The sequence below is a fragment of the Neofelis nebulosa genome, chromosome 3, assembly GCF_028018385.1.
Source record: "Neofelis nebulosa isolate mNeoNeb1 chromosome 3, mNeoNeb1.pri, whole genome shotgun sequence".
NCBI classification, from domain to species: Eukaryota; Metazoa; Chordata; class Mammalia; order Carnivora; family Felidae; genus Neofelis; species Neofelis nebulosa.
The window spans coordinates 105527541-105671719 of NC_080784.1; the positions used below are offsets into that span (position 1 = coordinate 105527541).

The window sequence follows — 144179 nt, forward strand, 5'->3', positions numbered from 1 at the left end:
AGCACAAAGCTAATGCCAAAAAGAACATATTCGGAAGAATGCATGAGATATCATAGCAGATTTTTGCTATTCCAGTGGTTAAAAAAAAGAATCCCTCTGAACTGGAAATGAAGCTGAACTTGAGAATGATCACACGGAAGGATGATGTGGGCCTTGAGGAACACGGGGAAATAGAACCTTCAATAGGTTTGGGGTCCAAAAGTAAAGAGGATTTGTACCCCACTTCTCATTATGAGCCCCGGAGGTGGCAGATTTGCAGGACCCCCATCCCACTACAGTGTGCAAGCTTTAGTACAGAGATGGCTGCATGGATGACAGTACTGGGGACACAAATGCTGAGTTTGTCACAATCCCAGTGTAGTACAGTAGAGCAGTTCAACACTTCAAGAGCCCCCAGTTGGGGGGAGGGGGGAAGGGGGGAATTTAAGTGAGGAAGATTTGGTGAACTTGAGGTTTGAACCTCAAAGTACAGATAAAGAGGATATAGAAAGAAACACAGCTATCACTACAGACAAGATAGGAAACTGGATGTTCATCGTGTCATCATGGAGGGTTAACAATGACCACGGACTGTCACTGGACTATGGACCATGACACTTTAACAGATGCAAGCATGGCTTGATGAGGGCCAAGCACCACACATGGTGCTTTGCCTTAGTGTTACATAATCTCTCAGAATTTAGATACAACCTGGAAGAACAGGCAGAGGACTGAATTGCTCAGGACTGAGTGGGCAATTACTATAGAAAGGATTTTGAGGTACCAAGCAAGTTCTGTTACATTTTGAGGACATATTTGTACTCAAATTGACATTTCTGCAGGCATGTGATTGTGGCTCCAAATCTCCTACTTCTTCACGTATGAAAGACTCACTTGAGTAGATCTGCTGTCTAACTAGATACAGAAAGTAATTCCATAAGCTCCATGATTACAGAGGTAAAGGAAATGACACCTGTTGCACTACTTCCAGTTATTTAATGCAGTCTTTCCATAAGTGCTTAGTTAATATATCCTAATTCGCTTGTCTAACACAGGATTTGTCAATCGCTGTCTCCCAGACCAAATCCAGCTGCTGGCTGCCTTTTTGTTACCACTTGCAAACTAGAATTTTTTAAATATTTTCAAATGGTTGGAAATTAATCAAAAGAATATTTTGCAACATTTGAAAATCATATAAAATTCAAATTTCAATGTCCCCAAATAAAGTTTTATTGGAATAGAGCCATATCTATTTGTTTATGAAAAGTAGCTTGTAGGCCATAATGGCAAAGTTATGTAGTTAGACTATATAACCTTCACAGGCCAAATGATTTACCATCTGTTCATTTACAAAATAAGTTTGACAACCCCATATCTAGTAGCAAACTTCCAGGTTGAACAGACACAGAACCCAGAACAGTCTTTCTGGTTCATCAGATACGCTGGTAGAGTTCCCCCAGTTGTATACTAAATTAATTAAGCTCAGGCTGAATTTGAGTGAGTTGCTGTATATAAAGGTCTTAGAAGCTGAGTCTGATACATAATAAGCATCACCTAAAGGATGGCTAGTCTTATCATTTGTGATTGTGCATAATTTGAAATTGTATCTCTAGCTTCTGCTAATAGTTACTTCTGTAGTTTCAATATAATTATTTTTTTTAACTTTAAGGACAAGTTTCTATTCAATTTTCATGTCAGTTAAAGTAAAGATTCACCTCTACTTTACAAATAAAACCAGTAACTGTCAACCATCACACCTGTTTACTCTAAAACATGGAGCTTGGGGTGCCTGGGTAGCTCAGTTGGTTGAGAGTCTGACTTCAGCTCAGATCATGATCTCACCATTCATGAATACAAGCCCCACATCAGGCTCTCTCTGTCCGCTTCAGATCCTCTGTCCGCCCCCCCCCCCACCACCGCCTCTCCCCCACTTGCTCACTCTCTCTCTCAAAAATAAAACAAATATTTTTTAATTAAAAATTAAATATGAACCTAAATTATGAAAAAGTATCAGGATTGTCCCATGATAAGTGATAGATAAATGCTTTGCATTTTTTGTTTCCAATAGAATGATCATAGTAATAGTAATTAGTATTCATTGCATGGCTTCTAAGAGTTAAGCATTTTAAATACATATTTTCACTGAATTCTAATTCCTACAAAGTAGTGCTGCCTCCAACCTACAAATGAGAAAAGCGGGGTTCAGAGAGACAACGGAACTTGCTCATGCTCGTGGTTGTCGTTCATAAGCGGCAGATCCCAGACCCAAATACTGGTCTAAATCTGTGCTTACCCTACGAAACTATCACTTTTTCTTTACAATTTCTAGTTTCACCTATCATTTGTGTGCCTACTCAGTCTTCATTCAGCAAAACTCCCTTTAACAAGCTGGTTAAGGAGAGCCCGTCCAACTGATGACCAGCAGCAAATTTAATTCTGCAAGTCAAGACCTTACATGTTAATCAAGCTCTCAGTCCTGCTCTCTTTGGGGCCATCTCTGTACCAATTGCCTCCCTTGTGAGGCAGCAGTTTGACTTGTCCTTTGCCTTCCTGTGGCGACAGTTCAGAATATGGAAAACAAGCATATGGAAAACTTACTCTGATTTGTCTTGTGACACCTAGACACAATTTTCTTGGCTTGTGCTTGCAAAGATGGTGCCACTACTGTTGTTCTTCCCGAGAAGATAGCTTGACTGAAAAGATTAGTGAGTCCTCATATCCCTTGCTTTTCACAGGCATATTGGTGACTCTTTATTGGGCCTTTTGGTTTTTATAACCTCAGCTCCTTGATCCCCATGTGAGCATATTCTGGGTATGATAGGCCTCAGTGTTCTCTTTAAAAGTTTACTACTTAAAAGCTGAAGACAACACAATAGTTTCAACCTGATTTTCCAAATTAGACAATTTATTAACCCATCTGAAAGTATATTCAACTGATAATTATTTTCTTCCCTCACTCATACCTCCCCAAATTGAGTTTTCCAGTCTCTGGTGGCATGTCGGGGACTTTCCTCTCTGCCAAATTGAGATTTTTTAAATGTGTTGATTAATAATCAGGCTTTATTACTGATGCTTAATAAATCCTTCTTGGCAGCCTTGGAATATTTCTTATGATTTTTCCAAATATGTTTAGGTAAATAATTTGATTCAGTCCAGCACAATGAGCAAATGTTATGTACAAAGCAAGTACAAAATAAAAAAGCACGCTGTTCCTGGGAGAGCTTTACTAGTCAGAGTGGTATAAGGATAAAGATGAAAAAGGACTTAGTGCTTGCCCTCAAGTATACTGGGTATAGGAGTTAAATTGTGTCCCTCCACCAACTGCCACCACCAAAAAGATATGTTAAAATCCTAACTCCCAATGTCTAGGAATGTGATTTTATTTGGAAATAGGGGTTTTGTAGATGTAATCAAGCTAAGATGAAGTCATTAGGGTGAGCCCTAATCTGGTATGAGTGGTGTCCAAATAGAAGGAAGTTTGGACACACACACACACACACACACACACACAAACACACACACACACAGGATGAAGGCCAGATGAAAGCAAAACACAGAGACAGGAGAACACCATGCAGACAGAGGCAGAGATTGGAGCTACACTGCCACAGCCACAGAATACCTGGAGCTCCTAGAAGCTGGGAGAGGCAAGAATAGACCCTCCCTTAGAGACTTAATAGGGAACATGGCCCTGCTGACACCTTGATTTTTGACTTCTAGCCTCCAGGAGGGTGAAAGAATAAGTTTCTGTTGTTTTAAGGCACCCAGCCTGTGGTACTTTGTTATGGTCATCATGGGAAATGAATACTGTAGTATGTACAAAGTCCCATACACAAATAAATGGTAAAGAATGAGCACTCAGAATCCCAAAAGTGGGATTAAAATGTGAGGAAAACTCAGAATTGGAAATCAGGAAAAGCTGGAAAAGCTTCCTGGGGCAAAGATAGAAGATCTCAAGATATGTAGGAATGGTAAGGTTTAGATGCCTGGAAATGGAGTGCAGGGCAGTCTTTATGGAGGGAATTGCAATCAGATAAATGTTGGATAGCAAAAAGAAGCACAGTATGATCAGGGAAAAGAAGAATGAAGGGGTAAGCTAGAAGATGAGGGACCAGATGATGGGTGTGGAGGGATTGAAAGCTGAGGATTTTGCTGTTAGGGAAATAAGGAAACCACTGAAGGTTTTTGAAGAGGCGACTGGCAATAGCAGAACCTGTTTTAAGCAAAATGTCTAATCACTTTTGTGTAGGTTAAGTTGAAAAGGGGAAAAATTTGGAGGCAAGGCAATGAGATAGTAGGAGATTATAGTAGTCTGGTGTACCGGCAAAGAGTAACTGATCTAGAATAGTTGTAATAATTGAAAAGGACAGAAATATGCAGCAGGTGATATCACAGAAGTACAATGGATGTCACTGGACTATTAACTTTGGGAGATGAGTTACAGACAGCAGTTATATCTGTCATCTCTTGCCACCATAATCCTTTGTAACAAGAATCATAAAACCTCAGTGACATACAATAAACAGAAAACATTTTTTTTTTTTTTTTTTTTTTTTTTTTTTGCTTATAAGTTCGTGGTTTGGCTACACGGGTCAGCTACATGAACGAGGCTGGTGAAGGAAAGGAAGGCTGACTCAGACATCTGATGATCTTAGCCAGGCTCTCTCACCCATCTGGGACACTAGATACAACAGGGCTGACCCTGCCCTTTCCACTGAATCATCCTCTAGCAGACTGGTGCAGGTATGTCCTCATGGGAAAGGCAAAGAAGCAAAAGCATGAGCATAAATGTGCAGAACGCTTTGAAGACTCTGTTTGAGTCATATTTGGTCTCATTGGACCAGGAAAATCACATGGTGAAGCTGACAATCGGAGTGGAAAAGGACTACAAAGACCCAAAGCAAAGAGTATGGATACAGGGAGGCCATTTAACTGGGTTCATTAATGCAATCAGTGTACTCAGAAGTTAAATATGATTTCAAAGTTTTGTGGGAGGAATAATAAAAATTGTTATCCTTATAAAGTCCTAGTCTTTCTTCAAAACTCAATTCAAGCATCACCTCTTCTATAAAAGCTTATCTATAGCACCTGGGGACTATGATCACTTCTTTTAAATATTTCCATTATTTAAATGTTATGAACTGTACTTGGCTGTTTTTGTGTCTGCCTCTTTATACCTAGCCACACCTCCCTAAGAGCATAGGCCACACTGCTCTGCAGTCTCAAGAACTAAGTTCAAATGTTAACACCACACTTTACTACAAGTTCCTCTCTGTATGTCTGTCTCTGTAGCCAGGGCATACAAGCAATGCCAAGTATGTGGGTTGTTGTGAGAATAATGCAAAGTAATGTGTGAAAAGCCCAAGAAATGTTCATGATTATTATGATTATATGTCCTTATTTTTATTTTCGTTGATACATACTCTGCAGTGATTAATACATAAAAGACATTCGGGGCGCCTGGGTGGCTCAGTCGGTTGAGCGTCCGGCTTAAGCTCAGGTCATGATCTCACGGTTGGTGAGTTCGAGCCCCATGTTGGGCCCTGTGCTGACAGCTCAGAGCCTGGAGCCTGCTGTGGATTCTGTGTGTCTCTTCTGCCCACCCCTGCCACCCTTGCTCTTCCCTATCTCTCAAAAGTAAATAAACATTAAAAAAAAATATTTTAAGTGATTGAACAGATAAAATATATAAGATGAAGCAGATGCTACTGAACATGAAAGACAATGGGAGGGTATTCAATGGAATGAGCACTGAAGAGGCTGAAGGGAATGGAATTAAGAGAATCAAAGAAAAGCTGGCCTTGGAAAGAGGAAGGGCATTTTGCCTGACTAAGCGTGTATATGTCAAAACTCTTCTTTGAAAAACAAGGCTTTTGGGGCTCCTGGGTGGCTTAGTCGGTTAAGCGTCCGACTTCAGCTCAGGTCACGATCTCCCGCTCCGTGAGTTCGAGCCCCGCGTCGGGCTCTGGGCTGATGGCTCAGAGCCTGGAGCCTGTTTCAGATTCTGTGTCTCCCTCTCTCTCTGCCCCTCCCCCGTTTATGCTCTGTCTCTCTCTGTCTCAAAAATAAATAAACTTTAAAAAAAAAAAAAAAAAAGAAAAACAAGGCTTTTAATTAGTCACAATTATAGTTTTGGTTCTTGATCTTGTTTTTTGCTGTTTTAATGTGTTGAAAGGCACCTAGGGCACATCAGATGACTTTCTCTAGATCAGAGAGGATCAAGAAAAACCTACCTATCACACCCTGGTAGCATGTTTTACCTTCTCAATATAATGGGATGTAGAAGACATTTCTAAAAGTCATGGGCTATTTCTTAATACACATACATAAAATGTGAAGAGATGACTTACATCTTTAGAGATATTAAAATATTTTACCCTTTAAGGCTCTGCACCAGGTTTCACAAAACACAACGTGATAATTGCTTTGCTTGACTTGTTCAAATAGCCACTTTCTTGATATGACGGTTGGGGCATAAGTATTGTTATGTCCCCATGTAATTGGCCCACATTGCTTCTAACTATATGAAAAGTTTAATTAAGAGCAATATACCAAATAATGATATTCCAGGAACAATAAAATTTTTTATAGTATATGTACTGTCCAGATGTCAGAAGCATGTATTAAAAAGCAGGATCTTGGGGCTCCTGGGTGGCTCAGTCGGTTGAGCATCCGACTTCAGCTCAGGTCATGATCTCACAGTTCTTGAGTTCGAACCCCGTGTTGGGCTCTGACAGCTCAGAGCCTGCAGCCTGCTTTGGATTCTGTATCTCTCTCTGTCTCTCTGCTCCTCCCCCACTCACGTTCTGTCTCTCTCTCTGTCTCTCAAAAAATGAATAAACGTTAAAAAAATGGTTTTAAATAAAAAGCAGTATCTAAGAGGAAAAAAAAATCTAGTTACTGATACACAGAAGGAAAGCAGTGGGGAGTATGGGAAACTATACTATATTTTCATTATCTTCATATTTTAGAATAGAGTTTTTGTCAGAGTTAAAGGGAATAACAGAAAGTTAAGAGTTGAATAGGAACTTAGAGACCTCTCACCTTCTCTGATGAACTATGTTAGAGAGGCCAGTGGGTTTGCCCAAGAGCGTAAAGAAGAGTAGGATTGTGTTGATTCACTGTTGTAAGGCCAACAACCAAGAACAGCCTCAGTAAGTACTTACTCAGACAACAACTAAATACATAAATGATTGCTTGAAACTCATGTATTTTGACTCACAACTCAGACATTAAGCATAATACGTTCCCTTCTATTTTGATAGAGGATTTATAAAGAATATGTAGCAGGACATCTCTGTAATCAAAAATAAATTGTTTTTATCCCTTATTCAATTTTTATCTTAATAATGCTCTAGGAAAAAAACTAAAACAGAAAAGTTCACAGGTGAATTCAAGGATAATTGGTTATGCAAAAAAATATCATTTTAAGTAAGTCCACTTAAAGAATTTTATATTACATCATGACAAGAGGTGAATTAGACTTCAGTCTTGAAAATTGAAATTATGAGCAATGCAAATAAGTTTGTTTAATGTGTATCTTTAAAATTCTTGTTATAATTACAATTTTGCACTGATTGTTAGAACAAATAAGCAATAAATCAAGTGTTCATTGATTTGTGTGAGAAATACATCTTTGCTGTGAAAATTGTATTATAATACATTCTACCCTCCAAATTTAAATTTCGTATCACAGATGAAAAGACACTCATTTTTGTTTTCCAGGTTCACCTCTTAATCTTATGGTTCTCAAATCATTTTCTGTTGGAAGCCCATCACATACAAACCACGTTGCTCCCCTCCTCCGATCTAAGCCTCATGCTCACTGGTTGTGTGACGGTCAAGCAGCTCTCCCACATCACTTTGGAAAGTTTGGCTCTTTTGTGCTTTCACTTTTCAATCAAACTGAACTGTATTGTTGAATTACATAAATGTCTGATAATCTTCAAGGCACTGATTGACAAAGATGTGGATTAACACCAATACAGGTGTTACGAAAGGAGGGTTATTTGATTGGGCATTAATTTATCGGTAGTTAGTTACTAAGTAACATTTTCGTATTTTGACAATTTGTGCTTCTTAACACCGCATGATTATTTTCAGATAACAAATATATCAATGGATGATTTTTTTAGCATTTTATATAGCTTAGTGGTTCCAGGAAATGTGCCCCAAATATCATGGACATCACATTCAAATGGAATTCCTGAGAAATACCACTTTTTGAATCAAGCTCCTACCTTCTGCCTACCTGCTCCTCCTCTCCTCCCTTCAACATCCATACGCACAACTCTCTAAGGTCCATTACCTCCACCACACCTGACTTCTGGTTCATTTGCCAAATTAGTTTTTTTACAAAAAGTCCCCATTTTTCCAATTAAACCAAGTTTAGAGGCCATGGCAGAAAACAGGAAGTAAACTAAAATATGGGACATTTCTCCCATCATACTCCAAGAACAAAGTCTTTCTGACCATTCAGTTCCGATTTCCCTTTCTCAAAGTTTGAAAGTGATCTCACCAGCAGATAGATATTCATTGAGACTGTCTTTTGGCTAGATAAAAGTTATACTATATAAGTTTCAATAACTAAATAAAATCATACATATTATATTACTACCTTAAACCATAGTTTTAAAATGACAGGCTAACTTCTTAATGGTAAGAATTATAAGCCTTCAAATATCTTAAATGACCATCTATTATTTACATATAGAATGACTTAATTTATTATGTTCAAAGCAAAGATAGACTATAAGTTAAATAAAACAGCCCTTCCCCCTTCCTTACATAACTTAACTGGTTGTATAACATTCAGAGAAAGACAACATTAGAAGAGCCTTAGTTCATGATTTATTCAAACTCTGAACCATAATGCTAACAGCTAGAAATGCAAATTCTTATGATTATTCTCTATTCATTACAGGGGAGAAACATTTTCTGATGAGTGTATTTTATATGAATTCTGATAACAGTTTCCTCTGTCTTTCCATATAAATTTCAACATAAATTTCTGAAAGTCTTTAAAAAATAATATATATGCTTTAAAAATGGTTGACTCTACATGTGTTCTTACACCAGCAATAATATCTGATAAGCTTTCTTGTAATTATGAAAGACAATTCTCTTTATTCAACTTAATTTACTGCCACCCAACAAGTATTTACTGAGCACCTGCCGCAAGGCAGCAATTGTAGAGATATAAAATATGAAATTAATTTGCTCCCTCAATTAGCTTATAATCTGATGGAGGAGTTAATGTTTACAGATATGAAACTCTCACAGACTTAAGAGATGAATTAAAGTTGGCTTAAAATTATGTGACCCCATAGATAGTCATATCTGGGTATCCCCAACCCTGTGGCATCCCTTCCCTTAATATTTAAATACAATAACTTGGCTTTTTCTCATACATTATGAAAACCCAGTGACCACTCCAATAGCTGAGAATTCTTGGTGAGGTATTTCTCCTAGTTTCCTCTTGCTTCAGTTTTCAGATTCTAGTCTTTAAAGATTTATACGTGGCATCTCACCTCTGTAGCTGCTGCCCTTGGACTGCACAACTTTGCCTACCACCAGCCACAGCTCTGATTCTTTCACTCTTCCAGAATGTCATTGAAAGAATGCCAAAGACAGAATTTCACCCAATATTTGAGATAATGGAAGGTGGGGTTTACAGCACAGGACAGACATTAAAATTAAATGTTTATATTTATAGCCAGTCCCAGGCATGGGTGACTTCTTACTGTCCATGCTTCCCTGGAGCTATAGACTTAGCTACATTTTCTCAAACTCCTCTGTCATCTCTTCTTCTCCAGCGTTTCCAAACTTTCTACTCTCCCTTACCCACAATCTCAGATGATCATCCACATTTCTACCTTTTAATTCTGAAGAACAATTTGGCACCCCTTTGAAAATTCATGCTGTAGAGAAGTCTATTAACAAAGAGCCTGTCAAGAAATCTCTCTTTAAAAAGAATTATCTCCCTTTACATAAATATGATAACTTGTCTAGTATATGAAAGTGGTTGTAGTCAGTTCTTGCTTTGAATAGAATTTTTTTTTAATCTTCATATTACATAAACAGGTGAGAATCAGTAAGCGAGAACTCTCTGGGTTTGACTTGTCCATCAGGCTTTGTGGAGAAAATAGGAATTGGACCAGATCAAACGGTCATTAGTACTTGAGTAGATTGAAAAGAGGAAGTTACTCCTATACAGCCAAACAAACAAATAAGGGTTGAAATATGGAATTGTGCCTGATTTATGTGGGAGGGAGAGAGAGGAGAATTGCTTGACTAGAATTGAGACGCAGTGAACAGTAGAATGTGGGCTCAGAGAAATAGTTTGATAGCCAATTATAGCATAACTACACAGCATGAAAACAAGAGAAAACAAGAAATAGAGCCTTTGTGGGTTTCTTTAGCAGACATGTGGCATGGTAATGAAATATCTGGAAAACATTAATCTAGTTGATGAAACAACTAGAAATAATCTAGTTGATGGAATAAGAGCCTGGCAACAGAGAAGTCAGTTTGTATGATACGGCAATAACTGTGAGGTGAGGTTGAGGAAATGAGCGAGCCTGGCGAAACTGGAAGGGAGAAGGGTGGTGAGAACTGAGAAATAAGGGGAAGGATCCACCATGCTAAAGCTCAAAGCTGCTGACCAGCATCACTGCCCTGATAGATTTAGTGAGGAGCTGGGGCAGGGAAGTGAACCGGAGGGGAGACAGCTACCCTGCAAACTGCTGGGATTGTGCCAAAGTTGGTTTAGTGGCAATTTTCTACTCCAGCTACCTCTCAGGACCTCCCTTTGTATCTCTCTATCTCTCAAGACTTACATCCACTGTTTGCTAATATAATTATGGATACTTTTTAAATATTTATACGTTTAATCTTTTACAAACTTTGTTTTGTATAACAAAGGTAATGAATGCTGGTTGAAGAAAATGGATAAAAGGAATATAAAATAAATACATCAATAATCCACCATCCAGAGATGTACTCTTCTAACATTATGCCACTAAATACACTACCATATTTTTACAAATTAATACATAACACATTAGGGTCAACTTTGTCTTCTCTCTAGTTCATACTGTTTTTCAAACTTTGACTTCTGTAAAAAGCTTCCTTAAAAAACAAGTTCATCAAGCTTTCTTTGTTTTGTTTTCTCCATTTAAAGCAATCAAGAAAAGAACACTTAGTATTAGTATTGCCAGGATAGAAAGGTTGAAAAAAGAAAGCTGATATAGCAAGCAAGTTTCTCAGAAAGAGCCCCATTAACAGGAATGTGTTTCAGCCTTTGTGATTTCATTCTTTTTGGCTCATGACATTAACCCTCTCATAAACTTCAAATTTTAAAATCATTCATGTTTTATAAAGACAAGCATTGGGAAAGTACCTAAAGCCAAGAAGGATATCTTGTATACTGAATTTACACATACCCCAACATCTACAAGTATTTGTTTTACAAGCACTATTTTTTTTAAAGAAAGGTTTTCTTCCTGCCATTTATGGTAGCCAAGAGTGGAAGAAAAAAAAAAACATAATAAAATATGTTATTTGAAACCAAAGACAACAGAATGTTCTGAGATGTCATTTATTTTGTTTAGTAACTTTAGCTATAGAAAGCTCAACAAATCCTACAGAGAGCTATTCTTTAGAATGGAGAACTGTTTTCTATCCCTTAATGATGACATATTTCCAAAGAAGAATGACTTGCCATTATCTCCTTAGGGTTCTAAACATAGCTAGAAGTCAATTTTAAAGTCTGCTATAAGTTGTAATGTTTTTAACAGTATAGCCCTTGTTTTTCTAGGTCTGACAGTAAAATACATTTGTCATTTTCAAGAGTTTTATTGCTCTTCACTACTTCCTGGAAAATACGATGAGTAGAAAGAACGAATGAACTTGGTAAAGTAACTTGGGGTTTTAGAGCTGAGACCCGGTGCATATTTGTCAATGAACAGTGTGTTGACCTTGGGAATGTCATTTAATCTCTTTATATTTAGACTTGATGCTAATATATTTTCAATGATTCCTCTCATTTAACTAAGCCATTGCTTATATGGAATGCTAGAGGGAAAAAAAAAATCAAACCAACGATGATTCCTAAGCACAGAGTATGTAAAACACTGTTTACATGTTAAGCAGAGTTACCTACCCATCACACAGGGAAGTCAAGTTGCCCAGGTGTCCCACAAGATGGCTTCATCATACAGTCTTGAAAATGGATGCCTAGTGATCTAGGAGCAAAACAAAATAGGCACACACCTGTGACTTCTTCAGTACCCAAAAATGCTCGGGAGCAATTTCAACTTAGAAGTACTATAGATAAATTGCCTAAAGAACAAACAATTTCGCATCTTAGAAGAAGGTCAAAGCAATGCATGTATAACTGTGGATGAATATTGAAGCTTTCGAATTAAAGAAACTTTCAAGGCATTATCTTCAGCCTCCTGTTTCCCCCTTACTTTCCCTTAAAGAGGCTTATGACTTTGGTATTTGGAGTCATGCAGTGCTTTTATTTCCATGAGTTGAAGAGGGCACCAGTCCTAGAATATATTCCAGGTAGATGAGGAAAGCAGGGGAGAAGTGAAAAGAACCAATTGTAAAGTTGTCACACCAGTTCTGTGACTTCTAATGCAGCCTTATAATTTCAATTTGCTACTCTGAGTTGAATCCAGATCAAATTATAAGTTGAAAAGGGGGTCCCTTGTTTATGCGTTCTGAGAGAAAACAAAACTTAGGTCACCAGAGAACAATGAGTCTTTACTCTTGATGTATCTTCTGGTAAGCAACATAGATTTATTGAGAACCCACTAGATGCCTAGTGCTGTGCTTGGCCCTTGTAGGGAAAGATAAAGATAGGTTAGGTTTCTTCCCTCAAACTTTCATTTAATTCAAGAGAAACAGTGACAATACATCACACAGACCCTGCCTGGCAAACACAGTGCAGCTCAGTGGGCCAGCAGCATTGGGTCACCTGAGGTTTATCAGAAATATGGACCCTCGGGCCTTACCCCAGCACTACTGAGTCAGAAACTGTGTCTTACTAAGATCCTCAAGTGATTCATATGCACGTGAAAGTGTGAGAAGTGCTGACAAAGCCCAACACTGAATGTGCATGTTCATGGAAGACAAGGAATCATTTAAATGAAATATGCCTACAAAGTTGGAGATATACTAGACGAGCTTAGCAAAGAGGCTGCTGTTCATTTTTAGTGCTATCAGGGTACAAAACAGAGACATTATTTTATTTAGTTTGCTATTTGTAGACCACTAACAGGTAAAAGTGACTTCATTAAAGGGAAGAAAAATCTATTGCTGAAACATGTTTACATTAGTTTACAAGGCTAAAGATAGCATCTGGAGGTCATTCAACTCTAGAAAAGATTTTGTGATTTAGTGATTAAGATTCTTGTCTCCTTATCTTTTTTCTGGAATTAGCATATCTCTAGGATATATCACCAAAAATAGACCTATCAGCTAATGAAGGATTTTACTCTCAGGACATTACAGTTTGTACATAAGAAAACAAAAAGTATCAGGCTTGTCATTTAAGTACATCATATGTAACATAATACCAAAGCATTTTCATATTTAAAGATTATTTGAAATCAAAAACAGCCAATTTTTGTATTCACTAAAGACAAAATCAATTTTGAAGTGATGACTGATATGAGTATAAAATGCACAACACTTGCTTTGTATCACTGGACTAGGAGGGGAACACCTAAGAATTTATAATGATTACTAGATTGCTCTTCACAGTACTGATTACACTTTGTACTATATTGTGCAATTAGGTAGGTGTATAATTATTACACATTACCATCATTTTACTATTCTTATACATTCATTCTTTATTCTTTTAGATTCCTTAAAAAATCAATGACATTCCTTGAAGCTAAAATAGATTTCATTTACATTAATGAAGACTGTGATTAGTTCATGGGAAATAATTCTATGCAAGTTCCTGTGTTGAATTACTCTTTACAATTTTTTCACATGACTCTCTACTCTTTGTTTGATATCAGTATTTGTGGAGTGAAATGTAGTTCAAAAGAAGTAAGGTGTTCTTGCTTTCTTCTTTTCTGGCTCCTTTTACTTGCAGGATTAATCATATCAACTACTAAATTCGATTTATGAAAATCACATTTGGTCACTGAAGAACTATATTTTCTCTTTTGTGGACTTCAAATCCTAATAGTGATGATATCTTACCATTAGCTATGAGAAATATAGCCATCATCCTAAAAGAAATTAAAAATATATTCTACTCCCAGTATATTTGTATTAATGGGGATATAAATTTGTAAGACCACTGCAAAGACATTTGCTTGCATCCAAAGTATTTGTCCTGCTTACCGTAATGCTGTGGAATTCATGTTCAGAGAGCCTTCAAAGATAAGTGTATAAATGGCCCATGCATTCTTAGACTAGAGGGGGTTGTGCTGTTGTTCTATTTGCTTGTTTTTGTTTTTGAATGAGTTAACTATCACTACCTCTAAAGTGTGAGGTGGGTTGAAAATACAAATACTTTAGAGAAGAAATATAAATATATAGACATATGTATAGGTAGAAATATGAGATACATTTGTATTTCTATAAATGTCTATATTTATGTAAAATGTATAAATGTATATTAAAATGTCAAACTGTAATACTTTCAGTCCTAGAATATAAAAGTTTAGGTATGTCATATACCTTAGTTAGAAACAAAGATACTTCTTCTCAAAGTAACAAATTTATTGTAAAAATGCAATTTGGATTTCATGCTTATCATGAATGTTTCACAAATTGAGACATATAAAAATTATTTTTAGTAGAGTGAGTGCTTTCTATTTTCTCAAGTAGACTCCCAGTATTTATTTCATAATCATATCCTCATAGTTATAGTTACCTTAATTACCAAAATAGACACTATTTTAACATTTTTCTATACACATAAATCACCATCTCATCTTTTCCATATGAGGTAAGTTGACTTGTGGGACAGTCTTATATAGATTCATGGAGATGTTGGTAATCAATATAATGAAAGCTTAAATAGGGGCGCCTGGGTGGCTCAGTCATTTAAGCGTCCGACTCTTGATTTCGGCTCAGGTCATGATCTTACGGTTATGGGATGGAGCCCCATGAGCTTTGCGTGAGGTGTGGAGCCTGCTTAAGATTCTCTCTCTTCCTCTCCTTCTGCCCCTCTCCCCAACTCATGCTCTCTCTCCTCTCTCTCTCTAAAAAAAAAAAAAAAAAAAAAAAAATAGAAAAAAAATAGAAAAATAAAACTTAAATATAGTTCAGTGGGTTTTTTTGAGTCTCACGCCAGAAATTAACAAATCAGACAATATCAATTTTTATGAGAATGGCATAAAATAAAAAATCACAAAAGAAAGACAAATACTAGTCCAACAACCCATAGTGAAGCCAGGATCAGGATAAGAAGAATATTCTTCGAGTTACAGGTTTCATACTAAAGTTTCTCTGTTCATTTTCTTGATGTTTATTTAGGAATCACAGCCAGGGTTTTTTCATACACAATTTTTTTGTAAGTGGAAATCTGAATCTTCCAGGAAAGTTACATATTCTCTAAAATGATGCCCCACCATTAGTACTTCTGTAAAGACGGATAAAGAAAGTGGCATTCTTTTACGTTTTTTTTGTTGTTGTTGTCAATTTATTTTTTTCTATCTTTTGAGAGAGACAGAGCACAAGTATGGGAGAGGCAGAGACAGAGGGTGGGGACCAGAGGATCCGAAGCAGGCTCTGCACTGACAGCAGACAGCCCCATGTGGGGCTCAAACTAAAAAACAGAGATCCTGGCCTGAGCCCAAGTCAGATGCTGAACTGACTGAATCACCCAGGCGCCCTAAAAGTTCCATTCTGAAGACACAATGAATAACTATTTGGAGCCACAAGACTATATCATTTGCTTCACAGAACTCAGGATAAATTATCTGCAAAACTATCATTATGTAACTGACAGAATTTTGCTAGTATTTCTGTTCCTTTGGTTAAACGTCTTGTTTATGTGAGAACTCATCCACATGTGTGAGAAAAAAACTATACGATGCTACTTTGTCCTACAATGCAGTGTATGAAAGGGCCTTTTTTGGAATACAAATTAAATGGTATTTTCTTCACAATTCAGTTAATTTCATAACATATTATATACAAAGTACCTACTATGTGAGAAGCGCAAGACCCTGTGTTAGCCCCTACAAGGGATTGGAATATAACAAGATAAATGTGACATGAATCAACAAGATTTCAATCTCATAAAGAAAACAGAACAAGTACATTAGTTACTCAATCATAATCTCCCCTAAAAAGTGTCATGGAAATGATTTAAACAAGGAGTAGACACACAGAGGACAGAGATCATTTCTTAATAGAGGAGACAGAGGGAAAGACATTTGATCCCATGATCTCTATAGCAGTTACAATGTTTTCATTGTAACTACATATTCAGGAACACATTTAAAAAATTGTTATGAGCTTGAGGAGCCTGGGTAGCTCAGTAGGTTGGTTGGGTGTCCAACTTTGGCTCAGGTCATGACCTCGCGGTTCATGAGTTCAAGCCCCACGTTGGGCTCTGTGCTTACAGCTGAGAACCTGGAGCCTGATTCAGATTCTGTGTCTCCCTCTCTCTCTCCCCTCCCCTGTTCATACTTTGTCCCTCTCCTTCTTTCTCCCTCTCAAAAATTAAACATGAAAAAAAATTTTTTAATTATTACAAGCTTAGTTTCGTAGTTTTTGGTCAATGGCATCATAGCTCATTGGCATTTGCTGGGATATCAAAAATTCCCGCATGCTCTCCCTCAGCAGTCCTGCACTTATTATCATCCTCATTCCTACTCCTAGGCCTCTTTCTTACCCCTGCCATGGCATGGTAGACTCGGGCCATCCCAGCCCTCTCTGCTTAGACACACAGAGCTGCCTCCTAGGATTCCCAGTAGGAAGTGGGAAAGTCTTTTTCCAACTTCACTCTCTACTCTTTGGAGTCCTCTAAATTTTTCTGCAGCTATTGTCACCCTTTCCTTTAGGGGACACTACCTTGAGGTGGAGAGATTTCATGGCAAAGATCCTCAGTAGTGTGCACAAATATATAGCATATTGAAAAATGGTTAAGATTTTGCTATGCTGAGATGACAGAATGAAGCACTCCCTACCTATTGCAAATAGATAAGTTTGGAGGCCAGCCAGTATCAACAGCCACCTCAAAATGATGGGCTAGGGGTGGGGGGTAGAGGGATGTGTACTTTGTCCAGTGTGTCTGGGCATAAGGACAAGTAACAGCAGATGGCTCAGTCATTATCCCAACCATAGTGAAGTCATGAACGACACAACATGGTAGAACAGCCATTCCCTCATTCCTTCCTCCATGAACCCAGTATATCTATCTTGTATCTTGTTTTTATTTTATATCCAAATACCTGTGTCTTTGAGGTCAAGCCTGATTCATCTCTGAATCCTCAGCACCTAGTTGAAATGATGAGGACATACAATGAATTAATGATATACATTGATGATATATAATGTTGCTTATATACTACTTAATTTTGTCCACCTCATCAACCGATTATGCCAGGAAGTTTTCACCATGATTTAAGTGCAGAACAAGTAATAAACACTGACATCATTGATCTGGTGCCTTAAAAAGTATAAAAACCTGATTATACTATTAAATCTTTGTGAATCAGTCACCAGTAGTATTTAAATATATAACACTTTTGTTAGAGTTAACAGTGAATAGGTTCTTGAAAGATTTATTATAATACAGTGTTTCATTTAAAAAAAAATTTTTTTTAATGTTTATTCATTTTTGAGAGAGAGAAAAACAGAGCGCAGGCAGAGGAGATGCAGAGAGAAAGGGACACACAGAATCCAAAGCAGGCTCCAGGCTCTGAGCTGTCAGCACAGAGCCCAATACAGGGCTCGAACTCATGGACCATGAGATCAAGATCATGACCTGAGCTAAAGTCTGACGCTTTACCAACTGAGCCACCTAGGTGCCCCATAATAGAGTGTTCCTTATACACATATAGGAGCACCCAAGAATTAATTTTTAAAAAGAACCTACCATTGATGAGTTCATATACTCACCTATCATGATTTCCCACTATTTACAAGAAAATGTCTGAATTACTAGTGAAGCATTTAAAGATCACTGATACATAACATGACCTCAACTCTCCCACTACTCTTGTACAAACATATTTTCTGACCAAATCAAAATACTTTATACATTGCACTTTCCATCCCTGTGGAATGGGCTCTCCTCTGTTCTCTCCTCCCTTTTACTGAAACTGAAATGAACCCTATTCTTCAAATACCCAGCATACAGCCCATCTCCATCAGGAAGATTTTGCTGATTATGCCTCTTGCAAACCCTAAAAAGCACTTGTTCTTATTAATGATTATTTGGTATTCAGTAAATTCATGTGTGTGTGTACATGTGTGTATGTGTGGTTTGTGTATTTAAATGCAAATATCTTCTCTCCCCAGTCAGGCTGCAAATTGCTATATGACAAAGTGTATTTTGCTAATTTTTAAACATCCATATCACCCAACAGGTCTTTTTTATTAAGTCATTGGTTATTATGATCATAGTTTTAAGTGTATCTTAGGAAAAATATCAGAAATCCAATGGATATTTTCTTCAATAGAGAATTCAAAAAACAAAAACTAAAAACAATTAAGTAATCACTCTGAACTTTATCTCAAGTCCCCTGTTTCTTCGTTCTGATCTCCCTAATTTATTTTTAATTTCTGAATTTGGTTTGGTGAATTTTTAGGAAATCGTTATAAATACATCTGTGCAGAATCCTAAAATTACACAGCTTGACTTATAAGTTTCTGTAAAGTTTTACCTACTGGCCCTTTTGTCTATAAATCTTTCCTTCCATCCCTGTCCTTTAAGACTCAATTCAAAATGTTTCCTTTCTCAGAAACCAACTCTAAAGATATCTCCATACCATCTTACTGAAAAAAAGTCATCCCTACTCCTACTTCTATTTCACTGCTACATTTGCACATATCTCAATTCTTGAATATATAGGACACTTTCCTATAATTTTCACTTTACAGATTTAACTTCCTTTACTAGATTTTAAAATCTGTGATGTCAAGGATTATCTCTTTTTAATCTTTGTCTCTTTAACTTCTAGCACATTGCCCCTTTGTTTTGCAAGTGAATGAATCAGTGCATAAATCTTAAGTAAGGCAAGCACAAAATTATGTGTTTTTATTTGGTATACAAAGAAACCAAGGCTATGATAAGAAAGTGAGCAGGTTAAAAAAAATCAGTGACAAAATGGCAATCAGGACCCTCACCTCTGGACACAGTCCAGCAAGTTACCACCATCCCCTACTCAGGGCTGTCTTCACAGCAAAGCAGTCACAGGAATACCAGAAAGGAGTTATTCAGTAACAAGTGGTTTCCCAGGGTTAAAATCCATCCTATACACATGTAATTTTTCTTTATCCAATTTCAACAATAAAGATGATTGTGTTCATTGAATCCTTAACATATGCTAAGCATAGTTCTAAGCATTTACATCATTTCATACCTTTTCTTTAATTATCACAACATTTCATTTGTTACATATTTGTATGCCCAACTTATGCATGTGGAAAATGAAACATGTAAATTCAGTAACCTACTCAATCAAAACTGGGGTAAGTAAAAAAAATAAAATAAGTTATATTATATGTTCTTAAAATTAAGCCTAATGTTATTATTTAGATTGTCAACAGACTATTTTAAAAATTAGAGCTGTCAGGGCACCTGGGTGGCTCAGTTGATAAGGTGTCCGACTTCAGCTCAGGTCATGATCTCGCGGTCTGTGAGCTGGAGTCCTACGTCAGGCTCTGTGCTGACAGCTGGGAGTCTGGAGCCTGCTTCAGAATCTGTGTCTCCCTCTCTCTCTGCCTCTCCCCCATTCATGCTCTGTGTCTGTCTCTCTCAAAAATAAAATAAAACATTAATTTTTTTTTTAATTTATGAAAATTAGAGCTGTCATGGCCTAATATTTCTTCTTTACATACCTAGTGCTCATTTGCACATTTGGCCAGAGAGCACTATTAAATGACAAGGACAAAGAGTCTCTATTCTTAATTCCTTACCTTAAGCACATAAAACCTCTGAGCCTCTCTATCACTGAAATGGGAAAAATAAATTATGAGAAAAAAAAAAAGCAGACAGGAAGGATTTCATGAGCTACAAAAGATCATACAAATGTAAATGGTATTCTTAGACCCGATTTTCACCACACAGCTCTGTAGTAAGCAAGGGCTTCATTGTGCACATTGTACAGACAAGGAAAATAGATTCCATACGGCTAAGGAACCCTTTAGGGACACAGAATGCATCAAGGGAATGCAAGAGGTTGGATCCCAATGACCTGTGTCTCCTTCCAGCCCCTTCTATTGCACCAAGCCACCTTTCTAGTGGTTTTGCATATGAACGTGATTCAACCCTCATCTTTGAATTAGAAAGAAAGGCTGAAATGTTGTGATTTAACTTATTGATCTAAATTTTGGATGCATAACTGAGTAAAAATAAGAGACCGCACTATCAACTTGTGAATGTTGTTTATCCATTAAACAAAGGCACCCCAACTGCACCTGTGCAAGTCTTCACATGCCACCGTGATGATCAATTTCAGACCTTTCTACCAAGTGGGAATGGATTTGAAGCTTCATGTTAATTTAATCATTTCCTTCTCTACTGAGACTATCAACAAGGCCACTAGTTGGCATCCTTTTGATTTAGTATTTAAAATAGCTCTTGATAATAGCAAAAGATCCTCTCATCATTTTTACAGGGGTTTTGATGATTTCTGTTCCAACTCCAGTCATTTACACATTTTGTACCTACCACAGAGCAGCAAACCACCTGGACAGCCTGATTTGATAGATGGGAAAACATAAGTATATGCCTCTGACATATCCTTGGGCTGCTGTGTTTGGGTTTCTCTTCTGGAAAATAAAAACAAGGATATTACGTGCAATTAGATTAACCAAATAAACATGCTTTTGTTTTTCACTCTCACACACGCAAATATAACACTTTAAAATGTTTCACTTAACAAATCAATAAGAAACAAAAGAATATGTTTGCTAAATATGTTTGCTTTGTCACATTCCTTGAGAATCCTGGATTTCTATGTCCTTTTTGGTGTATCATGTGGTATCAGTTTTTCTTACTCTAATTAGGATTTAATTTCAATTGCTCAGTTTCTGTAGAGTTTGAGTTCCATCACACAATATTAATAAAAATTAAAGATGATAATAGCAGTGAGATGATAATGCATTCAATTTCCCTATCTACTGGTGAAGTAATTCAAAACATTGCATCTCAGGGGCTGGAGGTGGGTCCTAGATTCCATTCTCTGCTCTTCACTAACTGCAGGGCCATTCTGGCCAAGTCTTAGGAATTCATTGGATCTAAGTTGTTCAGCTTTACATGAGAGGACAGGTTGACATCTTAGACCCCTTCCACTTTCAAATCTGCTCTGAGCTTAGGAAATATTTAAGGATATACTATACAAATAAAAATGGTAGAGAATACAAAACTATTTCACTGTTTTCAGAGAGCTAATGATTAAAATAATGTAGAGTAAATGTAAGAAGCTAAGGATGGAGACGTTAGGAGTGAAAACTTTAGACCTTGTATTAAGCTGTTAGGGCTGCCAAAACAAAATACCGCAGACTGGATGGCTTGAACAACAGAAATTTATTTGCTTACAGTTCCCGAGGCTAGCAGTGCAAGATCAGAGTGACATCAGGGTTGGTTTCTAATGAGACCTCTCTTGTTGGCTTGTAGACAGCTGTCTTTCCGTTGTGTTTTCATATGGCCTTTCTTCTGTGTGCACAAAGAGAGTGAGTGAGCTCAGGTGTCTCCTCCTCTTCTTATAAGGACACCAGTCCTATGGATTTAGCCCCCCACCCCTTATGAACCCATTTAACTTTAACTATTACCTCATGGAAGGCCCCATCTCCAAATACCATCACATTGAGGATTAGGGCTTCAACATTTGAATTTGGTGGGGGACTCTTAACTCAGCCATAATCGCTCTCTTTCAATTCTACCATATATAGCTGAATGACCAGAAACAACTTATTCAACCTCTGATTCTCATTTTCCTCATGGAGAAAATAATCATTCTTTCCTCAAAAAGACATTGTGAGAATTGAATAGAGTAAAAGACCGTAATGTGTGATGTTAACTACAAAATGCTAAAGGAAAAACCATTCAAAATGATTATAAAAATAAAATGATTAGTGCTGGAAAAATTAAGTGCATTTGGAATTGAAAACTGTTAGCATAATTTATGGACCAGAGTTGTCAAAAGAAAGGCATTGTGTCTAAAATAAGAAATAGAATCTTAGCGATGAGTATTGATATTTGAATCACAAAGGCCTGAATTTAAATCCCATTCTTGATTTATTTACCATGTGAATTTGGACAAGTTTTGAAACCTTTTTAAGCCACAGCTTTCTCACCTTTAAAATGAAAATAATATTGCTTCTATCAGGCTGTCATAAAAGTGATAATACTACAGCTTATTAAGTTATTAGTAAATTAACAAATATCATCATTTAAAAGACCTTAAAGGATATGCGAAAAAATGGAAAAGCTGTGTCAACAGGAATGGGCAAGTATGTTTAGGAAATGAAACAGACAGGGGGTATTAACAGAAACAAATGATACATTTGAAAAGATGAGATGGAGTTAGGGTAATAGAGCTTCTTGCATAATAAACCACTGCAAAACCTCAGTGGCTTGAAACAGTTACTTACTCTCACTGGGTTGGGTGAGTGTTGGCTGATCTGGAGTGGGCACAGGTAGGTAGCTCTGCTTCAAGCTGCAGATCTGGCAGGGTGGGGCTCTGCTCTGTGCTGGGCTCACATATGCTCCACATTTCTCATCTTCCCTGGATCAGCAGTTTAGGTGGACGATGTGCCTCTCATGGGAGTGGCAGAAACGCAATTAGGCAAACCCAGTAACCTAAGTGCGTTCCATGCTTCTATTTGCATTGTGTCTGCCATGATTCTATTGCCAAAGTAAGTCACATGTCCAAGTCAAACATCAAGGGGTCACAAGTACTCTCTGCCCAGCATGAGGTCAAAACAAGTCTAGGGTGAGATCAGAGCAAAGTCAAGGGAGGAGGTGTGAATACTTCTGAACAAGAATCTAATATACCACGGTAACAAAAACAAGGTTTTATCTGGAAGGCAAATGGAAAAATTCTAGGTTTTTTGAGCAGAAGAAATGTATGGCATCCATGTGTTTCAGAGAAAAATAATTTATAGGTCCACTACAGAGACTGAAAAAAGGGAATCGGGGAGACTGGTTAAAAGGTTAACACTGCAGCCATCTGGGAAGTGATAGTCTGAACTAAATGGGGGTAACATGACAATCAAATTTCAAAGAAGGGACAGACGCCAAAATCACATCAAAGTAAGAAACCATGAGACTTAAACATTCTTCAGATATAGGAGAAGAAGTGAATGTCGGAAGAGTGGCAGAATAGCTAACAATTGCTGCACAAACAATGACCCCAACACTCTGTGACATGCAATAACAATATTTACAATCCGAGATCATTTTTGTAAGCTGGGAATTCTGGAACAATTTAGCTTGGTGGTGCTGGCTCAGGGTCTCTCATGTGCTTGCGTCAGACAGATGTCAGCGAGGACTACCATCTAAAGGCTGACTACCATCTAAAAGCTGGAAGATCTCCTTCCAAGCTACACACAAGCAATCCACTTCCAAGATACACACACACACACACACACGGCTGGCACATTGTTGCTGGCTGTGACTAAAAGCCCTCAGTTGCCCTCCACATGGACTGTGGAGACTTTCCTTACAATATGCTTGCTTTTCCCTGCATGAGTGACCTAAGAGGGAGCAAAGTGGAAGCAGCCAAGTCATTTATGACCTAGCCTTAGAAGTTACACATGGCACTTCTGACACATTCTATTCATTAGAGGCAATTATTAAGTTCAGAACACACTCTTTTGAAGAGAAGAGTGTCAAAGGATTTTGGACATAGGATGATAAAAACACCACAGGAAAACAATCTATAGCATTTAGTTTTAGACTTACCAAGTCTGTGATATGTACAACCAATGGAAATATCAAACGGACAGTGTAGCTACTGAAACAGAAATTTGGGTCAAAATGATCATTTTTGGAGTTACCTACATAGTTACAGCAGGTGAAAATTCTTTTATCAAATAGATTTTTGGTTTTCTTCCTTTGAAGCTGAGAAGAAGTAGTAAGATAGGTAATAGGAGGTGACTCAGGAAATTGTTCAGAGCTCTGGACAAAGCAATCGAAATATTGGTAACACAGCACTACCTATGTTCAAGACAATTTTATGAAGTATAAATCATTCTTGAGACAACTACAAAAGAATATTCAGGAAAAATATTCCGTATTACATAGAAAAAGCGAATTAATGACAAAATCACAGGGCAAAAATACATGCATCATAGTTAAAGTGGTGTGGGTTTGAAAAAAGGATATTTTAGACTACACAATACAGTGTAGTTGTGTGTTAAATATATCATAAGTCAAACTGTAAAGAAGAAATCCTGCTCAGCCTGACATCTGCTATCCTAGCATTCACACTCACAAAATGTTTTCAAATATGAATTAGTGGGTAAAAGCAGTAGTACAAAAACATGTCTTTCTTTTTATCGTCGCTTCTTTAGAGCTTTGCAATACACTAACTCGACTAGAGTATAAATATATAAGGTAAGACTTTCTGCTAAAATTTCCTTCAGGAAGACCAAAGGACTGTCAGACAAAAATAAAAAATAAGAAATCCTTTCTCCAAATGAAACTTCAGCAAAACTATGAACAGGCTCTGTTTGATTCCATTTCAAAGATTAGGACTGACAGCCATTAAGATGTCAGCCAGGTAGAAAATGACGTCACCTTATAAAATCCCCTCCACATCCGTGGCCTGGCTTTCAAACAACTATATGTTCTTAGGTGGGATTCTCAGTAGCTTAAAAACAAACAAACAAACAAAAAAAACACCTTTATTTAATATTTTTTCTCCAGGCAAAAGGGTTCTAAGTATTTTGCTTCAGGGTTTTGGTTCCCTTTGGTTCTTTAAACTGAAGGAACAGAGCACTGGCCCCAAATCCATAAACACGGAAGACAAGCTTTAGCTTCAAGGTTCTAAAGAAGCTGCCTTTCCACAAAGTGGCCTTGTGATGTCTGTCTGTCTGGGTTCTGTGCAGGTTCAATCGCTTCATTGAAAACATAATAAAACTATGGAGAATGGAACTTGGTGACCCTGTTTCACAGTTTTCCAAAGCACAAGAAAAGAATCGAGGGCATTGAAAAGTGAGTCCAAACTTTTATGGGTTTTCTTTCCCCCAGACCTCAGACAACAGCATTGTCATGAAGCAGCAGTATTCCTAAAAGGGGTCTGTGCATTGATATGCAAATGTGGTCTACAAACATCCCATTGGGCTGCAGAATCCCTGTGTCTAGCACTGTCACACAAATAGTTTTTGAATCTGAACAGTTTATTCAGGACCATAAATATGTGTTTCACCCTGTGAACAAATTCTGTTTGCTTACAGAGTTCGCAAGCAGTGAAATACAAGGTAGACTATAAAACAGCCCCGTTTGATAGGATGCGCCTGAGCAAAGATACTTTTAAATGGACCAGATTTTTATTTACTGCCCAAGATTGTCGTGCAAATGTATCATACCCCAGATTGTAAGGGCTTCTTTTTTTAAATATTATTTTACGGTAGGTGCTCTGTCTTGAAATAACTGGCTTTCTTTTAAAAATAGAAGTTGAAAAACAATTTGAGTTTGCATTGTTACATTTTTAGCAACATCATAAAAACCTTGCTGTCACGTCTTAATAGATCAGTGACAGTGGAAGGAAGAAAAATAATTTTTAAGACATTTTTAAGATGGGAAGATATGTAACAGGGGTAGAATTTACTCCCGGAAACAATATAAATTAACTTTGAAAACAGTTTGAAAAAACATTCCAACCACCAGAATTCTATCTAGCCCACAAAATTTGTACAGATTCTACCCACATTTCCCAATGCTACTTCTAGCCTCTCCTAAGCATCCCACTTCCTTCTGTAACCACTCCACCTCTAGGTAACTACTTACATGTAGCAGACCCACTGAATTCTCAAATTTTCCACACTACCATTGAACACACAGAGAATAGTGTAAGGCAGAGTACAGAAAAGTTCATTTTCTATGAGCTCCATCCTGATTCTTTAAAACATGATTGTATGTCTATTTTCATAAGAAATCAAAGCCGAAAAAAATTCACAGAGAAGACTAAGATTCCAAGTAAAATATAAAGCATATATGCCTATATGGATGAGTCTGACAGAGAACATAACATCAAAATAGAGAATGAGTTGCTTTAAAACACCTATCACCAGTAAATTCTTTTCCTGATGACTATGAAATAACTAAAGACAACTAACGTCTGTAACCACATGTTGCACACTGATGACTATATCGACTCATCTATTTTGACTAGATTTTCAGTATATGGTTGTATGGTTCTTTGTCCTACACTGAGGTCCTCATTCTTGATCTTCCTTCTCTCTGTTCTTTATTTACTCAAGATGATGACACCAGACAGAAGTGGGAAATGTCTGAGTCACTGAATCAGTCACAGAGTCAAGGTGAGGAAAAGAGTTATCTCTCAGAAATGTTAGGGAAGTCACCCTGAACTACACTTTTGAGAACAGAGAAATCTATTTCTTTCTTTGAACACCATTCTTAAATTGTTGAATTTTAAAACTAACAAATTTGTATCATCTCCACTCATATTTTTTACTTTCTATTTCATTGAAAGCATGCTATATTAAAGATCAATATAAAAGCAAATGAATGTTTATGTGCTTCCCCCAATCATTAATTTGACCTAATTGAATAAAGAATAGTTATTATAATATGTTAATATAATATGCTATCACATACTCATAATATATTAGGGAATCATGTTTTATTTTATAAGAGTTGTTGATTTTAATCCACCTAATAAAACCCATTCAATTTTGACAATTGAATATCAGAAATGATGAGTCTGTTATAGTTAAAAGATATATAAAATTAGTATCTTAGTCTAGTTTCACAAAATAAAAAAGAAAGGCAGTAGGGGATTTAAAAAATAAAATTACAACAAAATTACATAACATTTCAAGAAATTGTGAGTAAACATTTGTTCATTTCAGAGGTTAAAGAAAAGGAAAACTGTGGATCATCCCATTGGGAAAAGGAACATAGCAATATTCAGGAAGGAGGATGTTTTAATTAGGAATCAAAGCTTTCAATGCCAAGAAGACTTTGAACATTAATTTTCTTGGGTTAAATTTTGGAAGTACCGGTGCGTCTTTGCTTTCCTTCTCTAGTTTTCACCAGTACCTAGTGTGCCTCTCCCTTTCATAGTTGTAAACAATTGGTGAGCTGCTGAAGTGTAATCAAAATAAGGGACAACTCACGAAGAGGAGAAATTAAATACTCTTCATTGCTTTTGTGATATTTTCATAAATTTTGCAAACAAGATATAGCCAAAAGCATCTTAGAAAACGCCCTGACCTTGGTGGGGCCTTTTCTGCAGAAATAATCACCAGTTTCCATTTGTTTCTTTCTATCTAGTCTTTTTTCTCCAAGAGTAACTGCCATGAATTATAAGCTGAAAACTTGGAGAAACTTTTTCAAAAGATAAACATTTCCTCAACTATTTCATTTCGTATTTCACTGTATAGGTCTGAATATTTGTGTAACAGTCTCTTGGATTTTTATGACATCTGCTTAGTTTTAAATGCGTGCATAATCTGATGCCATTGTTTTTCCTCAGCCGAGACTTTTCTTTGAGGCACTGGTGCCATCTGCTGGACACAAGTAAAATTAAAAACTTGTGACCATTGTCCCCAGTGTGAAAAGTCCAACCAGTGTGTAGTAACTCTTATTCCTTAAAATTTAACCTTTGTAAAAACACTGATTATTGTTGCCATTGTACCCAGAAAAATAGTTTCGTCTCTGTGTTTCAATGGAACATACCAAGAAATAAAATGAAAAGCTGTTTTGGAATATTTGCCACAGCAAATATAGCTTAAAAGTACATTCAATATTAAATAGAACATGCACCGAGTATACTGGGAACACATGATGAAGAGGGCTCAGGAACCTGCCATCAAAATACTAATAGTCTCTTGGGCCACCTGGGTGGCTCAGTTGCTAGGCGTCCCACTTGGACTCAGGTCATGATCTCGCAGTTCTTGAGTTCGAGCCCCACGTGGGGTTCTGTGCTGACAGCTCAGAGCCTGGAGCCTGCTTTAGATTCTGTGTCTCCCTCTCTCTCTGTCCCTCCCCTGCTCATACTGTCTCTCTCTCTCAAAATAAATAAACATTAAAAATATACTAGTAGTCTCATGGGTTGATAGGTCAAAAGAAAGAAATATAATGAAATAAATGCTGCAATAGAATAATTCCATCATTCAAACATGTAACAATTGATGTAAAAATATACTCACTCTTAGAATAACAAAGAAAATAATAGTTCTGGGATTTTAGATAATTGCCTACTTTTGCAGCTAAGAAAACTAAAACTGAAATATTAATATTTTATTCAAACCAGAACCCAGATCAACTCGTGCTCTTTCCATGGCTTCCCCTTTCCTCACAATGATTTCTTACTGAAAATATCCAAAAGAGGATGTAGTGTATGTAAATGTGCATGGGTGTGTGTGTGTGTGTGTGTGTGTGTGTGTGTGTGTGTGTGATGGAATATTACACAGCCATAAAAAGAAGGAAATCCTGCCATCTGCAACAATGTGGATAGAATTTGAGGGTATTATCCTTAGAGAAATAAGTCAGATAAAGAAAGACAAATAACAGATGACATCTTTTATATGTGAAATTTAAAAAACAAAAACCAGAGTTTATAGATACAGAGAAACTTCTAATTATAAAATTAAAATAAATAAGTTCTAGAATATAATACACAGTGTAGTGACTGGAGTTAATAATACTATAGTATATATTTGAAAGTTGCTAAAAGAGTAGATCTTAAAGGCTGTCATCCCAAGAAAAAAAATTGTAACTATATAAGGTGATGGATGTCAACAAGACTTATTGTGGTGACCATTTCACAATATATACATATGTTAAATCATTATGTTGTACACCTGTCACAAACATAATGTTATATGTCAATTACATCTCAGTTAAGAACAGTAATATCCAAAACATAAAAAGCAATGGAAAGAGTATTTCAAAATCTTCTCGCATTTTTTAGTCATACTGTTTTATTGTTGACTGGCTTAATGTACGTCCTTTTCCACTAGATTATAAGATTGCATACCAGAGGTCAGCAGAATGCCTGGCATATACACAATAGGTTTGTGATAAATGAATGAATTCATTCATTCTAGACTTGTTTTCAGCCTCTTAGCCTAGCGAGAAGGGAAGTATTAAGCTGGCAGGTTGCTGAAGGAAAGAGATGGTTGATGCCTATCAGTGGAACGAATACAACTTTATAGGCTAAGAAACACATTTAGAACATGCTCTTATTTTTCTCAGGTATCCATTGAAATTCCTATGGATACGTTAGCTATATTTAAATTAATATCAAAGGATTAACAATGCCAAAAGACTTGATCAAACTAAAAGATATTCCATACTTTTCTCTCTTTAAAACAAATACATATTAATTTGGATAAGAAAAGACATTGAAAGAGCACCTGGGTGACTCAGTAGGTTAAGCAACTGACTCTTGATTTCCTCTCAGGTCATAATCTCGTGGGCATGGTATTGAGCCCCACATCAGGCTCAGAGTGGAGTACAGAGCCTACCTGGTATTCTTTCTCTCTCTCTCTCTCTCTCTCTCTCTCTCTCTCTCTGCCTCTCCCCCTTGTGTTCTCTCTCTCTCTCCCTCTCTCTCTGCCTCTCCCCCATGTGTACTCTCTCTCTCTCTCTCTTTCAAAATAAATAAATAAACTTTTAAAAAAAGACATTGAAAACCAGGAATAGAGAAAAAAGCATTTTCTTCATCACAAAGGTAACTATTTCCTGTGGTAGGCACTATTGTAATTGCAAACCAGCATCAATTTATTTAATCCTCAAAACATCTCTAAGAAATAGATATTATTATTAATTCCATTTTAGAGAAGAGCACACTGATGCATAAGTTTAATAACTTTCCCAGGATCCTAAAGTTAGGAAGGAAAGAAAATTTGTCTGCACACACAGACAGTGGGAAAGGGCTTAAGCTCTTACTCAATATGTTAATGTTTTTTTGATGTATGCTACAAAGACTATCCAGAGGTATCTGAGACTCTTTTCAGGGAGTCTATGGAATCAAAACAATATTCACCATATCATTTGAGACTCTGACTATTATGATAAAACACAACTCTCCAAGTCCATCCTAGTTCAGGCTGAAGCTCAACTATACAAAAGTTATCAGTAGAATCAAGAAAAGTAAGGTTGCAATAGTAGATTGAATTAGATCATTGAAGGTTTTGAACACTAGGCTAAGGATGTATTTCTGCATGCTATGGAAATTCAATTAGGATTATGAATATGGAATAGTACCAAATGGAGTTTGAAAGAAGTATATTAAGTAGATTGGAGATACAAAAACTGAATGTAGAGTAGAACTGAGAAGCAAAATATAGCTAATTGAATGGAATAAAAATTATTACAAGAAAGTGATGAATGTCCTACAAAAAATATTACAGAAGCTTGGAAAAGAGAGGAAAAGGCTAAGAAATTATTTTTAAATGTTTTAAGTATATAGAGAGTTATTATGTAGAAAAGATAGCTCACTGTGTGTCATGCATGAGCCCCCTTGTGGGGAAATGGACTTAAATTTCAGTCCAATAATCTGATTAAATTATAAAGTGAATTATTGATCAATGGGGATGATTACATATTGGAATATACCATAAACAGAAGGTCAACAACATCTCTCCCTGGAAAAATTGTACATGTTATGCTTCATATGATCAATGACTAGAGAAGGTGTCTATTGAGAGGCAGTAAAATGAAAAGTGTGCTGAATCACAGCTCAGAAGTCCTGGCCTAATTATGCCATCTGTTAAGCTCCTCATCAATAAGATAGATATATTCTAAGTGTCTTTGTTTTCATATCCCATATGTTTTTTTATAAGGACCATCTTATACATAAAGGCATATAGTAAGTATAAAATATAGCTCAACAATAGATGCTTATGTCAATGCTGACAATGACAGTGACAACTCAACGCCCACCCTTTCCTATGCTTTTATGAAAATCTAGTATTTCTTCTTCTTCTACTCCTATATTTTACTCCAGAGTCTGGGAAAATAGTGGTGAGTGAGTAAACAGACAAGACCTCAAACTAACAGAAACACAAGTTTTTAATAAAAATACTTAAGTTTACACTGGGAATCTATTTGTTCCCAGATCTATTTGCACTAACAAATATAAGTGAAAAGTTATATGGAGTCCATGTTAGATGATATTGTCTTGATTTGGGGGGATGATTTTGTAAAAAGTTTAACAAAAGAAGATAATTCCAAAATGGTAGAAGTTACAGAAGTTTGCAATTTGTTGATGGGTATGTTCCAAAAGGTACAGTATGTAGCCTGAATTTTAGCCAGCCAAAAATCACAAAAGAATTCATTAAAAATAAACAAAATCAAATAAAGTTGGTAATTTAATCAAGTTTTGTGGTTTATTTTCTTAAAATTGACTCAAATATGTTAAAAGATAATCTCCTTTGAGAGGATTTCCTAGATTTGCATTCTATCCTATAATGAAAAGAGGTAAGGACATTGTATACATAGACATAAACAAAAATGCTGTTTTTACATAAATACATATGCTGTATATACATATCTTTGAATGGAGGGATTTATTTAGGTGAAATATGTTATAGGATTTTGAAAAATGCCTTTAAAATTTTTCTTTCCCATAATGAAATACAGTAGAAAAAGGGTCATTTTACAAGAGTGTTTTATTGTTGCCATCTTTCATCATATTTGAAGAGAAACAAGTTAATCTTATGGCAATTCCAAGCTCTGATAAGCAGTACTATTTGGGTTCTCATGGCAGATTTAGCAATAAATAATAATACTGCCACTATTTGACAGAACAAGCAGATCAACTGACAGTAAGATCAATAAAAAGCTATTAAAGCCTTTCCCCAAATACACACATTCACAGAGCTATTTCACAAAGGCATATAAACTTAAGTCATTTGAGATTGATACCCTAACAACCACTTAGCAAAATAGGAAGGAGAAACTAGGGACTTAAGTTGGTGACTTTGTGACCTCAGTGCAATGGCAGGTATATTTCATATTACAAATACCAAAAAGGAAATTCATTCACTTCCTACAGGTGTCAAAGACAGGAAGATAAAGTCACATATTTAACTCTCACTGTGATGTTAAAAATATTTTAATAGCCACAGTCAATATTTTATACCAGCAGACATTGCAAAAATTATCTAAGCCTTGTTTGTGTTTGAGAAAGTATCTTCAGCTATACTTACTTGAAAGGTCTTCATGCTAAAAATAAAGCTAATTTTTCAAATCTCTAAAACCTCAAAGTTTTTCTTTGAAAAATCAGCATTTACTGAAATTATTTTCTTCTACACTTTCACCTCCTCAAACATGTTTCTATTATACATAAAGAATTAACATATCAAAATAAAATTTTCCAAACTGAGAATTTTAAAAGTTAAAATTCATTTCATTGAAGACAGGAAATACACAGTTTGAAAGTGATATTTGAAATCTTCAACAAAAACTTAGTCATTTCTGACCTTCATCGAAAAAATGAAATAAAATACACTGGAATATTCATTTAATAGGGAATTTACCATTTAATGACAGAAGAGAAACAGTCCAAAACAGATGAAACAATCAACCATAATTGTGAACAGCTGCACACCTTCAGAAAATAAGCAAAAATTCTTACAGAAAAAGCAAAAAGAAGTATTTGTTCTTATTAAAGCCAAATGATTTCCCATGAGGGATAAAGCTCATAATAATCGGTCAAAACTTTATTGGCCAAGAGAAAACTCAACGAATTAAGAAAAGAAAATGTATATGACAAGGGGAGAAAATTCAATAAAGCAGAGCTTAAATTTAATCTTTTAGATGAAAAGGGGCTTCTTATGCCCAATGTTTAAAGTGGCACATATGTCAAAGGTCTGAGAGGACCACCAAGTCATATGGATTATCAGATCACCAAGAAAGTGGGAGCATTAATCTGTGATGGCTGAGGGATAAAGTATCTAAATGTATCCTCTGTGGACCAAATGTCATCACCATGTGATCAAAATCATGGAATGTTCCTTGCATCAAGTCACTATATGTTTCCAATAATTTCTCTACAAGAGAGATCTATAATTTATCCTGTTGAACTTAGAAGACTCTCTCTGGACCAGCAGACTTAAAAATTTACTATGCCTTCTTTTGTTAACACCATAGGATCATGCATTTTCAAAAATGGAATCCAGTAGAAAGGACACTAAAGATGACACCTGATTCAAGTTCAGCCTTTCTTCCTCTATTTCGTCCTCCATTCAGATGTTGAAGGAGAATTCCAGGGGACAGTTCATGCCAAGTAAGTATGAACATCCAGAAGAATACTCATCATTGAGAGATGCCCCTGGCTTAACACATCTTCCATTAACATAAAAAATGCCTCTACACTAAGCACTGAAATATTTCCTCTCTCCCACATCCTGGAAGCATCCAGCCCTCTACTGAGCCTACTTCTGAAGATCCTGAACCACAGCAAAATTCCTTTCTAACAAAACTTTTCTAAAGAAAATTTGCACTTTCTCTTTTAGCTTCATTTCTGTTGAGTGATTACACTACTACTCGAATGAAAGCTTGATAGAAGTATGATTCGGGTAATACTTTACAAATGTAGAACATTTAAGTGTGATTCCTGAGAGTAATTTGCTTCCATTTTAAATTTACTTTGTCTTTTTAAACCATCTTGAAATTTTCCCCTTTTCGTTTTATTGCTGTTAGTTAAGTGAATATGAAATTGCTTATACTGAAGCTTGGTAGGATAGAATTCTTTTTAAAAAAAAATTAATGTTTATTTATTTTTGAGACAGAGAGAGACAGAGCATGAACGGGGGCGTGGTGGGGGAAGGAGTCAGAGAGAGAGGGAGACACAAAATCTGAAGCAGACTCCAGGCTCCGAGCTGTCAGCGCAGAGCCTGATGCAGGGCTCAAACTCATGAACAGTGAGATCATGACCTGAGCCACAGTCAGAAGCTCAATCCACTGAGCCACCCAGGCGCCCAAGTAGGATATAATTCTTAAGACATTTTTTTACATAGATTATTTAAATGTGACTTATGAATAAATTGTTTACATTTTATTCCTTGTAGACAGTGTAAATGTAGCTTTTTGTTTTTAGTTTTTAACAAGTCCCCCATAACATGAACTATAGCAAGAATTTTACACGAGTAATTCAGCAAATGGAGATATGTGAGACTCAAGGGTCATGTCTGTACTCCAAGGGCTGGGTTTACTGTAAGATAAAATATAGTAGCTTGATATCTACATGAGTAAATTTTAATTTATTTTTAAAAGTAAGTATTACTTGGTTTCTACCATTGTATCTAATTCTCTGTTATGTCCTGTGAATTATTATATATGGGCAGTTTATGTCCTTAGAGAGTTAACAATAAAAAGTAACCTCTTTAGGGATGCCTGGGTGACTCAGTCCATTGAGTGTCTGTCTGGCTCTTGATTTCGGTTCAGGTCATGACCTCACAGTTCATGAGATGGAGCCTGCCGTGGAATTCTCTCTCCCTCTCTGCCTCTCCCCTTTTTGCATGCTCACTCTCTCTCTCTCTCTCTCTCTCTCTCTCTCTAGCTCTCAAAATAAATAAATAACCATTTTTTTTAAAAAAAGTAACCACTTCAAATTTTCTAGTTAAAATTAAAGTTTAAACTTTTACATCACTATCTTTAAGATCATATATCCAGCTTCCACTTTTCTATACTGAATGGCATCATTTTTTTTTTTCTGACTAAACATCCCTTGTAGGCCAGGACCATCCTGTAGTACAGTATCTCTGAACACAGTAGACCTATAAGCATTGTAAATAGATTGATAATATGGTACAACCTAGCAAACATTTACACATTTATTTTGTGTAAGATTAGTGCTAAGTACTTAATGATAACTAATTTAATCTTTATAATATTTCTTCTGAAGTTGGTACTATTGCTACCCCTTTTTAATGTTTGTCTTTATTTTTGAGACAGAGAGATACAGACCATGGGCAGGGGAGGGGCAGAGAGAGAGGGAGACACAGAACAGAAGCAGGCTCCAAGCTCTGAGCTGTCAGCACAGAGCCCGACACGGGGCTCGAACTCGTCAACTGCAAGATCATGACCGGGGCCGAAGTCAGAAGCTCAACCAACCCACCGAGGCACCCCGCTACCCCTTTTTAAATATGGGAAACTGAGTCACGGCAAGGCTAAGTAACTTATCCAAGACACACAGCTCTCAGATGGCACTGCTGGAATTCAAACCCAAATGACCTGGGTCTTGAGCCCACTTCAAACCACGCTATGCTGCTTACATGAAGAACAGTAGCATCCAGCAATTGAAGCTCGAATCAGCAACTGCTGTTGTGTCATCACCATTAAAATTCTTATATGTTCCCAGTCTTGGGGCATCTGGGTGGCTCAGTCAGTTGAGCGTCTGACTTCGGCTCAGGTCACGATCTCGCGGTCCGTGGGTTCAAGCCCCGTGTTGGGCTCTGTGCTGACAGCTCAGAGCCTGGAGCCTGTTTCAGATTCTGTGTCTCCCTCTCTCTCTGCCCCTCCCCCGTTCATGCTCTGTCTCTCTCTGTCTCAAAAATAAATAAACGTTTAAAAAATTTTTTTTTAATTCTAATATGTTCCCAGTCTTAATTCTTTTGATCCACATAATTTCTTTGACTCTCTGAGGCTCTAATATTTGGCTAATTACTTACACATTTGACATAGAAACTTGTCAGGAATAGCAATCTGATATTTGAGAAGTAATGAAATAAAATGTTCTAGCTAGGGGCTCTTGAGTGGGCTCAGTCAGTTAAGCGACAGACTCTTGGTCTGTGTTCAGGTCATAATCTCAGTTTGTGAGATTGAGCCCTGAGTCAGGCTCTGCACTAACAGTGAGGAGTCTGCTTGGGACTCTCTCCCTCCCTCTACCCTCCCCCCGCTCATACACGCATGCTCGCTCACTCTCTCTGCCAAAATAAATAAATAAACCTTTAAAAATAAATTAATTAATTAATTTAAAAAATGTCCTATCTAATGTGGATGAGTTCATTTGTATAATGTCCTTCGCTCTGAAAGAAATATCCCCTTTTCTGCCATGATCTTTAGAGGTATGATCAAATGGTTTGCCTTTCTAATAAAATCATTCCTCAGAAGTACTTTCTGACTTTCCAGAAATGAACTAAATGGGGTCTCTGAGAAAGCGAGAAATTATCCTGAAAGAAAAAGAATATACAACATTTTGAAACAATAGTGTATAGTAAATCTAAAGAATCTTGGCACTTTCCCCACCATAAAATGCTAAGGTTATCACTGAGAAATTACCAAATGCTTTTATCCCTCAAAGGGATAAGACCGTCCACCTGGAGGGGCCCCTGGGTGGCTCAGTCAGTTAAGTGTCCAACTTCAGCTCAGGTCATGATCTTGCGATCTGTGAGTTCAAGCCCTGCATTGGGCTCTGTGCTGAAAGCTCAGAGCCTGGAGCCTGCTCTGGATTCTGTGTGTCTCTCTTTCTCTCTCTGCCCCTCCCCTGTTTGCACTCTGTCTTCTCTGTCTCTCAAGGATAATAAACATTAAAAAACAAAAACAAAAAACTCCACCTGGAACTGAGCAGAAGGCTCAGGCTTCTACAGAGACTTATTCAATATTCGTGACTGTAAGAAACCCAACCAGTGTCTGGGTCATGGTTCACAGGACGAAGGAAGGGCTCCTGCCTTTCCCCTTGGCGCTGAGGCTCCCACGTATCTCCAATATATGACAAATGACTTGTTAGTCCATAAGTTCACATAGCTTTAGCAACTGTTATATAATTCTGTCAGCACTTACAGTTAGATTTTAACCAAGGTGACCAGGAAGGCTCCAGCCTGGAGGTCAGACAGAGATCCTGTTTCTGGCTAGAATCCGGAAGAGAATAGAAATTTTCTCATCCGCTGTTCAAGTATCCAATGGGGCCAGAAGCTGAATCAATCATTGGTCTCTTTTGGAAATATAGTTGAATCAGCCCCTATTCCCAGGGGAAAAAAAAGGTTTATTAGCAAATAGCCGTATAACATAGTGATTCCGTTAAAGATTAAAAATAGTGTCCATAATAACTGTATGGAATTAAAAAGATATACATGTTGATTTTTGTTTAAAAGTAAGCCCAATTAAAACAAAGTCAGAAGTCAAAGAGTAAGAGGGTTTCACTACTATAATTACTAACCTTGAAGTTAGAATAAACACACTTAGTCAAGAAACTGAAAATACAATAAAATGTAGATGCTGAAGACATCTTCCAATGAGACAACTTAGAAGCTAGAAAACAAAACTTTTCTTTTTTCTTCCTGTTTATTAATCAGAAAAGACCTTTTAATATCACAAATGTGGGGGGAGGGAATAAAGCTGGGAGACACAAGAGGCTACCTTGTCAAATCATTTATGAGCCTTTAGACTAAAGATAAATCTTGACTGATATATAGACAGATAGATAGATGATCTATTCTAAGGGGAAGGGCAGAAGTGGCTAATAAATAATGAAACTTAAAACTTATGTCTAATAAATGCTTACTCTAGATCTGTGAGCTAGTAACTCTATTACTAGCATATACATATATATGTATGTATATGTATAGAGTATATGTATATGTATATATATGTATAGAGTATACTCTATACATATATATGTATATGTATATATATGTATATATATGTATAGAGTATAACTCTATACATATATATGTATATATATAGTATACACATATAAATTACATTATGTATTATATATATTCTACATATATATGTGTGTGTATATATATATAAATGTGTGTGTGTGTGTGTGTGTGTATATATATATAATATATATATTATTATATTAGATCCATTCTCTGCCACTCTAATATATTATATTAGATCCATTCTCTGCCACATACTAGTTATATGACATTTGCAAGACAGTTAAACCCTTTGGGAAATACACAAGAGGGTAATCCTTTAGAATGAAAAAAGATCTTTAACTCAAAAGATATTTTCAAATTCAATGTGGAAGATTGCCATAGCAGTGGTATGGATAAATTTTACAATGATGTCTAGAAAAGGCCCCTTCTTACTGAATTCCTAATTACGTTTGTATAAAATGAGATAATGTTTTATAAATGAATGGTGATTTAACAAGGTTTTATTGCCTCAAACCCATTTGACCCACTGATAAAATTTCTAATATTTATGACATTGTGTAGAACATTCAAAGGCATTCCAATGGAAGTTCTCACATCATCCATCAGTTTCTTTGAAAACAGGCAGAGTTCTTTATGGTGACATCTGGCTAGTCCCATGATAACCTTTGATCTTTTTATCTGGGATGCATCCACTACAGCAATCACAGGTTTCCATGGCTTTCCAAGTTAACAGCTTAGTACATTCAGGAAAATCCAAATTTTGTATCTTTACAAGTGTGTTGTTAATGTTTTTATTATCTTGGAAGGGGAAGGGAGGTTCAACAATAGGGATAAATTGCATTCTCTTTAGTTAATACTCACAAGACTTGTGGAAAGTTCATTTCAATCCTTTACCTGTAAGATGGAAGGAAGTGTGGTAAAGTAAAAAGAAGCAGAAAATTTGAAATCAGGAGTGAGATGAAGGAACAATCATATATTGAGTATCTATGATGTGCCAGGCACAAATTTTCTATAAATGTAAATACTGAGTATTCAATACTGTATATATAGTATGTAAATATATGTCTGTGTGTCTATGTATATATACTGTGTGTGTGTGTGTGTGTGTGTGTGTATGTGCACGCGCAATTTAACTCAATAACGATATTCCAATCTGTCTTCAAATCTCAACTTCATTGCTTACCAGGTGGACAGGGGCAAATTACGTAACTACTCTGACTTTAATTTCTTCTATTAAATGAATTATATTATAACATCTACTTCACAAGATGGCTGTGAGGATTAAATGGGATAAAGTGTGAAAAAGTATCTGACAAACTGCCTAGAACACAACAGGCACTCGATAAAATCATAATGTTTATTATGCAAATGCTTAGCACTTAACATGGGCCTATCATTATTTTAAATACTTTATAAATACGAACTTTTAAAATCTTCATAACAATCCTTAGGTCACCCATTATTATTATCTCTCCTTTACTGATAAAGAAACTGAAAACCTGAGATGTAAAAATGATTTGCTCAAGATCACACAGTTAATAGAGACAGAAATAAAATTAAAACCCAGGCAATTTCATTCTAGAGTTTCTGCATCTAACCAGTAAGCTTTACTGTCAGGGTTGACTCTGAACTATCTGACAAAACTTTTATTTTAAAGGTTTCCTTTAGATATTTTTTTTTCAACGTTTTTTATTTATTTTTGGGACAGAGAGAGACAGAGCACGAACGGGGGAGGGGCAGAGAGAGAGGGAGACACAGAATCGGAAACAGGCTCCAGGCTCCGAGCCATCAGCCCAGAGCCTGACGCGGGGCTCGAACTCACGGACCGCGAGATCGTGACCTGGCTGAAGTCGGACGCTTAACCGACTGCGCCACCCAGGCGCCCCTCCTTTAGATATTTTAAAATAAAATAATATTAATCCAATTTTCAAAAATTATGTCAAGATGATTAGAAACTATATTGTCTAGTTATATAGATATATTTCAAATAGCCCATTGCTCAAGTAGAAGATAAACAATATACAGGAGGCCAATGATACACAATTAGGATAATTCAAGGAGGATTTAAATGAAAAACCTATTAACAAAAGAGTGAGCTGGCCATAGGGAAACCATAGAAGAGTACAATATCTCAGGTTAGAAACAGTGAGGCTGTGTAGATCAGAAAGTACAAAAGGAGGGAATTTTACTGGAACCCAGAAAAAGCATATTGTGTAGGGAAGCACCCAGTAGTAAAATTATTGGGTCAGAAGAGGCAGCCATCCCAAAGTGACTGGGCAGAGAGGGAAGCAGGGGAGCGGACACCCTGACCTTATACATCCTTCTTGAGGATCTCCCACCAGACCCCTCACTGGCAACTAGAAGTCAAAGAATCTTGTTGATATTGTCTATACAAATCAACCTCCTGGGTCAGGGAGCAGAAAGAAGGCAGGTTGAGGTATTTTTCTGGATTTCTAAAATATTAACATTTTAAGTATCAAAACTTAACATATTTTTGTATTATCTTATCACATATCTTCTTAAAATTTATAACAGTTTGTCTTCTAAAATAAAGTACATAGTGCACAAATACATTTTTGTACTAATTCTAAAATGGTAGCACCCTCAGGAATAACAAACTTGTATAACCATTGGCCTTACGCTAGTGTTCACAAAGCATACCCTCCCACTTCCTCAGAACACAAGTAACAAGCACATTTTCAGGTGCCACGTGAGAAAGGTTTTTTGGGACAATATGGGATTAAACAAAGTTAAGCAGTTTTCTTAACTGAGCAATTTGCATGGCAGAAACCAGAGCTATTGGTATGGCCGAAAAAAAGATCGGAAGATAATATGAAGTGCATACATACCTAACTAGACCACATGATCTTTATTCTTTCCTAGAAGTATCTTTGCAACTACGGTTGCAAGGAACATGCTTTGAGAAATAATTTTTTTCATACCACCTCCTCACCCTTTTGCAGTGTTGCAAACATGAATTTATTTATTCCTTTAGTCAACAAAGATGTATCAGACACCTACCAGATATCAGATGCTATTCTGCATACTGGGTGTTCAGTGGTGCACGAGACAGATGGGATCCCTTCCCTTATAGACATGCTCTGTTTCATTTTATCATGCTTTGTTTTTATCTCCTTTACTTTTTTGGTAGAGTCTCTGTTTTCCCCCCTCACTGCTACATATCACGTGACCTTGTTTGTAACTGTGTGCTTGCTTCTGACAGTACTTTTGCCCCAACTCCTCTAAACTTGCTGTTTGTAATCGTTCATGTGTTTGGAAAAGCACATAGCCAAATATATAAGAATGAGGATATGAGGGGCTGACCTTTCCATATAAAATATGAACCATTTTATGTGAATATATATAGCTATTGAGGCCTTTCTTAATTACCTCCTCATGTAATAACTAGTTGAAAGTCCTTCATCAAGTGAGACAGCATACTTCAAGTGGTTTAACACAGAATGTTTGCTTTCTACAGGGAGACCTTCCTAATAGTCTCAATCTTGGCCTTTCTTGCTATGTGACTCATGCCAGCTTCTGTTTCTTCCTCTGTAGAATTGTAGAAATAACAGTGCCTGCCTGCTAGGGTTATTACAGAGATCAAATCAGGTAACATACTCATAGCTCACAGGAATATCTAAAGTCAACCATGATTTTTGCAGCACTGAAAGTCCTAATGGATCAAATAGAATAGTATATCTCTACAAGCACTGTGACATGTAGACCGTAAAGGGAGCCTTTCACATCAACAGAAATGGCACTGAAGATTAATAATAGGACATCGCTTGATGGCATAAAGCTTGCAGATAGTAGGTTAATATTTTGCTGCAAAGTAATGTTACAATGTGTGCCCAAATCAATTTTAATCTCACTAAAATAAATAAAATAACTTGTTAAATTAAAAAAATGTTTTCTAAACCTCCATAAGGATATTAATCCCACCAGAACCTTGATTTCAGACTTCTGGCCTACAGAATTGTGAGAGAATAAATTCTGTTGTTTAAACTACCCAATCTGTGGTACTTTGCTACAGCAATCTAAGACATACAGCTTCCTAAAATGCACAGCTGATGGAATTTCTGAAGAACAGTGTTTGTGGTCGAGTAGACGCAAAGGTCCACACTCCTGCATACTCAGAGGACCAGGAAACACCATTTTAATCTTATGTGAGTGGTGAGAGAAATTCTTAGAAAATTCCCCTTCATCTTGGGGTTTTCTTTCCTCCCTGCACCTTCTGACATCTGCCTAATGAGCAGCAACATCCCCATGGCCTCCAGGAACATCAGGTCTTTTAAGAAGAAAAAGATTTCCAAATTGGGCTTTTACATTTTAAAAGGGAAGTCCCTGAGGTGAGGAGTGTATGGATTGTATACCAAAGTAGAGACCAGGGGCGCCTGGGTGGATCAGTAGGTTAAGTGTCAGACTCTTGATTTGGAGCAGGTCATGATCTCAGGGTTTGCGAGTTTAAGCCCCACATGGGGATCTGCACGCCTGCCGGCATGGAGACTGCTTGGGATTCCCTCTCTCCCTCTCTCTACTCCTCTCCTGGTCAATTCTCTCCCTCTCCCTCCCCTCTCTCCCTCTCTGCCCTCCCCTGCTCGAGCCCTCTCTTTCTCTCTCTCAAAATAAATAAACTTAAAAAAAAAAAAAAAAAAGACCAGAGAGAAAATAGAGGGAAAAGTAGACGTCCTGGTACCTCAATCTGGAGAGATGGATAGAAGAGATGGGGCCTTGCCTTTGAGGGCTTAGGGGACCGGGGAAGGAAGCTGCAGGGAGAGGGGAGATGCCTTGTAGGGTGCCAGTAGAGTATTTGAGATGGCCAGCCAAGAGGCCAGCCGTGTGGGAACCAAGCCAATGCCCTAGACCATTCCTGGCATGCACAGCTCCTCATCCACAGAAGGGATCAGCCACAGAAGCCATCTGTGGACCATCCAGAAAAGGAAGTCAGCCTGTGCTATGTAATTTTGCAGGGCCCCATCTGAATTACTCCTGGGACCATAACCTCCCCGCTAATTGTCCAAAAAGAAGTGGTTCATAACAGCCCCCACATCCTACAGAGTGACGGTGTTGGTACCTAGACAGGTCGAAGGGTTGGGTGGACTTATGCATATATTACTCACCCTTGGTAAAGTCTCCAAATTTAGACAAATTGCTGCTGAAAGACAATTAGTTTCATTTTCTTAGATGAAAATGAATACTTTTTATTAAGATGATAATAAGAGAAACATTTTTATTAATACTGAATCATGTGCTAGAAGCTGATGTACTCCTACGGACAAATTTACAAAGTAGGGGTTTATCTGCCCCTTACACATGTGAAACTGCTGCTCATAAAAATCAAGAGTCTTTCCCAAGGTTAGGAAATCAGTTAACAGTCATAATGAAAACAGCCACATAGAGTTCTTACTCTATGCCAAGTAATTTCATGTGTTTTACCTTCTGTTACTTGCAACACATGCTGTTCTTAGAAGGTAGCATCAATATTATTATCATTCCCAATGGATACATGGGTAAACTGAAGTGGGAAAAATCAAATGACCTGAGGTCACCTATCTAATAAGTGATAGAACTGAGTACGAACCAAGGCTATTTGACATGGGGTCTGTGTTCTTAGTCACATTCTCTACACCATCATCTTGGTAAGGAAATCTTTCAATCATCAGAAAGCACATTTAGGTATTTTATGTACTACAGGAACATCTGAGATATATTTTATAATTAACCAGAGGTAAAACATTCTTTTCTGTCAAATCATCTTAGCTATCTGTAACACTAAGTCAACAAACAGATGCTCTAACAAAATATATCAATGTATAACAATGCTGGGAGTAGGTGGCCTTTAAAATATTTTTGTGGATTGTGTTGACAGCATAAACTAAAACAACATAAAGTATCCAAATGTCTTCATATTTTTCAATATTATTATTAATTTGATTTTAGGTAATGGCTGTTCCCATAATTATCTACCAAATCTTTAAAATTTCCACGAAAAACTTTTTTTTTTACTATCCTTTCAAAACTTTAGCTAGTACCAAGGGTGTGGCGGGGGGGGGGGGGGGCGGGCACACACACACATGTGCACTTGTATGTGATTTCTACCTAAATCTTTTTTTTTTTAATGTATTATTCCTGTTACGTTGGTTTTGGTGAAAAATGGGGGTAAAAGCTGGTCGTTTCTCTCTTTATAAAAATTCTCTACATACTTGAACACAGTTATTATTGTCTAGACCTCCCTTTGGGAGGCAAGCACATGTCTACTGATACATTGTAGTTCTAGCGTTACTGAACTGGGAAGGCAGCAAGGGTCATGGTGGGAGATTTAGTTAAAAATCTATAGCCAAAAAAATAAGATGATAATAAAAGCATTTAATTTTGGTATTGGATTCTACTTCACTATGCTACAAAAATAATCTATTAATTTTTTATCACTTGATGTATCTATCCACCTGTAAAAAGGGAATAAAATACTTGGCTCTATAATCTGTGTATGGTATTTTAAATACAAAGATAAGAGGGAATTTTTCTGCCACTGCAGTAAAAATGATTAACTTCAGAACCAGAGATATTTGACCACGGTGAGTTTTCTCTAACAGGAACATCTTTTGTTTTGCTGTCCACCTCCCACTGGCAGCTGACCTCGCCTTCTTTTCCTACTCACTACTGTGATGGCCCCAATCCTTTTTTCCCCCAGATAAGCCTTATTCTTTGTGTCCCTGCCCCCTGATGGGTGGGCTCTGCTCCTCCCCTCTGAAGCTACCACCAACCTCTATACCACCCTAATTCTTCCCAGCCTGACTTCATTCACTAACCTCAATTCCTAGCACCTGCTCCTGCCCAGCACCTCTCTCACTGTTTAAAGTTAGTAGATACAAGAGCAAAAATCTCTGGCAGCCAAACAAACATAAGGAAGCCCATCCTGTAGTTAAAGAAGACACACACATATAGTTTATCAGATTAATATTTTATGCTACAGAACACATGTTAATGGGCAGCATGCTAATTAGCTATCAAAAGCTAACTGTTTATACATTATTCTTCCAAGATTTTGAACAATGAACCACAAGCACTGAACAAGCAAATGGGGTCTAGGGACATAAATGAGAAAACAAATTATTCCCACTATTTATTAAGTTTCAACCAATGTGCTAGACACAATAGGTACTTTTGCATTCAATACCTTATTTAAGCTTTCCAGCAAAACTGTAAGCTAGATATTTTTACGGTTGTTTTTCAGATGAAGAAATTGTGATTTAAAGAAAAGGAGAAACTTACCTGCGGCCACTAAGCTGGTAAATGACAGAGCTGGTAGTCGAACTCCATCTTTCAATACCCAAAGCTGTTCACTACCGTGCTGTAATCTCCAAAATATATCAGCCCATTTTTGGTGGTTGTAGATGTTCAGATCTCTTCAGAGGCCTCAGGAAATCTTTAGAAATGTTCCTCAAAATGTGAGCCCTTACACAACACCATTCATGGATAGCATATAATTGGGACCACAGTGACATGTGCTTTTTTGTAGCTAAGTTTAGTATAAGATGTACCAGTGGTAAGAAACAACCATATGTGAGAAAGCCTCAGTATAGTAAATCCAATTCCAGAAATATCTTTTCCTATAAGAAACAAATAGTAAAACAGCTTCATGGAAGATTTTCGTATCAGAAATTGAAGTCTTTGGAAAATTTAAACTTTGTTTTTAAATTAAGCATATTATATAATGCACATACTTTATATTGAATGAAATAAATGTCAAAGGTAAGCATAATTCTTTCCTAAGGTTCCAAAAAACAAAACAAAACAAAAACAAAAAAAACAAAGGAAGAAAAGAAAAAGAAAAAATATTTTTAGCCTCCACACTAAATCAAAGTTATGGAAGATTCCTAAAAATCTTTTTTTGAGGTCATGCCCTATTGATTTCATAACCAAATTATCATCACACTAATTTTCCACATCTGTATTTCTAAAAAGCCAAGACCCCAAATTCCTAGAAAATAATATTTTAAACCCTAGATATTTCTCTTAGAATGACAAAAGATAAGTGCTAGCTTTCTTAGTTTTAGAATCTTCAGCATTTTACCTCTGATAAGTTTGGATATGGTCAAATATTACAAAGATCTTCATCCAAGACAGAAAAGTAAAAATTTCAGTAAATACTGTCTCTAAATATAGACACCTTTTTACTGAGCCCTTGAAATCTATAGATATTCCCTTTTAGGAATCGATTTTTGTGACCATGGAAATATTTTCTTCTATGAATCACTGAGAAGATGGTATCTGTTTTCCCTAATTTATCAACTTTTTCTAACAACTTCAAGTTATCTTGAATATTCAAAATAATGCTGTACCTCTAATATTATTTTAGAACTGTACTATAATAATGATACTATAATATATTAAAATGATAATGTCATTTCTCTGAATAAAATGAGGTCTTCTTATTTTTAAGAAAGATCCACATTATGAATTGTATATTTGTTTTAGTAAATATTATGCTTGATTGTGAAAAGAAATGAAGAGTTAACCTCAACTTGAGAATTTTCAAGATTATTTGACAAGTTTTGTAAAAGTTGCAACTTGATGGAGATCACAAAATACACTTTAGAAATGTGAAAGAAAATGAAAATAAATGGCACTTGTCTTTTGGAAACATAAAGCAAAAGATTGAAATTATAGATGATCAGGTGATCTCTTGGCTAACTCCAAATAAATATTTTATTTATTATTCAGTGAGTACTCACTCTATTGCTATATCTCACATTCATTTCTTCACCCCCTTTTATTCTGGTATATCTCCTGAGTAGATAGCCCAGAGATTTTGAAGGAAGCCACAGAGATAATAGTGGCAATTATAGAGATTCTAAGTGAGTTTTACCAACAACATTCTGTCAGATGGAGTCCTTTCACCCTTTACTACAACTCAGTGAGAACTGGCTCCTAGAGATGTTAAACAGCCTTAGGCAGTCTGACACTTAATGTCAACCAAAGACTGAGGATAGCCATTCCGACCATAAGACTGTGTTTTGCCCTCAGAAACAATGCTCTGTGTATAGCCTGTCATTATTAAACTTTATGGTAAAAAAAAAGAAAAAACATAAGAGTATATGCAAGCTTTTATAAAACAGCAGTGAAAGTCTGTGTCAATAGTTTTCTCTTAAAAATACTTCAGATCTATAAGTCGAGATCAAATTCAGGGGGCTAAACAAATCAATATTGAAAAATCCTTTACTTTTTTTTCTTGTTTATTTATTTTTATTTTGGAAGTAGAGTTGACAGACAATGCTATATTAGTTTCAGGTGTACAACACGGTGATTCAACAAATCTATATATTGCCCAATGTTCACTATGGTAAGAATAATAACCATATGTTTCCATACATTATTACAATATTTTTTACTATATTTCCTAGGCTGTACTTTTCATCTCCATGGCTTATTCTATACCTGTTTGTACCTCTTAATCCCTTTCATCTATTTCACCTACTCCCACTTATCTCTCCTCTAGCGACCACCAGTTTTCTGTATTTAAGAGTCAGTTTTTTTGGTTTTATTTTTTAGATTCCACATTTAAGTGAAATTATATGGTATTTGTCTTTCTCTATCTTGACTTTTTTCACTTAGCATAATATCCTCCAGCTCCATCAATATTGTCACAAATAATAACATTTCATTTTTTTATAGATATATATCAAATTTTCCTTAAGCATTCACCTACTGGTAGATACTTAGGTCATTTTCATGTCTTGGCTACCACAGATAATGCTGCAATAAACATAGGCATGTATATATCTTTTTAAATAGTGTTTTCCTTTTCTTTGGGTAAATACCAAGTGGTAGAATTATTGAATTATAGGGTATTTCTATTTTTAGGGTTTTTTTTAAATTTTTTTAGTGTTTATTTATTTTTGAGAGAGAGAAAGAGGGAGACACAGAATCTGAAGGAGGCTCCAGGCTCTGAGCTGTCAGCACAGAGCCCAACATGGGGCTCGAACCACAAGCCACAAGATCATGACCTGAGCCGAAGTCAGATGCTTAACCGACTGAGCCACCCAGGAGCCCCTATTTTTAGTTTTTTGAGGAACCTCCATACTGTTTTCCACAGTGACTGCACCAATTTGCACTCCCATCAACAATGCATGAGGGTTCCCTTTCCTCCACATCCTCACCAATATTTGTCATTTCTTATCTTTCTGCTTTTAGTCATTCTGATAGGTGTAGGGTGATATCTCACTGTAGTTTTGATTTGCATTTCCCGGATAAGTGATGCTGAGCTTCTTTTCATGTTTCTGTGGGCCATCTGTATGTCTTCAAATATCTTCTTCCATTCAGTAGTTTGCTTTTTTGTTTTGTTGATGGTTTTCTTAGCTGTGCAAAAGCTTTTTATTTTGGTGTAGACCCAGTATTTTATTTTTGCTTGTATTTCCCTTGCCTCAGGAGACATAACCATAAATCTGTTTCTAAGGCTGATATTCAAGGGATTACTGCCTATGTTTTCTTTTAGGGGTTTTCTGGTTTCAAGTCTCACATTTAGATCTTTACTCCATTTTGAGTTTACTGTTGTGTGGCATGTAAGAAATTGGTCCAGTTTCTCTCTTCTGCCATGTCACTTTCCAGTTTTCCCAACACCATTTACTGAAAAGACTGTCTTTTCCCCCAATGTATATTTGTGCCTGTTATCACAGATTAATTGAACATACAAGCATGGGTTTATTTCTGGGCTTATTCTGAAAAGCCCACATGATGAAAGCCTTCGTTGATATTCTTCTCTTAAACATAGTTTAGATTTATAAATCAAGATCAAATTCATGGAACTAAATAAATCCATATTAAAAAATCTCTTAATTTTTAAGTGCTATATTACCCTAGCCAGTTTTGCCACATAACAAATATTCTAAAATCTCAGTGGCTTCCTAAATAAACATTTATTTCTTGCTCATTTTACATGTCAATGACTAGGGTTAACTGTTGGTTCTGTTTGTCTCTGCTCCATGTGTGTCCCTATTCCTGCAGCCAGTCTAAAGAAGCAGCACTTTATGAAACAATTTCATATATACTTGCAGAAGAGAGAAACAAAAGGCCTGCCTAACTTAAGCAACACAGTTGCACTTAAAGCTTCAGTTTCTATGTGGCAAACATCATATTACATTGGACAAAGTAAGTGACATGGCCAACACCAAAGAACACGGGGGAAGGATGTATACTCCTCCCACAAGAGCAAGCAAGTCACACAGTAATGACAATGATATATAATCCTCTTTCTTGGAAGGAGGGAGTAATTGTGAATATGATCTATCTCAGTTTACCTTCTTGGTCAAGATACTCACTTTCTACACTTCGGCATACAAAATTCACTCACACCTATAAGGAAGGCTTCCTAAAAGCTTCAGCAAATCAAAACATCTGTCCTGAAGTTCATGATTCTTTTTTTTTTAAGTTTATTTATTTTGAGAGAGAGAGAGTGAGAGTGAGTGGGGGAACGGCAGAGAGAGAGGGAGAGAGAGAGAATCCCAAGCAGGCTCCATGCTGTCAGCACAGAGTCAGATGGGGTGCTTGATCCCATGATGCTGAGATGATGACCTGAGCTGATATCAAGAGTGGGACACCTGACTGACTGAGCCACTCCAGCGCCCTGTTGAAATGCATGATTCTATTTACACCAAGTCGAAATAGCTCCTCTTGATTTGGACACATATGAACTAAGTAGACAAATTATCTTCTCCATGTGCACTCAACATACAATGGTGGAAGAGAGGCAAGATAAACACATAAGCATTCCCATTTGAAGGAGGGAAAAGTGGAGAACACACAGCCCTCGCTGGCCCATAAAAGCTCTGAAATCCCACTGGGGAAACAAAAGGGCATTGGGGATAGAGAAAACTATTTTAAGAAAGTCTTTGATTAGGAGTCTATAACCTGAGATTACCTCCTCAGAGAATTGTTTCCAGGGCAGCTGATGCCAACTTCTTCGTTCCTTTTCCTTTACCCTCCTGACCACATGTGAATAGAAAATTGGAAAATACGCCCTCCTTAGAGCTGAGCAGTGATTTTGGCCTACTTCCTGCCCAGAGAGAGCTGGGAGTCCACATGTCATTTTAAGCTATAAAAAAACCCCACACATCTGCCATCTCAGGCTGGCAATAATTTTGGCATTAAAACTTTTTTAACATTTTATCTAGATCTATATATCTATATCTTTATTTTGTTTGTTCTATTGTATTCCATGTACTAATAGACACACTCATCTTTAAAAAAATAAAATCTGTTTCTCTCTCTAAACTTAAATATAGGTATTTGAGCTTATCACGCTTCATGAGATCACTCTTCGGTTTTTTTTTTTTTGTTTTGTTTTGTTTTTTTGGAGCCATTTTGTCCAATTGAAAGGATTTACTGAGGGACACCTTAATCCAATCAGGTTTTGTGCACAAGCCAGTAATTTGGTCTTTGTCCCTAAACTGAGTCCTAATCTGCATCTTAATTGGCCTTGGTGGCTCACAGAATTTATCTTTTAACCAGTCAGAGATGAGAAACAGTTTGATTTTCTAACCCTTAGGTCCTGGACTTTCTCAGCTCTTTAGTTTCCTTTCATCTTTTATGTGAAACAAGTCACTTATGCTTGAGCTCATTCTCCTCCTTGCATTACTTTATCAAATGCAGCTTCTAACAACCAATTCACATTCGTAACATTTCAAATCCTCTTTACAGAAAGCTTTAAGTACATTATTATGTAAGTGTATGTCTTCCAAGTTATCTCAGGTAACAGTCTGACCAAATGTTTTGCTACTGCATAAAATGTGTCACCAATTTTTCAGCCTCCAGAAAATTTCCCAACTACTAGCTGTCTGGGCCCTAAAATCAATGCCACATATTTTAAGTTTGCATTACAGTAACACTCCACCTCTAAGTATCAAATTCTGTACTTTTCAACTTTGCTGTCTAACAGCTGTAAAAATCTCATAGGCCTTCAAAAATAAGCATTTCATTCTTGTAAATGTTTCATATAGGCAGCTAGTAGACAGATGTACCTACATTGGCTCTGTTTGGCTCAGCTGTATGGATCTTATTCATAGACACAGGCTGAGATTGAAACCCTTATGTGGTGCAGCATACCATTTGGGGGGCTAAGAAGAAAAGCAAGAGGCTGAGCCAATTCTTAGAATTTCCTTTAGGGTCACCTGGGTGGCTCAGTTGGTTAAGCATCCAACTTCAGCTCAGGTCATGATCTCATGGTTCATAGGTTCAAGCCCCGCATTGGGCTCTGTGCTGACAGCTCAGAGCCTGGAGGCTGTGTTGGATTCTGTGTCTCCCTCTCTCTCTGCCCCTCCCCTACTCACATTCTGTCTGTCTCAATCAAAAATAAATAAACATTGTTAAAAAAATAAAAAGAATTTCCTTTAAAGCTTCTAACTGGATGTAACGTAGTCATATCTGTTCATATCCCAGTGGCCAGAAAAAATGACACTGTTAAATCCAAAATCATACGGCAAAGGAGCGAACATATATACTCCTCACGACAAAAAGCAGGCAAGTCCCGTGGCAATGAGCTGGGAGGTATAAACCACTTATAAGGAGCAGGCACCATGTACAATTGTAATACAGTAATACAACCTACCAAATGCATATTTAGCAACTTCTTCAGATGATTCCAATGATTTTTTTTCTTTGATGCAAGCATCCTCCATAAAAAGTTAAAAAAAAAAAAAAATACGCGCATGCCACTTTCCCAGAAAAGCAAATTGTTTATGGAGCCTCTTAAATAGCCTATGTTTTCAAAAATGGTAGTGAGTCTTGTTTTAAGTTTCTATCATTAGTAGGCACTGTTGAGGAGGTTATTTCTCTGTGTAATAAAACCTCCTTTTTCGTTATCTCCATCAGGGCAGGTCAGCATAGCTGAGACTGTAATTACTCCTATTTGCAATGATCTCTGGCACACATCTGGAAGACTAGGGCCACCCAGCAGGAAATAAAAAGGAGTTCAGCAGTCATATCTTGTCATTGCCGTTCATTCATGTCTTTGCAACTATTGCTGACATTATCAACATGGGCACTGCAGTAAGACATGCCAAGACCTCTGAGGTCAGTCAGTGGCTGGGATAAAACAGACATTCTAGAACTATCTGTTGAATGATATTAAATTATCTAACACTACCAGAGTATGGGATCAAATCTTTAACTGGTCCCCACCATAATGCCAATCTGCTGATTTGAGTATATAAGCAAAATAGTTCTGTCATGGCCCTCATCCCCTTCAGTCCCAAACCATTGTCTAAAACTCTAATTATATTTGATATTGTTTATTTTATTTTTTTTTCAACGTTTTTTATTTATTTTTGGGACAGAGAGAGACAGAGCATGAACGGGGGAGGGGCAGAGAGAGAGGGAGACACAGAATCGGAAACAGGCTCCAGGCTCCGAGCCATCGGCCCAGAGCCTGACGCGGGGCTCGAACTCACGGACCGCAAGATCGTGACCTGGCTGAAGTCGGACGCTTAACCGACTGCGCCACCCAGGCGCCCCGATATTGTTTATTTTAAAAAGTAATTCACTTTAATATATAATTGATTTCACCTTTTTTTTTTTTTTAAGTTTATTTTGAGAGAGAAAGCACAAGTAGGGGAGGGGCAGAGAGAGGGAGAAAGCAGGCTCCACACTGTCAGCATGGAGCCCAAGATGGGGCTCAAACCCATGAATTGTGAGATTATGATCTGAATAGAAGTCAGATGCTTAGCTGACTGAGCCACCCAGGCACCCCTCATTTCATCCTTTTAAAAGATGTTTTATTTTATTTTACTATTTTTTCATGTTTATTTATTTTTTAGAGAGAGAGAACACACGTGCGCACATGTGCGCACAGGCAGGACAGGGGCAGAGAGAAAGGGAGACACGGAATCTGAAGCAGGCTCTGGATCTGAGCTGTCAGCACAGAGCCCGACATGGGGCTCGAACCCACGAACTGTTGAGATCATGACCTAAGCCAAAGTCGGATGCCTAACCGACTGAGCCACCCACGTGCCCCAAAAGATGTTTGATTTTAAAGGGAGAAATATTTTTATTCAAATATGTTTTTCTGGTAAAGGAAATATTTTGGAGAGAGAGAGAGCTGCTTTTCCCTCCCCAGCTTCAGAGTTCTGTCCCATCAACTTGTTCACAGTACGGGATGTTTGTTTCTGTCTCGACAATGTACATGAAGTTCTTCTTTGTAGAGCATTCTCCTCCACACACCACACTTCCTCAAGTAGTTAATTCCTAGTTATTATAGAAAGCAAAGCCAAGAGAAGATTTTCACGACCGCTGGATCAGTTTATGACCATCTGATGTAAACTTTGACAGAAACATGTACTTCTTTTTCATAACCCTGAACATACTTGAAAATTTTAAATTATCTCTGTAATTGGTTAGTGATTATCTCTCCAAGTAGAGTTTTAGCTCCATAAGAGTAGAGTCCATACCTAACTTCTTCACAACTGTATGCCCAATGGTTATTCTACCTGTTACACATTACATGTATCCCAAATGTATGACTATATGAAGAAATAAATGGGGATTTGGACTCTCGTTACATAATGCCTCTATTTAAAGAGAGCAGCAACTTTCTATATAGTGTCCTGAAGTGAAGCTCCAAAGAGCTTTCTTACTTCCCTTCTGAATGTGGTGGTCTCTTCCTGTCAGTCTACTTTCTTTAAATACCCTTTATTTTCTGAACTTTTAGCACTTCATGACCACCCATGACCAAATACATCCTTAGAAATTCCTCCAGTTACATGACTTTAAGTTACATTGTGTGTTTGTGCATGTGGGTGAGTTTGCACGCACATGCGTGCGTGTGTGTATGTGTGTGTGTGTGATTTAGGAACTATGTCTTGCTTAATCAGGACATGATAATGTTAAGAGAAACAAATAAATACAAGGGTAATTGTGTTTTTTTAAGGTTTGCAATCTGGGAGGTATTGAAAATGATGTCATTCCCTAATGACCTCATTCATGATGGAATTGTGAAGTGGGTTATGACAATGAAAGCATTACTGGGAGAGTTTCCAAATCCATCTGGCAAGCACAGAACATATATTTTTGAAAACGATTGCTCAGTTTCTAAATGTAATATGCTAAGATTCAATGTCAAATGAGTGAGAAAGTAAACATAAAAGACAGCAAACATAAATCATTAATATAGACCAAAAGCAAGAGAATATTTTATATTTTGTAACTTGGTTATCAAGGCTTTCATATAGGAATAACATGAACACACATTTACATGGCACTTCTGAATTATGCTTCAGGAACTCAAATTATTCTACTCTGTCTAATAACTTTTTAACAGATTTTCCCCCCAGGAAATGTATTTTTTAAATCAGGTTTTGTAAAGTATAAATTATATACAGTAAAATTCACCAATTTTAAATGTTTAATTCAATGACTTATAGTTTTGACATATTTTTTCTTCCAACTAAAATTTCAAATTTCATGGAAAAGAAAAATGTATATTACACAACGTCATTCTATTTAAAATTATTTAAGATGTGTGTATACATTTTTATTTCACCTTACTCTGAACATAAATGTTACATTTTCAAATAAAACTGAGTGTTAAGTCTCTCATATCAAAAATTCCTTTTTAAAGTGAATTTTCAAAACCACATAGGTCTTTTCCCTATTAAGAGGTTTCCCTATTACCTCAGAGAAATAGTCAAAAGATAAGACACATGGAGGAGGTAGGAAAGCAAAAAAAAAAAAAAAAAAAGAATTGTTTTTCATTAAAAAAATAAATAAAATGTAGCTTCTGTATTTAATTTCTAGATACTGAATGTGATATTATTCATTAGTCATCATGAAATCATTAGTTTTCATATCATCTTGAAAATCAATTGTATATACTAACTCCAAGTCACCTAGGACATCTTCAACCGATTTATCAGACTTGACCCCTTACCCACTAGCTTGCTCAGGCACGGGTCAGACCTGACCTAGCCTGCCATGCCCAGCAGACAACCAACACTCAAAGGGTCTTTCCAAAGCCCTTCTCCACTGACTATGAAGGGGCAAACACCTCCATCCTGCCCACCGTAGGTTAGGAGAGTTACAGCATCCAAATACTCCCCTCTCAAAATCTTCCTCTTAATCTTTAATTCTCATAAACCTTTTATCTCAGTGCCTCAGCCAAAATTTCAATCGAATTTTAGTTGTTTTTGCATACTGCTACAGCTGAGCATCTTACTAAAGACTTGACTAATACCTCCTAAGGACTCAACCAAACCTTTTTTTTCCACTGCTGTACAAGAAATCTTACCTGACTATTCTTGAGAAGTTCAGCGTAAATTATTAATGGTGGTTAACTCTAGGAGGTGGGAATGGAGAGGATCAGAGAATCTTCACTTCTTTACTATAAAGTAATATACATATTTTTGTAATTTTTAAATTTGCCTCCAGAAGCACATCTTACTTCTCTAGTATAAAACATGTTGGAGACCTGAAAGACAAGTAAAACATAATAAATGTTTTACATAATCAAAGGTTTACAAATAAGGGGTACCTGGCTGGCTCAGTCAGTTAAGCATCTGACTCTTGATTCAGCTCAGGTCATGATCTCATGGTTTGTGTGTTCCAGCCCTGCATCAGGTTCTGTGCTGACAGCATGGAGCCTGCTTGGGATTCTCTCTCTCTTCCTCTCTCTCTCTCTGCCCCTACCCTGCTCATACTCTCTCTCTCTCTCTCTCTCAAAATAAATAAACTTTAAAAAAAAAAAAGTTTGCAAATAAAACAATAAAGGAGAAAGTAAAATTTTTCTTGCAAGTAAAGCATGGAATAGGGATAGAAGAAATAAAAGGGATAACTTTTGCTAATAAAAAGGTGGAATTTTTGTATTTTGAGAGTCATTTTGATGTGGCTTCACCAAAACTACCTAATGAAATGTTCCTCAGTCAAAATAACTGCATCAATATGAATGTTAAAAGTGGTTACATCAGAGTGGTCTGCTTCCCTCACTGTGGAAGCATCTCCCATGAACAAGTCATTGGTAAGGCAGCACACCCTCGGACAAGTTTCTCAGAGCCATCCTCGCCTACTTTTAGCCTGCTTCTCTTAATACACGTGGATGCCCACTCAGTTTTCTGATGCAGATTTCACTTATCTCCCTGGGATTTGTTCTTGTCTGGTACCTGGCTCCTCTATCTGATAACAAATTTTGCTTGACCCTGGAACAAGAAATCCAGAATGTTGCTTCTATATGTAAGTGCCTCTTATTGCTCTTATTGGTCATTCCAAACAGTCTCTTGAATCTTGAAATGTGAGCCTCCCTACCTACTTCTTTTATTGTCCATACATGGCCCCAGACTCCTTTTCTAAAACTGTTATATCAGTCTTCATCCCAGCTTTTTTCTACCTAAGCAAGGCCACCTAGATGCTATGCATATTCCAGTGTCTTCTCCATAATGTTAACAGGGACGTTGTATGATGTGGTCACCAGGCATTGAAATGATATTGCCCATCATTGTTGTCTCCTGAAGATTTACTGCTGTTACACAGATATTGTCATGGCCCTGGCCACCAGTGAAGACATTTCAGGTTAGGTGTCAAATATAAAGTGAGTCCCACTGAAAAGGACTTTAAAATATCCCTCCCACCACCATGACTCAGATACATATTTAGCCTGACAGAGACCCACAACCTTCAGAGACAGTAAGCTACTGTGCTCAAGTGAAAGACCAAAACCTCTCCTACCTAAACCATTCCAGAATTACACATAAAAAGAACAACCAGATTTACAAAGGATATTAGAAGAAAACAGCACCTTGCTAGAAACCATTGATGAGATTCAGGGCTTAAAGCGTGTGCTTTCTTAAGCAAAGCAGGTCAAATGTATACAAAAAGATAACTGGTGGTGCTCGATAACTTGAGACTTTACTGAGAATGTCTGAACCCATGTTCTGAGAACTCCCCTTAGGTAACTACATAAATGTATATACCAACTCTGCTATCTTAGCCAAAGTGCCGGAAACTAGAAATAACCCACCTCCTATTACATTTCATGAAGAATTGATTTTTTTAGGGGTGCCTAAGTGGCTCAGTTGGTTGAATGTCAGACTTTGGCCCAGGTCATGATTTCATGGTTCTGAGTTCCAGCCCCACATTGGCTTGTTGCCAATGGCAGCCTCTCAGCACAGAGCCCCCTTTAGGACCTTCTTCCCTGCCCTCCCTTCCCCACCACCCCTCCCCTGCTTACACACTGTCAAAAATAAACATATAAAAAAAAAATATTAAGATTCTTTTAGAGAAAACAATCAAGTGGGCAGGAAAACAAGTTTCATTTGATATGGCAGTCACAAGTTGTTTTTTTACACTGTGATGTGAAAAGATAGATTTGGTGAGTCTTCAGTTAAATTAGATTAGAATTTTCATCTCATCTACACTTATTTCAATGTAATTGCTACCAAAGGCAGTTAGTACAGATACAAGTATGCACGCCACCCATCAGACTTCTCCTTGAGTGCCCAAAGTACCTTACTTCTCCAATAGAACTGAAGAATTAAAAAAAAATTCATCTTCATCCCAGTGTAGGAGTGAGGGGAGACAAATAAAACTAAAGATCTTTATGGAGCTCAGTTAATAGAAACCATCCGGTAGAATCCTGAATATGCTCCTTATTTCACAGGCATTTAAGGTATATCCAAAATGTTTAACCTGGCATCTTAAGAAATCCTACTGCTTCCACGCTCTGGAAAATATCAGAGCCAGGACTCTTCACCTCCATCCCTGGCAATTCCTTCAGCCTGCCATGCCAGAGGAACAGAGACACGGTTGACTGGCCTAGTAGCATGACAGTTTATCTCAAGGCTATCAGACATTTTCATGTAATAAAAATGCCAAAGAATTTAGGAGCATCTGCTTTGGTATCAACTCTTAGATCTTTACTGAATCACACTAAATATATAAATATAAGTATAAATATTTAACACACATAATTACCATAATCTCCAGGGATATTTGGCCAGTCGATTTAATTTCCTACCTTTACAGCCTACTCTGTTTATTTGAAAATGTTCTGGATTCATAGCGGGACACACACAAATCCCAGGAACATGTACTTGTTTGGTGTGAGTTGGGGTGTTTGATTTCTCCTCTGAAAGATCCACAAGCAGCATGAGGAAATAAACGTAGGCTTGCGGAGACCCACTGGGGACTTTTTTTCTGTTTGGTCAGTCATTTCTCTTGTTGGCATATGGCACTACATGTGTGAATTTATTGCTTTGTTGTTGTTGTTTTTTTCTTTTCTCTGGATATCCTCATTACATGAGAAAATGTAATAAAAACCTTTGTTTTCCTGAGAATAGTCCTATCCTTCACTTTCAACAGCACCTGAGGGCTCTTCAAACATTCTAAAGGAAAACTTACAGCCCGACAGATTTCTGAGCTCACACATCCCCACAACACATAGTGGCCACAGAAGACAAATATTTCTTGGTATGAATTACATCCAACAATTCATTTACAACAGCATGCCTAATGAGGCAAAACAGTCAACACGGACAAAGAAAACCCCATGCCACAAGGTGCCAGAAACATGGTTCTACATAAGTAATTCTTCTTTATAATCCACTGACAATATGTAAGTCACCTCCTCAATCACCACACAAACAAAACTGAAACATTAAATTCTAGAAATTGCATAAAAATGAAAAATTATAATATTATAATTTAACAGGGATTGATAACCAAAAGGAGGAGCTAAAAAGAATGTTCCATATTCAATTATTTTTTCAGTTACCAAGAATTTAAAATAGCCTATATAATGACTGGATATTTAAAAAGACTCTCTTTGAAATGATTATCAGTCACTTCTTTCTTGATGTGAACTACAGGTTAAATCCACAGAAAGACTGAAGATGAAATAGCGTGTACAGTTTACGTAGTTTAAACACCTGTAACACTACACAAAGGAAAAGGAGAATAAGAAAAAAGTAGCAAGACTAAAGAAGTACTAATAGAAATGAGGCAAAATATTTCACTGTAGTTGACTAAGCTTTTTGGTTTGGGGTTTCAGGCTTTTTAAGGCTAATCTTCAGTAGCAGTCTAAAACATCTGTGTATCACCATTTTCCCAACTCAAAGGGAATCATAAACAAATTGACTGCAACAGTACATTGGGTTGGGCTACCATAACAAAATACCATACACTGAGTGACTTAAACAACAGAAATTTATTTTCTCACGTTTCTGAAGGCTCTGAAGTCCAAAATCAAGATGTGGGCCGATTGGGTTCCTGGTGAGAGGTCTCTTCCTGGCTTGCAGATGCTGACTTCTCACTGTCCTCACACAGTAGAGAGAGGGGAGGCAAACTCTCAGGTGTTTCTTCTTATATGGGTACCAATCCCATCATGAAGGCTTCACCCTCATGAACTCATCTAAACCTAATTACTTCCCAAATGCCCTATCTTCAAATAGCATCATATCAGGGGTTATGACTTCAACATATGAACTGGGGTGAAAGGGGGACACGATTCAGTCTATATCAAGCAGCAACAGTTGCTCTCTTCCCACCACACACACACACACACACACACACACACACACACTCACACTACAGGCACAGCTCCAGGAAAAACAACTAGAGTTTATCTTTCCTACCATCATCATCACCCCGCAAGGTGTGTAGGCCCTTATCTTCCTTCTCCTGTCTTTACACGGGTCTTAGGCTGCTGCAACAGTGTAAGTTAAGGGGGTTTGTGGAAGATCTTGAGGCACAGATGGGCAACACTCCATCTGGTCAGTCATCAAAAAAGTTCTAAAGATCACGGAGTGAAAAATATATTCACGGGACATAGATTGGAAAAACAGCCAGTCTACTTAGTCCCTGGGCACAAGAAATGGACAGTATTTGGAGGCAAGAGTACAACATAAGGAAATAATCAGAAACACAGGCAAAGAATTATGTACCAGGATGTTCATAGAAGCATTATTTAAAATTGCAGAACAGGAAAAAAAAATTGGACTCAAACCAAATAGCTCAAAATAGGGGATGGCTAAATAAGATGGACTATTAAACAGATAATAAATATTATGTTTTCAAGATATATTTAATTAAATGGAAAAACACATATGATATACCGTAAAGTTAAAAAACATGCACAGCTATATACATAGTATGTTTTAAATCAGTGTCAAAAGTGCTATATTCAAAATAAGCTGAGACTTGTGAAAAATACTTAGGACAATATAAGGTATCCATCATGTTTTAGGCAATGAGAAAAGAAAAGGCAGGAAAAGAAGAACCCTACTTCTTGAGGAAGAGAGCAATTGGCTAACAGACAATAGATTTTTTTTTCTCCAGCAAAGGAAACGATCTACAAGTTCTAAAAATAGAATATACAGTGAAAACATAAATTTCAACCCAAAGTGATAAGAAAGGCTAGTCCATAGGCTAGATAAGGGGAAAAATCATATCTGTTTTTGTGTACCATCACATCTATAACACCTGGTACATTGGCACATAGTAGCATCTCAGTTAAAATTGTGACAAAAAATGAAATATAGAAGTGAATACACACTAAGAAATACCCAAAATTGTGGTTATCAGTAGCTGGGGTTTGGGGGAAACACAAAGGTTTTAGTTAAAGGCTGTAAACTTTTCTTACAAGATTAACAAGTTCTGGGACTCTAATGTAGAACATGATGATTATAGCAATAATACTTTGTATTATTTATATATATTTATATTTATTTTATTATAGTTAATTATATACCTTAAAGTTGATGAAAGAGTAGATCTTAAGTGTTCCCACTACAAAAAAGAAATAGTAACTATGTCACAGGACAGAGGTATTAGCCAATACTATGGTGATAATCATTTTGCAATATATAAGTGTATTAAATCAACACCCTGTATACCTTAAACTTACACAATGTTATAAGTGAACTACATCTCAACTATGTTTAATTTCTTAAATATTTTTTAAAAAAGGATTAAGGAATTTATAAAAAAAATTTCAGGGATATCTCAAGTTGCTCAAAAAATGTACAAGTATGTCTTCAGTATTTGTAGATAAGTTTCAAAAGGTCAACGAATCTCCTGAGTGGTTTCAGAAGAGTGTGTAGAGAAAATTTTCCAATAATTTATCATGGAAATTAAAATTGATGTATTTGATACATTCAATCCTAATGCCTAAGGAGATTTTAGAGCAGGTTGCCATATAGATGATTGGTCAGAAAGGATTTAGGTGTTTAATGTTAAAATAATTACAAATCCTTTTATCCATATGTGACCAAACAGAATTCAGCCTCCACTGGTAATTGTATTTCATTATTTAGTAAAAAAAGAAAAAAATAAGAAAAAATTTTTAAAACAAAAAAACAAAAATGGGCAACCACTGAAGATTTTTGAACAGGAACTTCACTTTGAGAAGATTAGTCAGTTCTGTACCTAATACACTGGAAATTGAAGAGACTGGAGGCCTAAAGATCAAGCATATGACAAACTGGAATACTCTAGGAAAAAGCAGTAATAGAACAAGAAATACAAATTAAAGTTTAAAAAGAGGGGATTAAGAGTAGAGATGTATGTTAGGGTTTCCTAGCATAGAGTGAGGTGATGCTTCAGTTATTGATGAGAATATGTTGGAACTGTCAATCAAATAGGGCAGCAAGCTCAGGCACCCGCCCCTCTGGAGGAAAAAAAAAGGGCACATCTGAGAGAGTTCGGCACCTGAGCAGGTGATACCGCCGTCCTCCTCCCCCCCCCCCACCGGCACCCTCTCCCCAACCAAGAGGGAGCCTGTGGGGCCAGGTGGAGCAGGCCCTCTGCTGTGACTGATGGTGGCAATAATGGGTTCATATGTTCTACCAAAGGCAAAAGTCCATTTAGTTTTGAGTGTAGTCCACCTCTCCCAACTGATTCCTCTTTTTCCATTTTTTACTTATGCTAAAAGACCTATCAACAACTAAAGCAGTTTCTCTCTAGAGATTGCTGCATAACACAAAATTTTAGAGATTTTTTTCAGTATTCTGTATATAAGAATAACAGAAAGATGTGCTGTAGAAATATTTCTATCAGAAATAGTAAAAAAAAAAAATTGGTTTGCCATTTAAATGTATATGCTTCAGTTATTTGGGAAATTTACTGACATGAAACATATCTTGTTTGGGCAATGCTGGGAAAATGAGGTGTTGCTGTCTTGGTTTAGCAATATTAAATCACAGATTATATCTAGACAGTGAAGTGATTGAGAAGTAATTTTGGTTTCCTCTTCAGAAAGGGGGATCAGAGAGATTTTTTTAAATAACAATCATCAAGTACAGTAATGGCAAACACTCTGAAAAATATTGAGTGTTGCAAGCAATTTATTATGCCTATGACATTTTTTAAAAGATAATCAGTCAATATTGCAATCTTAAATATAAACTTGCAGAGTGCTAAATCCTCTTCCAAACTAAACTTCAAAACCCTCAAAGATGATTGTCTATAATAAGCAAGACAGAGAAGTTTACTTATGGCCCAATGTTAGACTTTGAAGTTCACTTTTAAAGAATGTATTTGGAAATAGTTCTCCAAAAGAATGTTAATTATGAGAATGAAAGGAAATTTAAATCCTTTAAAATTTTATTTTTCAATCTCTCTGAGAAATGCTTCAATGCCTCCTTTGATATGATTCATATCACCCCTTTAAAAGACACAACAACAATAAAAACCTCTTTAAAATTAGCAACTCAAAAATTCTAACATTTCATAATGTATGTTCACTTCACAATCATAATACCATGATTGTAAGGATGTGCCACAAAGAAAGGAAAAAAATACTGCTATACAAGTTATAAAAGAATGTTTTCTGTAACTCAGAACTTGAACTACGTACTTATTGAAAGGGCTTTTTTTTTTTTTTTTTAAATGTTTATTTATTTTTGAGAGAGACAGAGTGTGAGCGGGGGAGGGGCAGAGAGAGAGGGAGACATAGAATCCAAAGCAGGTTCCAGGCTCTGAACTGTCAGCACAGAGCCCGATGCGGGGCTCGAACCCATGAACCGCCAGATCATGAACCAGACCAAAGCTGGACGCTCAACCAACTGAGCCACCCAGGCACCCCTTGAAAGGGCTTTTCAATACTTACTAACCTTAGTAAGTTTAGTTAAGTTTTTTTTTTTCCTTAGATTTTTATCTTGTGTCATTCTTGAGTCTATATAAACAAATATAAACAAAACAAGTTGGTTAGGGTATTCCTAAAGCTTACTCATGTCCTAAGTCCAACATTTCCAAATATTTTCAACTAGACTCATGGGTGACCATGTTTTCCCACATGGTATTATCATCTATGCCATCATGTCTCTGCAATTTTATTCCAAGTTGCTGACTTTCATTCCGTAGGTCTTTTTTTTTTTTTTTTAATGTTCATTATTTTGAGAGAGAGAGAGTGCACACACATGTGAGCAGGGGTGGGGCAGATCAAGAGAAAGAGAGCAAAAGAGAATCCCAAACAGGCTCCACACTGCCAGTGCGGAAACCCATGCGGGGCTTGATCTGACAAACCATGAGATCATGACCTGAGCCAAAATCAAGAGTCCGATGCTCAACTGACTGAACCACCCAAGTCCCCCTATTCTTCTGGTTTTTATGCGTGTGAACAAACAATGACAACTATATCAGAACCACAAGACACAACCCATTTCCAGAAATGTTAAAATGTAAAATGAGATGTAAATGGTAGAATCTTTGAAATATGATGCATCTTAAGAACTAAGATATACTAAAGAAATTTGGTTTTCAGATCTAAGCACCCCCGCCCTCCCACTCCACGGAAGCAGAGTTGACACACTGTTACATTAGTTTCAGGTGTACAACATAGTGACTGGACAACTCTATCTATTATGCTGTGCTTACCACTCAGCTCTAATTACTTGTAGGCTCTTGGAATTTCTGCACTGTTCATCTTAAATTGTAAATCTGACATTTGAAAAGTGTTAACTTCACTTCAAAGGGTTAATTTAGAACTTTAAAAAAGTAAACAGTGGCCTTCCTGCTGCTTCTTTTACTGTAGTAGTGATGTCAGCACCCACAAAGGAGCCAGCACTGACTGGCATCTTTACCAGCTACAGCAAAACCATCTACTTACTGACACCTTAGGAGCTATTAAATTTACACAGAACTGAACTCATCCTATTCCCATAGCCCCAAGATTAAAAAAAAAAAATCCTTGCTTCTCAGAGGTTATAAATAAATCCAGGAGAGATGGTGTTTTTGTTGGGGTTGTTTGTTTGCTTGTTTTGAGAAAATATTGTCTTATTTCAAGTTATGGACTGATTCCTGGAAATTAGATTCAAAATTTTTGAGACTACAAACACTGAGTCAAGCAATACTCTTGAAGTAAACACCCTAGCAGTCAGACTAGTATGATACATATGATTAAGGCATTGTGGTGCTGACTTTTGCAAGTTTATACCTGAATCAGAGAAAATCAGCTACAAGATGAATCTAAACAAATAGTATGCCTAAATATATTATGTACACTGAAATTTTAGTTTTTCAGATTTCAAAATTATTCAGGTCAGCTTTGAGATTTTTTTTAACTTACCAAATATCTCATAAAGTAGGAAACACAGAAATGGCAAAAGGTTTTGAGAATTTCAATGTAAAATGTTTTTAAATGCTAGACTCTGATCCATTTGCCACTGGGAAAAATCACATCATTTGCAACTAGATTTTGAATAAGGAAGATTAGGAAAAAAGGAAAGAGCAAACAATACATTTTACTAGGCATTTTTCTTCATGCATATGTTTATTATTTCTTTAAGAAACGTAAGTCTTATCAAACTTTAGTTAAAAGCATGAAAGAAAAGCAACCTAAAATGGGTCAACTGAAAACACATATAATAACTACAAAACACTAAAAATAAAATTACATTAATGTGTACTTTTAGTTCAAATAAGAAAATAATTTAGCCTGAGATGATATTCAAAGTATATAATAACTGCCGGGCACGGACCCAAATCAATTAGAACGACACTGTTGTCAACAAGGACAACCATACATCCATCCAATCAACTGGATACCAAGCCAGCAAGTCAGTATGTGGTGTGCTCCACAAATTGTTCAACATCTCAATCTATGAAAAAAATAATGAAACATTTCTATTACTTGTTTTACTTACTAGAAGAGTTCTGTATTTTCTTGTACTAAACAGCTAATGTGGGGGAAAAATATCTTGATTTTGTTTATTTAGAAAAAAATTGTGCACTTTTTCCATTGATAGGAAAGAGATGATAGAGATATGGAGGCCAGTTACTTGAATTACTAGAGATGACAGAAGGATCTGACAGAGGGAGAAAAAAGGAATTCAGAAAACTGACAACAAAGAAGAAAGGTGCCAAGGAGAAATTTCTAGTAGTCAACACGGCCAGAGGACTTTTAAGAACTAATGCCCTGGGGGTGCCTGGGTGGCTCAGCTGGTTGAGCTTCTGACTCTTGGTTTCAGCTCAGGTCATGATCTCCTGGTTTGTGAGTTCGAGCCCCATGTAGAGCTCTGCACTGACAGTGCAGTGTCTACTTGGATTCTCTCTCTTTTCCTCTCTTTCTGCCCCTCCCCCCAATACTCTGTCTTTCTATCTTTATCTCTCTGTCTCCCCTCCTTGTGTGTGCACACTCACTCTCTCAAAATAAATAAACTTAAAAAAAAAAAACTACTGGCCTGATTTAATTTGCTTTTTTAATTCTTTCTGTCTTTAATCCTCCTATATTAACCATCAAACCTAAGCCACTTACATATATACACTTGTTGTACTATAGCTTGAGGAAACTAAAAACCAAGGTTGAGTCCTACACTTAAGAGAGAAGCAGAGTAGAAAAAGGACAGAATCTAAAGAAAATGATAGGAATTGAGAAATATACAAGAGCAGTAATTTAGAGCAGACCAGAAATTATCCCACCCAAACCAAGAATCAGTAGAGATATTGAGCAAGGCAGTATGCCTCTCACAATACTTAAAATGGGAATTCATCTATTACATTTGGATATAGAAAAAAATAAATGTAGGTGATATCAGAAAGCTGGAGTACTTGGGACACCTTTGCTTCACTACATAACATTTTACTATATAATAATGGTTGTCATTAGTTTCTTCTCAGTGTTGAAGAATGTGAAAAACTATTTTAGAATAGGTATATTGGGGCTCCTGGGTGGCTCAGTCAGTTGAACCTCTGACTCTTGATTTCCGCTCATGATCCCAGGGTCAAGCCCCACATTGGGCTCTACACTGACTGTGTAGAGCCTGCTTGAGATTATCTCTCTCTCTCCCTCTGCCTCTCTCTTCGGCTCACATTCTCTCTCTCTCTGAAATAAATAAATTTAGAAGTTCAGAATAGGTAGATTTATGAATTACTTGGTATAAATGTTGCTTTTCTTATTTCTATTCTTTCAGAAAAATACACTTCTAAATTACCCATATCTTTGACTCATTGTTTTCCATCATGTTTTATCATTTCACAATATGAAATGTTTCCATCAAAAAAACCTCAAAAAAACCTCCTCTCTCATCCTAAAAAACACAGACAAATAAATCAGTGCTATTCTCACTCAAATGCATGGATAGGGTGTCACATATTTATGGACCATTTGGATGGAAATACAGAAAAAGAACATTCTTAATGTCAGTTAAGCATAATCACTCGTATGGACCATAAATGACACTGAAACCAGTTGCTTTGTCAATGTTTGTGTAGGAGATGTCTTGGAAATCAGCCAACTTTTTAAGGCCCACCTGTGTCAAATCAGACCCTGGGAATTGGTCTAGAGGTAACAACTATGCAATGCAGATAAAATTTTTATTTACTTCTTACAATTCTATTCTTCATCTAAATATCTGACATAAAAAATCCTGGAATATTGCTATTTAGAATATTTGAGTGAAGTAAGCAAGTTAAGACAAAAGATTGAAGGAAATTATGAAACTCCACATCAGACGAGGTCTTTGATTTTTGTGAGGTAATATATTTGCCAATAAAATAGCCTGGAATGCAAGAATTAAGTAGAACAAAAGAATAGAATAAATGGAACAAAGTTGAAGAACTGAAGAGTCCTTCGTAGGTATAACTTCAATCACTGCTGTTTTAGAGGACAAGCAATAAACTCAAGACAGAAAACAAAGTAGATTTTAGTCTCTATATGGATGTTAACAGCTTGGTATCCATGAAAAAGTGATATATACAAATAGGGAGGTACCTGACTTTCAACTAATCCTAAAACAATTCAATTTAGCAAAACTGTACTGGTAGAGGCCATTTTATAATTGATTTTTTGTGTATTGATTTTGTGTCGTATAAGCTTGCAAAATCCACTTATTAGTTTGAATAAGTTTTTGTAGATTCAATTGGATCTTCTATGGAGACAATCTTGCCATTTGTCAATAAAGACAATTTTACCTCTTCTCATTCTGTAGGCCTCTGGATTTGAGGAGGGTTTTTTTCTCCCTTTATTGTGCTGTCTAGAACCTACAATATTGAATGTAAGTGGTGAAAGCAGACAACCTTCACTTTTTCCTGATCTTAGAGAAGAAAATACCCAGTCTTTCATCATGGAATATAATTTTAATTATAAGTTTTTTAATAATTCTTTAGCAGGTTAAGGAAGTTCTCTTTTATTCTTAGCTTTCTGAAAGATTGGACATTGGATTTTGTCAAATGTTTTTCTGCATATATTGAGCTTATCTTTGGTTATTACATTGAGAGATTTTCAAATGTTAAACTAACCTTGCATTCCTGGGTTTATCTTGGTCATGACATAGTATCACTTCTTTATATTGCTGTAATTGATTTTTTAAAATTTTCTTTGATAGTTTATGTCTTTCAAGAAATTTTTCTACATCAATTAAGTTATCTTAATTATTAACATGAAATTATACATAATATTCCTCTATTATCTTTCTTTATTGAGATAAAAATGACATATAACACTGTATTAGTTTTAGGTTTACAACATAATGATTCGATATATGCATATATTCATGCATATGAATGACCACCACAATAAGCTTAATTAACGTTTATCACCATACCTAGGTACAATTTTTCTCTTGTGATGAGAACTTTTAAGATTTACTCTCAGCAACTTTCAAATAAACAGTATAGTATTATTAACTACAGTCACCATGCTATACATTACATCCCCAGGGCTTATATATAACTAGTTTATACCTTTTAACCGCTTCCAACTATTCCACCCCCCCCCCAACATCTGGCAACCACCAATCTTTTCTCTATATTTATGGATTTAGTTTAGGGGTTTTTTTGTTTTGCTTTTTAGATTCCTCATATAAATTAAATCATACAGTGTATGTCTTTCTCTGCCAGTCTTATTTCACTTAGCATAATGCCTTCATGGTCCATCTATGTTGTTGCAAATGACAAGATTTCATTATTTTTTATGGTTGAGTAATATTCATTACTACATAATGTATAGTACTACATAATGCTATATATATATATATATGTGTGTGTGTGTGTGTGTGTGTATATATATATATATATGTATATATATATACACACACACACACACACACACATATATATATATATATATGTGCACATACATATAGAGACATATACACTACATCTTCTTTATTCATCCTTCCATAGACACTTAGGAAGTTTCCATATATTCCATAATGCTACAATGAACACAGGGGTGCATATATCTTTTCAAGTTGGTGTTTTCATCTCTTTTGGATATATACCCAGAGATTAGAACTGCTGGATCATATGGTAGTTCTATTTTCAATATTTTGAGGAACTTCCACACTATTCTCCAAAATGGCTTCACCAATTTACATTCCCACCAACAATGCATGAGGGTTCCCTTTTTGCCACATCCTTGCTAGCATTTGTTATTTCCTGTCTTTTTGATAACAACCATTGTAACAAGTGTGAGGTCACTGTGGTTTTGGTTCACATTTTCCTCATTATTAATGATGTTGAGCACCTTTTCATTACCTGTTGTCCATTTATATGTCTTCTTCCCTATTATCCTTTTAAATATCTGTATAATCTGTAGTGATGTCACTTCTCTTATTCCTGACATTTACAATATGTGTCTCCTCTCTCTCTTTTTTTTTTTTCTAACCAGTCTGACTAGACTGCTCCATAGCAGTTTGAAACCTCAATACCACTATCAGATTGGCCTCTCCAGATCTAATGATCTAGCACTGACAGCTGGATTTCCTTGACATATAACCTCCTTCACCAACCAAACCTAGGGTCCAATGAACGGATGAGTAATAAGCCTGTGGTGATCAGGTAGCCAGATCCTGTTGGCCTAATCCATTAGACTGAGTGTCTGGCTCTATCTCCCTCTCTACTTTCTGTCAGATTAACTGGCCTAGAATTCCAGCCCCACGTTTACCCTATTTCATACCACCCCTACACAAACTGTAGAATTGGGATGCTATTTTGAACTTCAGCAAGTCACAAGGGTTCCTTAGTCCTTTGCCTCAATTATGATAAGCCCTCTTCTTTACCTGATTACTACACTCTGAACTTGTCCGCCTCTGGCAGAGGATATGGGAAGATGTGGAGGCATGCACTCTGATTTTCCTGACTTCCAAAAATTGCTATTTAATATTCTTTATTGCTACTCTGATGTAGGAAACAAAGGCAGAAGAAAAAAAATTAAATTTCCTTACAACTGGCAGCCCCTTGACAAATCCTTGAGGCAGGCAGACTGATTTTCCTTTGAGAGCTCAGCTGCCTCCATGTTGGCACTTTGCTAAGGGCAAAGGGCAATTTTTGTAAATTTATTTTTGAAAAGAAGCATGAGTGAGGAAGGGACAGAGAGAGAGGGGGACAGAAGATCCCAAGCGGGCTATGCTCTGAAAGCAGCAAGCCTGAGGTGGGGCTCAAACTCACAGACTGTGAGATCATGACCTGAGCCTGAGCTGAAGTCAGATGCTCAACCCACTGAGCCACCCAGATGCCCCAAAAGGCAATCCTAACCAGACCCCCCAGGATCCTGTGAGTCTTCTTTAGCATATGAAAATCCCTTTGGAAATTTCCTTTATCTCTACCTCCTCAAGGTACATGTTAGCAATCATCCTACAAACATATTGCCCACTAATAAACATCTGAAGGGACTCATGACTAAGGTTTTACTACAGTAATAAATGACCTTATCTTAACAACAGCTAGCCCCTCAAGTTTCCCCTTGTTTCCAAATTCCTTAGCGACTTACACTATCCCTAACCCACTCCCAACCTGAAAGTACATAATCAGTCACCAGTCACAACCCCAGTGCGCGCTCTTTCTGTCCACAGGTCATGTCCCCTATGCTTTAATGAAACCTCCTTTTTGCACTGAAGACGTCTCAAGAATTCTTTCTTGGCCATGGGCTTTGAACCTCACCTCTCCAAACCGCACTAATTCTCCATATATAATACATAAAATCCATACAATTGTCCATTTACTGATGGAACTTGTATGCTTCCATGGACCAGACAATACATGGGGGTCAGCTTGCCAAAGCTGTTTCTACTGCATTTTCCTCCTTGCCTCACTGCTGTCCCAGGATATGTCATACCTATGCCCATCCAAATTTAATATGGCTATTATCCTGCCATTTAAAAGAACTCTTTATTAGCCTCAATACATACTGAATAAAGTCCAAACAACTTGCTCCAAATTGAAGTCTCTCAACAATCTGGTCTCAAGCTTCTTTTTTCAATTATCTATCACTATCTAACAAAGCTGATCATTGAGCTGCTCCTGAAATATTACTGCCTTCTCTGTATCTTTGAGGTTTCAGCTGACAATTCTTTCTTAAGCAAGCATAACCAACCACCTCCCCTTCTTACATTAAAATTATATTCAGAGGCGGTGGGAGGTTCAGTTGGTTATAAGCATCTGACTCCAGCTCAGGTCATGGTCTCACAGTTCCTGAGCTTGAGCCCTGCATGGGCTGAGCTCAAGCCCCACTTTGGGTGAGCCCTGCTTCTCTCTCTCTCTCGCCCTCACTTAACTTGTACCTTCTCTCTCAAAAATAAATAATTAAGTAAATAAACATATAAATAATAACATTATAATCCTATTTCAAGACCCAATTTAAATCCTACCTTCCCTCCAAAGTGATTGACTTAAGGGTATCCTCCTGGTCTGAGGCAACCACAGAATGACAGGTAATAGAAGCTACACTTAAAAGAAAGTTTCCCAAGGGTGTGATCTCAAACATCATAGACTACAAGGCCTCTTGAGAACCAAGTCATAAAGAAAATATCCTTATCCTTTATCCAAGAGCCCTTATAGACTTTTCTCCTTTATCAGACAAGAAATAGCTGTTAGTATGGCCAAAAAGCATTGTTTACATTACCCTAAATTCCCTTTTTTAATTAGTGATGGCAAGATCAGAAGCAGTGCAAATGAAAATGGCATAAAGACACAGCCTGTCACTTTTAGAAGTGTTAATGAATGCCCTGTGGATTTTTTTTTTTTTAATTTCATGAGAACAGACAAGGAAATGTCTCCATAAAACTGTCGATTCTCAGGGAAAAGTGTTAATGTTATGTAAATTAAAATTTGAAAGTCTACTTAACTGAAATCAGCAACACCAAGGGCTGGGCATATGGAAAACACAATTCCTCTGTCCAATCTGCTGAGAGCTCTACATTATCTGTAGCTTTGCCATTTTAGGAATTGTTCCCATTTTATGTTACTATGTAAGCAAGGAGATCTAATTGACTTCAAAGAGATTTTTCCCTGGTTGGGAACTGGTGGGGTGAGGGTGTGTCAGGGAGCAGAAGACAAACCTGATTTCTCTCTGAGAAAATTTCATAAAGCCTAAAGAATTCTTGAGAAATGGAAGTAATTACACTGCCCTGCATGCCCAGAAGACACTTTTCATCCACTGTGATTTCTAAATTTTTCCATAAGGTAAATAGAATTTTTGTTAAAGTTTGAAATGAACTTTTGGGGGGGATTTGGTTATCAATATTAAAAGATAAATAGCATTCCTACTCTTTCTTTATTTTATTTAAATGTTAAAAAGGCAGTTATATTCCCATTCTTTTTCTCATTCCTTACCAGCTTCAGGCAAAAATGTTACCCTCCGGTAGCACAGTTAAAATAAATCATGAAATTATTAGTCATAGTGCATATAATATTTATAAATTTTTAGCTTGACATTAGCTAAGAAAAAGTCTGAGGCTTTCCAACCTGGAAAAGATAGATTGCTCTGTTAAGAATTAATAGATACAGATTATGGATATATAATTGCTTTGGATGACCAGCTACAACAGTGAAGAAAATCTAAGAAGGGTAGGATTATTTTACATAAAGAAATGCAAGATCAGTAGTTTGAGCTAAAACAACAACAACTTTTTTATTTACTTGGAATAATATTTGCTATACAGAGCGATTCACCACTTTTCAGAAGTACACATCACAGTTTAATTTATTCCAGAAATAGCTAGTGAGCAGGTGCCCTTTGTTCAAGGAGCTGTGCAACTTATTGAGAAACAGAGTCACAGCGCTTGACCTCAAAGAGCTCTGTCCAACAACGAAGACGACAATCTAATATCAGCTGCAGTGCAAAATAATACGTGCTGTGATAAAAGCTATTTACAAAATACTATGGAGAAGGGGGAAAGCAAACAGTTGGGAAGCTGTAGTGGTGAATGTAATGGGTGTTTGAAGAAAATTTCATAGAGGAAGTGACCTTTGAGCTACATCGTCCTTGAAAGATGAGAATGATTTCATGAAGCTGAGAAATAAGGAAAGGTCACTCTGGAGACAGTAAGATCAGACTGATGAGAAAAGCCAAAATTACAGAAACCCAAAATAAGCTTGCAGGAACGTTGTGTACTCTACTGCTATGATTCTCAAAGTGTGGTCCAGCGACCAGCAGAAAAGCATCCCTGGGAGCTTATTAGAAATGCTGAACCTCAAGCCTCACCCAGATCTCCAGAATCAGGGTCTGCATTTTAACAAGATGCCCTGGAAAGCTGTAGCCACATGAAAATTTGAGAAGCACTGCTCTGGAGCCAAGAGTAACTGGGGGAACAATGGTGTGAGAAATGAGGATGCAAAGACAAATAATGTCGTTGGTATGTGCCACGAAGTTCATAGTAATCAGAAGGACTTGCAGGGGCGTCTTAAGCAAAGGATTGCTATCATCTGTAACTTATAAAAATATAGTTCCAGTGGCCCTGTGGAGATATGTTTGTGTGAAGAGAGCACGGGACACAGGAAAATCAGTTATGGACTACGATGACATGATACGAATGACAGCTACTACATACTGAGTACCTACTACATGCCAGACATCGTGGTATAAATCTTACATTTTATGCGTTGTTTTAAACTTCCTATAATCCCCATTCTGCAGGTGAGAATAAATATAAGAAAACTTTTTTAAAAAAATTTCCAAAGTCATATGACAAGATGCAGAATTCTAACTTCAGTCTAATATCAAAATCTGAGTTCTGTCTCCAAAATATACCCCAAGTTCATCTACTTCACTTCATCTCCACCCTAGTGTAATAACACCATCTTATGAACTACCTCAATAGTCCATGAGCTTCTGCTTCTGCTTTCTATAATCTCTTTTATGCAGCAGCCTAAATGATCTTTTCTTATTATTTTTTTAAATTTTTTTAGAGAGGTGCACACGTGTGCAAGTGGGGGGCAGGGGGAACAGAGGGAAAAAGGGAGGGAGGGAGGGAGGGAGGGAGAGAGAGAGAGAGAGAGAGAGAATGAATCAGCTCCTCGCTGAGCATGGAGACTGAGCCTCGATCCCACAACCGTGGGATCATGACCAGAGTCGAAGTCAAGAATCAGACCCTTAACTGACTGAGCCACATCCAGGTACCCCAAATGATCTTTTAAAAACAGAAATCCTTTATTTATCATCAGAAACAGAATAAAAGGTCAAATTTTTTAACCAAAACCCACAGGTCCATAACAATTTGGTTCCTGCCTATATCTGAGATCTCATTTTGTGACACAATCCCACATCACTGTATTAATCACACTGTATATTGAATAATATCAAGCTTTATTCCCCTTTCAGGATTTTGCCCAGGTCACTCTCATTTCAAGTTTTTTAAATTATTACTTAATACTTTAAAAATACAATCAACTACTCAAAGTAAAAAATGACAACAATGTATCAGGGGCTTAATAACATATGTATAAGTAAAATGTATGACAGCAATAGCACAAAGACAGACAGGGAAGTAATGGAAGGACACAATATCCAAAGTTCTTATTCTATATGTGAGGTATTAGAATATCACTTAGAGGTAGACTGTGAGAGGTTACAGATGTATAATATATACTCTGAAATAACCCCAAAAATAAATAGCAGAGAGTTATAGTAAACTGACAAAAGGAAGTAAAATGAAATTCCAATAAATTAAACTATTAGATTAACAATCTATTAGATTTTTTAAAATGGGGAAAAGGAATTGTATATATCTGATATAACCAATTAATTTTGGAATTTTATGATATTAATTTCTTGCTCCTAATAGACTGAATTATATTTACAATAATATAATTTTCTCTTTACCTATTATATTACAATCACTTCAAATGCCACAATCAGTTATTTAAAAATGTAAATTAATACATCTTGTTATGGACCACATTATATTTTAAATTGTAATATTTCTTTCCAAGTATAACCAATGGTTCTTCTTTTTGTCATGATTTTCAAACATTCTTAAACAATTTTTAAATTATCTCTAAAGAAAATGATAAATATAAGATAGATATGTCAATGCCTCATAAAATAAGAACATTTTCTCCAAGTTATACCTACCTTCCACATAATTTGGAAGGAAGATTCCTTAGTGGCATGAAGAATGCTAACTCGTTATTCCCATTTCTTTTTCTGGAATTCAAACTGGAGAAAACAAATGAGAGTCAAGTGGCAGGAAATTTGCTTTGACCTTTCTAACTAAACCTTCTGTTACATAAATTTGAACTTTTCCACTGACTGGTAGGTTATATATATATAGAATATCATCAACTGTCATTTCTTTTCAGGGATGAGACTAGATGTGTTCCTGGTACCTTCCTCTGAGGTCTGCTCAATCTACTGAATTAGTTACCTTTATGCTGATTATCCCAGAGTTAAGATTGGGGGAAGGTTGCTGAAATTACCTCTCACATACTGATAGAGAATATATCTATCGGGAGGAGAGCTCCATTTATCTTGGTTTAGGTTGCATGTGGAAATTTATCCATTGTAGGAACCTGACTGTTGTTCCAACCAGATGAAGAGTGACTTACCTGATTGAGAATTTTAGGAGAATGAATTTATTGGTTCAATATAGACCGCTCCTCTCTCAGAGGCGACCTGACCTTGGAAAGTATACATTGGGGTCAACTTTCTGTGATAGACAGTTTTCTGCCATAAGAAGGAGCTTGTGCCTGTCTAAATTAGAGGTGCATATACCTGTTTGGCATAGATTATAAGAAATCCAAATTGTTATTTTACTCAGGTAGAAGTAGTTTAATGAATAAATAACAATTTATGAATGAATAAATAACAATTAGGGAAGGCTTATACTATGAGAAGAATAAATTACATTTTGGGGTTAAGAAAGGTAGAAATACTTCTCAATGAACATATGGAATCCAGAGCCTAAGAGTCAATTTAAAATGCCTATGCTGGAATACTCTGATTCTAAAATTCAGCTTTCTCTTTAATAAAAGTGATATATTAAGTGATTATTTTCTTCTTTCAAAATCCTGCATCTGTCTCTGGATTGGTTCCAGACTTAGGGTAAGGACAAAGGAGTAGTACTTATTGATCCAGTAAACCCCAACACCTTGGTAAATGGGCAAGAAACCTTGAGAATTAAGTAAGAGATGGATGAGGGAGGGGGCAAAATTACACCGGAAATCAGTGTTTTGATCAGGGCTGGGATTTAGTGTATTGAGCTAAGTGAGCTTTGGATCCTGGGTGAGACATGGAGTCGGGCAAGTAACTTGAGATTCTTTCGACAGTGCTGGCTGAACTTGCAGGTGTGGCTGAGGCAGGGATTACATATTTTTAGGCATTGTTGAATGTAATAATATTTGCAGCTTTTATTGTGTCTTTGAGTCAAGACACAATTCAAGCTTGCATTTTAAGGTCCAACGGCAGATGTGTGGCATGGCCTTAACATGTGGCTGCTTGCTGGGCCTTGTCTGCTTCTGAGATGTGTGTCACCAGCTCTGGGACCCTCAAGTATATAGTCACTGTTCTTGGGATGAGCACCATACAGTTGCAGAATGTGGGGGGTGGAGGAAGCCCTTTCTAGAGAGAAAAACTGCATCTTTTCACATGGTCCACTCCAGTCAAAGGGTCTCTAGCAGCAGATGCAAATGAATCCCAGAGGGTTCTGTTGCCTACACAGCAAGTAAATGATGAAGGTAAGCAAAACAGAAGAAGTTATGGAGAGTTCTTTGATGATAATTATGACTACTTACAGTGTCAGACTAAAAGGCTTTGTGTGTGTGTGTGTGTGTGTGTGTGTGTGTGTGTGTGTGTGTGTAAGTTTACTTATTTATTTTGAGAGAGAAAGAATGAGGAATGGCAGAGAGAGGGGGACAGAAGATCTGACGTGGGCTCTATGCTGACAGCAGGGAGCCCGATGTGGGGCTCAAACTCACAAACCGTGAGATCATGACCTGAGTCGAAGTCAGACACTTAACCGACTGAGCCACTCAGGTGCCCCATTAGACTGAAAGTTTTTAAGAATTGTGTGATTTAGAAAGACTACTCCTGTACTAGTGTGCATGATATATTGAAGACAAGAAAACCAGATTGTGGAAGGAGTGGAAAGGCCATCACAACAGAGCAGACATAAAACAGCCAAGGTGTGAGCTAGAGTGATGGTAATTGGGATGAAAACCTGCATCCTGAGTGAGAGACCTGATAAGACTCAGTGACAGCAAGGATGGAGGCAGAACAAAAGTTGGAAGAGCAGTGCTTCCATGATATAAAGAGCAAGCACAAGGGGTCAGTTTGGAAGATGCCATAGACCTATGGGCTTCATAAAGATAGCCATCTGATTGGAAATGTACAGAGAATACCTGGAAAATGCAGAACCATAGTCTAAGGGAGAGACTGGGATTGGAAATTTAGCTATGGAAATCACAGAGGTTATGGCTAATTGAGAGAAAGTGTGTAAAAAGAGAAAAATAGTAAAAGACAAGACACAACTTCCTGCTGGCCTTAAGGAACTAGAAATTAGAACAAAAGGCCATGGAAACCAAGAAACAGACTCTTAACTCTAGAGAACAAACTGATGGTTACCAGAGGGGAGGTGGGTGGGGGATGGGTGAAATAGGTGTTGGGGATTAAGGAATGCACTTGCTGTGAGGAGCACTGGGTGATGTATGGAAGTGTGGGATCACTGTATCGTGCACCTGAAACTAACAATTCACTGTATGTTAACTGACTGGAATTTAAATAAAAACATTAAAAATTAATAAAATAATGAAATATATGCATAAGGGGGAAAAAGCCATGAAAGAAGACAAGAAAGGAAGAGTCAAAGAGATGAGAAAGAAACAACTAAGATTTGTCACAAAACCCAATTAAGAAGGATGCAGAATCTCAAAATATAAAAGGTGCAGGAAAATATTCTGGAGAATCTAAAGTGCATCAAATGTTCAACAGCATTCATTTAGTCATGTAATCAGCAACTGTTACAGAATTCTTAACAGGTGCCAACACTGTGCAAGGTCCTGGGCATAAAATAGAAAAGCCTCAAACTCTTCCTTCTTAGATCTTACACTGTAGTAAAAGAAATGGCTATTAATCAACTTGACTGTATAAATAAATAATTACCAACTGCAATGAGTGCAATGTATGGAAATCCAAGGCTGTAGAAATGAGTGTGCACAATAGGGGAACCTTATCTATTTGGGGAGAGTCAGAAAGATAAAGGATGGTTTCCTGGGATCTTGAATATATTTGATACCCACATGTGCAGGAATCCTCTGGTACTGCTATTGGGCTTGCAAGCAAAGAGTGACATCATTGTTCTCATCATTAAAAAAAAAAAAGAACATAAAAACATATATACATTTCCTAGTGCAAACAACTAGACCTCCATTTTGAAAGAAAAGCAATATTAAAGAATTTTTATAATTCATTCATTGTTAAGACATTTTGCACCACTGTTTACAAGGAAAAGACACATCATGGAAAGCAATGTGTGGGAACATTCAAAATTATTTTTTAATAATATGTGACATATTATACGAGTGCCATAAAAGGAAATGTGTATTTTGGCTTTGATTTCTGCATAAAAATTTACCACTGAAAAAGATATTTTCATTTGGAAATCAATATTTTGGTTCTTAGGGCTAAAGCAAAGGCTTTGCTTGGAAATTTACTTTTTTTTTTTATGTTTGTTCATTTTTGAGAGAGAGAGTAGGGGAGGGGCAGGCAGAGAGGGATACAGAATCTGAAGCAGGATCTGGGCTCTGAGTTGTAAGCACAGAGCCCAATGCAGGGCTGGAACCCACGAGCCGTGAGATCATGACCTGAGCCGAAGTCAGACGCTTGACTGACTCAGCTGTCTAGGTGCCCTGGAAATTACTTTCTTTTATACTTACTGTGAGGACAGAAATCTAGGAACGTAGAGTGCCATGACAACAACCATTGATCAAACACTGATATTCCCATGAAGTTCCTATCTGTTTAATTCATAAAGTTATCTCACAAAATTTGAAAAGCAAAGGCTTTAACACCTCATGCATGCAGTAAAAGTACTAAAAGTTGATTTACCTAAAAATTAAGAAATCAGGTTCAGAAATTGGAGCAGTACTTCTCAGAAAACAACTTTGATGCAAATTATACCATTACCCTCAGAATGTGCTGAAGATTGTGTTCTTAGTATTGCAATATTATAATTTATTTCTTAAAAGCAAAGTTAGACTCCTTTTAGAAACTTTCTTGAGAAACATATTAAAAGTTTGTTGATGGAGTTTCAGATTTCACATTGCATGTGATGTTCAACAGACTACTACTTGTTGAGATTTGGTGTAATATTAAAGAAGAATATCAACAATTATCTGCAAAGGTTATTAAAATGTTCCTCCCTTTCCTAACTATACATTTGTAGGAAGCTGAGTTTTCTTCATATACTTCAACCAAAATAGCACATTGTAACAAATTGAATGCAGAAGCAAATAAAAGAATCCAGCAGTCTTCTGCTATGCCATACACAAAAGGCGTTTACAAAAATGGAAAACTGTGAGGCACCTGGGTGGTTCAGTCAGTTAAGCATCTGACGTCAGCTCAGGTCATGATCTCGCAGTTTGTGGGTCTGAGCCCTGCATTGGGCCCTGTGCTGACAGCTCACAGCATGGAGTCTGCTTCTGATTCTGTGTCTCCTGCTCTCTGCCTCTCTCTCTCTCTCAAAAATAAACATTAAAAACAATTTTTTTAATAGAAAATTGTGCTGTCCTCAACAGATCTTGTTTTGTATTGGAAAAACTATATTACTTATGTTAATATATAATGGTTATTCATCATTATTTTTAAATGAATTAATTTCTCAGATTTAACATCTAATGTAATAACCATAGATGTAATATAAAGAAAAGGCCTTTGAGAGTCTTCAATAATTTTTGAGACTACAAAGTTGTGCTGAGATCCTGAATAAATACATGGTTACTATTCGTTATTTGGGATCATTCTTGGGATGCTTTAAACACAACATACTTCTCACAGTTTAGGATGAAACTGTAACTTTCAGTGAGTGGTTTACTTCAACAGCATGGCCAAATTAGTAGTGCCAAGGAAAGGACAGAGGATTTGTCCTTGCAGGTATTTGCCTTTACAGAGATTTCAGAGGACAGGGAAAAATCATTGTCAAACTACACATTACCTATGCTGAGATTGTAAAGTATATGTTGTTTGAAACTGAAAATAGCTATATTTCTTCCAAATTATAAAAAAAAATCATTAAAAATGTAAGCCAATTCCATAAAAAAAAGAATTTATCCATCACCCAAAGACAGTGTTAACATTTTAGTATCTTTTCTTTCAGACACGTTTTTCGTATTATAGTGTTTGTGTGTGCATGTGAATGTGTGTGTATGTCTAAGGAAGAAATAATCCATGTGTAAACTTAGCTACAAGAGTTCTATGATAAAAAATTTCAGCTTGGAAATCTCTGGATTCTGAAAATCACGGGGGGTTGAGTAAGAAAGCTATCATATAAAGTTAAGTGTTAATTCCACTAAATCAAATGTAAACTGCCTTAAATGCTACAATAATAAAATTAAGTTTTAAAACTCAAATGTAGCTGAGTAACATATCTGGACATTAAACTACTTTCCAATTAGGGGCGCCTGGGTGGCTCAGTCAGCTAAGCATCCAACTTCGGCTCAGGTCATGATCTTACAGTTCGTGGGTTCGAGCCCTGCATCAAGTTCTGTGCTGACAGCTCAGAGCCTGGAGCCTGTTTCAGATTCTGTGTCTCCCTCTTCCTCTGGCCCACCCCCACTCATGCTTTGTCTCAAAAATACATAAACATTAAAAAAAAAAAAAAACTTTAGGGATCTTAATATACAGAAGCCATTCTAATCATATTTAAATGCTATTACAAGTTAGAATAAGCACAAGTGAATTGTCACAGTACTATTCTGGTATTTGGTTTATTAAGAATGCATATATAAAAAAAAAAGAATGCTTCTATTTTAAAAATCTTGTCTCACTGGATCTCTACCTTATCTACCAAATTTAGCTTTAAAATCTTACTTAAAAAAGTAATGTAACCCTATACATTCACCAACATTTAAGTCATGTGAAAGGTAGGAAGTAATTAGTATCAAATGTTTCTTAAATTAAAGACCATCTGCTTTTAATTTTTCCTCAGATGTCTTATCCACCTTCACTATAGAAAATATTAACTTTCCACAGATTAAGCATGATTGAAACAATTTCTAAGAAGGAGAAAAACTGGTAGAACTGACCATTATACACTAAAGTTGAAATGATAACATCCAAAAATGTGCAGGTGAATGCTTTTTTCTTAACTACCTGGCAAATGTTTCAACCCAAGGACTGCGCTCCTAAAAAAGGAAATAAATACTCAAGTGGCCTTCTGAATTATTTTATGTATCATGTTCAGGCATTACTGATGAGTTCCAGTAATCAGATTTTGAAGAACAACTACCTGAAATAATTTACTGAAGAGATTTTTCGTTATACCATAGTAAAAAGTATCATTGTATTTCAATATATCTTAGATTAAATGAGTTGTTTTGAGCAAAACAAACTCAATTTTTTGAGTTTTAACCAAATACAAAGTTTTAACTGAATACAAAGTTTTAACTGAATACAAAGTTTATAAACTTTAATTTTAAATGATTTCTTCTTGGGGCACCTGGGTGGCTTGGTCGGTTAAGCGTCCAACTTTGGCTCAGGTCATGATCTCACGGTCCGTGCATTCGAGCCCCGCATTGGGCTCTGTGCTGACTGCTCAGAGCCTGGAGCCTATTTCAGATTCTGTGTCTCCCTCTCTCTCTGCCCCTCCCCTGTTCATGCTCTGTCTCTCTCTGTCTCAAAAATAAATAAACGTTAAAAAAAAAAATTTAAATGATTTCTTCTTGATTTCAAAGTTGTCTTGCACATTGCTCATTTACACATGATACGTATATGAACCGAAAAGGCATCAGACATGAAGAAAGGCCTTTACAGACTAATGTAAACAATAAAATAAGAATCATGTTAACTTGCCATTGTATTTTCAGCTTAAAAAATGCTACCTTAATAATTAAATTATTGTCATTAAGGAGCATATTTAATTAATATGAAGAGCACTTACTAAAAACATTCACTTGTTTTAGATGTTATCAAAATCACAGTTTAATCCAAATGGACATAAAAATGTTGGACTTCAAATAATGCCATTTATATGCATGTAGATGTTCTCACAGGCTGTATAAAGTCCCCACCATGTTCATTTTAAGATGGATATATACAGCATTTACTTCAGTTCACAAAGTGTGGGCATAAAACAATCTACAGAAGCTTTTTATAGGGTTTAAAAGAGTTCTAATCACCCATGCCAACTGCACTCCTCTCTCAACACAAAACTGCTTTTGAAACCAAGCATTCATTTGCTAAAACAAGGCATCTGCTGTTAAAGAGATTGATTATCCTGGGGCCTGACCTAATTGGGAGATTAGATATGCTTCTCTACTATGGATGGCATGGTTTATAAAGAAAAAAAAATTAGACCCAAAAAAGAGCAAACTTCTTTTGGACTCCAGTGCACTTTTATTTATTTCTAATTTTCTTTAAACAGAAACAAACAATATTGTGAGTATCAGGTTGGTGAAATTAGTGTGTTATGAGTTAAAAATTCATTGAGTCTACCGTGTCGTTTCTTTAGTAACAGGTACACATTCACTTTCACCACAGAAACCAAACATTACCAAAAAATGTCATTTTGGTCATATCCTACTGAGTTAAGATCATTATACAATATAGCACACACACACACGCACACTCACACAAAATCTGGCCTTTTACTGATGCTATCATTTCGGTGTTTTCTATTGCCAGTTAGGTGTCGGTTTTTCCCCCAAACACAGACATCACCTCATTGCTGTGGCTAATTGCATTTTTCTTTCTAGTCTTTGACAACCAGACCTTTGTTAATGCTATTCACCAATATATCAGACTCAGGTCATCCATCCAAAACATGACAAAAGACCCAGATGCTCATGTAAATTGCACTCCCCAAAAGTACTGCCCTCTTCCTCCATGCAGATACAGATCTGTGACCTCCTCCCATTTTTGTACACTCCCTTTGTTTTCACTCAATCTTTCATGGTTGGAAAAAGTGGTTTTTATAGGCTTTAAGAAACACTATACTTTGTTTACAAAATAAGTCAAATAACCAAGTTAATCATGAAATCAGATAAATTTTCCATACAAAATTTAAAAAAACGCTTATTTCAGTTGAATTTCAAAATGGGGATTCATTTTCCACAATGAAGACATTTTCTATCCACTTTTTAACCTTTCCTGAGCTCTCAAGATAAAACTAAGTTTGATTGTCCTCTTTCACTGAATAAAAAAGTTTTCAAGTAGAAGTGTCCAAGCAGAAGTGCAGGGCTAAATCATTTCCAAAATATCCCTTAATTGAAAAGTCAATCTTATGTACTTGATGCTTTCTTATTGCCTTCAGGATAATTTGCGTCAAGCATTAATCACTCAAAATTTCTACTTTCCTAAAGCCTTAAGTAACTTGAAAATAATTTTGAGATACTTAAAATTACTATAATTCTGCCTTTAAAGGAAGATTATTAGGGATTCAAACGGCATAGGCAACACACTGTGTGTGTGTAGATACATCCATATTTCAGGCTCAAGACTTCTTTCCATTCATTTTCCACCTTTTATATATTTTCACCTCATATACTTAAATGCTCACCATGTTTTAGATACTAAGTCACTGGAAGAGAAGGCAGAAACTGGTAATTTATTAAGTAGAAAAACAATGTATCCAGATAGGAACCAATACAGTACAGCAATATTCAGTACTTTAAGGAGAGCATCAAGATCAAGTTAATATATATGATATTCTGACTTTAAAGAGTTTCAATTTGAATAAAATTGAGTGAAGCTTACTAAAATGGTAAGAAATCTGCAGGGTTACTAGAGCTACTACTATCCTTACCTTCTACTCACAAATACAACCACACTAAGTTTAACATGCTCATCTGTCAGTTATAATACCAAGAAAAAAAAAAGGCAGAAATACTTTACGGAATTTATATAATAAAATGACGTAAAACATTAGTAACCATTAAACCTTAGCAAATACTATGGAATATGGCAGTAAAATTAGGAACTGAATGACTCAGGAATGACTCAGGAACTGAATAACATCAGTTTATTGGAATCTTCCATGGTAAAGCTGAAATGTGCAGGCCTACTCTTTGAATCAAGTCAGAACTTAGCAGGGCTCACACAAAAAAGAGCAGTGGGAGACAAACTAAACAAGGCCAAAAGGAAAGAGTAGGAACTAAGAAGAAGACTGAAAGTTTGGAGGAATTAAAGAACCAGAAATCAAAGTCACCAAAAATAGGGGAAAAGAAAGGGGAGACTGATGAATCTAAGAAAATGAGGCAAACCCAGGGATTCTCCTGATAATTAGAGTACTCACTGCAATTGAAACAGTGAAGAAAACAGTCTTGAGTTCTTCTTGCCTAGACTGTTACTATAGCTTTCCAATGTGTATTTCACATCAGCTACCATCATGTTACTAAAACATGACTTTAATTATATTTTTCCCAACTTCAAAAACTTCCAGTGGCTTTCTCATGTCTGCTGGGGAAAGCCTCAACTTGTCAGCCTGCCACACAAGACTCCCTAGAACCCAGATGTGATTTAAGTACATGAAGACTGCGTCCTGGGTAAAGTGGGCTAGTTTGGGGCTTACACACTTTTGGTCTATTAAGTACTGTGTCTGTAATGTCTACAACCAATGTCTACCTAGATGTCTATATCCAAAAACGTTATTGTCCTACGTTTTCTTTATGACCCACATCAGACTTAATGTTCTCCATTTAACCTTGCCTTACCATCACCTGTCTTTGTCTGATGAAGTTCCAAGTACTCTTCAAATTCTATGTCCTTCAAGAAATATTCCCATAGTTATCTTTGAATTCATTTTCTATTTACTGCATACATTCACTTGATTTATCTTATACCTCCTTATTTGTAGCTATTTTAGTGTATTGGCTCTGCAACTAGATTTGCCTGGAAAAGACTGTGTTTTTCCCCGTTGTCTCCATACAACTCTACATCATGAGGTAAGTAGTACTCAGTAAAGCATCCATCAAGGAACAAGGCTTGTACTGTTATTTCTCCTTGGTTGATTTCTCTTTCAATTCCCCATAATGGCTGCTCCAAAAATCTTTCCAACCCTTTTTTCTTGTCTGCTTCTCTTTGCTCTTCCCCACTTCCCTATCTTGCCTCCTCATCCATTGAGAAACTGAAGGCTATTTCTCACTTCACTTAATGTTCCATGAAAAATAAGAATTTACCTATACTCTGCCTCTCCTTTCTTGAATATTTTGATTTTGAAAGAGGGAAGTGTCTCTTTTAGGGCTTATTCTCCATTTGGGCCCTTGATGCTATCGCTTTCTGTGGTCTCTAATGTCTGGCTCTATCAGTTACACCTTTCCAACTTTCAACTTCAATTTTTATATTTCTCTGGCTCTCCCGTCCTCTTTATTTTATTCCTAAAAATAAAATTCCCCACACCCAGCAATCACTCATATTATTTCCCCACTCTCCAATTTCCTTACCAACAGACCTTTTGCTGCTGTCTCCTTATCCCTTCCAAACTCCTGGTGAAAGACTTCTGTCCCCTACCATGTGACCCAAATTACTTCCTCTTAGTTCAACAAAGATCTTCTAAGTATAAAATCTGATGTTTTCCCAGTCATTATTTGTGGTTTGTGTACTAGACTACCAAAATAGTATTTTTTTTCCACCTAACTCAAATAGGTATCCCAGGTTTTTACAGCATTCATTCCTCTCATGATTTGCCTCCTACTTCTCCACTTCCAAGTTTCTTTCATTGTTTCTTTCTCCACGTATCATTGTATTAGTCACTACTCCCAGATCCCTCCTGGAGTCTTTTCTCTTCCTGACCTAAACTCACTTGAAGGAAAACTAATCCAACTGCACAAACTTGGTTATCATCTCCATGTATACACTTCCTCTATGACCTTTAAGATTCCAGACTTTATTCTTCAGAGATCAACCAAACACATCTGATCACATTTTCAAAATGCCTCTCAGATTTGTCATCTCTTTGCATTCTTACAGTACTGGATATTTTCTTGTTTTCTTTTGTCAGGACTATCCAGAGTTGGTAAGCTGAGCAGTGGGCTGGATTTCAATTACCATTCTGTCCCTTGGCCAGAGCATTTATATAAAGTGCACAAAATATGAAACTACTTCTATCGTTGTAATCCTGGTCAGGGTACCCATTTTGGCTGCCTACTCTTAATCAGAAGAGCCAGTGCTCTACCCTGGGCCCTACCTCTTGTCTCTCTTCCTCCATTTTTGGCTTCTTCTCCTTGCTTCAACCTTTATCTTAAACTGACAGTCTTCCCTCCTACCTTGAGTATCCATTAGGTTTCCAGCCATTCAGTTACACTGTATTCCACTGTTAGATGAATCCTAGGAGTTTCACATCAGGAATGGAGGGAGGGTCAGAACATAAGGACCCACTATGGATTACCTCAAGGTAGATTATCTAAAATATAGCCCGGTCTTTTACACTTTCAGAACTCACATCCTGCTACAGTGCCTGGCAGAAAATAAGTGCTCAATGAATGTTAGCTATTATAATTATCTCTTGCTTGCCCTAATGTCAACAGAGTGTCGGTCTGTCCTCACCTTTTCCTTAAGCTGCATTAACTAAGGGCTTCTTTAGTTATCCTAAACCAAACAGGTACCAGACTCAAGAAAGGTGCTTGGGAAAGTGGGGGAAAGCTATCTAAATAATTATAATAATAATCATTAGCACTAATTTAACAATAACAATATATTAACCACAAACCAAATTTTTGGTTATATTATCTCATGTAATCTTCCAAAAACTTTATGGAACAAGTATTATTGCTACTTCCAGTTTACAGATGAGGAAAAAAGTCCTTATATAATCCTTCTTAAATTGTCCAGATATTCTGCCTTTAAAATGTTTCTCTAGAACATGAGAGGATGACGTCCTTTTCTTGCACACCTGTCTGTGAACTCTGCTTATGGTAGATTGGTTGGAGACTGCTGCTTCCTCAGACAATTTCAAGACTCTCCACCTCTATGCTACCAGTAGTAAAGTTTTTTCATGTGATCCAAGGGGACTTTTACCATATAAGAATTTTTTGAAACTCCTTAGAGCGCTTTTATTCTGTGCCTTCAGCAGGTTTAAGTGGAAAATGAATGGTGTTCAAAAGTTTGGGGCACCCCTTCCCAATGAAAATAATGTATTTTCCTCACAGATTTGGTGTGGCAGAAGCCAGCATGGAAAATGATAGTTCAAATTTCCACACAAGCAAGTCAGCCATCCAAGCTACATTTATTCCATATTTACCTGGGAGAGAGGGCAAGCCAGGAACACCATCATCCCCAATTCAGGGTGCCTTATCCTTCAACCAATAGGGTTTATGCACACATACTTTTTTTTTCTTTTTTTTTTTTTTTAATGTTTACTTATTTTGAAAGAGAGAGATAGGAGCATAAGCGCAGGAGAGAAAGAGAGAGAGGGAGACAGAGAATCCCAAGAAGGCTCTGCCCACCAGCTCAATTCATGAACCGTGAGATCATGACCTGAGCCAAAACTAAGAGTTGGACACCTAACTCACGGAGCCAGCCAGGCATCCCTCTGCATACATACTTTTAACTGATGATTTCCAGTGGAAAATGTGCACAAAACAATCCGTTGGGGGGCAGGAAGAACTGTTAGAACTTCTATTTACATTGACTTTTTAATCTAAGAAAATGAGCTGTGGTAAAATGTAGCAAATGGATTGGCACCACTACCTTCACACGGTCTACATATCAGAAAGTCACAGATCACTCACTACGGGTATATCTTGAGGAAATGAAGGCCAACCAGTTCAAATTTAATTGCCCTCCCTATGCGGGTAGCACTCAGTACTGTGCTAACAACAATTTCAGGAAAATTAACACTCAGGATGTTCTTTCGAAGAAAGAGTGACTGTTTTAAATGAATAAGCAAATGTTTTTCAAAAGACAGTCACACTGCTGAGAGAGCATGTTTGTATCAATTTAAAAAAAAAATCTATACAATTGAAAAACTTGGAAACCAATTTTTCTAATCTATTTATATTTTTTCTAAACTACAAATTAGTTCCGAAGGCTATTAAAAGATAGAAACAATTAGTTCAATTAGTTCCAAACTAATAGGGAAATGAGTTTTCATATTTTTAAGAAATGGGTCAAAACTGCTTTAAACCTTTGTTTAGACCCATTTATTAAAATTATAAAAATACAGACAAATTAAAATAAATAGTAAGTCAACAATGAACTTCTTCCATTTGCATCTTCATGTTTTTGTGATATATTCTTTTTTAGCTCTGATGGTCAAAAAGCCAAAAACAACAAGCTCAAAAACAAACAAACAAAACCCCAAGTATTAAAATAAGCCGAACTAAGTATCAGACTATTATTTATTTTTTAATTGTTTTAATGTTTGTTTATTTTTGAGAGAGAGACAGAGAGCAAGCAAGGGAGGCACAGAGAGAGAGGGAGATAGAATCCAAAGCAGGCTCCAGGCTCTGTGCTGTCAGCACAGAGAGCCTGATGCAGGGCTCGAATTCATGAGCCATGAGATAATGAGTTGAGGTGAAGTCAGATGCTCAACCAACTGAGCCACCCAGGTGCCCCTAAGTATCAGACTTTTAAATCATTCTTTACAAAAAATTAAACTAAATTTTAAAAAAATAATGAGGCGTATTAACCACGTAAATTTGAAGTCATTAATACATTTAGTGAAAGTAAAATAATTTATGTTCTAGTGATATAACAAGAATAATTTTATTTTTTTAAGAGAGAGAGAGTGCACATGTTTAAGTGGGGGAGAGAGATTGAATCTTTAGCAGTCTCCATGCTCAACAAAAAGCCCAACATGGGGCTCAATCTCATGACTGTGAGATCATGACCTGAGCTAAAATCAAGATTCAGACACTTAACCAACTCAGCCACCCAGAAACCCTACAAAAATCATTTTTAAAAGAAACATTTCTTTATCTCATCTTTCTTAATTTCTAACACCTGTGTATGTTTTAAATATATATATATATATATATATATATATATATATTATGCTTATATACATAAAATATAAATATAGCTTAGAAAATGTTTATAATTTAGAGATAAATAAACTTATATTGATGATTATTCATCACTTTTTCGGTTACTGATGGGATACACCATAAACAACAAGATCTTGGAGAAAAAGGAGGGTACATGCACATTTCCAGAGTCCTTCAAATAACCTTGCTTCAAGTTCAGATATACTTGAGGCATTAGGTAACTTCCTGCCCTTCCCACACTCCTGATCTTTTTCCTAAAGTGGCAGCCATCCTAGGTATAGAAACACATAACTTCGTAAGTCCTTAAGATGTTCAACCATATTACAACAGTATATTTGGCTGCTTTTATGAGTTAAATATTATAATTTCTTATTAACCTAATGGAAACTAAAGATAACTCAAATTTAATAAAACTCTTACTGTAAAATTCCAGAAATAAAAAGGAACATATGTTATTAATAATTCTTTAATTATACAAACTCATAACCACACCTCACTTAAGAATAACAAAATTCTGTGAACACATTTTAAAATATCTAAATGCTAGTCTGTTGTTTCTCATACTAGGACTGCAAGAATATTCTTGGAGATACACAAATTAAATGAAACTTCAAGTTTCCTTTTATTTTGATATCAATGTAACACAAGCTTAAAAAGGTACATTCTGGATCATCCAAAAGACTACACTAAAAAAGATCATTGCCATCTATTTCAGTGTGAAAAGTTAGCACCTTTATTTACAACTATACTGAGACTAAGCAATAATAAAAAGACACCATTTGATTTTTAATCCACTTGGTCTCCAAAACTAAACCTGCAACTCTAGAGTTCAGGAAGCTTTTTTGTTGTCAGTTGATGCTAAATAGATTATGCACCTTACTCAAGAATAAAAAACACTGTCATATTCAATTTATAAGTGGGAAATCCCAGCAGAAATAATAGAATTAATGTGCATGACTGATCTGTAACCTGATAAATACGGCTTGACTACTATATTCTTTGAATGAGCTATAAACACAAGATACAAGTCAGGTTATAAGAGAACTGTTCCAATTTAAAAAGCCAGTTTATCTAAATAGAAAAATATAACCAAATTTAAAGTAAGGTGATTTTTCATGTTTTCACAAAGCTTTTTCTTCCCATAAATACTTTATAAATTGATATTCATAACTATTTAAGAAAGATCCAAACTTACTGTTTATTTTATTTTGTCTATAGCACTCTTCAAAAAAATATCTTCCATTTACTTAAGTAACATCATGGTCTAATTATCAGTCGATAGATTTAGCACAACTAATTCATCTTTATTTACATATTAGACAACAACACAAATAACCCTACATACAGAATATTCAGAAACAACAAACTAAAAATGTACAATAGGCATAAAATGTTAAATCAAATTTAATATATAATTATAAAATCATTTAAGAAGTTAAATCTATTTTTATTAATTTAATAGCAACCATGGCTTTTTAATTCTTCACAGAGGCTTTGTGTTGGTAGTTTTATATCTGAAATTGTTCTAAGTTGTTTTGAATTTCAATTATATTTTAAAATACACTGTGCTATCAAATCTAAACGATTGCAGAACCCATTCTTAATATATATATTACACACACATATTCTATCAAACAGTCTCTGGGGATTAAATATGAGTAAGATTATCACCTACCTTTCAAATTACACCTTTTGTTACCTAATCATGATTGAGCCATGAAAAGACTTCCAAGTGACTATATGCCATTATCATTAGAGAATTATAGTAAAATACCAAAACAAAATCATAACAAAACATGGTAATACTTTCTGGTAAAAACTGTTAATAATTTTCATTACAAGAACTTATGAATTATTAATATGTTTCAGTAATATTTTTTCCTAACTTTTACTAAAGATAAGATTATAATATTCTATATGTACAACTGGATCATTAAAAATTATAAATTACACCAGTATAGAGATATATATGTTCACTTTATTCAGCCATTGCTTATTGATAAAATGTCATAATTCAAATTGTTGTGCTATCTTTTTGAATATATGAGCCAACAATCAAAGAAGGTCCTTAGGAGGAAAGTATGTGACGAAAATGGCTCTTTATGACAATATCCTTTTTTTAAAAAAAAAGCCAGTTCTCCAAACTGACATAATTAATAATTATTACCTATGTACACAATAATTTTTTCTCAAAATTTAAAGATTTTTTTTAATGTTTATTTATTTTTGAGAGAGAGAGAGACAGAGCGCAAGTTGGGGAAGGGGCAGAGACAGAGAGACACAGAATCCCAAGAAGGCTCCAGGCTCTGAGCTGTCAGCACAGAGTCTGATGCAGAGCTCAAACTCACCGACCTGGGCCAAAGTCCTCTGCTTAACCAACTGAGACACCCAGGTGCCCCAGTTTTCCCCAAAATTTATTAAATGAATTTCTTATTAATATTATCATAAAGATAAGTATCTCTCACTGTTTTATCAGATTTAGAATAAACTGTTCTATGTCAAGATATTGGCCTCGAGAATAAAATAACACCTAGTGATTTGAAGGAAAACGCTCATAAGTCTGTAAGAATAATGATTCAACTATCTAAAATGTTTTCTTTTCCATGTATAAAAATATACAAATTAAATGTAAATATGAATAGTGATTTATTACTATTACTGGTTACTATTTATCACTGATACATTAAATGTTTAAAAGAAAGATATGAATTCTATAATATATTATGATTTAACACTTCATTCTGATGTATTCCACATATACAAATACCTTAGAAGCCACTGAATATATTTTTCTTTTATTTTACTTTGAACAGAAGCACAAATTGAAGCATATTTACACTGAATTTTTAAAAGGTATTATTTCATATGCAAACAGTGCCATCTTGTGGCAGCTGAAACTATGTGTATTGACATAAAATTCATTATGGATTGTAATTGCCATTTTCTTGACAAGTTATGTGTACAGCTTATTGAATAAAAACCTTTAACCTAAAATCAGTTGATTTTTGTAAAAATAACCTTTAAAACAAGAGTATTAATTAGCATGTCTTCAAACTGATAAAATTTTTAAAAAAGACTAAGAACCCTAGATTCTACCACTAAATCTTCTAACTAGATATTGAATCTTAGACTAACGATGTAGCCACTCAGGACCTCAGTTTCCTCAACTAGTAGATTGTTTAAATCATTACATTACTTTCAGTTTAAGGTTCCATTTGATTCTAGCTTTAGAAATGTTTATTTCTGGTTTTAGCAGCCTAATATGGACTATAGGCCTGTTTATGACACACTTTTTCATAGGTATCTCTTTTATTAACATGTGTTTGGTTATGCTCTCTGCTTTAATTTTCTTCAGAAATAAATCTTAAGTTATGTTTATACTTCTCACTGTCCAAATAGCTTTCCTCTAAACATCAGAAAGACTTCATTGAATTGTAAATAAAACTAAACTCAAGTAACTGAAAATAAGGGTCTTTTTTTTAAGTTTATTTATTTTGAGAGAAAGAAAGGGAGCATCTGTGTACCAGAGAAAGAGAGGGGGCACTAGACAGAGAGTGGGGGAAAGGCAGAGTGAGAGGGGGAGAGAGAATCACAAGTAGTCTCCTTGCTGTCGGAACTGAGCCCTACATAGGGCTGGATCTCATGAACTGTGACATCATGACTTGAGCTGAAATCAAGAGTCAGACACTTAACCAACTGAGCCACCCAGGCACCTCCCAAAAGCAAGTTTTTAAAAAACATTCTGTAAAGATAAGATGGTTTAAATAAAATAGGTCAATATCAAACAAAACACTCAAAAATTAATAGGGGGACTCTTGGGTGGCTCAGTGGGGTAAGTGTCTGACTCTTAGTTTCTGCTCAGGTCATGATCTCACGGTTTTTGGAGTTCCAGCCCCACATCTGGCTCACACTGAGTGTGGAGCCTGCTTTGGATTCTCTGTCTCCCTCTCTCTCTTCCCCTCCCCCACTTATGCCATCTCTCTCAAAATAAATAAAATTTTTTATAAAACTATTTTTATCATTTATTCATTTTTGAGAGACAGAGACAGAATGTGAGCAGGGGAAGAGCAGAGAGAGAGGGAGACAGAGAATCCAAAGCCATGGGATCATGACCTGTGCCAAAGTTGGACACCTAACTGACAGAACCACCCAGGCATCCCCAAAATAAATATTTTTTTTAAAAAGTTAAAAAAAATTAATAGGAAATAAATCTCTCCAAAGTTTCTAGAATCTTAAGTGTTATTGTGTTAAATAAATAGAATAGGCTCAGAGTTTGGGCAGCTCTTCCTAACATCTCCATAGATTTGACCAACACTATCCTGTTGGATTTATCTATATTCCCAATTCTTGCCTCCAAATACCTTGCTCTGATATAGATCTTCTTATTCAAACTCTTACACATCCATCTAGTCCAGGGTCTCAACTTCCTAGGCCTGCATTACTAAAATATCCATTGTGGTCTACTGTTTTTCAAAAAGTAACATAAGGATCATTTGGGATGCTGATTAACATAGGTCATCTCCTAGAGCCCATAGAGTAGACTGTCCAACAGAAATCTAACATGAGTCACACATGTAATTTTAAATGTTCTTGTAGTCAGATTAAAAAGCTAAAATGAAACAAGTGAAATTAATCCAATGCATGTAAAAATATCATTTCAATATGTAATCAATTGAAAAACATAATATTTTACATTCTTTTTCTTTTATAGTAAGTCTTTGAAATCAGGTATTTTTATACTTATAGCATATGTCAATTTGGACAAGCACACTTCAAGTGCCTAAGAGCCATCTGTGGCTAGTGGTTATGGTATTGGACTGCATTAGATTTGGAGAAGGGGGAATAAAAGCCAGGAACGTACATATAGCAAAATATCAAAGTGATTCTTTCACACTCTCAAGTATGAGGGCCACCACTCTAGACTGTCCTGTACATAATCCATTCTACAACCACTACTGAAATTTACACCTGAGAAAATGCCCCTTTAATTATGTCAATTCTAAGAAACTACATATCCCTGGTACCTCCAATTAAATCAACTCATGTGGATATTCAAAGCTTCCAAAATGTGGCCTCACCTCATTCATCCAATCGGTTCTCCAATTTGAAAATGTCTTGGGCTCTTCCATGAAATTTTCCTAGGGAAATATTAAAATGATCATTCAATCAACAAATATTGATGAAGTACCCATAAAATGTCAACATGGATCCTCCATGGTAAAAGGGAAGATGTAACACAAATCCTTACATAATTATTACAATTCCATTGTTTTCATTGTAACACTGAAAGCAATGCTCTGAAATAGTGCTAATGAGATGCTAATATAGAGCAGGACCTTATAGAGAGGTCAAAGAAAATTTCTAGAATACAGTTACATTTAAATAAAAAAAAAAGAATATAAATATAATTAGAAATCTGAACAGATAGAAATTTCTAGGCAGAGAAAAGCACATTATGAAAAGCCCTGAGGTGGAAAAGTGACTAACAGAAGAGGCAGATTGGGAAAATAATCTGAAAAGGGGCTGCTGAGTTAGGCAGAAGGCTGATAAGGCCAAATTTATGAGACTTCAATCTGTCCCGTCCCTTCCCTTCCCTTCCCTCCCCTTCCCTTCTTTCTTTCATTTATTTAGAGACAGGGGAGAGAGAGAGAGGTGGTGGGGAGGAGCAGAAGTTAAGGGAGAAGAGAGAATCTCGTGACTGTGAGATCAGGACCTGAGCTGAAATCAAGAGTTGGACCAACTGCCACAACTGCCACGCGGGTGCCACCTTTATTTTTTCAACTATACATTTTTAAACAAAACTAGATTACAAAGTCCTCAAAAAGTACAGACCTGGCCTTTTTTTTTTTTTTTTTTTTTTTTTTTTTTTTTTTTTTTTTGGAGAGAGAGACACAGCATGAGCCAGGGAAACAGGCTCCAGGCAGTCAGTGCAGAACCTGTCATGGGGCTTGAATCCATGAGACGTGAGATCATGACTTGAGGCGAAGTAAGACGTTCAAAGAACCCAGCCACCCAGTGCCCCACAGACTTTACCTTCAAAGGTTAATTATTTCTTACATCTCTTCACAGAGCACAAAAAAAAGTATTTAATAAATACTTCTATACATGGAAAACATACATTTTTCTAGCCATTTGAATTCTGGAATCTCCAAAATTATACCAACAATTATTTGCATCTTCAGATAATTTAAAAACTATATTACTATGAAACTGAAGGAAGTCTTACCTGAAGTGCTGAGTATTAATATAAAATTCCTTAGAAAGACAATTTTTATTCGTAGTAAGATGGGCATCATGCTTTACCAGTCTTATGCCAGAATTCTGACTCTAAGTTCCTGGTGGAAAGAGTGAAAAGTTGGTTGATTTAAACACACAGATGAATCCTTAAAAGGGATCTCCATGAAGTCAGAGACTGTAAGTATGAGAAAGCTTATAGAAGAGCTATTTGGCAAAAGCCTCTGGCCAACAACTAGCAAAACAAGGAGAACCTCAGACTAAGAAACACAAGGACATTAATTCTGCTAACAGCCAGGGGCTTGGAAGAGAAACCCAGATCTTCAATGAGATTCCACTTGCAGACGCCTTTACTTCAACAGTGTGAGACCCTTAAGCAGAGCACTCGGCTATACCACACCAACTCCGGACCTACACGAGTACGATAACAAATGGGTGATATTTTAAACCATTAATTTGTAGTAATTTGTTACAGAACAATAGAAAAGCAACACACTCGGGCACTTCTCATATAATTAAATAGCAAAGTATGTCTGGAACAAAGTTTCCGAGACTTCATTTTACAAATAATTTTGCTAGCTGCTTCAAGGCGAATAAAATTTTTGCGAAAATTGTTTCACAATTGACACGAACATTAATTGTGCACTCCCTGAAATATTTCTCATCCTAATGTAAAGTCATTGAATTTGTGAGTCAAAATTCCCCTGAAAGTTCTTCAGTGTAGATGGGCCTTTTTGGTGCAATGAACTTACTCCTCACCACCTTGCCTGTGGGTGCAAAGTGCGCGGGATGGACGGAGCACAAGCTAGACTGCCAGATGCAGCCTCCAGCCGCTCCTGACCGCCTTACAGTGAGGCCGGGTGGAAAAAGGCTGAGCCCAGGACAGACATAGACACAGGACAAAAAAGGTTGCGGCTCATCCCTTTAAACCTAACCTAATTTCTCGGGAAAAGCCGCTCTCTCATACAGTAATCGGGCTCTCCAAGGCTGTGGCTTGGCTACCGCGCACCCGGTTTCTTTACGAACTGCCAAAGCGTCTAGCAAAAGTTTCAAGCGCCCACTAGGGATCACTGGGGCCACTTAAGGTGCAGGTGGCGAACAGTTCATATCGCTTTGAAAATATCTATGAAACTTAGAAATTGTGCTCCCTGGCAGGCCTAAGGTGTGGCAACTAAAACCATATCGCCCGCCTCCTTCCTCGACGCAGTCTAGATTCCCACAACTAGAGGAGCCAGAGCAGGACGCTCCGGACCCGGACTACCCGGAAATGCGTGACCACGCCTACCTACTGCGCCTGCGCAAGGAAACAGCTCAGGCGAGCGAAGACAGGCCCGACCCCGCCCCGTGGGGCGGGACCTAGAGGTTTGTCACGCCTGCGCAAAGGACCCGACGGCATGCTGCGTCGTTACTTTTGAAACGAGTGGCGGGGAAGTGTTGTGGAAGTCCCTGCTGTAGCTGTCTGCCGGGTGGAAGCGCGGTCCTTCGTTGTAGGCCTGGCAATGGCGCTGCAGCTCTCCCGGGAGCAGGGCATCACCCTGCGCGGCAGCGCCGAAATCGTGGCTGAGTTCTTCTGTAAGTCTTCCTCGCGCAGGCCGGAGGGCGGGAGAACTGAGGCCAGGCCGCCCGGTAGGCCCACGGCTCGGCCACGGAGGCGGGGTAAGCGCGGGGGCGAGGTTGCGGGGGTGCCGAGAGGCCCGGAATTCAAGCCCTCTCTGCCCCAGCCTCCTGCCCGGCTGGAGAATCTAGGAGGAGGCGCATGCAGGCGCCGTTTCCGGATGCGTTGCTAATGGAGCTGGAGGCCTAGGTACTGCTGAACCGAGGCCTGTCTCTTGTCGTAGCCCCATCAGCGGCCGAATTGCTTTAAACTGCTGATCATACGCACTTCCTCACCTGCCCCTCCCACCCCACCACCACCCGGGTCTCAGCGACTTGAGACAGAACACGACCGGGGTGGAGACCGTGTATGTTTTTAAGAACCCGATCTTCACGCTTTGATTCTGGTGTTGGGGTGATGAACTAGACTTTAGGAGGCTCGCTGTTCTGGACCAGGCCACTTGTACCTTCTGATAGAATCTGGCAGGATTTGTGACGGGAAAAGGAGGAAAAAGAAAGGAGAGGGTTGCCTGGAGCATTGGACCAGTAAAATCAGTTGCTAACTCAGACACAAAAGCCGATCTTGACATCCGCTAGCCCGAATTTGGACTTGGATTACAATGAGCTGAAATTTGACGGTAGTAAATTAATATAGTTTGGCGTTTTTCTTTTATTGCCACATAAGTGCAGGTATCGCGTTCTTTTACTTAGAAGCAAGATTTTAAGGATTTTTAATTCCACTTTTTACCTATTCTAATTTCAGCGACACACCCATAAACACGTGTCTAGGCATTTACAGTTTTATACCATTAATGAAACTATAGCCACAGCTAAATATGTTTTATTTTACGGAGTTACAAAGTGATAATAACTTTTCTTTAACATTCCTTTTGTTTTCAGCATTTGGTATCAACAGCATTTTATATCAGCGTGGCATATATCCATCTGAAACCTTTACTAGAGTGCAGAAATATGGACTCACCTTGCTTGTAACAACTGATCCTGAGCTCATAAAATACCTAAATAATGTGGTGGAACAACTAAAAGGTATTTAACTGTTGGAAACAATTTTGAGTTTTGCTGGCCTTCTATGACCCTTCCTTCCGGGCATCTTGGTGGTCGTTTTTTCGCTCTGTATATAGAAGTGTAAAACACTACAATCTCAAATATAATGACTCTCAATTGGAAGAAAGCAAAAATATATAAATTGAAAGAAATTCCACTTTTACCCTACATTTTGAGTGAGTTGAATATTTTGATGTTAGGTATCTGATACAGCTTCACAAAACAATCTCCATCAAGTCCCTTAGAAATGATTTTTGCAGTTCATGTGGCCAGATGGAACAAATTAGAATTTAATGTACTTATGATGGTGTTCATTGTCTGAGAAAAATCCACTGTATTTTTAACATGATCTATTTTCTGTAGCTGCCTGGAGTTTAAAGCCATCGTTATTTTAGAATAAAGGAAAATAAAATTAGATCCAACCTGGGAATTAAACTTAAAAAAGTACAACTACTAAGTAATAGGACACCCAGTAGAAGTTTCTTATTTTTACCTATTTCCATTTGTTATTGTTTTTGTTTTTGTTTTTGTTTTTAAATCCTGGGACGCCTGGGGGGCTCAGTTGGTTGAGCATCTGACTTGGGCTCAGTTCATGATCTCAGGGCTCCTGAGTTTGAGCCCTGCAATGGGCTCTGCTGTCAGCACAGAACCCACTACAGATCCTCTGACTCTTGTCTTTCTCTCTTTCAAAAATAAATAAACATTAAAAAAAAAAAAAAAAATCCTGCCTGTAAGTCAGTAAGCCTTTTCTATCTGAACACTCATTGTTTTTCCTTAGCTCAAGAAGTTACTGTATTCGATCACAATACTTATTCTCCATCTATTCCTTTTTTTTTTTTTAATCTTGTTTTTCTCCACTTAGGATTCTCATTTCTAATTTTTCTGTGTTGTAAGATGTTTCTCCCTACCTCCCCATTTGACCTCCCAAAATAATAGTTCCAAAAAACACTGCAGTTAGTCACCTATTTTTTTCTTTTTAATTCATAAGCCATCTATGTTTTTTCAAGTAGCTTTATTTTTAAAATTACATTAATTGTGGGGAGCCTGGGTGGCTCAGTCGGTTAAGTGTCCGACTTCTGCTAAGGTCATGATATCATGGCTTGTAAGTTCAAGCCTGCATCGGGCTCTGTGATGACAGCTCAGAGCCTGGAGCCTGCTTCAGGTTCTGTCTTCATCTCTCTGCCCCTGCTTGCGCAGTGTTTCTGTTTCTCAAATATAAACAAACATTAAAATTTTTTTTAAAATAGCATTAATTATATTTTTACTGCCTTTAGAACTAAATCATCTGTAACCCTGTATTAGGGCTGCCCTCAGATTATTTAGCCTGAAACCTCTAAGTAAGTATGAATCTATGTCATCTTAATTTGATAGAGAAGCAAGCCTGGCCTAAGCTAATGGTTTTGGGTTTTCTCCTTTAAGATTACACTCATGACATTTCACCTCAGATGTAGGTAGACCTTTCTATTTAACTTTTCCCATTTATTTTAATTAACATGGAGGAATTGTTCTTAGAGGCAAATTGTTGTGTCAATTTGAATCCCATCCCTCTTGCCTTCTTAAGGACTTTACCCTATTTCTTCTCTGATATTTTTGACTCCTTTGTTTTGAGTTACTTTCATTGGTTTAGTCAGTCTTTAGTTTTAAAAGAAAATAATTCCACCTACTCCAAATCTTTAACTTCCTAACCAGTCTCCTTTTCAGAACTAAATTGATAAAAAGTTGTTGATATATGCCAAGGGGTCAGCAATGGTGCCAGGCCATATCTAGCAAGTGGCCTATTTTGTACTGCCTACAAAGAATATTTTCAAATTTGTAAAGGGTTGTTTTTTAAAAGAGTATGCAACAGAGACCTAGGTGGCCCACATGCCCTCGATACTTCTAAATTGTTTTGTCTCTTAAAAAACAACAACAAACTGCTGATTCCTGAGTATACTGCCCCAATATCTAAGATTAATTCAGGGCTCATTCTGAGGCCTTCTTCTCATGATAACCTCTCTAGATCTCTGACATACCTAGATAGCTTCACTAATCTTTGTGTAGTTGACTCACAAACGTACATCTAGCCCAGCTCTCCTAACTCTGTGCTCATATATTAAATGAGTCCCTTGATATCTTCATGTGACTATCCCAGTGATATTTCAAACTCAGCATATGAAAAATGGGGCTCCTGGCTGGCTCAGTCAGTGGAGCATGGGACTCTTGATCTTGGGGTTATCTCAGTGAATGTATCAGTAATCCAACTGGTGATAAAAACCATAAACTTAGGAGGTATCCCTGAGTCTTTCCTCTTCCTTACTCTCAAGTATTCAATAAATCTTAACTTTAACCATGAAATCTCTTGAATGTATCTACTGATCCATCTTTACCAGTTTATCCTTCTATAAGCCTTCATTACTTCTTACTTGAATTACTAATTAATTTTAGTGACCCTAGATCCCCTCTTTACCTCCAGTCTACTTTCCACTTCACCGCCAGAAGGATAGTTTTGAAATATAAATTTAATTACATCACACCCTCCTTCAAACACAATAATGACTTCCCTCATTCTTGAGATATAACTTCTTTAATTTGGCCCACGTGGCCTTGAATGGTTTGACCCCTATGTGTCCTGCTAAACTTGCCTTCGTTCTCCCCGTAACTGCAGTTGTATTGGCTTTTTTTAAGTCCTCTAGTCAGATGCTCTTCCCTTTTCAATATTTAAGACCTATACCCTTTTCTGTATATTTTTGCATGTTTAATAGTATTTATTCTTAGAACTAAACTCCAATGAGAACTCCCTGAACGAACCAAATTTTCCTGTATTCACTCTCTGCATCAAATACCGCACCTTCATAGCATTCATCACAATTATAATAAATCTTACATTTATTGGCACAATGATTAGATTAATCCTCCACTCCTACATTTTACCTTAGATTAAGATGCAAGTACTGCATGTTCACTACTCTGTTCTCAGCACTCAGTACTGTATCTGGTACAAATACGGAGAATTCAAAAACAGGAGCTAGGTTATTGTGGGGCAAGTTTCCTGTACAGGTTGGAGGAGTTCCAAAATACTAGGGGTAGGAATTTGCAGACAATAGGAAGTGAGACCTGAGAAGAGAACTGCTTTGTAATGCAGTGGATCAAAAAAAGATGCCTTGTTATGTATTCCAGATTGGTTATACAAGTGTTCAGTTCAGAAACTGGTGGTAGTCATCTCAAATATTGAGAGTGGTGAAGTCCTTGAAAGGTGGCAATTTGATATTGAGTGTGACAAGACTGCAAAAGATGACAGGTAAGTATGAATTAAATTACTTCCACTTTTATATATTTTTTGCAAAATTTCTTTTCCTTACTAAAAGAGTTCTAATTATATTGAACTTAGTTTTATATAAGGTAATTTGTTTCTAAGTATGCTTGATTTGACCTAATCCCCTGTGGAAAAGAATAGGGCTCATAAACTGTGCTCACAAAAAAATTGTGCATATCATGGACATAATTGCCTTTAGTCTAAATCCATGAATTATAGACTTTAGTGTTTATGGTGCTATATGAGAAGCTACACATGATGGACTAGGTGGGCCATTTAATGAGTTTCAAGGTACTTTTAAGACCAGAAAGTATTATCCTAGACTTTTCTCCCAGCTTAACATGCAGCTCTACTGGGGCGCCTGGGTGGCTCAGTCAGTTAAGCATCTGACTCTTGATTTCAGCTCAGGTCATGATCTCATGGTTTGTGAGATCAAACCCCATGTCTGGCTTTGCACTGACAGTGTGGAGCCTGCTTGCGATTCTCTCTCTCTCTCTCTCTGTCCCTGCCCCGTTCACGCTGTCTCTCAAAATAAATGAATAAACAAAAAATAAATAAATAAAAGATGCAGCTCTACTGTATTTCATTTAATGCCACAAACTTCCTGCAACACTTCATAAACTGAAGTTTGCGGATCCCCCAAATGGCCCATCATTATAGGCTAATTTCTAGCATTGTCTTAAGCATGCTTATCTATAAACTGAGAACTGTTTCTCATAATGAAATATAGATTGTTTCTGAAACCTTTGGTCTATTTTAGAAAAGTTTTAACTTATACAAATAATTTGATGCCCGATTAACGTCTTTTTTGAGGCAGTAGGGAATTAGACATTTAGGCAATACTAAAAATGCCAAAATGATTATACTGATTAAATATTTTAGATATTACTTGTTATCTTTATTTTAGGAGGTACTGAAGTTTTCCTAATTGAAGCACTTGACAGGTTTTCTAATCATCTGCTACTGAATAACTTGATACTAAGATCAACCCTAAAAACGATTAGGAGGATAAATGAAATAACAGAGATAATACTGTGCCTACTAGGTTATAGATTCTAAGGATACATATTATACTCCTGTATATTTAAATATTTTAAAAAAAACCTTTTGAATGCATTACTTACTTGATTTGGGAAATATTTAATCAGTTAAATAATCTTACCAATGTTTTAAATAACTTGTTAAAATTTAAATTAATTGATTTGGTTTCTTTGGTAGTGCACCCAGAGAAAAGTCTCAGAAAGCTATCCAAGATGAAATCCGTTCAGTGATCAGACAGATCACAGCTACAGTGACATTTCTGCCACTGTTGGAAGTTTCTTGTAAGTATTATACAAATTTCACATCCTTTTATTAAATTTTTTCTTAATTATCAGTGTCCTGTAATACAAATGAGAAAAATGTTAATAAAGCAAAAGTAATGCTATATGCATCTTATTTAGAAGTGCGGTGAAGGAATGAAAGTAGTCTACAGTACTCACTCTAAAATATTTTGATGTAATTCTGTTCATTATTTTTATTTTCTACACATGTCTATGTATATAATGAAGACTTTTAGCTATAATTGTGTCTTTTTTTCCTAACTTAGTTACTCTTTCATTCATCAAATATATCCTGCATACCTGCTATCTGCCAGACACTGTTCTGGGCACTGGGATACATCAGTCACAAAACCAAGATGTTATTATCTCTTCTATGGCTTACATTCATGCTATCTCGTGATTAATTCTTTCTGCAAATATTTTTAATGGTTTTCTCATTAAAGGAAAAAAAATTTGAATTTTTTTTCATAAGATAAAGTAAAAGGAGTACAGTGTTTTCTGTACTAAAATTTCCATTGAGGAAAAGCAGTTAGCTAACAATTAACTGATTAGAGATCCGAGTAAAGTAGCTTTTCTGACACTATAGGTGGTTCAAATGTGAGAGGGACAGGGAGAGGAGTTTTACTTTTGAAAAAATAATGGTACTTTAATGATCTTGTCCCCAATTTAGGTTCATTTGATCTACTGATTTATACAGACAAAGACTTGGTTGTACCTGAAAAATGGGAAGAATCGGGACCACAGTTTATTACCAATTCTGAGGAAGTCCGTCTTCGTTCATTTACTACTACGATCCACAAAGTAAATAGCACAGTGGCCTACAAAATTCCTGTCAATGACTGAGGATAAGGACTGTGATGTACTTGTAATTCTCAGATGTGGTTTTCCTGGAACCAAGTCAACTATAGGTGATACGTTTTGTTTCATTGGTTAACTTTTAGATGGGGAAAACTTAACATTATGCTTTCACTGAACTGTGCATAATTGTTCCATTTTTTGGTACCTGTATGACTTTATACAGGGTTGACCTACATTATTGCACACTATTCAAAAGGGGACTAGGAGATTATATCATCATTGTTATGTCAATTCCTTTGAGAGTGGTAACCATAGATGGCAAACTTTTGTTATAAAGCTAAATGCCTTCTTAAATCAGACCTTTTTTGGTCAAGTACCTTGACTCAGAATATAGGTAGGGAAATGTTTAAATATAAAATATAGCAAAATAAGTCTGAATATTCAAAGTCTTTGTTTAGATTCTGAAATTACCCAATAAGAATCTGTAAGTAATGAAATATTGCTCCTATTAGGTCCTTTTGCCATTTATTTCATTTGTATAGTTTCCATATTGAAAACATTTCCAATTATTTGATTTTAATTTATATAACCTGAGCCTACAAAGGTATGAATATTTCTACTTCAAATTCCTATGATACAGAACTCTTAAAAAGTTTTTTTTTTTATGGTTTATAAAATCAAGCTTTAAATGATGAAATAAATGTGTACGTTTTAAATTTGTCTTAAAATATTTTTATTTTTATATTGGTGTGAGTGCTTAGTCTAACTCTTTACATGTATTAACTTCCACTATTAAGTAAATACACATAGCATCCATTCATTCAAAAATTATGGTGTGGACCTGTTAATGTGCCAAGTGGCCAGGATGAATGAAACAATCCTGGATGCTCATTTTCATAACAGTGCTATTCACAGTAACCAAGCAGTGGAAGGAACCCAAATGTCCATCAGATGAATGGGTAAACAAAATGTGATGTATACGTGCAATGAAATAAAATTCAGCTTTAAAAAGGAAGGAGGGGTGCCTGGGTGGGCCTGGCCTGGACTCTGATTCAGTTTTGCTTACCATAGAGGAATGAAAAACAGCATGCTCTAGTTGAGCTTATCAGGGTCTGAAATAAGAGCCTCAGAAGGGACTGAACCACACCTGGTCTTCAGGATCCTTCTCCCAGTGTCCCCAGCTGGATAGGGAAATCAAGCTTCCATGATTACAATGTTTACGATAGAGGTAACAATCTCCTATATTAGTTGACTTTTGCTGCTTGGCAAACAACCATAGAATAATGATAAGCACTTTTTCCCCTGTAAGTCTGGGTCATCTGGGGTGCTTATCTTCTTCTCAGGCAAATCTGCAGGTCACATGTCTTACTCAACTAGTGAAGGAGCAATGGCTATCCAGGATTCTTCAAGCTTAGCTTCAGAACTTTAAAAGCTGACATTTTTTCCCACATTCCACTATGTGGGCAAGTCTTATGGCTAAGCCAAACTTCAATAGGGCAGGGAAGTATACTCCCATGGAGTTGGAGAGAAGGATGTGTGAAAACCTGATGAAAGTGATATTATACAGCAAAGATCAGAATAGCTATAATAATCCTATATTGTAACTCCCATTTTCCACCAGATGTCACTAATGCTGCAATACTCAAGGTGAATTTCTTTTGACTCTAAAAAACTAGACTTTCTTATTGGAAATTAACATTGGGATTTCTGGCTACAAAAATATAAAGACATCAGAGGAAGAAAGCACAGCATCTGTTACTTGTTAGGCACTTTACATGAATTCTTTCATTTAATTTTCACGATTTAGTGCACAAGTAGAATTGTGGGTTTAATGAGCAACCAAACCACTACCTTTAAAAGTTTAGGTGGTCTCTTCTGTCCATGACCAAGGAAGCTCAGCTGACCCCTCAGCAAGCACATCAAAAGGAGTTCCTTCACCCTTTTCCGAATGGCTCTACCTTTCATTTATTTATTTTTTAAGTTTATTTATTTTTGAGAGTGCACGAGTGCAGGAAGAGCAGAGAGAAAGGAGACACAGAGAGAGGAGACACAATCCCAAGCAGGCTCTGCGTTGTCAGCACAGAGCCTGATGTGGGGCTTGAACCTACGAACTGAGGTCATGTCCTGAGCTGAGGTAACCCCCTGAACCACCCAGGTGCCCCAGCTCTTAACCTTTTACATCCCTTTAGCCATTGAGTGTCCAGAATAAATTGGTTTTCATTTGTAAAACTCCATGTTTCATTGGGTGTATTTGTATTTACACTTTCCTCAGATGACTGACCAATGAATGGTAGGAACCAAAAGATAGAGGGCTTAAACCTCTAACTTAGTCTATATAGTTCAAAGAATAAATCAAGTGTGAATTTGCAAGCAGTTGTGAAACAGTTTTCCAGCCAATAAAAAGAATTATTAAGTGACCTCATTTACTCTTTAGGGAATTAATTTTGGGCTAAAATTGCAAGTAATTTCTTATTCCTTTTTTTTTATTAAATATGTGAAATTATAAGTTATTTTGTCCAATGTAACTGATAAAAATTTGTGTTGGCATAACTGTGGAATAGAAATGCTACTAAAGTTCAAACTTTATTAGTTATATGCTCTAAGAACAGATCTTTAAAGATCTTTCCATTCTTCGTGAATATGGCTTTTAAAACTAGCAGTATGAACTGATGCTTATTAAAAAATATCTAGTTGGGAAAGCTACTTAATCTTCATTAGAGTTGACAGTCCTATTCCAATCTGGCAAAAACATTGTAGCCTTAGCAACAAAACTATTAGAAAAGGCCTGGAGAGGAAAATGTCAGGAGTTGACCCTCTGATTACACAAGTCCGTTTATGTTACCATTTCACCTATTTTTTGCTCTTACTATTTGATCTATTTTTATACTAGAGAAACATAATATAATTTCATTTATTTGTATAAAGTCCATTTTCATCTGCGTTTATCTGCACCATTTTGCTATGCAAGCTTGTTTGCACAAAGGAACTTACATCAGATCAAAATCTTTATTGTTTTGACATTTTATCTGTGCTAAAAAAGGCCTCTGAGTATAAGCACGACCACTTGTGCTCCACTTCCATGCAAGGGAAAGATCTCAAGCCTCTTTAAAAACTATCTAGATATGGACATACCCAGTGGATACCTACATACAGATGGGAATTTCTTTATGGATGGCAGTCTCACTGACCAAGTCTAGGAGTTAGTGGTCTTAAAGATTGAGTCTGTGCTGTCCAAAATATTTAATGTCAAAATTACAGTTCTTGGATAACTGTGTACTTAATCATAAAAATTCTTTTTTTTTAAGTTTATTTATTTATTTTGAGAGATGCAGAGACAGCACGAGTCGGGAAGGGGCAGAGAGAGGGAGAGAAATAGAATCCCAAGCAGGCTCCACGCTGCCAGCACAGAGTCCGACGTGGGGCTTGAATCCGTGAAGCCATGAGATCATGACCTGAGCCAAAATCAAGAGTCAGATGCTTAACCAACTGAGGCACCCAGGCACCCCATGTGTACTTAATCATAATAGCCAATACAACTCTGCAAAAACAGAGTCACAGCTTCCAGGACTGGGAAAGGAAATTTGTGGGTAACAATCATCTACTGAGTGGCAAGCACCAATTGGGTGTGTTATATACCTGTTCAACCTGGTTCCTTCTAAGTGAATGGGGGTTGGGGGTTGGTGGGGATGAGGGAAACTTGGGCCACAGCCTATCATCTTAGAAACTGGTGATGGGACGTGGGGAGAGCGAGGAAGCAAGGAAAATGATGAAGGCTGAGTCCCCAAATGAGACCTCTGGAGTAAGGAACAGACCCCCCCCATACCTTAGTTCGGGGCCATGAAGGGACAGAGGGTGGAGAGAGAAGGACTGGATTCAAAACACAAGTTTTACAACTCTGCTGATGCCTGCTGAGTCTCAGAGGATAACCACTAAGGAAACTTCATTCCTACCTAGGCAGATTGAGTAGGACCCAGCTAGGCAGCAGTTGACCAGAATCAAGATTCTAAGAAAATAAAATACCACGATCACAGTAACAGCCAACGAGTCAGGATTACTCTTTGTCAAGAACAGAAGGATAACAAAGTTTAGCAAAACTTTAAGGAGAGTCTACATATCACAGATTAGTCAAAAGTTAGTATTCCAAAGAGTTGGGCCATTGCAAAGATAGAACACAAGCGCAAACAATATTCCAGAACACTTAAATTTCAGAGCAGAAACTTTTCTGCTTTTACTCCTTCCTGTCTCAGTAGGATCTGACCGTCGGTTTAAAGAGAGAGACTGCAGCTGGGAAGGAAATGGTGCCAAGAGCTGCAGCTGCAGAAAGTTGTTTTCTTTTAACTTTCAGAGTGTAAAATTAATGCATATGCGAATTTTAAAAACCAAGCAGTAGACAGTGGTACCATGAAAAGTAAAATCTCTACCTGAACTCGTTCCTCCACTCCCCATTTCCAGCCCTCTATTTTTAAGTATTTTTTGTTCAGCGGGTGGTTATCACCATTCCTCTGAAACATGTTGATACTTTCATTTCTTGTTTATCAACTTGAGATAGTTATCTACTGAAAGATGAGAAACTTATTTCTTTTATCCATCCACTTCTCAGTTTTCCCAGTTAATACTGTTTTGGTTTTTCTGGTGATTATGTATAATCTTAAAGAGTATGCTTCAACTCTATATTTTGTTCCATCAATTTTAGGCAGTATATCTTGATCTTTTTGCTATATTGAAGTGAGAAAGATCTGTGACATTTTCTTCCACGTCTCTCTGCTGCCTCAATAGTCAGACTTCCATTTTTTTTATATTATCAGTGGTAATATTAGTTTCTCTTGTGTTGTTGTCTTGCATTGTTGTCTTCCAAGTTTTGTTTATATGTTGATTCTACAAATTAAAACAGCATTTACATTATTCCAATTATTAAATTACTTCTTTCTGAAGAACTGAATAGCTCTACTTATTGACAAAGAAAGGGTAATCTTATGTTATTAAAACTGAAAGATGAATGTTCCAAGTGTCAAGGTCAAATGGCTTCCTTAAACTCCATCTTCAAGACTTTCTATTAAATTTGATTTGGTCAATGATACCTTTAATTTCCAAGAACTCTTTCTCTTTATTCTTGTTTCATAGCCACCTATTCTTTGGCTTCTTGACTCTGAAGATGTTAGTTTTTTTTGTTGTGGGTTGTTGTTGTTTATTGGTTTGTTTTGTTTTGTTTTGTTTTTTTCCTCTGTTCTCTCACCTGTTTTCTTCAGGAGTTAATTGTTAAATCTCTTCCACTTGGACCTTCTCATTTTTGTTGTTGGTTTAATCTAAATTTTCTGGGATTTTTTTTCTCGTATGCGTGAATGATGAAAAAGGTTGGTCAATATTAGTAGCATGATTTTCCACTGTAGTATTTGACTTCTTTCTTGAATGAAATGATGAATGACAGGGACTATGTACATATGAGCTATTTTAGGGTACTATTTTAGGTACATTTAGATATTTTCTTCATCATGTATTGTTTGAAATTTGGCTTTTAAAAATATTTAAAATATCATATCTTATTTACTGTTTTGGTGCACCCTCAAATTTTGTGTGCTTGTTTTCACTCACTGTAGTGTCTGCTTTGGGCCAGGGGCCTGAACGGTTACATGTAATTTCCAGATATGGTCAGTAGAGGGCAGCAAAGGGTAGTGGCGTGAGCGCTTTCTGCCAAGGTCTGGGCATCCCTCTTTTCCCTTTCTTTATAGAGGTAAAAGTCAATTCGTGGTAGTAGAAAGTCCAGAGTGCCAGAGTCAGGAGAGAAATTACCTATAGGGATACTGACCCAGGATGGGGATCAAGCTGAGGAGGCACTGGAAAGATTTAGCCACAATTCACAGCTTTGGTATCTATCATAGAGATTAGAACCACTAGACATTTGGAGGAGAACCATTAGCACTTTCACAGTCCTGATCCTACTCCCAGTCTGTCTAAAGCCCAAGGTCTCTCTCCTTCAAGTAACAGGAATCCCCTATCCACCTTGAAACTGATGCACACTTCCTGGAGAGTTAATACATGCCACGGCCAGTGGTTAAGAGTTCCACAACTAGCCATTTCAGGGAGGAGAGATTGAATAGGTTAGGGACACCATAAATATGCAAATGTAGGCAGTTGATGAAAACACATATGTGTCAATTAAGTAATTTGAGAGCCAACCTATATCAGATGTGGCTTAAAATATATTTTCTTTCCTCCTCCAGAAGGGAAACATTGTCTAGGCATGGAAAAACTATATGACTTTGAAATTAGACAAACTTGACTCTATGAATTATTAGGTATGTGGTTCTCAGTTACTGAACTTTATTGAGCTTCAGTTTCTTTATCCATAAAAAATGAAAATAATGATTTTTATCTCATAAATCTGCTGCCAAGGAAATGAGATGATGTCCGTAAACTGCCTGGCAAAGAACTTGGCAGTTTGTAGTTATTCAATCGATATTAACACCTGGTGTCTCTCCCAGGCTTTGGTAATGGCAGAATACATGGATGGACTAGAGGGAATAATGCTTAGTGAAATAAGTCAGAGAGAGACAGAGAAAGACAAATACCATATGATTTCACTTATACATGGAGTTTAAGGAACAAAACAAATGAATAAAGAAAAAAAGACAAACCAAAACACAGACTCTTAACTATAGAAAACAAACTGATGGTTACCAGAGGGGTAGGGGGATGGGTGAAATGGATGAAGGAGATTAAGGGTATACTTCTCATGATAAGCACTGAGTAACGTAGAGAATTGTTGAAGCACTATATTGTGCAATTCAAACTAATATAACACTGTATATTAATTTTAATGGAATTGAAATAAAAATAAAATAAAATTTTAAAAGAAAGTAAATTAAGAAAATAGTCCTGTCTTTGCAAAGTGCTTAAAAATGTAGGGGCACCTGGGTGGCTCAGTCGGTTAAGCGTCCGACTTCGGCTCAGGTCACGATCTTGCGGTCCGCGAGTTCCAGCCCCGCGTCGGGCTCTGGGCTGATGGCTCAGAGCCTGGAGCCTGCTTCTGATTCTGTGTTTCCCTTTCTCTCTGCCCCTCCCCCATTCATGCTGTGTCTCTCTCTGTCTCAAAAATAAATAAACGTTAAAAAATAAATAAATAAATAAATAAATAAATAAATAAAAATGTAATTATTGGCACAGGGTCACCTTATACTATGTCTTCTATTCAATATTTAAGATGAAAAGTTAAGTGTTCGAGGAAATAAATGAAAACAGACACTATCAATGTTATTCTGTTTAGAGCTCATTCGTCACATTAAAATAAATAACAATGGTATTTTGGAAGAAATTAAGCTTTAGCTATTCCATGTACAGGTAACTATTACGTGACTAAGGAAAACTCCCTCGATCGTTCTAAGAAAAACTTTTCTCGCCTTTGCACCACTACACGGGGGAGATGGTATCAGAACACTACATCTGTTTCAATGAGTTCCTAAAATACTGTCACTCACAATCCTGGTTACATACAAGAATCACTCAAAAAAAGTTTTTAAAAATACAGAGATGATGTATCAGATTTAAAAATCCCAGAGCTGATGTATCAGAACCTCTGGGGGGGAAGTGCCTGAAAAGCTCCCTCAAGCGAGTCTAATGCATATCAGAATTGATAAACAGGGACTGGATTCTAGGAGGAGAGAAGTTTTCCTGGTCTTTAAATCTCTAAAATCTCTGAAGGGGAGAAGCAGGAAATGGGACGTAATCTGGGAGTTGGGGAAGGTGCAGAGATAAGTCTGCCTACATTTCTTACCTTAAATAGATTTTGACAGATGCTCGAGGAAAGGCCAAAAAGTGTTGCCCAATGAGCCTCCATGGGTCTAAATACAGCCAAGCATGCCCAGACTAGCACTTGTGCCTGTAAAAGTGGTGAGAAGTCTGGATGCCACTATCTACGTGCCAGTTCTCTGCTAGTTTGGTTTTAAGATAAGAGGCCTTACCACAGTCTAAAAGGACCACAAGGACCTGTGCTCTGGCCTCAAGTTACCTCTGCAGGCATGTCTCACTCTCCTGTACCTTCTGCCTGTGTCTCCAATCTAGCAAACTCTTTTGTGTCTCTGAAACGTCATATATTTGCATTCTGTCCCTTCAGCTGAAAAACCAACCTTACCCTCCAACATACTTCTCTTGTCTCCTCTTCCCTTCCCCCTTCCTTCCCCTTCCCTGTCCTCTCACTAATTCCAAATTGTTCTTTAAAGCTCCATTCCAAAGAGCTCTTGCTTGCCCTCTCCACAATTGAAATCAGGTGGGTCGAGTCCCTCTTTTAAGTTCTCATTTCACTCTTTTTCTCTGTGGTACTTTCCAGAGTCTGGTGTTACACAGTTATTGTTGGGACTCTGTTTAATTTCTGCTCCCCTGCCCCCTCATTTAAATCCAGGTTTTGTGAAAGTTGGGCCTGGGTCCCTATTGCCCAGACCTATCAAGTGCCTTTCTCCTAGTACACAAACACTAGCTGTTGAATGAATGAAGTAAATGAGAGACAGACTATTTTAGGTCATGCTTTCTCCCCCTCCATTGGTGCCAGAAAACTATTTCATTCACTCATTCAGTAAAATGTTTGCATTGCTCCAATGTACCAATGCTTGTGAGAAGTAAATGATAAATCAGATATAGACTTTTCCCTTGGGGTCCATAGAGTCTAGTGGGGAATAAAAGACATGCATTCAAATACCTGTTATAAGACCCTGTAAGGGAAACCATAAACTTTGTCAGTAGGATCAAATTGCAGTCTTCCACAGTTGTCAAAGGAAAGAGACTGTTGCTGTGAGAAGAGATTGGGGGAGGAGGAGCTTACAGGAAACTGTGTGACCTCCTGAGTTGGCTGGATTTGAATGCCTCATGTTACATCATGGCTGCCTGGATTTAAAGTATCTAACCTGTCTGTGCAGCAGCCTCCTCACCTGTAAAATGGTCAGTTTTCTAGTGGAAAGGGAACACCATCTTTCATAAAATGTTTTTGAAATTTAGAACTACAGGTTCTTATGGCACTCAAGATGTCCAGATGGCAAATACACACATGAAAAGATGTTTAGCATCATTAGAGAGGGCAGGGGGAGGGGATACAGGGTTCAAAGAACCCAGAGACCTGAGCAGCCCCCAGCAGCTGGGGAGGGGTCTCATGGCAGGTGGAAGTTTGCTATAGCTATGACTCCAGCAACCAGTTGTAATACCAGTCGTGACGTGGGACGCTTACCCCGTGCCCCGCAGACCTTAGCTGTGCCCTTGAGTACCCCATTGTCCCAGTGAAGCAGCTGAATTAGTGATAGCCAAAACCTGGAAACGATCCAGAACTCCTTCACCAATTGGCTAAGCAAACTGTGATACATCCATATCATGGCATACTACTAAGAGACACAAAGAAATGAACTATGCCTCCAGCCATCTGGATGAATCTCCAATTACGTTGAATGGAAGGAAGCAAATCCAAAAATGTTACACACTATATGATCCCATTTTTATAACATTCTTGGACTGGCGCAGTTACAGAAATGGAGAACGGTTTTGTGATTGCCAGGGATTAAAGAGGTGGTGGGCATGGAAGGAAGTCTGTGTGGCCGTAAAAAGGTGACACGAAGGACCCTTATGGTGATGGAAGTGTTCTGTACCTTGATTGTATCAATGTTAATATCCTAGTTATGATACTGTACTATAGTTTAGAGAGATATTACCATTAGGGGGAAATGAGTAAAAAACTAATGCAATCTGTCTGTATTATTTCTTACAGCTGGATATGAATCCACAGTTAGCTCAAAATAAAAAACCAAAAGAGGCCGAATCAGGGAAACAAGTATGTCAGTTTGTCAGTTATGAACTAAGCCTTAGAGCCGTGACATCATAATGGCAGTGATCTTGACTACTGTGGAATCCTCAGGCTTCAAGCATTTTACAGTACTCTGCCACGTGCTGTAGACTCACTTCAATTTTCAGTGCCAAGAACTGAAGAAAAAAGGATGTTCACGTCAATCAGAAAGTATGCTGAACTTTTAGGTGGTCATTCAAGGCTTCACCTTATAAGGTAGTCTTTTAATATACTATTTTTGATCAACAAAACAGACTGACAGTAACTGGAAGTGTTGTTCTCTTTTGTTTCTTCTAACGCATATGGACTAATTCGTAACTTCAGCACTGATTTCATGAAAAGCTACTCATGTTCATAAGATTCAGTGCTGCTGAGCAGAAGGGAGGCAGCTTTACATTCTGGGGGGAAGACACTTTCTTGGCTCCATGAGAGAAAATTTTCTGGTCTGTGAAATAATCTATCCTATTTATGAAAGAATTTTTGCGTTCTGTACAATTTAGCTGTTTTACCCATGATGACCAAAAAGTCCTGTCAGAGTCATAGCTCAGCCAAGTAGTAGCTAAACTCATGTTTAGAAACTTTTTGATGTTTCCATGATTTTTGCTGGTCTTTGAGAATTTCCCCCAAAGTTTGAATGTTGATTTAGATAAGACTGGGGTCAATTTTCCAGGATCTTCAGTTATCTACATTTTATGTTAACATGAAGCCAAGTTGTACTTAATTCTTCACAAACATCATTTTATTTTATATTAGGCCACAAATTGTCTTGTTTTTTGGTAGTGGTCTACCTTCTTATAATACTCTCTACCTTTGGCCTCTTGGTTCTCCCCTCCCAAATAACAGCTCGTGATTAGCTCTGTGGCTTTCTCCTCCCCACCTCTAAAAGTTGGCATGCCCCAAGGGCTTTGTCCTTGAAACTGTCTCCATCTGTATCAACTCCCCAAGTGATCTTATCTCTTTTGATAGCTTCCTATAACTTGGTGATTCCTGAGTTTGAGCTCTGGAGTCTTGCTTTGGAGGTTGAGACTAATTTTTAGTGTTGTGTGAACCCTGACATTTAGCATAAAAATATATTGTATATATTTGACTCAGTAACTAGCTGCTCCATGGTGTTTGATGTATTTGCAGGGAAAGCTTTTCTGTTGACATGGACGCCCACAGCGAAAACACTACATCATCTGAGGGTGCCACCCATACCCTGCTTATCCATGGCCCTGTTGAACTCAAGCAAGGCTGGAGGAGGCAGAAACGGCACCTCTTCTTGTTCAATGATTTGTTGCTCATGACTAATACCGAGTATGTATACTATGCTATACACCTTTCTGATTATCATAAAGTTACATTTCCATTAGCCTTTACTGTAAGAAAACACTGTGTTTTTCTTTTGTTTTTGCAAGTGTTTTGATTCTTCATTCATTCAATTATGGAAGTCTTGTTTTGTACCATGCCCCTGTAGAGAAGACAGTTGAGAACGTGACAGGTGGTGTCTCTCTTGCCTGGGACCTACAGATAAATGATAAAAATAAGAGGGGTGGATGTATAGATTGTGATTAGTGCTTCCAGCAGAAGGGTGCCACGTGGAGAAGATGGGAAAAGGTATCAGGGGTTGTCTAGGAGGGCCTCTCCAAGATGGCAGCATTTAAACTAGATTAGATGAGAAGCAGTCACATTCCTAGACAAGATGACTGAAACTTCTAGGATGAGGGACTAAGCGGGCCTAAGTGGGTGCCACCTGGTCCCTTGGGGGGAGCGGCTCAGGGAAGGTGGATTTGACTGGAGCCTAAAGTATGGAGCATGAGATCAGATGTATTCAGGGATCCAGTCACACAGGGTCTACACAGGCCATGGCAAAGGGTAGAAATATTATCCCAAAAGATTTTTTGTTTAATGTTTTTATTTATTTTTTGAGAGAGAGAGAGAGAGAGAGAGAGAGAGAGCACATGTATGTGTGTGCGTGTGTGTGTGTGTGTGTGTGTGTGTGCGTGTGTGAGAGAGAGAGAGAGCAAGCAGGGGAAGGGCAGAGTGAGAGAAGGGGACAGAGGATCCTATGCAGGCTCTGTGATGACAGTAGAGAGCCCAATGCAGGGCTCGAAGTCACGAACTGCAAGATCATGGCCTGAGCCAAAGTCTGGCGCTTAACCATCTGAGCCACCCAGGCACCCTGACAGTATATATTTTTATTTAAGGTTGAAAATAACTTTTAAATCTTTCTGATGCAAGCTTATGTTTTGTTTTTGGTTTGTCTCTTGTAGGAAAAAACTGTATAACTATTTTTATCTGGGGCGCCTCAGTGGCCCAGTTGGTTAAGCATCCGACTCTTGATTTCAGCTCAGGTCATGATCTCACAGTCATGAGATCAAGCCCTGAGCCAGGCTCTGTGCTGGGCATGGAGCCTCCTTAAGATTCTCTCTTTCCCTCTCCTTCTGCCCCACTTGTGTTTGTGCACTCTCTCTCTCTCTCTCTCAAAAAAAAATAATAATGTATTGTGTATTTTTGTTCAGCCCTCAAATACTTTTTGAAGTAAGCAAGACATAAATGAATAATTAACTGTAACAATAACCATAAAATTATATGTAATAATAAGTAACAAATCTAACAACAATAAATGAATTAATGGTTTTCTTTAAATGCTTTAAAATACGTACTCTCTACTTAATACTCAACATTCAGAAAAATGGCTAGGGAAAGTGTTTTGAGGGTCTTCCTAGGCCAGACTTTGCTCAACACGCGCTTTGTAAAAGCCCATGTAACCTTTTGCTGGGCTGTGCACAGAGGGTAGTAGAGATGAGGGAGGCACACTGTGCCCTGGAGCAACGAGCCCTGGTGTCTCACGAGCACAGCTGCCCCCATCACATTTACAAAACAAACTAACAGACGTCTTGTTTGGGTATCTTTCTTTCTAGTTATAAAAACACCTTTAAGATAAAAAATAAAATACCACTGAGCACCATGTGGATAACCAACTGTACGGACAAAGTGGGAGATACCAGCATCAATGCTGAGAGGTCCTTCGTCTTGGGCTGGCCCACGGTGAACTTTGTGGCCACCTTCGGGTAAGACTTACAGCTTGGTCTTGTATTTACATGGGTTAGAAAGGAAAACATTTTAACCTGATTGTATATCAAGCCAGTGACTCACTTTTGAACCTCCATCAATGACACTTGTTTGCCTTGTACTTTCTCCAAAAAGGTTTTTATGTGCAAATGTAAGGAATAAGATAACATAGAGTGGGGACTACTGGACTACTGGAGTCACTTCCTTTGGTTTTAATCAGTGGTTTTTCAAGTGGGCTCTAGGAGCCACTTGAGGAGTTGGGTGTTCTGGGTATGTGGAAAGAGAATCAAGAGAGTGTGGTTCTAGGGCCTCACTCCAATATCCTGCCCCCTAATTCCCAGGGAGTTCTCTGTGTTTGTAAATCACAGGAATGTTTCTCTTGAGCAAGTACTATTAAATAGTCCAATTAAATTTGAAAAATTGCTTTTATATTCCCAAGTTAATTCATTTAAAAATAAGATGTAATTACTACAAATAAATTAATTGTGCCATCGAATATGAGATTGCCTGAATTGCCATGTACAGATTATCTTAGTTGGTATCTATAGAGAGGTGACAGTCTAAAGCAAAAGTTTGATTTCATGGAGTAGAGATTAGTTGTGCAAGACACATTTTCAGGCTGACATGAGGATGGGGAATGTGGCATCCTGAGAGACATTCCTGGTTCTACAGGGGTCATGCAACATTTACATCTGTTGTTTGAAACAACCACACCCCAAGTCTCATTCTTGCTTTACATAATGAGTGAGTGTTCATCACATGAACACATCACCCTTCTTTCTTCTCCTCGCCCCACTCCACCAAAATCTCACGTGTCATCATAAAGATGAGACAACAAAAATGTTTACAAGTTGTTAATTTATTAAATTCTGTAATGCAGCTGTTGACATAATGAAAAATTTTCAAAGCTTACTGGGAAGAAATATGGATGTATATCATCTCTGCATGTCTTCTTTTCCATGACATATTTCTGAAAAGATTATCAGTTCCTATTGCTTAATGGCCTCTCCATGTTGCAAATGGAAGGAAATAGTTTCAGTTGATAATATATAAAGTCTTTGATTAGGGAATTTCCAAGAAACTTTTTTTTCCTAATGAGAGAGAAAATGCGGAAGCCAGGTTTGCATGTTAGGTTAGTTAAAAAGCTGTATAAATATATATATGGCATTTATAAGAATGCCTGGCACCTAGTGCTTTTGTTCCTTGTTATTATTACTGTTCTGCAGATTGGCATACATATTTAGAAGCTATGTCCATGCAGGTTGGGATGCTAAATGGGTGTTCCATTTTTCTGATGAAACAGGTCTTGAAAATGGTGATGGAGGGAGTGGGGAGCAGTGTTGCTGGTAGGAGTATAAAATGTGGCAGCCACTGTGGATAGTTTGATGGTTCCTCAATATGTTAAACAGAATTATCATATGACCCAGCAATGCCACTTCCAGATATATACCCAAGAGAAATTAAAAACATGTTCATACAAAAATTGATACACAAACGTTCATAGCAGCATTGTCGATAATAAGCAAAATAATAATAATAATAATAATAATAATAATAATAATAAATGGAAACAACCCAAGTGTGTATCAGCAAATAAACAAAGTGTGGTATAAGAGCTGGAGACAGTGGGAAATGGAGAGCGACTACTTAATGGACACTGGGTTTGCTTTTGGGTGATTAAAATGTTCCAGAACTAGATAGTCATGATGGTTGCACAATAGTGAGAAGGTACTAAAGGTCACTAATGTTCAATGTTATGTGTAATTTACCACAATAAAAAAAAATGCTAGTAAGTGATAAGTCCACATATGAATGGGGTTTAAAACATTCGCATTTTTTGCTACTAAATCCTAGGGAAACTTTAGCATAGAAAATAACCTTTAGTAATTTAGCCGTAGATGGACTGATTTTGCTCAGAGGATCATAGTAATGAAGAGTAAGTTTTCTAGGAACTAATTTAACATATTACAATATGCTAATATGTATAAAGAAATAAAATATTATGGCTGTTTTTTCCTAAAAAGATATTCTTATTTCTAGGCCAAGATAGTTCCATCCAAATGCCAAATTTCTTAAGTACGATTTAATTTGAATGATAATGTTTCTTTATATTTGATACCACTTGCAGGGGCAGGAACACTCTAAGGTAAAATTAACTTTTTCCAGTTCTGGAAACTGAAACTCAGAGTGGTTAAGCAACATGCCCATGATCGCATAGCTTGCATCACATAGTTACAATTAAGCGTTTAGATTAGAAACCAACCTTTCTTCCCCTTTAGGGTCTATTTCCCATTATTGTAATACTGCTCGTAAATGAGCAGGGTCCATCAAAAGCTCGATTGTGAGGAGAGTACAACTTACACATGCAACCACATCAATAATAACTGGCTGCTGCTATTTTTGTCTGAATGGTGATCTTAATAGTTTGAGTTTGATTTTTATTCCCATTTCTTAAATTGCAGGTCTTCCGAACTAAAGGAAAAATGGTGCTCTTTCCTTCAAAGGTATTTTGTCAGTATACATATTTTAATTCTTTAACCCATGATAAGAGAATGCAAATTTCTTCAAAACCATGCCCTCAAACTCTTCTCCTTCTCCTTAGTATTATTAGACTATTCCAAATAATTTCTTATTTAGATTTACCCTGGCTGCCACTGCAGATAATGTGCTCTCGTTTCTATGTATATTTTGCTTATTTTTGATGAAGTTCTGGTTATCATTCTCATCTTCCCCTTCTTTCCAACCTAATGATTGGAGCTAACATTATTCTCAAAACATACATTTCCTTAAGTGCAGATTACTCACTGATTGTCAAAGCAACTGCTAATTCCTGCCCTGGAGCCCAGGAAGGGGCTGGGCCCTCCAGTCTAGGTAGGAAAGCTTTGACCACTGGATCTGCTGCTCAGATCTCACATCATGACAGCGATCTGTTGTTTTTTGAGTCATGTCTCATTTTCCTGAAATATTTTTGCATGTTTTCTTCCAGCCCATAATTTGATTTGGCTATTTATTTATATGCTTTTTTTTTAAATGTTTATTTATTTTGAGAGAGAGAGAGAGACAGTGAGTGGGGAGGGGCCGAGAGGGAGGGAGAGAGAGCATCCCCTGAGCAGGTTCCATGCTGTCAGCACAGAGCCCAATGCAGGGCTTGATCTCACGAACCATGAGATCATGACCTGAGCCAAAATCAAGAATCGGATACTTAACCAACTGAGCCACCCAGGTGCCCCTACATGCTTTTAAAAAATGACACAGTATGTTGAAAATATTAGCAACATAGATTGATTTGAAAGTAAGCTAATAGCTAATTCATCCTACTCAATTTGGGTTATTATTGAATTTGATTAGGTACATCAATCTAGCCAAAGAGAAGGACCAGCCAAAAAGCATTCCCCTCCAAATCTTCACTGGAGACATCGAGAACTGTGGCGGTGTAAGTGTTTTTAAGACTAAAAATTAAATTCCAAGTTCCTGATTCAGACAGAATGAAAGAGATGGAGATGGAGGGGTAGATAGGGAGGGAGGGAAGGAAAAAGAAATAAGGAGGTAGAAAGGAGAAAAGAAAAAAGAGGAAGAGAGAGTATTTAAAAAAGTGCCATGTTGGAAAATGGATTTCCCTGTCTACACGTATGTCTTTGTATACATAAAAAGTGACTTAGGTAATATGAAGCAAGAGGAATCCAAGCTAGCTACAGTGCGTAAGCATGGAAAAATATTGCATGTTAAATGCCCATAATATTTCTCTGAATCCTTCTAATAGCAATTACAGTGGCTTCTAGTAAAGTGATTTTCACACGCAGGTATATCTTACTAGAATTAAAACATTTTGTTCCAATGGTCACTACTTATGTACAGAATGGTTTGGATTGTTTCCACAGTTCTTTTTTCCCCATGATGTTTTATTTGGTATAATTGTAAACTTACAGAAAAGTTGCAAAAATAAAAATAGTACAAAAAACACCCCCTGTACTCTTTACCTGGATTCACCTATCAGAACACTTGACTCCATTTGCTTTACTATTTCTTTTCTTTCTCTGTCTCTATTATGTGTATGTATACACTTATTTTTGAGGCTCATACAACACCATGGCCCTTTATCCTTAAACCTAAGTATTTCCTAAGAATAAGGGTATTCTCTTCTATTACCACCCTGTAGTTACCACCTTTAGTAAATGTAACATTGGTATAATGCGTTACCACGCCATTAGTGTTCCCATTTTGTCAGTTGACCTTGATAACGTCTCCTTTCTAGTACAGGATCCACTCAAGGGTCAGGTATTACATTCAGTCCTTATGTCCAATGCAGAGGAGCTTTGAAAGGTCTTTCGTTCCAAGGAATATCAGGATTGACTTGAGCTCAGAGGGATGACACTTTTAAGGGATCAGCATATTTCTATCTCACTTTCTTTATGCTACTGGAGAAAAAAAAATCAAACCAATTGCCCCGGTTATTTGTATAAAGTTTGATTTCTGAAATTGTAGTGCAGTAGCCAAGACATTTACAATGATATTTTTGGGTATTTTTAAATGACACTTTTTTTTCTGTAACACTTTACAGTAGCTCGAGATCACACAAAATAGTATTTGAAGGTGGAAAAAGATGTAGTTGAAGACAGTTACTTCCTGGCCAAAGGAAAGGCCGCGCAAATATTTTGATCTGTTTCCAAGCACCAGATAGATGCACTGAATGGAGATGAGAGCAGAGACTTCTCCACAGCAGAGCACATTCTCGTCTCTGCCCGCTTTGATTTCAACTGTGGGAGTGGGTTACACTCAGAATGCTTCATGGAAAATTACTTTGAAATTTTTTAAAAATCAACTTATGTATAATTTACACAAAAGAAACATTTCTAATGGTCTTCATTCATTCCTAAGATCCAAGTTTCCCCCAACACAGTTTCATTTCATCCTAGAGAAACGATCCTCAGCATTTCTTGTTGTGCAGATGTGGTGTAGGCAGATTTCCTTCTTTTATCTGAAAATGGCTTTATTTCACCTTTACTCTTGAAAGATAGTTTTGGGGATACAAATTGTTTGCAAATTGTTTCCTTTCAGCCCTTTCAAGGTTTTGCACTCTCTTTTCGTTTCTGTGCTTTCTGATGAGTAGTCTGGGGTCATTCAAACACCAATCCTCTGAAAGTGATTAGTCATTTTTCTTTAGCCACTTTCAAGATTTTCTCTTTATTTTTGGTTTTTCGTAGTGTGGCTACGAAGTATCAAAGCATGGTTTTCTTGAATCTGTCCTATTTGGCATATTCTGAACTTCTTGAATTTATAAACTTGTCTTTCATCAAACTTGGGGACTTTTAGTCATTATTACCTCAAATATTTTCTTCCCCATTTTCTTTCTTCTCTCCTGAGATTTCAATTATATGTGTATTAGACCCTTTCATACTGTTCACAGGTCCCTCAGACTCTGTTAATTTTTTTCAATCTTTCTTTCCCCTTTTCTTCCTCAGACTGGATAATTTCTATTATCTATTTTCCAAAATCACTGACTGCCATTTGTCATCCCCATTATACAATGTTCCCTAGCCAGTAAATTTTTTCTTTAAGATATTTTTCAGATAAAAAAAATTCTATTTTTAAATATATTTAATTTCTGTGCTAAGATGCATCCCTTTTTGTTTATTGTGAGCATATTTTCATTTGGATCATTGAGCATTATTGTAATTGCTGTTTTTGCCTAACAATCTGAATATCTAGATCACCTCAGAGTTGGCTTTAGCTCTTGAAAATTGATCACATTTTCCTGGTTTTTCATATGAGAAAAGAAGGCAACATTTCCCTTTCTTTTAAATAATTTCAAAAGACAGTTTATTTCTTTAAAAGTTATTTGTTTATAAAGAGCTCTATCTACTGAAATTTGTGTTTTGGAGAACATACGACATGCAGGAAAATTTACATACATCCTTGGAATTACTATTTTGAACACAGTATGTTCCTTATGCCATGAAAACCATTATCTGGCAGACCAAATAAATTAAGGAGTGATATTAGCATTTCAAAAGAGATCTTTTTTTTTTTACATTAAAAAGATTTCATGGGAGACTTGTTAAGTTGTATTGAAAGGTTTTCAGACATCTTAAAAAATAGCAGAACCATTACTTCTAATTAAATCTCAAGCTAAGACCCAGTCAGACTTTTGAATCCTCCTAGATAATTTAGCATAGGAAGCCCCTTACATCCCTGACTTTGAGTGCTCTGATCTCTGCTGCTGGGTTCTAAACATTTTTTTATACTCCTTAAAGCTACAGGTAGTTTGAAATCAATGAATGCTTTTGTTTATAAAAGTCTGATTATCAACTTTCATAGCCATCTGACATATCAAATAATTGCATTCCATTCATAAGAAGAAAAATACAATGAAAGGCCAAGTAATGAATTATGAAAGTGTTTCTTTTAACTCTGTTCTTAGTATTTTTAAGGCCTATGAGTGTCCACTTTTGCTGTTTGCCTTCTTTAAGCACTCTTTATCAAAGGACATAGGCCTCATTGCCTAATAATATTATATATTGTCTTATTGGTTACATATTGTTTTATTTTAAAAAGAATTTTTTTTAACATTTATTTATTTATTTATTTATTTGAGAGACAGAGCATGAGCTGGGAAGGGGACAGAGAGAGAGGGGGAGTCACAGATTCCGAAGCAGGCTCCAGGCTCCAAGCTGTCAGCACAAGCCCGATGCAGGGCTCGAACCCATGAACCATGAGATCATGACCTGAGCGGAAGTTGGCCGCCTAACCGACTGAGCCACCCAGGCACCCCTCATATTGTCTTATTTTAAAATGTCTTTTGGAATTCAGATAGTCTTATAAATAATATCTCAGAATCCTATTAATCCCTTTCAGGTAATTTTCTGTAAACTGTTTTCCTAGTTTTGTGGAGCAGTTTCTCAATGTAAGGTATGGTAGAGAGCTATTATAAGTAATAAGCCACTCACTGGCACAGTTGGGAATGGAATGTAAATTTCTAAACTTTTCAATCTCATCTCCTGGACTCCTTGGTTTTATTTGTCTCAACAGATTTCAACAATGAAAACCTTAGTAACTGTGATGCCTGACACAAAGAAAGTACTGACCAAATAATAATTTTTAAAAAATGTCTTTTATAGCTAGTTCTTATTCTGATTTTGCTGAAACTGAGTGTGTAATTGCAAATGAATAAAGCCATACTATAAAAACACAACTCAGGAAGAGAGAAAAACGTCCAGCTCCTCTTTTTTAAACTATCCCCTCTGCTCCATTTTGGAACTAGCTTTATGGAGCTGAGGATCAGCCCATGCATCTTCTTGGGATTCTCAGTCTTTGTTTGTTTTGTTGCTTAAGCTTCTGTATTTTGTGTGCCACAAACCCTTTAAGAGAAATATATGTTTTACTGCTTCCCACTAGCTTCATGTTATATAAAGAAACGAAAATATAATTAAGAGTGTATGCTCTTCATGTGCTTTATTTTGTCATTACCTGAAAGCAAGCTTTGCCTTTAGAATATGGGTAATAATTTGACAATAATTAGTCACATGGTTTCAATTTTTTTCAATTTATAGCAATTTTTCTTTATTTCTTTTCTATAGTCTATAACTGTAACAGTGGCAAATTCAGACACAGCGAATGACATTATCAACATGTCACTACCAATGCTAGGAATAACTGTAAGTTGCCTGCAAACTATTTTTAGTTAAAAACCAACCTTGACCTTTGAGATTTGTGTGTGTGTATGTGAGTGTGTGTTGTGCATCTCCCATTATAAAGCAGCTGATTATTAAAGATATCATAGCCATATTTTGCCCCCCACCCCAAATTGAGAAATTGAAGGCAGTGAAGCTATATACATGGGCGCCCTTCTGGTATTTCCATTTTCAATTTTGTGCAAATTCAAAATCAGAGAAAAAAATTGGGCTATAATTTTAGAGTGCTAATAACAACATGCAGTTCACTGTATACATTCTATACATAGACAGTAAAATATTTCAAAATTTCTAAAAATTTCCTTCTCTAGTGGACTCTTCTTTCTGTGTCATCTTTCCTGATTCCTCCCCATCACTATTTACCCTGGTCATCACCCAAGGACTCAATCTCAATTTAATGAGTCTTAAATTACATGTTTTGCTGTAAACGTTCACATGAAGACCACATGGCTAGAAGCTACATCCCCTTGATATAAGTCCTAAGGATGAGACTGCTAATGCCCCTTCGGAACTGGTAAAGAAGACAAGTTCTGACTGAGAACATGGATCTGGGGGCATCTGTGTACACATCACTTTCATCCAGTTTTGGTTTCAGCTCCTTACGTTTTGATGGGGCTAGTATGAGTTGCTGAATTTTTTTTTTTTTTTGATGAAAGAAATGGGTAGATATATATTTTTTAATTTTTGTAATGTTTATTTTTGAGAGAAAGAGAGAGAGAGAGAGAGAGAGAGAGAGAACATGAGCAGGGGAGGGGCAGAGAGAGGGAGACACAGACTCTGAAGCAGGCTCCAGGCTCTGAGCTGTCAGCACAGAGCTCGACATGGGCTCGAACTCATAAACCACAAGATCATGACCTAAGTTGAAATGGGATGCTTAACCGACTGAGTCACCCAGGCACCCCAGGGTATATTTGAGGGGATGCTTTGTAAAGGAAAAGAGAGGGTGACAGTCAGGTTGACAAAACTGAGGGAGCACTTATAAAGCACAGCTTCTTATATAAAATCCTCTGTAAATGTGAAAGTGTCTTGCTATTGTGACATGACATAATTACAAGATTTGTATTGAAATTCTATCTGAACCAATGGTATAATAAAGGCCCTTAAAAATTCAGGGCAACCAGAATTTGGCATAAGAACTCAATTATTTCTGTAAAAACAAAATTTAATAATACATTTGAAATAAAATTGAATTGATATGTAGTGAGTAAAACACATCTCTACATTGATTTCTTTTTTTTTTTTTTTTTTTTTTTCAACATTTTTTATTTATTATTTTTGGGACAGAGAGACAGAGCATGAACGGGGGAGGGGCAGAGAGAGGGAGACACAGAATCGGAAACAGGCTCCAGGCTCCGAGCCATCAGCCCAGAGCCCGACGCGGGGCTCGAACTCACGGACCGCGAGATCGTGACCTGGCTGAAGTCGGACGCTTAACCGACTGCGCCACCCAGGCGCCCCTCTACATTGATTTCTAACAATGCTTACGATTGTATATCATACACATCTCTGTATGATATATACACCCTGCATAAGAATTAAATCTTGGAAAGAGAGTGAGTGGTTTTAGAGATGAAGTTGGGAAGACTGATTAATGATATTGTTCATTTTATTTCATGTTTATGATTTTCCTTTGCTTGAAGTGACCCATCTCACTAGACAACAATTTCCATTTTAATGAAGAACTGGGGTTATTTGTCTGATTTAAGGGATTCCAACATAGTGTTTCTGAACCCTACCTTAAGAGAAAAGATTCTTATTAGCTCTTACTTCCTATTGGCAATACAATTTTGAGCTGATTTAGCTGTGTGTGTGTGTGTGTGTGTGTGTGTGTGTGTGTGCTTGTGATTCTTTCCATACCTCTGACCCTCCTCAAGGCAAGGCCATGATTTTTAATCAGAAGTCAAGGACAAGCATAGTACCTATCATCAACAACTCCATTTCAAACATATTTTACTTTATCCTCCTAGAAGACTGTTTAAAATAGTTCAGCAATCTTTATATTTTAGACTTGTTAGTTTCAAGTGGGATTTCCAATATTATTGGGCAATAATTCTTCACAGAGTATTTGTTTTCTGCATCTGATTTGTTCTCTAGGTTAGAGTTCTTGTCCCTTCTCTCCCTGTAGTGGGGCTTGACTTCACTTCCTATCTCCTCAAAGCTTCTTGGGCATTTTCTGCTCAGGGCTGTTGAGCTATTATGGCCTTCCAAGTTACTTTGCTCGGGAATCGTCATGGCAGGGTGTGTGGCTCTCTGGACAATATGCTTGTCTGTGCAGGGACATTTGGAGGCAAAAGCCAACATTATCCAAGGAGTCTAGAGACAGCAGAAGGCCGGACTTCTGAGATTAGACTTTTCCTCCTTGGTGAAGGGGCACAACTGTGGTTTCTTATGCCAAGGGCCACCCACAAAGTGAGGGCTGGATTGTACTGTGGTTCTCCAGCCTTTATCAAGAAATGACAAGAATCTGAGAAGGTCTACTGGAGGCTGTGAGGGGAGCAAGTTAACAAGTGTTGTTAACTCAAAAATTGCAGCTACCTCCATAGACCAAATAGCATTTATACTGGCCCTAATTCTTTCTTTTTCAAAACATAAAAATGCTAAGAAAATGTGTTCTTCAAGTACTGTGAAAGATTTGTTGTGATGCATAATCTTTTTGTTTCCAAGGGCTCTGAGAATGACTATCAGCTGTGGGTCAGTTCTGGCAAAGGAGAAGCCCCACAACCACTAATTGGTAAGTGTCAGGGACAATCTAAGATGGGATTGAGTAGGTTCAGAATTGTAACTGTAAGTCTCAAGGTAATGATTGTTCTGTCTTTAGCTTAAATACCCTTAAAAGTGAAAATCACATGCAGTATTCACTCATACATTTATCAGATAATTCCTGGGTACTTACTCTTCACCAGGCACTGATAACATCTCTTCATTCAGCAGTTTATGGTCTAGTTGGGGAGAGAAATGTAAATTTTTCTTCTCTATCGTTTTTTTACCTGACAAATAGACCTGTATTGAAAGTTTTTGTTTATTTATTATTTACTCACTTATTTACCCACTTACTTAGGTATGAAATCAAAATGGATTGGAATTTCTTTTTCCCATACATTTATTTTTCATATTTCAGTCTTGAATTCCATTTCCTAACTACTAAGTAGCCTCTATTTTGAGAATCCTCTAAAATCCAGTCATGTCTCTGAATCCAGGTATAAATATGTACCGAACACTTGTCCTGTGCCCATAAGTTTTTCAGCATAATAAAGAAAATGAGATAATCACATTTAAACTCGTCCAGTCTTCACTGACTAAACCACCTGTACTTTGCCGTTTCTCAAGCTTTTTCCAGCATGGTTCTTAAGGTTGTTGATAAACACATTGCACCTCTCCTAAAATAGTGATTAGCATGAGTGATCTAAAAAAGAAAAAAAGAAAAGGAAAAAAAATCTTTGGATTAGCAAATTTATTCAGTGTTTACCAGAAATAGAAAAATTAAAACAAGAAGACAGGATCTGTAGCAGACCTTGAAGTACAGTAATGTATAGTAACAGTGACAATGATTTCTGCTCGAAATCTTAGAGCATTCCCTCTTACATGCATTTTTTATCCTTTTAATAATCCTGTGAGGCTATTACTCTTTTTCAAGTGATCTAAAGAATATCTTCAACTGACCTGGAAATCTAAACAAACACATTTTTTCTATGAAACATATATTCTCAGAGAATCACCAACCACATAGCTGACTCCACCATTTAAAGTTTTTGTGTTAACGCTGACATCTTGCAAAAGTCGTTCAGCAATAAAAAGGGAAAAAATTAAATACTTAAATATATTTATCTTAATAAAGTGCATTGATTTAGATAAAACAATGTAGATGATAACTTTTGAGACTTGGAACAGCTTCACGCATGAAGGCAGCTCTAAGGAATCCGAAGAGCCTGTCATTCATGATGATCCTTTAGCAGCATTCGAAATGTGTTTCTTAACATGCTCTCAATTCTCAATTGTGGATTAACTCCTGGCTGTCTTGGTGATTTGGTTGTACTGCTGTCATAGAAGCTTCTTTTGCCTTAAAGGAGGGAAGTCACTGTGGTTCTCGTGAACCAAGCATTGACGTTTCATCTGTGCCAGATGAAAAGGAGCAGCAAAAGCTCCCCAAGTTACATACAATAATAAATCAGAAATGACAGAAAGAGAACTTTCATTCTATTCTTAAAAACTGAAATCCGTATCACAGCACAGGGTCTTTTGAAAGTTCTATGGAGAGGAAACAATTTAAAACATGAAAGAGCAAAACTAATCACTTGGCAGGCAACTGTTCATGATTTGGGGTGTGGTTTTCCACTTTGTAAACACCGCTTTGCACTTTGCTGCTGAGTTTCCAACACAGTACAGCCTTCCCTCTGATCCTTGCTTGCAGGATAGCCCTGGTAGGGAGGATGGCAGTGGGAGGGAAGCACAAAGCATAAAGGCAACCCATCCCATCCCATCACCCTTGAGTAGCTCTGGCTCTAGAACTGACAAAAGGAAATGAAAAATCTGTTTGACTGATATCATGTGTGAGAGAATAGTGACTATAGCAAGTCTTAATACTGTGGCCAACTGGGGTGCCTGGGTAGCTCAGTGGGTTAAGTGTCAGACTTCAGCTCAGGTCATGATCTCGTGGTTTATGAGTTCGAGCCCCGCGTCGGGCTCTGTGCTGACAGCTCAGAGCCTGGAGCCTGCTTTGGATTCTGTGTCTCCCTCTCTCTCTACCCCTCCCCTGCTCATTCTCTCTCTCTCTCTCTCTCTCTCTCTCTCTCAGGAAATGAATAAATGTTAAAAAAAAATTTTAAATACTATGTTCAATTGTTCAAAAAATATTAATCACCAATTTTTATTAATATATTTACTCATATCCTTATAAGTTTGTGGGTAAGCATTTCAAAGGACGAATGTAAGACTCAGAGGGGTCAAGTAGTTTGCCTAAGATGTACAGATCTAGTTAGTGTCAAGGCAGAAACTAGAAGGCCTTAAATATTCTCAGATGGAAACAGCAAAAGCCAACATTGTGCAGAGCAATGCACTGATGAATCTATGTATTCCAAGCAAAGGAACATGATTTAACTTTTCTTTTCTCTTTTTAAAATCTTCTCCTTGAGCACCTGATTTCTGCAGCGTGTCCCCCATAAGAGGGTATATGGTGTATATGGGTATATGGGAGAGGAATCCCCAGAAGAATAGCAGCATATACCAATGTGATGCACACACTCATGTTAAGGTAGGTTTGATGACAGCCATCAGCACCAGCCTGAATTTACATTTAGACTTTTCTCCATTTAGGACATGAACATCCCTATGGAATTAAAATGAGCCATCTGCCATCTACTCCACGGCTGCCACAGGGACCAGAGGCCTCCATCTCTCCTTCCACCCTCCAGGAGCCTCTCCTTTCAAAGGAGGGGTTCCCAGAGATGCAAGACCAGTTCATCCTGAAGCCCAGGCACCCAGTGCAGAACCAGCAAGGGAAAGGTAAGCCCCTTCGCTTCCTTCAAGTGCCTTCTTTTAGCTCATATCTCCACTCTTGAACACAAATTCATGACACAGAGCCTATTCTCCGTGTGGGGGTGGGGAGGGACAGTATAGGCAAGAACCCAATACCCACCCAGAATGAGGCTTAGAGAAACTCCCAAAGGTCTGAAATCAAGACCTGACTCACTTCTTGGAAGGTCGTTTGTTTTAATTCTTCTAGGTAGACCCTTACTCTTTTCTCTGTATCCCCAGAGCACTTTCTACATAGTATTATGTGTGTACACATATGTGTGTCTTCTTAGAGCACAAGAGTTTTATGGTCTAGAAACTTGTCTTCCCTATTCCAGGGTTTTGTCTAGTATCTCAGGCCATCACAGGAGGTGTGATGTCTAGTCTATGTGGCTTAAACACACCTGGAACAGAAGAACTTCAGTGGAGTAAAGAGTTACAGAATTGACTTGCATTTATTCTGGGCTTAGGCTGAAGTGGCCTTGGGTTCTAGTTAGAACTGAACTCTTAATTCTACCCCCACTTTCCACATCTGTTTCAGACCCATGTCAAGACTGGAACTAGATGATCTTTATGGTTAGGGCTTTTTAATCTTCTGTCTTACTATTTTTCCCTACCATGCCAATATTCCCTCATTGATATTTCATTCTCTGATGAAAATGTGATATTGGGGCGCCTGGGTGGCTCAGTCGGTTAAGCGGCCGACTTCGGCTCAGGTCATGATCTCGCGGTCCGTGAGTTCAAGCCCCGCGTCGGGCTCTGTGCTGACAGCCCAGAGCCTGGAGCCTGTTTCAGATTCTGTGTCTCCCTCTCTCTGACCCTCCCCCATTCATGCTCTGTCTCTCTCTGTCTCAAAAATAAAATAAATGTTAAAAAAAAAAAAAAATTTAAAGAAAATGTGATATTAACCTGAGAAGCATTGGGGTCAAAAAAGGAAGTATTTTTATTGTTATTATTGTTATTCTATAAGCTCAAAGTTTCAAAAATTTTATTTTTTAATATTCATACTCTAACTCGATCATTAGGAAGTGCTAACCCAAATCTTGCCAGTATCCTTGAGAAAGGATAGATTTCTATCGAGTTAGCTTGTTTAGTCATTCCCATATTTTTCATGTCTATGGCATATATTTTTATTAGTCACAGAGGCAACGTGAACTCTAACACCAAATAATGTACATTACAAAAGGTCCAGCTAAGCCCAAAAATGTCTTTGAGAAAGTATAAGACTTCAGATATACTTGCTTTTTTGTTTTTAAATGTTTGTTTATTTTGAGAGAGAGAGAGAGAAAGAGACAGACAGAAAGTGCACATGAATGGGGGAGGGGCAAGTGGAAAGGGAGAGAGAGAATCACAAGCAGGCTCCACGCTGTCAGTGCAGAACCCCACATGGAGCTCAGTCCCATGAACCATGAAATGACCTGAGCCAAAATCAAGAGTCAGACGCTTAGCCACTCAGACTCCCCATGTATTTGCTTTCTGTATATACTCATGGAGTAGCTAGATTTATGGCTTTGTATCAAGGGATACGACACTCTTCTTAAAAGCATTCTTAATTAAAGCTCAATAATGGAATATATTTGGATAGTTTCGAAATAATAAAACTAGGGTAAGAGTAGGGAAACCAGGTTGCATACAACTCAATTTATATATTAACTTGTATCTTAAGCAAACATTTGTACGTTTTGATGTACAGGAATCTCCTTCTAGATTTAAGAATGTATTTGCTTTCTTCCTTCACTCCTTTTAAAATGTCAGGGGTATGGACTTCAAGATGGGAAGAAAGAGCCTTAGTTAGGCAAAGTGGTGGCATTCCTTCATGTTTGCATACCTTCTAGAGGTTGCAAAATGAAACCGAGAATGGGAGTGAGGTCTCCTTTGGGGGGAAGAGACTGATATCTAGACTGCCCTAGGCCCTCTCAGCAAGGAAATTACTTTTATCAAGGCTGCCATGAGCCAAGCCTTGTGCTGAGTAGTACATTATATTTAGTTCAATGAGTTGTAGGTAGCATCATTTACATTAAATTTGAGCAACCCGAAGCTTAAAGATTTTTGAGCAACTTGTCTAAGTGGCAGAGCCAGGACACTTCTGGTTCTTAGATGTGGTCTCTCTGATCAAGCACCAGGAGTGTTGCCACCCACATAAGTGATGCCCTCACTACATCCCAGAGAAGCCAGTGGATGGGTGTTTAAGGGTATTTGGTGAAATGTTGCTCATCTGTTTATCCAAGTTGTAACTTGACTTTTCTCTGGACTTTTAAAGAACTCAGTTATTTAAGCAGATTATTTAAACAAATGTTAAGGTACCTTATAAGGAAAACATTGATAGCTGAGCAGTAGAAACTTTGAACTCAGCTTTTCCATTGCTGATCACCTTTTCTTTGTAAAGCTCTTCTTCTGCATGCCTTTGATAGGGAGTGTTGGATAATTAAAAACCATCTCCAGGTAGCTTGGTGGGGTGTCACAAGAAACACAGCCACCTGGGGGCGCCTGGGTGGCTCAGTCGACTAAGTGGCTGACTCTTGATTTCCGCTCAGGGTCATGATCTTACAGTTCGGAAGATCGAGCCCCAAGCTGGGCTCTGTGCAGGCAGCGTGGAGCCTGCTTGGAGTTCTTTCTCTTCTCTCTCCCTGCAGCTCCCCCTGCTCACATGCACTTGCATACACATACTCTTTCTCTCTCTCTTTCACAAAATAAATAAACTTGAAAGAAAGAAAGAAACAAACAAACAAACAAACACAGCCACCTGGATAATCTTCCCACATAGCCAGCGTGTAAAGACTACTTCCCATGGACCCCCTCTCCTACCCCCCGCCCCCGCATAAAGTCATCCATGGAGATGGCTCAGAGTAGAGGAGCCTCAGGCTGGCTGAGAAGTGGGGTCAGGCAGATTGTGCCATGAAAGGCAGATCCTTTTGATCAGAGGCAGTGGAACATTCAGAAAACCAAAGAGGAAATCTAAGTCTGGGAGAAGACTCACTGTGAAAGCAGATGATTACCAAACTCTGCTTGATTTGAATACTCAATCTTTTTAGCTTTTAAAACTGGATCTGACACTTGAATCCACTGATCATACTTAAGAAGAGGACACTAACAACTACAGGCTAAGTGCCTCATGATGCAGTATAATAGGTAGTAAATGGCACCAGAAGTATTGACCCTGAGTCTGATCAAGTCTCCAGTTCTAACTATCAGTTTGTTGGATATGGGGAAGAACACAGTAGCACCATAAGGATAGTATTAGCCAATTTCAGAATGTGGAGAATACTACACAAATGACTCAATTTCCCTCTTCTAGCCATAGCAATGAACATGCAGTAAAACATAAATGGAAAAAATTAAGGTTAATTAACTTCTACTACTACTACTCTCATTTCTTCCTTAGGTTCAGGCCAGAAGACAGTTAAAAGGAATCCTTTCATAAACTGGGCCCTTAGGTGGGGCCCCAGAGCTTGCCAGGACAGCCAGTGCACAGCTCCACCTTCTGCAAAGCCAGCACAGCTCTTCGGAGTTTCCCTCATGGATGTGTGTGATAATGACCACCTGCCCTCCCCCATTCTGGTAGGTCTCATTTTGGTCTCTTGTCAGCCCTCCTGAGGAGGGGGAGCCCCGAGAGGCCAAGTGTTCTCATCCAAATCTACAACCAAATGGAAAAATAATTAGCCAGTTCCTGGATTTGGCTGAGAAGTTTGTTTCTATTATTTCAAAGAATAAAATCTGATTTAGGTACTGCAGAGTCATGAGGCAAATACAACAGGAAAAGATAATTCTTGTCCATTCTCCTTGTTTCCACAAAGACCCACATAAGCCTGTTCAGACCAGCCAAAATATGGATTCTGTGTGCATGAATCTCTGAGAGTCTATCTCATCTTTACATTCTCTTTTCATTGCCTTCCTGAGCTCATATTAGTCTCCTTCAGCTGAGTCTACTCAATCGTACAACTCAAAATATCTCATGAAGCATAGTGACTCATCTTCTGGCAAATATGAATCTGTTAATACTAACAGAATATGTCAAATGAAAGCCACAGACTTTGGCCTGTCCTATCTCAAATTGGTGTACTGAATTGTCAATGTTAACATTTATTGAGTATCCAGGGTTTCTCTGAGCACTATACTAGATGTAAGGAATGTTATGCTACATATGAAGAAATTTATGATGTTACTTACATGCTAGCTACTACCCCAGTCCCTGCATTACAGCAAATTTAGGGGGTAGCTATGAATATCATCATCCCAACTCACAAATGAATTAGAAAAGCCTCAGTAAAAATGTATGTGCCCTGGGTCACACACCAGATAAGTAGCATAACAGAGTTCAGATCCTTTGGATTACCTGGCTCCAACCCCTATTATCTTTCTACACTGCAGACAGAGGACATGAAGGTACAACTAAAGGCAATGAAAGACTCATGGGAAGGGAATGTAATCAGAGAAGGAGGAGAGAGTTTTTGAGCCTGATTTTAAAAGAGGGAAAGAAGGAGAAGAAGTAGGAATGGAGTATACAGTCACTTAAAGAGGAATAAGCAAATGGAAAATGAGCGTGGCAAAGAGATTCCCACACTTGGGGAATAGCATGTATGTAAGGGAACAATGAAAGAAGAATGGCGGGGTAGGAGAGAGAAGGGTGATTCTACAAAGGCCTTGACACAGAGACTAACTTTTTAAAAGTATTAATTCACTGAAAAGGAAAAAATCTGATTAAAACAAGTGTTTAAAATGGTTTAGTGTATGACTGTAAAGTGTATTTTTGGGTAGACAATATATTTAAAGACGCTGAAAAAACAAATCCAAATTTACTTTAGTCCTTCCAGCTCTAAAACCCGGTACGGTCACAATCCCTAGCTCTTTCAAAAAGGAGGCAAGCTTGTGTTCTGAACTTATGGATATGAAATGTCATGTACTTTTCATTTCTTTCTATAGGATATGCTTTGCTTTATCAATCAAAAAGGGCCATTCACAGAAGGCATCTTCAGAAAATCAGCCAATATGAAATCATGCAGAACCCTGAAGGAGAAACTAAATTCTGGTGACAAAGTGAACTTGGACAGTGAATCTGTTCTTGTGGTAGCATCTGTCTTAAAGGTAGGGAAAGTTCTAGCATTATCTACACATGAGTAACTGAAGCTATTATTAGTGTCCTTCATCATGATTGCCCAAGAACCATAATAGGCATAATAGATTAAGTATCTGACAAACTGAAATACACGTCACAAAGTCAAAATTTAAAGAAGCTACTTTAGGAGTTAAAAACCCCATATTTCATCACACTCCACCCTCCCCACCTTCACTCCTGAAGACACCATGCAAAATACTAATACTAGTAATAATAAATTTCAAAAATATATGCTTACACACACAGAATATTTACCAAATGTCCTGCTTTTGATGACTTTCTCACCACCCTCATAACAATGAAGGCAAAGTTTCCAAAAGAAAATTCATATTAAACATTTGAAAATAAGTTTATGATGAATCAAAAAAGGCTCAATGAGGCCACCAAAATGTCTGTCCACTTAATCACTCTTCCCCATGTTTTTTAATGTGTTGTACTTTAAAAGCATAGGAACCACTTTACCAATTGTGCCTTTCACCTTTACCATCCTTGGCATCCTTTGTTAATATTTGTCATGTTTTATCCACCATCCCAAGGTTAAAACCACATGGTAACCATTTCCTGCCACATGCCTCTTCTTATAAATCTAACTTTTAAACTGGGTGCAATAGACAAAATTAGTTTGGAATTCTGAAAATTCAATGGATTTACACAAAAAATAGATTAATTTTGAAATGGTACAGCTAAATCACAAGTATCCAGTTACATTTCTATAAGAGGAATAACAGAACAGAGAAAGAACTTAATCCATCTTGACACTTGTTAACAGCTCTGAACAAAAATAAGTTAATGTAGTAATGACTACAAACAAGTTACTAAAATTATCTTAGAATCTCAGTCACGTTTGGTCTTTCCTGATCCCCCATTAATGTTTGACCATATGATAAATAGAAATAGTCCAGAAATGACTTAGCTACCACAACTACACTGGGGCCATAGTAATATATACCAGTAATATACATAGAGGCATCAAGAAACAGGGGAAAGAATGATGATACACCAGGTATGCAAATAGTAAGATGAGTGTTGCCTTGCTTTTCTACCAAGAGTTTGTAGATTCTTTCCTATTTCCATGTTATAAGCACAGACTAGGAAGGGGGTGGCCACTTATGGATATGGTTCATAGACATTTCTAAGGTATTTTCTTCATAAAGTTGACTGATCTTGGTGGAGAATCAGGCTTTGCAACCTCGACCTTCATAATATCACGTCAAACTAACTGGAGAATTGGCCTAAACTAGAAAGGAATATATCACAAGGATGACAATGAGTTTGCCACTAGACTGTCTACTTTTATACAGTTAAGAAAAGGAAAAATGACGCAAGTATGAGAGTAGCATTCTCCCAAGGAGCACATACACCTCAAGTCAGAAGACTTAGTTCTTTCCTGATATGTATGCAAGAGCACACATGTGTGTTTTTTTTTTTTGTTTCAGTACTTTTCTTGCTAGAATTAGGAGCTAGAACTGTGTCTAAAGAGCTAGCACTGTGCTATTTGCTATTTGCAAAAATGGGTATGTGTATTTCTGTCCAAGAAGCAAATAGAATTTAAGATGGTCTATCTCTGGACCTGTCACTTTGTAGTAGTTTGTTAAAATGTACACAAAAGAGTAAATTACAGATGATAGAAGGGAGCTTTATCTTCATTTCTACCAAAGCCTCAGCTCTGCTTTTATGCTCTTAAGTTTTAGTTGGGAAAAAATCCAAGCACTGCTTGTGTGTGTGCAAGTCAACGGAGAGTGAGAACCACGCTCTGTGTGGGTCACAGTTTGGGTATCTGTGAAGGAATGGGGACTGAGCTCTATTTTTCAACTAAATGTTTTCCAGTATATATTTTCTATAAGAATTATATTTATTTACTTATTTATTTTTATCTACATAAGGATTTTCTTCGAAATATCCCAGGAAGCATATTTTCATCCGATCTCTATGACAAATGGCTTGCTGTTGCTGATCAAGGGAATGAGGAGGAGAAAGTAACTGCAGCCCGGAGGTAATGATGTAGTAATTACTCTACTCTGGGCATGTCTCAAAAATACAACCAACGTACTATTAGAAAAATATTGGCTTATAGTTTATAGCTTTGTCCACTAAAATAATGCCAAAGAGTTTCAATTCTTCACACCCATGGAGGCCAACTTAAAAACAGAGGCATGCCTTAATGCTATTATTGAATTCTTATGTTTCTCCTGATCTTATTAATGTGGAATCCCTGACCATGTTATACCTTCTGAATATATGAAACTGGTAGACAAAATCCACTGAGCTAAAAGGGCTGCTCCAGCATCAACTGCCAGTGATACGAACTTCAGTTTGTCAAACATTTAACCAGAGAAGTTTTATCTGGTTCAGGAACTGAATTCAGTGAAACATTATTGTATACGTTCATGCCTGGCACTCCGTTACAGTGGGTTGTGTTCTAGATACACAATGAAGTACTCTGCTCCCTGTCTTTATGTTTCCAACTTCCTAAGTGAAATGACTTGCCTTATTTAAAAGTGCATTTTTCTAACTTTAGGCTGTTAGACCAGCTGCCAAGAGTGAATGTTCTTCTCTTGCAATACCTTTTTGGAGTGTTACACAACATTGAGCAGCATTCCTCATCCAATCAGATGACAGCTTACAATTTATCAGTGTGTATAGCCCCAAGCATTCTTTGTTCATCTAATTCCTGCAGCTTGGGATTAGAAAGCAATTTCATAAAAAAGGTAATGAGAGCTTTCATTTTTATCCTCTGCTGGGTAGAATCCCTACTTTGAACCTGAAATTTGCAGTAGCAACTCTGATGGATCAGTTTCGTAAAGTGCACATTTTTGTCATGCTGCCCTGAAGAGGCAGGGTCCATTGTCTTGCTCTGGTGGGGTATGGCAAGGGGTGTTGTTAAGTGGGGAACTCAGAGAAGTTGAGTGGCTTTGTCCCCATCCAGGAGACTAAACACTAGATTGCCTGAACAAACCAGAGAGGAGTGCCATGATACAACAGAAGAGAGCCTGGGCTTTGGAGTTTGACAAGTCAAGGTTCAACTTTTAGCCTAATCCTTGAGGGACATGTAACCTTGGGCAAAGCCATGGTTTCCTCACTACACAATGGTGACCACATCCAGTTCCTCTGGTCATTACTGGCACATCTTAGGTGGCTTGGGCAACATGAGCACCCATGGCTCCAAATACATCGGCCTTCCTCTGCCAGTTGTGGTTCATTTAGAAAAATACATGGCTACTATTTTGCCTCTTCTATGTCATAAGGAAACTGGTAAAAGATTCCAGAATATCCTAATGGAGCCACAACATGCTTAATAAGATCACAGCTCTTCCCCAAGCTCACCCAGAAAGCGAGCATGAAGCAAGGTGATACATGAGGAAGTACTGCAGTTAGACAGACAGCCATGTTTTCTCTCCAGCTGCATGAGTTTTCCTTCACAAAAAAAAAAAAAAACAAAAAAAAAACAAAAAACAAAAAACAGAAGTCACTGCTTCCTAAGTTTAAGATACTTCTTCATTTAAGAAGTGAATTTCATAAGTTTTTGTCAATGCTTTATTGTTTTATTTTTTTAAGGCTTATTTATTTATTTTGAGAGAAAGAGAGAGAAAGAGAGCAAGGCAGGGGCAAAGAGAGAGAGGGAGAGAGAGAAACCCAAGCAGGCTCCTCACTAGCAGTGCAGAGCCTGACTGGGGCTCAAGCCCACAAACTGAACCATGAGATCATGACCTGAGTCAAAATCAAGAGTCAGATGTTTAACTGACTGAGCCACCCAGGCACCACTGTCTATGTTTTATAAATTTTAATAAGATGTTATATACATCAGTTACAGCTCAATAAAACTGGAAACAAATTTTTTTGAAAAGAAAAATTTAATAAGGTAGGTTATACTTTGAAAATTATCCTAGTTTTCAAGATGTAACCATTGATATCAAAATGTTAGCTATTAAACAAGGTCACAAATTATAACTTTAGCCCACTTTTGAACAGCATTTTAAAATCTGTACCCAAATTATATTGGAAAGTATCACAGTTATTACTTGGAGAACTCTGCTTTCTATATATTTTTATCAAGTCTGAATTTTTCCTCAGAATTCTTTCACATTTTTTGTTAGATCCAAGATTCACATACAAAATGTGATTTGTAACTATGCCATATGAAAAAAAAGTGCCTCATTTTTGTCTTTTTGTGTTACAGGTTTCTCTTGTACAATTTCTCATTGAAAACTGCCTCAAGATATTTGGGGAAGACATCACTTCCCTCTTGGGAGAGAGCTCAACGAGCTGTGATAACAGCGAGAATGCTGCAGGTACCGTGAATAATTTAATTGGCTTTGGTGAGAAACAGACAGCAAGGTTGTCAGGGTTCATGGGAGATGCTTAGCCAGTGATGTTCTGGAGCCCAGAGCACATCCCCAGGGCAATGATTTCCATCTGCGCCTTCTTCCGAAGTCTGGTTCACAGGTCAAGGGAGGTCTCACCCTGTTGCGAGACTAAAGAAAGGATAAGATGAGGTCTCTGGCTTCAAGAAGTTTCTAGTGTGGATCATGATAGCATTAGGAGACATGATGGTATGATATAGTGTTTGGGAATTTTTTCAAACAAAATTTTAAATGGGTCTTGTATATATATATTATATTTTTATATATGTAGTTATGTATAATACATAATTATGTATTTATATTTATAATATATAAAATATAAAAATATTTATATATTTTACACATATATACATATATATATATATATATATGTGTAACATATATGTAGATATAAAATAGATGTGATTTGGTCAAAACCAGAGTGAGGGGCACGGAGCACTGCCTGTTTTATTCCCTCCTCTTTCCTTTTTCTGCCCAGTGATCCTTGAGGCACCACAGGATTCCAGTGCTCTTTGAAACAGGTTGAAAATAACTGGCATCATTGGGAAAAAAGGACTTGACTTGATGCTAAACAGCTTTCCAAAATGTAAATTCCTGTGCCTCTGTTTACCAACTATGTTACCTTTGGCCAATTATACTAGCTCATTATCAGTTTATTCATCTCTAAAATGTGGATGGGGGCACCTGGTGACTCGGTTGAGCATCCGACTTTGGCTCAGGTCATGATCTTATGGTTCGTGAGTTCGAGCCCCACTTCGGGCTCACTACTGTCAGCCTGTCAGCACGGAGCCCAATTCGGATCCTCTGTCCCCCTCTCTGCCCCTGCCCCCCTTGGCTCTCCCCAAAATAAAATAAATATTTAAAAAATAAATAAGTAAAGTGTGTATGAAAATAATGTCTAAATCCTAGAACTGTTCTAAAGATTAAGTAAGATAATGGATGTAAAATAAATTTGTAAACAAGGAATTAACAGGGCTAGGAGAAGTTCCCCTGAGACTAGAGCTAGTATTATTTTGAGCCTAGTGAGTCACAGCTACCTGGCGGCAGTCCATTTTATAAGACTGCTTAATTTTATATATATTTCTTATATTTCTTTAGGAAAATACATGTCTTCAGGAATTACAATGAGTCTAGTGTCAGGTCTGAGAATGTACTTATATAAGACAACTGTGTGTTTTTTATTTCATCAGTGACAGCACAACAACCTCTTGAATCCAAGCCGGTGACGGTGATAGTGATTTACAAAAAGGCACAACTGCAGGATAATACCAAGACTTCATCTGGCATGGATCCACATAGCCACCTGTCTACAGTTCTCAAAGTCACTGAAGACTAGAATCTCCATAATGACACTTGATCCTTCCTTTTCCTTTATTTCATATAAAATAGGAAATATAAAGAACTCTTTTTCCAGTGAATGAAAAATGAGCCCCTTCCAAGGCCCCAGTTTATCCCATTTGAGTTTTTCTTTTCCTTGATCCCATTTATCCCTATTGAGGTAAGTTTCCAACAAAATATCTCTTCTATCTTCAATGCCTACCACATCATAGTATATATTTATTGTATTGTTTTGCATTGTATAGTTTTATATTAATACAATAAAAATCACTCCCTAACTCAGTGGATCAAATGACCGTTTTATTTACTTATGATTCATATTATGAATTCCATGTATCTAATGGATTCATATTAACACTTCAGTGGAGGCCATCTGAGCAGTTCTGTCTCCTCTAAGGTCATTTGTACACTTGAACTAAGCTTGCAGTTCATCTGGAGTTAACTTATCTGTATATTGGTGTTGACTCTCATGTGGTCCCCATGTCTTCAACAAGCTAGTTGTTGAAGAACAACTGCATATGATAGAAAACGAGCTTCCAGAAGCAAGAAGCTAATGTGGGAGAGGACTGTGCAAAGGATCATGCAGAAGGCAATGATTTTCAAGACAAAGAGGCATTATTTATTGAGATCACACATGAGCATCAAAACTCAAGGCAGCACCACTACCACTCACATCCTTTTATCCGTCAGCTTTTTTTTTTAATCTTTATTTATTTTTGAGAGAGAGAGAGAGAGCGTGAACAGGGGAGGGACAGACAGGCAGACACAGAATCTGAAGTGGGCGCCAGGCTCTGAGCTGTCAGCACAGAGCATGATGCGGGGTTCGAACTCCCGGACCGCGAGATCATGACCTGAGCCGAAGTTGGATGCTTAACCGACTGAGCCACTCAGGCACCCCTATCCATCAGCTTTTAATCAATTCTGTACACTGGAATTTCCTAAAGGGTATTCTAAGTGTAGTAGGAAGTATCTTTGAAATAACTGTTTTTTACCTCAAGTATTCCTTGAGTATATCCTTCCCCCATCCCAAGCTGTCTTAAGAGACATTTCCTTAGGGAATAGAACCCTAGCAGAATATGAGGAAAAGGGAGCTCTTTGTTTCTTCTGAAATTTAAAAAATTTAGCTTTTTAGGAAACAAAAACGATTCATAGCATATAGTAAAAGATTTGTGTGGAAATCTCATGGGAAAAGCCCCAAACCATTAGATACATGGACATCAGCCCAATTTCCTAGAAACCTAAAGAAAGCAGGAAGCACTCATAGAATAGCTAAATTTCATGATAAGAAAGATGGGGCCCTGTATATTCACACAGTTTCTTGTATATAAACATGGAACAGATCAGTAAGTGGTATTCCCATCAATCTCAGAATACTATGAAAGAAAGAGAACTACTGGATTTGAAAGACATGTCTCAGCAACAATAGTACAAATCAATTCCCCAGGACCAGATAGCATCTAGGACATCACAGCAGATACTAGCATATATCAATGACACTGAGCACCAGATACACGCCACCCCACCATTTCACAGCCTCCTAAAACCTTGGCGCTGGAAGACCCCAAAACACAGACACTCACAGAGGAAATTAAGAGATCCTGAATTTCTACCAATCTGGGAACAAAGGACCAAACTAGATATGAAGTGAGTTACTTAAAAATACAAAACTGTACACTTCTTAACATATGTCAATGTATAGACCGAGATTAGTACCAACACATATAGAATAATTGATGCATGCATTGTTTTCCCAGAAAGGGTTCTCTGGTCAAATACAGTTGGGAAATGCTGGATTTTCCTTTTGGCAGTCAAATGGCCATTAACATATTAAAGTCTTAGAGAAGACCCACAGTAAAAGTAAAAGCAAAAACAAAAACAAAAAACAGCATTTTCCACATTTATTTGATAGTACTTGACCCTTTTGGAGTAACTCCATTAATTAATGATGCTGGGAACATACATTAATAAACATTGCGCTAGGGTCAGCTGGGTGGCTTGGTTGAGTGTCAACTCGTGATTTCAGCTCAGGTCATGATCGCAAGGTCGTGACGTAGAGCCCTGCATCAGGCTCTGCACTAAGCGTGGAGCTTGCTTGGAATTCTCTTTCTCCCTCTCTCTCTGCTCCTCCCCCCGCCCCCACTCTCTCTTTCTGTCAAAATAAACATTAAAAAATAAATAAAAATTGCTCTAAATTTATTTCTCCTTAAGTCACAGATTTTATCATTTCACTCATCTACTAAGAAACCATCAATGGACTTCAAATAATCTTTGGATTTTTTCTTTTTTTCAGAAAAATGTCCTTTCAAAAAGCCTCCACAATGCAACCTGCTCTAGTGATCAATTTTGTCTTTACTCTTTCCCTCTGTAAATCCTTTGCTTTAGCTAGGTCAGACACTTCACTGGTCCCTGAGCAAGTCACACTCATTTTTCTAACTATAATTCTCACCTCTCCCTCATCTCTACATTTCCACACACTAGCTAGGTAGCCATTTGGGTTCTCCACTCCCAGAAATTTCACAAAGCCTTCCTGATTTCAAATTAATTGCTCTTTTATAACACATGAGCACTTGACCCTACTACATTGGCCCATATGCTGCTTTGGACCATCAGGATTTATGCTGGTAGGTTCATATATCATCCAGCCAATCCAAATTCCTGTGGTAGACAACTGTATTTTGTGTTAGTTTTGTATTACTTTTAGGGACACCTGGGTGGCTCAGTCGGTTAAGTATCAACATTTGATTTCGGCTCTCTTATGGTTCGTGAGATTGAGCCCCACGTCAGACTGCGCCGAGTGTGGAGCCTGCTTGGGGTTCTCTCTCTCCTTTTCTCTCTCTGTCCCTTTCCCACTCATGTTCTTTCTCTCAAAAATAAAAATAAATATTACTTTTTTAAGAAGTTTATTTATGTTGAGGGGGTGAGAGCACATGCAGGCTCATGTGAATGGGGTAAGGGCAGAGAGAAAGGGAGAGAGAGAATCCCAAGCAGGCTCTGCCCTGTCAGTGCAGAGTCCAGTGCAGGGCTTAAACTCATGAACCCTGAGATCATGACCCGAGCTGAAATCCCAAGTCAGATGCTTAGCCGACTGAGCCACCCAGGTGCCCCAATGTTATATAACTTTTAATGCCTGGGTTTATATCTACTCAAAAAATGAATGAATGAATATGTTGAATTCTCTAAGTGTAGAGATTTTACATAGATTGGTAACAACTGCAGATTTTTAAACTGAAGAGGTAGAACACAGCACATATGAAATTTCAGTGGGTGGCAATAAGACATCAGTTTGACTAACTTTTTTTTAGCCATGACTTCACAGCCTTATTCACAAGTTCTGAGATATACTATTTTTACTCATTATGCAAAAATGTGATATTGATGTAATATGTTTGAGAATAATTGCATGTTTGTATGAAATCTCTTTTAAACATCAATAATTCAGAATAAAAGGGGCAAAAAAACATGAGTAGGTAATGTATCTGTGAGTTTTTAAGCCCAGGAAGATATAAAAAACATTGAAAAGAAGAGATACAAACAACAGGAAATAAAGAAAAGCTGAAATTTAACTGATTTGTCAAATGCAACTCGTAGAGGAGATTATTGACATGGGGAAATAGTTCATAAATGTTAGTTTTTCCCTCAGGGTACTCAAGCATAATATCTCTCTGAGAACAGCAATTTCTTTCTTTTTTTTATCTTTTTATTTTTTTTTAAACATTTATTTATCATTGAGAGACAGAGAGAGACAGAGCGTGAGCAGGGGAGGGGTAGAGAGAGGGGGAGACACAGAATCTGAAGCAGGCTCCAGGCTCCGAGCTGTCAGCACAGAGTCCTATGCGGGGCTCAAACTCACAAACTGTGAGATCATGACCTGAGTTGAAGTCGGTTGCCCAACCAACTGAGCCACCCAGGCACCTCACAGCAATTTATTTCTTAATTTTGAGGAAAGACCCTAGAAACGCCAATAAACTGTAAAAGGACTTAACTGCCTAATCTAGAATGAGTACAAGGCAATTAGACTTCTGATATTGGCCTTTACCCTACCTGGAAGTAAGATCTGTGTCATCAGTCAGTCTGCACTTAGTGATGTAATTAAGGTTAAACATCTCCAAAAGTAAAATAAAGGGACTTAGGATGACTATCTTATTCCAGAAAGAAAGCTACTCACAGGCTACCAATATCAGAAAACAAATTCTCATGGATGGTCAGGGTTAATTATCATGATAAAATAAATG

At 37.2% G+C, this 144179-nt stretch overlaps 2 protein-coding genes and 2 long non-coding RNA genes across 6 annotated transcripts; 2 read left to right on the forward strand and 2 right to left on the reverse strand.

The window, feature by feature from the left end:
- Window positions 1-12142: 12142 nt before the first annotated feature.
- Window positions 12143-37437, reverse strand: LOC131507135 (uncharacterized). 2 transcript variants are annotated; one of them, XR_009259351.1, is made up of 5 exons: window positions 37118-37437; window positions 21731-21847; window positions 20861-20961; window positions 17415-17460; window positions 12143-12224 (listed from the first exon to the last, which is right to left on the reverse strand). It is a non-coding gene; the product is annotated as an uncharacterized LOC131507135 (long non-coding RNA). The 2 variants fall into 2 exon arrangements; XR_009259350.1 differs by lacking the exon at window positions 37118-37437 and adding an exon at window positions 22786-23521.
- Window positions 37438-45221: 7784 nt separating this feature from the next.
- LOC131507137 (uncharacterized) lies at window positions 45222-96269 on the reverse strand. 2 transcript variants are annotated; one of them, XR_009259354.1, is made up of 4 exons: window positions 94994-96269; window positions 93846-93905; window positions 74708-74791; window positions 45222-45554 (listed from the first exon to the last, which is right to left on the reverse strand). It is a non-coding gene; the product is annotated as an uncharacterized LOC131507137 (long non-coding RNA). The 2 variants fall into 2 exon arrangements; XR_009259353.1 differs by lacking the exon at window positions 45222-45554 and adding an exon at window positions 63026-63091.
- Window positions 96270-96368: 99 nt separating this feature from the next.
- On the forward strand, window positions 96369-103787 carry MAD2L1 (mitotic arrest deficient 2 like 1). The gene is made up of 5 exons (XM_058721496.1): window positions 96369-96573; window positions 97495-97641; window positions 100816-100936; window positions 102170-102273; window positions 102944-103787. The coding sequence occupies exons 1-5, from the start codon at window positions 96501-96503 to the stop codon at window positions 103114-103116; spliced, it is 618 nt and encodes a 205-aa protein (XP_058577479.1). The 5' UTR covers window positions 96369-96500; the 3' UTR covers window positions 103117-103787.
- Window positions 103788-112814: 9027 nt separating this feature from the next.
- LOC131507138 (rho GTPase-activating protein 20-like) lies at window positions 112815-140225 on the forward strand. The gene is made up of 14 exons (XM_058721497.1): window positions 112815-113101; window positions 114014-114181; window positions 115789-115938; window positions 118402-118443; window positions 119288-119372; window positions 123514-123591; window positions 126292-126358; window positions 128938-129126; window positions 132518-132693; window positions 134056-134217; window positions 136132-136241; window positions 136767-136956; window positions 138426-138537; window positions 139800-140225. The coding sequence occupies exons 1-14, from the start codon at window positions 113037-113039 to the stop codon at window positions 139943-139945; spliced, it is 1740 nt and encodes a 579-aa protein (XP_058577480.1). The 5' UTR covers window positions 112815-113036; the 3' UTR covers window positions 139946-140225.
- Window positions 140226-144179: the final 3954 nt, after the last annotated feature.

Excerpts from the sequence above, each read along its gene's own strand:
- MAD2L1 (XM_058721496.1), top strand. The coding sequence starts at position 96,501 with ATGGCGCTGCAGCTCTCCCGGGAGCAGGGCATCACCCTGCGCGGCAGC. Across the intron at positions 96,574-97,494 it reads AATCGTGGCTGAGTTCTTCT|CATTTGGTATCAACAGCATT; the intron begins GTAAGTCTTCCT and ends TTTTGTTTTCAG. Across the intron at positions 100,937-102,169 it reads AAGACTGCAAAAGATGACAG|TGCACCCAGAGAAAAGTCTC; the intron begins GTAAGTATGAAT and ends TTTCTTTGGTAG.
- LOC131507138 (XM_058721497.1), top strand. The coding sequence starts at position 113,037 with ATGTTCACGTCAATCAGAAAGTATGCTGAACTTTTAGGTGGTCATTCA. Across the intron at positions 129,127-132,517 it reads GCAGAACCAGCAAGGGAAAG|GTTCAGGCCAGAAGACAGTT; the intron begins GTAAGCCCCTTC and ends TTTCTTCCTTAG. Across the intron at positions 136,242-136,766 it reads AAAGTAACTGCAGCCCGGAG|GCTGTTAGACCAGCTGCCAA; the intron begins GTAATGATGTAG and ends TTCTAACTTTAG.